This window comes from Pelobates fuscus, chromosome 6, assembly GCF_036172605.1.
Source record: "Pelobates fuscus isolate aPelFus1 chromosome 6, aPelFus1.pri, whole genome shotgun sequence".
In the NCBI taxonomy this organism is placed as follows: domain Eukaryota; kingdom Metazoa; phylum Chordata; class Amphibia; order Anura; family Pelobatidae; genus Pelobates; species Pelobates fuscus.
In genome coordinates, this window is record NC_086322.1 from 276,385,927 (window position 1) to 276,515,542 (window position 129,616).

At 40.6% G+C, this 129,616-nt stretch overlaps 3 protein-coding genes across 5 annotated transcripts; all 3 read right to left on the minus strand.

Annotated features, from left to right (window-relative positions):
- Positions 1 to 6,470: 6,470 nt before the first annotated feature.
- Positions 6,471 to 79,973, minus strand: KRT222 (keratin 222). 3 transcript variants are annotated; one of them, XM_063459191.1, is made up of 12 exons: positions 79,821 to 79,973; positions 55,483 to 55,740; positions 42,497 to 42,579; positions 40,170 to 40,326; positions 36,476 to 36,649; positions 30,108 to 30,236; positions 27,107 to 27,327; positions 25,052 to 25,122; positions 23,333 to 23,416; positions 12,995 to 13,081; positions 8,555 to 8,663; positions 6,471 to 6,892 (listed from the first exon to the last, which is right to left on the minus strand). In XM_063459191.1, exons 2-12 carry the CDS (start codon positions 55,726 to 55,728, stop codon positions 6,679 to 6,681), a joined length of 1,575 nt encoding a protein of 524 aa, XP_063315261.1. In that variant the 5' UTR covers positions 55,729 to 55,740; positions 79,821 to 79,973; the 3' UTR covers positions 6,471 to 6,678. The 3 variants fall into 3 exon arrangements, with proteins under 3 accessions (XP_063315261.1, XP_063315260.1, XP_063315262.1); XM_063459190.1 differs by having other exon boundaries at positions 12,980 to 13,081; XM_063459192.1 differs by lacking the exons at positions 12,995 to 13,081; positions 23,333 to 23,416.
- Positions 79,974 to 80,931: 958 nt separating this feature from the next.
- Positions 80,932 to 87,562, minus strand: LOC134614923 (keratin, type I cytoskeletal 17-like). Its single transcript, XM_063459197.1, has 8 exons — positions 87,146 to 87,562; positions 85,194 to 85,276; positions 84,875 to 85,031; positions 84,342 to 84,500; positions 83,366 to 83,491; positions 82,963 to 83,177; positions 82,271 to 82,305; positions 80,932 to 81,198 (listed from the first exon to the last, which is right to left on the minus strand). Exons 1-8 carry the CDS (start codon positions 87,488 to 87,490, stop codon positions 81,095 to 81,097), a joined length of 1,224 nt encoding a protein of 407 aa, XP_063315267.1. The 5' UTR covers positions 87,491 to 87,562; the 3' UTR covers positions 80,932 to 81,094.
- Positions 87,563 to 101,196: 13,634 nt separating this feature from the next.
- LOC134614921 (keratin, type I cytoskeletal 12-like) lies at positions 101,197 to 104,245 on the minus strand. Its single transcript, XM_063459193.1, has 8 exons — positions 103,759 to 104,245; positions 103,361 to 103,443; positions 103,111 to 103,267; positions 102,727 to 102,885; positions 102,520 to 102,645; positions 102,052 to 102,269; positions 101,641 to 101,669; positions 101,197 to 101,482 (listed from the first exon to the last, which is right to left on the minus strand). Exons 1-8 carry the CDS (start codon positions 104,194 to 104,196, stop codon positions 101,385 to 101,387), a joined length of 1,308 nt encoding a protein of 435 aa, XP_063315263.1. The 5' UTR covers positions 104,197 to 104,245; the 3' UTR covers positions 101,197 to 101,384.
- Positions 104,246 to 129,616: the final 25,371 nt, after the last annotated feature.

Below are 129,616 nucleotides of genomic sequence, written 5' to 3' on the forward strand. Positions count from 1 at the left end.
GAAGCTCTTCTCTCTAGGTACACCATCTTCAGATGCTACCTACCATCCTATCAGGTGCTATGAGTCATCATCTAATTTTTATAATTAAATAACTGAATATTTATATAATCTGTTCGCATCAACCATGCTGAAGAGGTTAAAAAAAAATCATGCATTTATGAAATACTCATTTATTAAAAAAAAAAAATCTAATACACTATGTGTTATTTCAATAATATTCAATTTACCAGGTCTATCTATATTATAATATGATTCTAATCTGTGATAAACTGCAGACTACAACATATTGGAATATATATTACAGTTGGATGTGTCCTAGGTTCCTCATGTTTTCCTATGTGACTTATTAACTAAAAATCTGTTTAAATATAGGTAAACTTTTTTTTTCTTCATACATTCTTTTTTTATAACAAAAAATTATTCTTTAAGGTAAGGTAAATCAAGAAAAAAAGGTTTTGGTATTATGATATAATGCACTTTGGTATCATTTTTTCTTTAGGTACAAAATAAGCAATTCAAGTAAATATTGTTGCAACACATATTATTTAAGAAATAAGCAAGAAAAAACTCTAAAATATACTCGATAAGTGCAGTGGGCCTGGTTGGGGTGCTAATGTGTAATTTTAGGCCATATATGAGGAATTAAAACTGACTTAGATCATTTGTATATCGCAGAATTTGCAAAGACCCCCGACGGTGACATTGCCCCTGGGAGTCCAGTGGCCAGAGAGGGCAGGGAATGGTGAGCTCTACTTACCTGAATCTGTCCTCTTCAGCTCCTGGTTCTTCAGTAGACTAAAGAGTATAGCATTGAGGTCTATGGAGGAAACAGCAGGATCCCCCATAGATAAAGCCAATTCCCTCCAGCTGTCATTGAGCCGTGTAAGGGAGAACATCCATGAGATAAAATTACTAGGGAAAAACTCATTGCTCAATATCCAATATATCAGAAGGAATATTTCGACATGTTTGTTCATTGCACTACAATTTTGTGTTTTTTTTTATTTTTTATTTTATATTATTTTAATTTATATAAATAACTGTTGCCAAGACATCTGTTCTTTATTTAGTTGTTTTTGTTTTTTTTAATCACTATTTAGAAGAGTTTAAAGAAAATCCAGATTCCATAGATATACAAGTTTTCTGCTTTTTTACATTCTATGTCCTATTTTAGAATTTATTATTAGTGTCCATAATTATTGCTGATGACAAGTCCGACACTACTGATGAACGGAACCCTTACTTGCTCTGGATTACGGAGACAGATGGCGGCTATGCTCACGGAAGTGTAAAATCTAAGATTTTTCCCTACTAAAATCAGTAAATATATTTGTGGTTCACTTTCATAAATACAAAAAAATGTAAAGTTATGTTGTGCGCATTACCTACTGGACAAAACTACAAGATACAGTTATTATAATTGTGTTACTTTTATTGGATAAATAAGTAGATTTAGAGTGTAAGCTTTGCAGTCCACTTCAGTCTCTTCCCAAGGCACAATATATAAATAAATATTGGGCATCCGATTTAAATACATATCCACATTGTGCTATAAAGACAGACAGCAAGTAAACAAATATACTATAGACTGTAAGCTCGTTCGAGCAGGGCCCTCTTCAACCTATTGCTCCTGTACGTTTTTGTAATTGTCTCATTTATTGTTAAATTGTCCCTTTGATAATATTGTAAAGCGCTACGGAATATGCTGGCGCTATATAAATACCAATATCAATAATAATAATACCGAGTGCCAAGATGTTACAGCCAAACACCAGTATCTAAGTGGAGCAAATACTGGTGTGTGGCTGGGCCCACATAAGTGTTGAAGCCGCTCTTGATGAATTGATTGATTTTGTTCAGCGCCCTGATTTACAGATTTAGGTTCCATCTTTAGAATCTTTTTGCATACTTTTTAGCAAGTAAATAAAACACAGCAAAAAACAAAACAACAATAGATACACCTTTTTAATGTGGAACTGTGACTTCTGATATTTTTGTGCAACCTAATAGCTAACTGTAAGTTAGATTTGGATTCTGCTTTTTCTTTTTATTATCTTTATTTTTTCATTTGAATGACGTGCCAGGCCATGCCAAGCATAGCCAGGACATGCCATGTAAAGTACATTAGCCCTGGCTGAGCTGTACCCACAGGAGCAATTCTTTGCAGTGGTAAGTAAGTATGCTATTTGCTAACCTCTGCATCACTATTTGCGTCAGTAAATGCTTCATTAGGGTTTGATCACAAGGCAAATATTTTTATTCTTGTTGTCTTTAGCTTATTTGTTGTCTGTCTAATTCAGTGATCTTAATGGATCTTAACACTTAAAGGACCACTATAGGCACTCAGACCGCTTCAGCTCAATGAAGTGGCCTGGGTGCCAGGTCCACCTAGTTTTAACCCTGCAGCTGAAAACATAGCAGTTTCAGAGAAACTGCTATGTTTACATTGCAGGGTTAATCCAGCCTCTAGTGACTGTCTCCCTGACAGCCACTAGAGGCCGCTTCTGCGATTCTCAGTGAGAAAATCGCATTGAACTCACGCTGGACGTTCATAGGAAAGCACTGAGTAATGCTTTCCTATGGGTGGCTCCCACTCGGGAGCTGACGTCGGCAGGGGAAGGAGAGGTCACCAGCGCCGAGGGAGCCCGGCGATGGATGAAGGTAAGTGGCTTTAACCCCTTAAGCCCAGCGGGGGGGGGGGGCTGCTCCGAGGGAGGGGGGGACATAATAACCCTATAGTGCTAGGAAAACAGGTTTGTATTCCTGGCACTATAGGATCCCTTTAACTTAACACTTAACCTTTGTTGATAGCATTCAATTCTCAGAATTCTCAATTCAACCGATGGCTAGCCCAGTTATCAGAGTGAGTTGCATTTCAAAAACATTGGCTCACTATGCATAAGATGAGGTAGAGGCACTATCTGCCTACATTGTTTTGGTACAAAAAAAAAGTAATAAAACCTGAGCTGCAGAGTCTCCTACTGTAGTTCCAACAGTATATCAGCAAATGTAGAAAGAAATGGAGTTCTGTGCATCCAGTTTGGTTGTGCACACCCGGGTGCTACTGCCATTTATTTGAGGACACAGGATAAACAGAATGCATTGAAAATGGCAGTAGCACCTGTGTGTGCACAACCCAACTCGATGCGCAGAACTCCATTTCTTTGTACATATTCAAGAACATTAGGATGGGGGAGTGGGGGTGCGGGGCAAATCTTGAAATACTTAGTAATTAGTACGATATATGCCTGTATTTAACCCCTTAAGGACCAAACTTCTGGAATAAAAGGGAATCATGACATGTCACACATGTCATGTGTCCTTAAGGGGTTAAAGGAGCTGTTTCTTATTGCCTTGTAGATCACAGCTGAAGAAGAGACCAACATTGACTTGTAAGCTTGCAAATAAAACCTACTAAATGTAATTCTATTCCTCTGCTTGCCCTTAGTCGGTAGATTTACATGATCTTTAAAAGTGATCTCTTCCATGCTTAGATCAACATTTAATATCATGATAATAGTAAAAATTACCAGAAAGGGCCCACCTGGATAGATTGATATGAAAAGAGGGTGTGGTGGGAGGGGAATTTCCGGAATCGACGAAGACAGGTAAGCAAGGGGTTTACTGGGTTATATAGGCCTTAAATCCCTCCCACAACTTCAGGCATACACCTTCTATTTATCTGCTTCTGTTGTGTCATTTTATTGGGCGCCAAAAGATTGCTACTCCTAACAAAGGCTTTGTTTCAGGAAGAATAATAGCCTGCTTTCACACAATTGTTTTCCCTGTCAAACAAGAGCTATTTTCCATAATGTATTTACTCTTTATATTATCTGACGCCAGGGAATTTGTTTACGCTTTAATGTTCACAACCTTTTATTTCGTCCGACTTTTGAAACACCTACTGTATTTTCCTATTTGATCAATGTTGCCACTTTTCCTTTTTTTATATAAACTATATTTCCTTAGTCAATAAATTCTGAAATCTGTACTATGTTACTCCTTTTAAAAACACACTTAAGCACCCTTACCCACAACAACTTTTTGTAGTGGTTATGGTTATGCAAGGAAGCTTTGTGTACAGTCCCTACAATTTACTTAAAGGGTGTCGTGACCTCCAGTTTTGACAATTTCTTTTTTCAGTGATTTGACAAAATCTTGGATTCTTCCAGAATTTAAAGCCCTTATCCATAACAATTTTGTGTATTATGACCTGAAATTATAGGCCTTGGATACAAGACTAAGATGCTCTAAGCACCATATCTTTGCCGCACAAATTTGGGCAGACTTATAGGGATAGAATGACAGGGAGCAGAGCTTTGCATGCCAGGAGAGACCCATTTTTTGTCAGACATCTTGAAACTGGTTTGAGTAGATTAGAAATAATTGCAACCACACACTGCTATCACCAATTCAATAAGCCATCTTGATACATTGCATTTATACCTTTAGAGTTTGGTAATCCAATCCAATTTCATTTCTAATGTAAGCTTGTTTTAGCATGGCCCTTTTCCGCCTGCATTTTAAATTTATTTGTGTGGTTGCAAGTGTGTTCAATTTCTCTGTTGTCAGTTCGGCAGAATATGTTGAAAGTTTATAAGTAATATTGCAATTGAAATAATATTTTGTTTTGTGCTTCCGTGTGCTGTGTAACTAAATATTTTAAAGTAAAACATTGCATAGAACCACAGAAATACCTTTTAGTACTTTTCTTTGAAGAGAAGTGTGGCAATAATGTAGTAAAATAAATAAGGCTTTGTGGATAATCAAATATATTGATTAAATATTTACATTCATGGACAACACATAAGATCTTTGCATTGCATGGATTCAATTCAATTCATTCAAGCTGTGGTTTTAAACAGGCCACGATATGTATGGACTAGACGTATATAAAAATAATAATTCACAAAAAAAAACACTTTCAGATTTAGCCCAATCATCAGCAGATAAATAAAAATTAGATATTACTTAAAGGGACACTATAGGCACCCAGACCACTTTGTCTCATTGAAGTGGTCTGAGTGCAGTGTCCCTGTCCCCTTAATCCTGCAATGTAAAACATTGCAGTTTTAAGACTGCCTCTAGTGGTTGTCGCCCAGACAGCCAATCGAGGCGCTTACTGCAGTTTCACAGAGTTTAACTCCATGAAACGATGCTTGACGACCTCGCGCTTTGCATGAAAGCGTCCAGCATCTTCAAAAACCCCATAGGAAACCATTGTGTCAATGCTTCACTATAGGGAAGGCCCAATGCTTGCATCACTCGCCACGCATGTACATTAGATTTGTGTATTGCGCTGGTGTTGGAGGAGCCCAATCCAGTGGCGAGGGACCTCGGCGCTGGAATTAGGTAGTGTATAAAAGAGTGTTTAGCCCTTTCATAGACGGGAGTGCTCTGCATGGTGATGTTGCATACTCCCGATAGAGATGCACGAGGAGACGCTGATTGGGGCAGTGCGACAATTGCCGTGCATGTGCACTAGACTCCAGCGCTTCACTATGAGGAAGCATTGGATTGTCTGAGCTCATATGTAATGTTGATCACATTTGGGGAGGTCTGACGGCTAGGGTGAGACTGGAGCATCAGGGGACTTACTTCTGGGAGGACTGCATCTAAATAGGCCGTACATTCCTAATGTCAGAGTGTTCCTTTAATTGCATTAACATCAGATTCCAAACAGAAGACATTGAGGTTTAAACAGCTACTACAGTTATAACATTAACTAAATGAGTTATCTTGCCAACTTGCATAGGGAAGCATGTGCAAAGTATGCACAACCTTCAAAACCCTGTACCAAATATTTAAAAATAAAGACAATTTTATTATGTTATATTCTACAAATAATTGCATTCTCGTAAATTAAATGTATCAGAAATTTTGCCCTCCATTTTTCTCCCTGCTTATATTGATCTATATTTTCAGGCAGTATTTATCAAGACCTTCAAACATCTTTTATTGGAACATTCAATGGTAATTATTTTAATAGAGTAATGATTTAACATTTTTCATGAATGTCCGTTATTTTAAAGTGGCACTGTCACAATGTGGGTAGGTTTTTTTTTTTTTTAAATCATCCTTTTTTCTATGCTTCCCTCAGTTTTATATTGAAATTTACGTTGTTTTTTATATATAAAAAAGTAGAGATTATATTTTCTTGTATTGAGCAGTATCATTGACAATGGGCAGAACATAAGCAAGTTTCCGCAGTTGCCAGGATAATTTGCCCACAATCCATAAGTCGAAAGAATCCCACAGACGGGCAAACTGCAAAAATCATGGTCAGAGGAGAACAAAATGGTGGTGCCCAGACATTGAGATCCGGTACCATGAAGAAAAGATAATTAAAAAAATAATGCAAGTGGCAAGGGAGGAAGTAGATCATTAACATACAGGGGGACTAAGAAAAGGAAAATCTAAATAATAAAAAAAATGACAGTGCCACTTTAAGTAGGTTTCCCCTTATTTTATAACTTTTGGTCAAAAGTGAACCTAGAGTTAAGTAAATCATCACTGCTTCAAAGCAGTCTTTCTAATTTAATGTAATATTTAGGGTTTACCTAAGATATTTAAGCAGATTATGGTTTCTATCATTCTTATTAAAATGACTCCTTATTCTAAAATGTTATGATGTTAATTTCTTTTTAATGTAATATTCATGGTATAGTTGTAGATCACTCATGGACTCATTGATGGAATGCTACAGGATCTTTTCATTATTAACCGGACCTCTATGTCGGGTAGTTCATCTGGTTTGGTTTCCACACATGCTTCATCTGCAGCAGCCAGGTGGAGATCAAACCTCAAAGATACCGATTTTTTTCTTAATTTGGGATTGTCCTTGAAAAATGAACCTTCCCACTCTTTAATAATTTCATCAACTTTCTCCGATCTGAAAAAAAAAAAACAACAAATGGTGAATATAATGTTTAATTCTTTGTTTTATAAATGTAATATATTGAAAGGTTTTAATACATGGGCCATGTATTAATAAATGTGAATTTAAAGTAATTTAAAAAAAATAAAAGCTCAAAACAGCCAAGTTGAAAGTATAGATAACGTGGAGTGTTTTTTTGCAATTTGCCTAGTTTGCCCTAAATTTTTTAATTTTCGTTGAACCAGTTTGCAAGTTGTTTTTTTTAGATTTTTTTATTGGACCGTTTCACTGGCTCATAAAGCACATGTGCAATCTTAGCCACCAAGTGGTGGGAGATTGGGAGAGATAGATTAGGCTATAAAAAACGAACAAACCAAGCATAGGGAGGCAGGAGGGTTCAACTTGGTGAGGGAGGGAACATACATGCTATCCCTTGCAGGCACAGAGTTATAGGCTGTGAAAGTCATTTGTGCCGGGTTGTAACTGGCTGAAATGGTCATGGTGGTTGGAGTAACCCTTTAAAGGGACACTCCAGGCACCCACACCACTTCTGCCCATTGGAGTGGTCTGGGTGCCAACTCCCACTACTCCTAACCCTGCAAGTGTAATTATTGCAGTTTTCTATAAACTGCAATAATTACCTTGCAGGGTTAACTCCACCTATAGTGGCTGTCTACTAGACAGCCACTAGAGGTCACTTCCTGGATTATAGCACAGATTATCTGTGCTAGAGCGTCGCTGGACGTCCTCACACTGTGTGAGGACCTCCAGCATCGCTCATTTCCCCATAGGAAAGCATTGAAATTATTTTTTAATGCTTTCCTATGGGGAGCGCTAATGCGCATGCGCATTAGGTCTCCCCGGCCGGTGGGCGGGGTCAGTCTCGCCCACCGGCCGACGGAGTCAGTAGGAGGAGCGGCGCGGAGGAGGAGACAGCCACGAGGGACATCGTCGCTGCCTCAGGTAAGTGACTGAAGGGGTTTTCACCCCTTCAGTAACCGGGGATTGGGGGGTGGGAGGGAGAGGGAATTGTTTTCCTGGCACTGGAGCTTCCCTTTAAGTATAATCCAGTTGGCCACATATTTCTATTTGCACATATACTGTATGATATGTATATAGATAAATAGACTTTATAGATGAGTAAAATATTTTGCCTACACCACTGTATCTTTTCATACATTACAGATAATTTCTGGAATAAGACAACCCTGCTAGGAGGAAAGTCCCTGAAATAAAAAGTTCACTTCTTTCGGCTTGACTATATTATTGTCCAAATGGCTCATCTGCTATCCAGCATGGATCTCCATAACATCTAATTCTTAAAGGGACATGCCAGCCGGGAAATGGCTTAAACCATTCAATGTATTGTGTTGAAAATGCATTGAGAATTTTAAGAAAAAACTACGTATTTTCTCCTTGCAGGCAATCTACTCTTTACTGTTCATCTGGCACCAACAAGGGAGCAGCTGACCGATTGTCAAGCAACCAGTGGTCTCCTATACAAATGACTTCACATGTTACTTTGAGCTACATAATAATTTGGCACGGGGTTCATAATAGAGGATGCGTCACATTTTGTAAGTAGTGAGCTATAATGTAATATAATTCATATTACAATATATTTCGTAATTATACGTTTAATGCAATTTTAATTGCCAACTAAAAAAAGATACTTACTGAATTCTGCCGCTGGCTTCGGCACCTTCCTCTGCAATATTTCCATTAAATATTGCCTGCTTTGTTCTGTGTTTTTGATTAACCACAGTGCATTTCTGTACACTTGAGTCTGTAGGAAGAAATTTTCAAGATAATTAGTCGGAAGCTTTGCAAAACCTAATATATTGTTGTTATTCACTAAACTGCAAACTGAGGGCATTTGGCAAGAGAGTGGCTAAATTTAGGCCCATATCTTCAAGCCTGGAAAATAACTGTTGAGCAATAATTTTTTTTCAGATTTATTGCCTTTCATTTGTGATTGAATTGTCAGTTCTACTCATCTCTTGGTTCAGTGAATACCTGCTCACATACAGACACAGAGGTCTATTCAATAAAGTGAGAATTATCAGTAATTCAAATTGATTTTCAAATTAAACCCTTTGCTACCAAGAGGTTTGTGTAAAGACAAACCTAAGGATTCCAAAAGTAATGTTTACATGTATTTTTCTTTTCGTTATGCATGGATAACAACAACGAAAATTTTAGTTGGACAGAAAAAACTTTTAACAAATCATTTACCATATAATGAAGTTACAGAAAACAGTGTTGTAAATATATAATATTCCTGAATATGTAACATAGACATTTGTCCCCAAATATTCCATTCCCTTCTGAAAATCGCTGGTTGAAGGGTATGCAAAGGGGCAGGGCCAGTGATGTAACTGTGCCACTAGCTCCACCCCCAAAGGGGGTGAAAGGTGACAGGTCTGCACAAGTAAATGGCAGGTCAGCCTGGCATGAATGCATGCCAGACTGCCCGTCCATCACTCATCCGGCCCACTGAGGGCAGATCCTGCAGGGAGCACCGTCTCAGTGCTGCCTGCAGGGTCCTAGTGCCCTAAACATAACGCAAGCATATCTTTTGATGCACACATGCTAGGCTTGTTGGGGACAGTTCCCTAAGGTCCCTAATAGCAGGATGCCAGGGAACTAAAACAGGACAGGACTTGAAAATCGAGACTGTCCAGCCAAAAAATAAAAAGGCATGTGTGTTTATATATATATATATATATATATATATATATATATATATTTTTTATATAAAGTCCCAAAACTTGCGCTCCTGGTTAGAACTTAATATTACAAAATATAAATCTTTTCTTTGTTGTCCTGATGAAAGCTCTCAGCTGGTAGCTGAAACGTGTACATCTTGTATATATTACTACATTACCATGATATTGCACATACCATGTCCCTCTCACATTGCAGCCAGGTTGCTGCTTTGGACATACATTTACTTTGAATTCCCAACAATTCCCACTTCAGTAAATAACACACAATGTTTATTTTTTTTATTGTACTAATTGTAAAACTTCAGGCTAACACACCCACGCTGTAACTATACATCAGGGGTAGGCAACCTTTGGCACTATAGATGATTTGGACCACATCTCCCATAATACTCTAACAGCCATAGTGCTGGCTCAGCATCAGGGGGCATGACTTGTTTTGCCTTAAAATTAGAAATTTCTTGGACAATGTATGCAATTCCTAACTTTGTCAATACCTTGTATGTGTATATTGGAACACAAACGGTAATTATATATTGAGTGTTTAACACATAGCATTTCATTCTTCTAAAATTGCTACAATTACATTTATTCACTAAATTCAGAATTGTAGCGAATAAAAAAAAAACTAATTGCAGACACTGAACTGTAGAGAATTTAATTGCTAAATGCAGGCGACTGCTGATCTGGAAAAATACTCAAAAAAACTTGGCAACATTTTGGAATTTGGTGTTAATGTCACCAGAATTCTGTGTTTAGTGAGTAAGTAATTACCTAAAATGAAATGAATGAATGAATGAATGCAAGAATAATGGAGATGGCTAATTAATCCTTAGTCACTGCATATTAGAGCTAGCAGTACTGTATTTCTTAAAGGGACACTATAGGCAAAAAGACCACTTCTGCAGAACAGCAATGTTTTCATTACACGGTTTAAATGCCTCTAGTGGCTGTTACTAAGACATCCACTAGAGGCATTTCCCCTGAAATAGTAGTGTAAAAATCAGCTATTTCTATCAGATTGCCTCTTGTAGACGATCTAATTGGTACAGCACATTGTTTTGCCGCGCATGCGAGGTAGCTTCCTGATGCTTTCCTATGGGAAAGCATTGGATTGGCTGAGACCATCGATCTTGATTAACCCAGCCAAGGAAGCAGGGCAGGCAACAGAGACTGTCACTGAGAGAAAGAAAAGTTAGGTAAAATACCTTTTTTTTTTTAAATTATTATTTTTTTTTTTTACTACCTGCAGTTGAGAGCCACCAGGGTAGCATTAGGAATACACATTTGTATTCCTAAGGCTATTGTGCTCCTTTAACATTTTGTAGAGGATTTCATTTAGGATTAGAAGGCAACCAATTCTTTATTTTGTAAGTCAGTTCAGTGATCCATCTTTTCATATGTGTTGTAATATATACTAAATGTATAATTATTATTTAACACTAGGGATGTGCATGGGCAAAAAATTTGGTTCGTTCGGAAATTCGGGTAAGTAAGAAAATTTGTCTGCTTTGGCAATTCGGCCAATGGCATTCAGCTCAGTTTGGCATTCGGTTCCGGCACACTGCATTTGGGCATTCATTCCAGGCATTCGGCATGTCATTTGTTTCAGGCATTCGGCCGTTCGGAATGTTTATGAAAAATAAACATTTGTGTGTTTTTTTTCTTAACCCCTTAAGGACCAAACTTCTGGAATAAAAGGGAATCATGACATGTCACACATGTCATGTGTCCTTAAGGGGTTAAACAACTGTTTTACATTGCATAGTGGACCACAGCAACACCCAAACCACTTAATCTTAAAGAAGTGGTCTGGGTTTAGTTAATAATTAGTAGTGTTAGTTTAATATGTATACAATTTACAAAATTATATTTTCAATTCACAGATAGTGCAGCTAATCAGGGAGCACTACCAGCATGCAACACTTTTGCACATTATATAATCCGACCCCTGTGACACCATCTTTGTGGAGAGTTTTGTGGAGCAGAGTGTGAGAGCAGAGAGAAAGCAATTTGTGTGTGAACAAGCAAGTGAGAATGTGTGAGAGAGGGGAGAATGTGTGGAGGACATGGACGTACCAGTATGGTTTCTTTTGTTTTATTACATTTTTATTTAAATGAAATAATAGAAAACGAAAAAACTAATCACTGCACTAATCAAAATTAATCACTGCAGCAAAGTCACAGTGCAGCAGAGAGACACCCTGGCAAACAGGCCAGCAGGCAACAGCTAAGAAACACAAAATTAATCACTGCAGTAAAGTCACAGTGCAGCAGAGAGACACCCTGGCAATCAGACTACCTGGCTTGCACAGCCACACACTCTCTCACCCCCCCCCCCCCCCCCTCTTCAAAAAAAGAAACAAAATGCAGAAAGAAAAAAAAGGCAAAACTCACTCTCTCTCTCTGGAACACATACTTGAAAGCAATGTAGCAAAGTAAAGTACAATAAATGTAATGTAATTTATCTCTCTCAGTCTCTTGTGCTATCACAACTAGTCTGGTCACATGAATGCAAGCCAACACCCTAACAGCCTGATTTATATTCTATCCCACCTCAATGACTGTGTGTGCCTTCATTGGCCAAGTGTCAGTGACAACATCACCATTAATTGACTGTCCTCTAACATCAATCACAAAAATTTACTAATTTCATTGGACAGGGAATAGTAAAACCGGATTGGGCAAGCAAGCATTACATTGCACAAAAGGAATTCACTTATTGGTCAAGATTCCTATCATCATTCAAGTAATTTTCCCTCCCTCTCTCTTGTTTTGCCACTTTTCAGAAATCTGAATCACTTCGGAGCTTCGACACTTCCGAACTACCGAACTTCATCACTTCTGCGTTTTAGAACCTCGGTACTTCGGACTTTCGTAAGCATCCGAATGTCCGAATGCCATGAAATTCGAACGAATGTACATTCAGAACGAAACAAATTGCACATGTCAATTTAACACCTTCATTAGATACTTCTGAATTACAGTGGGATTTACATTATACCAGGGATTAGAGTGTACTTTCAACCAGTTGGGACCTACTCTCATATTGTCTATGTGTATGCAAGATAGGAATGCCATTGATGTGTTGAAACACCACTAGAAAATAGGCACTCCACACCATAACCTCAGTCTCTGGGTGTAGTCTTGTTGTCTTTGTCATACCTTTTGAGCTACCCCCACTTAGGCCCGATTAATAACGCAGAATTTACATTTCTGTATGATCAATGCTAATTCCATCCAACCTGGCCTCAAGTAATGATCTGAGAGCATGTTAGCTACTTTCGTTGAAATGTAACTAACAGTAAAACCGCTGAGATAAAAGAGGTGAGAATCAGCAACTCTAGATATCAATATGATAAAGGTGTCCAAATACTTTTGTACTCCTTACGATTTGTGTACTCGATGAGGCCGTTCTGCTCTTCCACTGGCATTGTTTCAAAATGTTTCTGTAAGGATTGCTTGACAACAGCTGTATCTAGATTTCGGAACACAGTTTAATATTAAATAGAATGCTGACATGGTGATGTCATTACTGGACATTGTTGCACATACAGCAAAATAATATAAAGACATAAAAATGTTATGGGGTACATTTACTCTAAAAATGTATTGAGCATGTTTATTTTTCAAATATGGTTGCCAGTAATTCTGAAACTATAATCCTGGCAATGTTATTCCTTGATGATAATTAATATTTGCGTTTTGGGTGCTTTTTTAATAGATATGTGACAAATCTATTTTAAAGGGACACTATAGTCACCAAAACAACTTTAGCTTAATGAAGCAGTTTTGGTGTATAGACCATAGCCTTGCAGTGTCACTACTCAATTCTCTGTCATTTAGAAAAGTTAAATCACTTTGTTTATCCAGCACTAGGCACACCTCCCTGCATGTGACTTGCATATCCTTCCTAAACACTTCCTGTGAAGATATCTAGTGTTTACACTTCCTTTAGTGCAGATTCTGTTTAATTTAGACTTTCTTACCTCCTGCTCTGTTAATAGCTCGCTATACCTTGCAGGAGCCTATTGTGTTTGATTAAAGTTACATTTACAAAGCAGGGGATTAAAAACTTTTAAAGTAAGTTATATCCGATTGAAAGTAAACCATTTTGTTTTCATGCAGGCTGTGTCAGTCACACGCAGGGGAGGTGTGGCTATGGCTACATAAACAAAAACTGCTTCATTATAGGGACACTATGGGCATCCAGTCCACTTCAGCTCATTGAAGTGGTCTGGGTGCACTGTCCCAGCGTCCATAACCCTGAGCAGGTAATTATTGCAGTTTTTTATAAATATATATTAGGGTTTTACATATAGAGGAAAGTGGCCGAATAGTTGGTCCCAAAGGACAGAACAGGGGGTAACCCTACGTAATTACGAGGAAAACAAGAAGAGAACGGAGTCTGTCCTATAGTATATGGAGATATACACCATATGTCATGAAAAAACAGTTAAAAAGTCATATCTTAGGTAACATACTGATTTATGTACACGAGGGAAGGGGGGAGAAAAGGAGACAATGAGGTGCTAGGCACCTGAGTAAAAACAATAAAGTAACAATGGAGTAACACTACCTAACCCTTAAGATTATGTACAGTGTAATACTCAGTACTATCCAGCACTAATGCTAGCTCTCAATAATGACAGTAGTCACCTGTGTAGAAAAATAATAAATAGTTGTGATTCAGATGAAAACACAGCAGGTCTTGGTTAACCCGTAAACCACCGCCTGTCAGGGTAAGCAATTGGTAACAAAAACGTGCAGAGATATATGTATTACTCTAACCCACAGTCCTGTGATCAGCTGGAGGCTGAAATATCAGGGGTGTTGCTAGTAGGATCAGTATATGTGTCGATTACTGTCCAAAGGGTGCAAACAAATTCCCGTATACAGGTTGGTGATGCTCGTGGAGGAATATTTCCCCCTAGTGAGAGCCCACAGTGGCCAGAGTGCCACACGACTAGCCAATATCAATTGTTGCAGAACGGGGTCAGTTTGTAACCAAATAAATAATGAGTGCACGGCTACAGTGACGAGAAGGTGTTGCTAATGGAATCAGTGCGTGGTAGGCACTGTCCAAGGTGCAAACAAGTTCCCGTGTAAAGTTTAGCTGTGCTTCTGGAGAAAAAGATCCCCACGATAGATAGAGCGATAATCGCAGAGTAAATACTGACCCCTGATACGATATTGCAAGTAAGGGAGTACTGTAATCAACTCGGGGCTAAAGTGTATGTGTCCGGGGGTGTTGCTAATAGGATCAGTGTAATGATCACTGTTCTAAGATGCAACCAGATCCCCGTATACAAATTAGCGATGCTCGTGGGGAGAGATCCCCCTAGTGAGAGCCTCAAGTGGAGAGAATGTTGCAGAACTGCCAATGCCAATTGTTGCAGAAAGTAACGGGGTCCGTCTGTAGCAGACCAAATACTTTGTGCACGTCTGTAATGACGAGAGGGTGTTGCTAGTGGAGTCAGTGCGAAGCACTGTCCAGGATGCAAACAGGTTCCCGTATTGTAGTGGGCTATGCTACTGGAGATAGAGGTCCCCAGGATGGGTAGAGTGGTTGACCCAGAGATAATTAAATTAAAACAGGTGTAAGAGTAACCGGGTTCCCTCCTCCTAGGGGGAAACAAAACGATGTGTAGAAAGTACAATGCAGTGTACTGTAACCCCCAGTCTATGCCTGTAAGAATGTAGAGGATTAAATATCCCGGCTAGTATAAATGAGCCAAGTAGAAGGTGAAAAGGAATGGTGCCTTCATGGGTACCAGGTATAGAAAAGAGAGAAATAAGGAGGATTAGGAGAGGGTACAGTGCTGAGTACAATGGTAACCAGTGGCGGATCCAGGGGGGGGCAACGGGGCAATTGCCCCCCCCGAGATTCTCCCCTGCCGGCTAATGCAGGGCTGACATTGCCCAAGTGCCAGCCCTGCAATGTGCCTGCGGACCGGGGAGGGAGATCAGTGATCTCCCTCCCCGGTCCGCAGGCACATTACTGACAGCCGACCGGCAGGGGAGGGAGAGAGGACCCGGGAGCTGTTACCAGCAGCTCCTCCGGGTCCTCCTCTCGCGAGATTTGGAGCGTTGCCGCGGTTACCACGGCAACGCTCCAAATCTCGCGAGAGTGAACTCTAGCCCTGGAGCACTGGGACCACCAGGGAAAGAAAGATGTCCCCCCTCCTCCCAGTAAAGGTAAGAAGGGAGGGGGGACATGACATTTATTTAATTAAATTAAAAAAAACACACACACATTAAAAAAAATCCTTCTTATCACACACACACATTGCCCCTGACCCCCATACACACACACACATTGCCCCTGCCCCCCATATACACACACATTGCCCCTGCCCCCCATACACACACACATTGCCCCTGCCCCCCATACACACACACACACATTGCCCCTGCCCCCCATATACACACCCATTGCCCCTGCCCCCCATACACACACACATTGCCCCTGCCCCCATACACACACACATTGCCCCTGCCCCCCATACACACACACACACACACACACTGCCCCTGCCCCCCATACACACACACATTGCCCCTGCCCCCATACACACACACATTGCCCCTGCCCCCCATACACACACACACATTGCCCCTGCCCCCCATACACACACACACACACACACACATTGCCCCTGCCCCCCATATACACACACATTGCCCCTGCCCCCCATACACACACACATTGCCCCTGCACCCATACACACACACATTGCCCCTGCCCCCCATACACACACACATTGCCCCTGCCCCCCATACACACACACACACATTGCCCCTGCCCCCATACACACACACACACATTGCCCCTGCCCCCCATATACACACACATTGCCCCTGCCCCCCATACACACACACATTTCCCCTGCCCCCATACACACACACATTGCCCCTGCCCCCCATATACACACACATTGCCCCTGCCCCCATACACACACACATTGCCCCTGCCCCCATACACACACACATTGCCCCTGCCCCCCATATACACACACATTGCCCCTGCCCCCCATACACACACACATTGCCCCTGCCCCCATACACACACACACATTGCCCCTGCCCCCCATATACACACACATTGCCCCTGCCCCCCATACACACACACATTGCCCCTGCCCCCATGCACACACACATTGCCCCTGCCCCCCATATACACACACATTGCCCCTGCCCCCCATATACACACATTGCCCCTGCCCCCCCATATACACACATTGCCCCTGCCCCCCATAAACACATTGCCCCCATATACACATACACTGCCCCCCATACACACACACACACACACACATTGCCCCTGCCCCCCATATACACACACATTGCCCCTGCCCCCCATACACACACACATTGCCCCTGCCCCCATACACACACACATTGCCCCTGCCCCCCATATACACACATTGCCCCTGCCCCCCATATACACACATTGCCCCTGCCCCCCATAAACACATTGCCCCCATATACACATACACTGCCCCCCATACACACACATTGCCCCTACATACACACACTGCCCCCCAATAAACACATTGCCCCCACACACATACATTGCCCCACACATACACTGCAATACACACACACACTGTAACTGTCACACACACATACTGATCCACACACACACTGCACCCCTGACATATACTGCCGCCCTCACGTACACACTGCAACCTTCACACACACACTGCTAATACACTGTCCCCCTCACACACACACACACACTGCACCCCTCACACATTGCACCACTCACACATACCACTGCTCCTCTGCCCTACTACAGCCCCATTTCCCAGAGGACCTCAGGTAAGTTGTCAAACAGTTCTTAAACAGTTTGACTACTTACTCTGGGAGGGGGTCTTGGCATTATTGGCACTATAACCACTACACTGAGCTGTAGTGGTTATTGTGTCTGGATTATTTATTTAAATAATCTACAAGTGCCCCTCCCGAGATCAGGCTCTGGATCCGCCACTGATGGTAACCTGTTCGGGTAATAAGTACCCTAAGTACAACAGGTGTCTGACGGGAAGTCACAGAAGGGGCATCAATATAGATGTTAGGTAGTGGAAGCCCAGCTGTACGGTCCAGTAGGGCGGGTGAAGGTCTCACCCGAGGTAAGTCCTAGGTCGGTTTGGATGTCGACAAAGTGGATACGATCTCCCAGTTGTCTTAGCCCGACGCGCGTTTCGCCTGAGTGTCACAGGCTCGTCAGGGGAAAAGACTTCCCAGATTGAGAAGTCTTAAATAGCCCTCTCCGAGACCTCATTGGTTATACGAGGCCTAAGGGGGAGGGGTTAGGGAACGGTGGCCGGAAAGGCTCAAAGTTAATTGCGGGTACTCATTCAAAAATTCCGGAATGAGGTATGAACAAATTGGTGTATAATCAGGAAAAGAAGCTCCACTCCGAGAGTAGAGTGGAGGGGATAGGAAAGAGATTGGGTGCATGTGTCTGCCCAAATGTAATATCCATGTAATGGAAAGGAACCAATTCCAATATAAAGGGGAAATGTTAGTAAGGATACTGTTTGTGACATCAATGATAGTAACCTGTGAGGATTTCATCCGTTAGGGATTTGGAGTGGCAGAGAGTCATTAAATTAAGGTGAATCTATGACTCATAGGTGGTTAGGACCCTCGCACCTAGCACCCTGTGTATACCACTGGTGCCCACACAGAACTGAACGTCTCTTATCCTCTGAGACTCCTATTAACGCATGCACCAACTTGCACCTTTCCCATGACTTCTCTCATTAGGGTACCCAGACATCAGTTTCCGTCTAATCTAATGACCTAACCACCTATGAGTCATAGATTCACCTTAATTTAATGACTCTCTGCCACTCCAAATCCCTAACGGATGACATCCTCACAGGTTACTATCACAGGTTACTATCATTGATGTCACAAACAGTATCCTTACTAACATTTCCCCTTTATATTGGAATTGGTTCCTTTCCATTACATGGATATTACATTTGGGCAGACACATGCACCCAATCTCTTTCCTATCCCCTCCACTCTACTCTCGGAGTGGAGCTTCTTTTCCTGATTATACACCAATTTGTTCATACCTCATTCCGGAATTTTTGAATGAGTACCCGCAATTAACTTTGAGCCTTTCCGGCCACCGTTCCCTAACCCCTCCCCCTTAGGCCTCGTATAACCAATGAGGTCTCGGAGAGGGCTATTTAAGACTTCTCAATCTGGGAAGTCTTTTCCCCTGACGAGCCTGTGACACTCAGGTGAAACGCGCGTCGGGCTAAGACAACTGGGAGATCGTATCCACTTTGTCGACATCCAAACCGACCTAGGACTTACCTCGGGTGAGACCTTCACCCGCCCCACTGGACAGTACAGCTGGGCTTCCACTACCTAACATCTATATTGATGCCCCTTCTGTGACTTCCCGTCAGACACCTGTTGTACTTAGGGTACTTATTACCCGAACAGGTTACCATTGTACTCAGCACTGTACCCTCTCCTAATCCTCCTTATTTCTCTCTTTTCTATACCTGGTACCCATGAAGGCACCATTCCTTTTCACCTTCTACTTGGCTCATTTATACTAGCCGGGATATTTAATCCTCTACATTCTTACAGGCATAGACTGGGGGTTACAGTACACTGCATTGTACTTTCTACACATCGTTTTGTTTCCCCCTAGGAGGAGGGAACCCGGTTACTCTTACACCTGTTTTAATTGTAAGGGGCCTATATTATCTCTGGGTCAACCACTCTACCCATCCTGGGGACCTCTATCTCCAGTAGCATAGCCCACTACAATACGGGAACCTGTTTGCATCCTGGACAGTGCTTCGCACTGACTCCACTAGCAACACCCTCTCGTCATTACAGACGTGCACAAAGTATTTGGTCTGCTACAGACGGGCCCCGTTACTTTGTGCAACAATTGGCATTGGCAGTTCTGCAACATTCTCTCCACTTGAGGCTCTCACTAGGGGGATATCTCTCCCCACGAGCATCGCTAATTTGTATACGGGGATCTGGTTGCATCTTAGAACAGTGATCATTACACTGATCCTATTAGCAACACCCCCGGACACATACACTTTAGCCCCGAGTTGATTACAGTACTCCCTTACTTGCAATATCGTATCAGGGGTCAGTATTTACTCTGCGATTATCGCTCTATCTATCGTGGGTATCTTTTTCTCCAGAAGCACAGCTAAACTTTACACGGGAACTTGTTTGCACCTTGGACAGTGCCTACCACGCACTGATTCCATTAGCAACACCTTCTCGTCACTGTAGCCGTGCACTCATTATTTATTTGGTTACAAACTGACCCTGTTCTGCAACAATTGATATTGGCTAGTCGTGTGGCACTCTGGCCACTGTGGGCTCTCACTAGGGGGATATATTCCTCCACGAGCATCACCAACCTGTATACGGGAATTTGTTTGCACCCTTTGGACAGTAATCGACACATATACTGATCCTACTAGCAACACCCCTGATATTTCAGCCTCCAGCTGATCACAGGACTGTGGGTTAGAGTAATACATATATCTCTGCACGTTTTTGTTACCAATTGCTTACCCTGACAGGCGGTGGTTTACGGGTTAACCAAGACCTGCTGTGTTTTCATCTGAATCACAACTATTTATTATTTTTCTACACAGGTGACTACTGTCATTATTGAGAGCTAGCATTAGTGCTGGATAGTACTGAGTATTACACTGTACATAATCTTTTTTTTTTTTTTTTTTTTTTTTTTTTTTTTTTTTTTCCTTTTAACATTTTTATTTTTTTTTCCAATTTATATTTTTATTGAAAGTTTTATGATTGACATCTATAGCCATAATATATATAACCATAATATATAGTGTAAATAGTGGGAAAGCGCAAATACAATTATGATCAGCAACAGATTTAACCAATATATATACAGAATGAAACTTCGTATAGTGTCCTGTAATACTGGAGCATAGATCAGCACTTAGTAGCGTCTTGTGTGGTCTTTACTCTTCGGCTTAGATCTTTGACCGTTCAGGCAGGCCGTCTATGTGCTTCACTCTATTTATGAAGTGCTGCTTTTCATTTCTGGGTGCCAGAGTTAGTTTCTTGATAGTGGAGCCTGTTGTTCTTTGTAGGCTACGTTTGTTGCAGGTAGAGTTCACCTTTTCTGCACTCGTATCTGTGGGCAGTGGGGTTTCTGGTTGCCGCGATTTCCCCAAACCGATGAGCTGCAAGAAGCTGTCGGGATCCCCCTGCGAGGTAAGTGTGTTGCTCTCTCCATTGGTGATAGTAGTGAGGGACCCATCCATGCCCCATCTGTACTTAATGTCGGCGTCTCTCAGTCTCCGGGCTATGGGTGCCAGCTTTCTTTTTTCTATTAAGGCAGAGAATGGTGTGTCCGGGTACACTGCCACTTTATGTCCCGCATGAGGCACCGTTCCCAGCTCTCTCGATCTGGTTAGTATGGCGGCCCTTGCGGAAATGTCTCGTGTGACTATAATAATATCTCTCGGTGCATCTCTGGGTGCTGCTGCAGATTTGCGCACCCTAAATGCTGCGGTGACCAGTGTGCCATTTTGTGCTGGTTTTGTGCCCATAGTCGCCGTGAGGTCTTGGGCGTACGTCAGGAGTTGTGTGTCTGTTACTGATTCAGGTACTCCTCTGAGACGCAGGTTTTTCATTCTGTGTCTTGTCTCTATAGTAGTCACTATGCGCCTCAGGTCTTGTACCTGTGTTGTAAGAGCCTCTTGGGTCTGCTCCACCGCACTTAGCTTTTTGTCCCTGGAGGTTTCTCGGGTTTCTAGGCCTTTAACTGCACGGCGCACATCTTCCACCTCTGTTTGGACCTTTTGTAGATCCTCCCTCCATATTTGCCGCATTTCAGCCAGCAGCCTCCTGATATCCCCTTTTGTGGCTGGGGTCTCTTCATTTTCGGAGTCCGGTGTAGTGGAACGGACTTCCGAACGGGGTGAGGATAAGTCTTCCTCCTCAGCCGAAGATTCTGACGTGTGGCAGGCCTCAGGCGCCATCTTGAGACTCGTGGTGGGTGCAAAGGATTGTCTGATATCGGGCTGTCGAGGCATAGCCATGCTCTGGTTCTTCTTATGTTTCTTCCCCATTGTCTCTGTTTGGGGGTGGTAGATTTTTCGGGTGAAATCTCAATTATTTTTCACGTGTATTGGCTAGTTTTGGCTATATTTCTAAGCGGAGCTCTGCAAGGAGACGTCCGCTCGGTTCAGTCGCTGGCCACGCCCCCACACTGTACATAATCTTAAGGGTTAGGTAGTGTTACTCCATTGTTACTTTATTGTTTTTACTCAGGTGCCTAGCACCTCATTGTCTCCTTTTCTCCCCCCTTCCCTCGTATATTAGGGTTTTATACTAGGGTTAAATCCTCTTCGGACTTCAGGGTGGTTAGGCGACTTTTGGTCGCCTAAATGATGCTGGACGTTTTCATGCTATTAAATAATTTTTTCCTTTCGGGAATTCCTATTGCGAGCTCGTTCATTGCAGAGTGAAGGCGGATCTGAGCCAGCGCCGAAGAACATCAGTGCTGGACCCAGGTAAGTTTTTAACCCCTTCTGCACCACGGGAGGGGAGGGGGCCTTGACGGAGGAAGAAGATAGAGTGCCGTGACAAAGAGTTTGTTTTCCTGGCACTATAGTTTCTCTTTAAGATAAAGTTGTTTCGGTGACTATAGTGTCCCTTTAAATGTATGCTTTAAACTATAGATGTATCTAAAGAGCATATGCCATTTTGTCAACGTGTTTTAGAACTATATACATCTACTGTCTATATGTGACTTTTTATTTTGACTGTTTTCACATTGTTATGATAAAGGAGCACTACAGGGTCAGGAACACAAATATGGGTTAAAACAACCATCTAGCCACCCTGGTCCCCTCATGCCTCCCTACATATAGAAATCTTACTTGTTTTCAAGTCTGTAGTTGCTTGCATTGTCATTGTTTCCTTTAGACCTGCCCACTGCGTGCTGACATCAGCAGAAGTGGTAGTCTGATCCAATCACAGTGCTTCCCCATAGGATTGGCTGAGACTGACAAGGAGGCAGATCAGTGGCAGAGCCAGCACAATTCAAACACAGCCCTGGCCAGTCAGCATCTCCTCATAGAGATGAATTGAATCAATGAATCTCTATGAGGAAAGTTCAGTGTCTGCATGCAGAGGGAGGAGACACTGAATGTTTGGATGCATTTTAGGCAGCCATGACCCAGGAAGGATCTCTAACAGCTATCTAAGGAGTGGCCAGTGAAGTTATCACTAGGCTGTAATGTAAACACTGCATTTTCTCTGAAAAGTCAGTGTTTACAGCAAAAAGCCTGAAGGGAATGATTCTACTCACCAGAACAAATTCAATAAGCTGTAGTTGTTCTGGTGACTATAGTGTCCCTTTAATATAGGGATTATTTTACTTCATGGTCTTGTCTTCCTGGTGGTACTAACAAAATGCTTAATGACTTCCTATACTTTTTTACTTGATTTAAGGCTGAGGATAGCCATAATTCAAGTTACATGTTTAAAGGCTAAGAGAAACAATTGAACAATGATTTTTTTAAATTAACAGCATAAATTTAAGAGACACACATTTGTGGGGGATGAAAATGAGAATTTGGAAAAAATGATTATGCAACAAAAAAGGTAGAAAATTATGAACCAATGATATATATATATATATATATATATATATATATATATTATATACTATTACCTGCAAGTAGCTTTTTTCTTTCAATTCCGTTCTGGGTCCCATAAAACTGAGTGGCCTTTCTATCAGGAAGCTGGTATCCATTTTCTGTAGATAGATTTAAAATGAGACAAAATGCAACAAGAATGATAAACATGCCTTATCTGTCACACCTAAACAAACCACTATGCTATAGCTGTCTATACAAGCTGAAAATGCTTTTCACAAAGTGTGTTAGACATGTGCAATTTGTTTCGGTCCGAATTCAAATTCGGACGAATTTCGGCAATTCGGACATTCGGATGCTTCTGAATCTCTGAATTGCCGAAGTGGCGAATTTTCGAATTTCGGAAGTGCTGAACCGAACCAAATCGCCAAAATCCCGAATTGCCGAATTTCGGATGTGCCAAACTGAACCAAATTGCCGAAGTCCCGAATAGCCGAATTTCGGAAGTGCCGAAGTGCATCGGGTTTCTGAAAAGTGGCAAAACAGGAGAGGGAGGGGAAATTAAGGGAATGATGACAGGAATCTAACCCTAACCCTACCCCTAAGCCTCCTCCTAACCCTAGCCCTAAACCCACCCCTACCCCTAACCCTACTAGGGGTTTCTATACTTCTATACTTTCTATTAATTTCCTTTCCAGGAAAATTTTCTATTTGACAATTTTTTTTACAAACAATAAAAACATAGAACAATAAATAAGAAGCTTTTTTTTTTTTTTTTTTTTTTTTTACTCCTGCTTCGTTATTTGAACTGTAATCACACATGAGGCCCCTGCAAGATCTAGAAGGCAATTAACGAGACAATTAGCACAAATTAACACATTTAAAATTAAAGGCACACTGTAGCATTAGGAATACATTTTCGGATTCCTAATTCTATCGTGGTAGTCTATCTACTGGGATTAATCCTCCTTCACTCTCCTCCCTCCCTCCCCCCCTCCAAAAAAAATTCTATGGCCCACTGTGCAATAAGGGGAGGTTAAAAACAATTAAACTCTTTTGCAGGAAGTTTGTAGAGAGGCTGCGCGAGTCACATGCAGGGTATTTGTTATTTAACTCCTAAATGGCAGAGAATTGAGCAATGAGATTGCAGAGGCACAATCTGTGCATTAGAACCACTTCATTCAAGCTAATGTTTTGGTGCTTAGAGTGTTCCTTGAATATAATGAAAATGTTACCCCTAGTACCTGCTTTGTATTGTTTCCCTCTGGCAGTACCCAACACATTTCTCACTCACTACTACTTCATAAGCAAATAATATCTTCAATTTCTCTGGGGCATATGTATTTGGAAAATAGGTCCCATGGTACCATTAATGATGCTATTCAAAAACTCAACTTGATATTCTTACAAATGGGAAATGTGGCTCTGCTATGTTTTACAAACCTATCGGAAAAATGTCTGTTCACTTTTAGAAGAATGGTATAAAAACACAATTGTTCTTAAGGCATTTAAGCTCGGGAAACTGCTCGTAAATTAATTTTCTAAAGATTTATGACGACACAAAGACATGTTTTTAAATAGCACCTGACCATTTTTAGGAATGTTGTTGGCACATGTAAACTTATTTCTTATTGTCCCTGTCAATCTTGAATGAGTTTGGAGAGTCGCCATAACATTTTAGGGATAGAGCTCAGCTCACACTTTATAAACTTCACAGAACATGTCCCTTTTCAGCATGTTCCGAAGCATCAGATCTACGTTTAAGGCATTATGGTAGTTTCTAGATTAACACTTACCTGCAGGCAAAGAAAATCCTGTTTTGCTTGTAAATGATTTTTGTTCCTGAAGATATTTAGTACCATATATCCTAGAAGAGTGTAAGAATTAAGTATCAATCTTCAACGCTGAATTATTTATTTATTAAGTAAAAAAAACAAAACAAAAAATTTTTTTTTACCCACAATAAGTGCAATTAATGGGCCACTATGTGCACCATAGCAACTTAATATGCAGGACTTCTAGTGGGCTGCTCACTTCCTTTGGAACAGCCTGCCTACCCCCATCAGGCTCTCCTCTAGTCTTCAAATGTTTAAGAAATCCCTCAAAACACATCTGTACAGAAATGCCTATGGACTCCCAGAGTAACTTGTCTATACTTATCCAAATCTGTCTCTTGCTCTCCTAAAGAGCTATACTCCACTCTCACCTCCAGTTCTGCTACTTTTCCACCTTGTTTGGTGGCTGTCACCCTTGCTGCCCTGTTGTGTTTTTGTACCCCACCTCCTCTAGACTGTAAGCTAGTTCGAGCAGGGCCCTCATCTACCTATTGTTCCTGTGTCACAGTGTAATTGTCTCATTTATTGTAAATGTACCCCCCTTTCATAATATTGTAAAGCGCTGCAAAATTAGTTGGCGCTATATAAATACCAATAATAATATATTATTATAGTTGTTATGGTGCGAGAAGGACCCGGGCACTATCTTACCTGAACAGGTGAAACCATTAACAAACTAAAATCCAAAGTCTACAAACCGGCACCTAATTGCTCATCCTGTGAACTTCCTTTCAATGTCTGTAACTTCAATCAGGTTCCAGTGACGCTATCAGTCTTTCTGCCGAAACCTGTCATCTAAGGCTTCCAGACTGAAGCCTCTGACATTGAGAAGAAGTGCAAAGGCAGAGTTATTGGGTGCTGGTTTGCAGACTTGGGGGTTAACAGTCTTTAACAGTTTAGCCACTTCATATAAGACTGTAACCAGGACCTCCTCGCACAATGACAACTTTATTAAGATTAAGTTGTTATGGTGCCCAGAGTGTTTTTTTAATTGAAATATGACCCATAATAACACTATTCTATTAGCATATGAGGAAATACATAGCATTTGCAGCCCGTAGCTGACCACGCATGCTTATTTAGTCTATTCTATACATGTACAGTAGTCTGAGGGGCGTAGGGGAAATAATGTGTATGTTTGTTGTGAATCGTAAGTGAGGGGATATATTTAAAACTGCTACCACTGTTAACCCATCCAATATTATGATAATACAATGCAAAATTAGTGTCATCCTAAGTCCATAAAAATAAACTTTGCATGAAAGCATTTGGTTAAAAAGTAGTTACCCAGCTGCTCCTGAAATACGACTCTATACACTGCACTATAGGCACCAAAACAACTTTAGCTTAATAAAGCAGTTTTGGTGTATAGATCATGCCTCTGAAGCTTCACTGCCATTTAGTAGTTAAATCACTTTTATTTATGTTTATGCAGCTCTAAACACACTCACCCTGGCTGTTACTGGCACAAGCTGCATGAAAACAAAAACCGTTTCATTTTCAATTGATGTTACTTACTTTAAAACTTTTATCTCCTGCTTTGTAAATTTAACTGTAATTATATATACAAGGCTCCTGCATGGTCTAGCAAGCTATTAACAGTGCAGGAGATAAAAAAATTAAATCTAAATTAAAAATGGAATTTGCAATAAAGGAAGCATTACAGGAAGTGTTTATGAAGACTGTGTAAGTCACATGCAAAGAGGTGTGACTAGGGCTGCATAAACAAAGTGATTTAACTCCTAAATGGCAGAGAATTGAGCTTGATCTATACACCAAAACTGCTTCATTAAGCTAAAGTTGTTTTGGTGACTATAGTGTCCCTTTCACCCTGTCAAAGTATTTTGAAGGTTGTTACTGGAGCAGAGAGAGTCTCCTAGAGTTGTTGTGTCAAAGAGATCATTTATAAGAACTCTTTGACCGTAATATCCTGTGTCAGTCAAAGTTCTGGAATCAGTACTCATGTAATCATAACATTATTTGCAGTCTGAATTAAAATTACACTAAATTAATTACCTGGATTCCTCTTTTTCCAACAGACACCTATAAGCAGAGATTTCTTGTTCCAGCCGCATATTGGTATTCAGGAGTATCCTGTGCTTTTGGAGCTGGGATCGTACCCCATCTCTCACCTCCTGTAACTCGTGCTCTAAATTCACAATCACAGCTGACAAGCTCTCTAGTTGCTTCTTGTGTTGCTGTTCGGTAGCGTGCAGGGTGTGTTTCAGTTGCCTTTCCTTTAAAATAATGTAACAATTTATTCAATAATTGTTTCTCCTACATTAGCAAAGCATACATTGCATACATTGCTCTGAAAAATAAAGCCACAAATTTGCCCCTATGAGAATTCTTGATGGTTATTCCAGAGGTGTTTATGCTCCTATGACAGTAATAGGCAACCTTCAGCACTCCAGATGTTTTGGACTACATCACCCATGATGCTTTACCCGCATTATAGGTATAAGAGCATTATGGGGGATGTAGTCCACGACATCTGGAGTGCCAAAGGTTGCCTATCCCTGTCCTAAGATACTAAGGCACTGTAAGATGCTATATAAAATACATGCAACCTTTTTGTACGAACTAAGTTGACCAGTCACCAATAGAGAGTAGGAGCAAGCTAGAGATAGTTACTATCTAGATCAGGGGTAGGCAACCTTCAGCACTTCTGATGTTGTTGCCTACATCTCCCCAGAGCATTATGGGAGATGTAGTTCGCAACATCTGGAGTGCCGAAAGTTGCCTACCCCTGATCTAGATGCAAGTTTTAAGAGATCAATACGATGGCATTATTGACATAATTACATTTATGTCATTATCCTGATGAAAGTCCAGATGGGACTGAAATGTTGATTGTGTATTTAATAATAGTGTTCTCAAGCTTATTAAGAAGTCCATTGAGTGTGCTTTTTTCAGGGATTATTAATGACATTAAATATGGTAGAGGACACGTTACAGCCCTCTTCCTGAAACACACACTGAACTATCCCTTTCAAACATATGCCACATTTATGCTGCCTATTAAAAAAAATAAAATCAGCTTTATGTCACTTAGGCCTTTATTTAACATTTTTGAATAATTTTTTTTAAATCAAGGCTGTCAAACATTCGGCCTCTGAAATCGACCTGCGGCAAAGCTGCCTGTTCCCCTGAGCGTTCGTGTGTTGAAAGGCTGTGATTAAACTTAATTTCTTCCTGGCTCTCAGACAAGGCACAGGGAAACAGGAGAGGAGGCAGCATGGGTGGCTAGCACCATGAACCCCAGGGAGGAGGAAGGGGTGGCGTGCTGCTCTGTCTGGGCTCAGAATGGAGCAAGTGGCGTGGGACTCAGATCGCGCGGCAGCAAAAACTGACATCTGCTCTATCACATTGCCCAGCATACTACTGTAGCAAGAGCAACCAGCCACATAAATTGTAAGTGTGTATTAGAATTTTGTATATGTGTAACAGTGTGTGTGTATATTTATCTGGAACTGTGTATGCATGTATAACAGTGTGTGTTTTTATGTGTAACTGCTGGGAGGAAGTGAACTTAAAACTATAGCTAAGACAATGTTAATCGCTTCTTATTTGTGTGTGTGTGTATATGTACCTGTGTGTTTGTATGTGCCAGTTTGTATGTGTACCTTTGTCTGTATCTAAATGAGTGTCTGTGTGTTCATATCTGTGTCGTTGTGTGTATCTGTGTGTGGCAGTGCATACCTCCCAGCATTCAAACTCCAACACTGCATATAAATACACCCCAGCATTCAAACTCCAACACTGCATATAAATACACCCCAGCATTCAAACAAGCAAACACAGGCCTGGATTTAAATTCCATTTAAATGCCATTACTACAAACACACCCCTGCATTCATATGCAAACGCGACAAAGAAATGCACCCCTGCATTCAAATAGCAACTGTACATGCAAACACACAATTGCATTTAAATGCCATCACTACACACAAATACACCCTTTTCTTGTAAGAAAGTAATAAATTGTTTGTATACACAAATTTGATGCATTCGGCCCTCCATACCTTATTTCACTGGAGAATCTGGCCTTCTAGAACATATGAGTTTGACACCTGTTTTAAAGAAACACTATAGCTTTAGGAATACAAATATGTATTCCTAGTGCTATATAGGAATACAAATATGTATTCCTAGCGCTATAGAGCCCTAGTCACTGTTTAGGTGACTAGGGCGCCGTTCCATGGCGAATAAATGGTTAATTAACCATTTACTTGCTTACCTTAATCCAGCGCCGGGCTCCCTCAGCACTGGTGACCTCTCCTCCTCCATCGATGTCTGCTTCCGAGTGGAGCCGAATGCGCATGCGCGGCCAGGGGCACACGCATTTAATCCCGCCCATAGGAATGCATTACTCGATGCTTTCCTATGGGGATCTTTTTTGACACTGGACTCCGTGAGGACGTCCGGCGTGAAATAAGTGCAATTTACTTCGTGTAAATCGCGGAAGTGGCCTGTAGTGGCTGTCAGGGAGACAACCACTAGAGGCTGGATTAACCCTGCAGTGTAAAGATAACAGTTTCTCTGAAACTGCTATGTTTTCAGCTGCAGGGTTAAAACTAGGGGGACCTAGCACCCAGACCACTTCATTGAGCTGAAGTGGTCTGGGTGCCTATAGTGGTCATTTAAATTATTTAATATTTTTGGATAAACATTTTAATAAATGGCTATTTTTATTTTTTCATATCATCTATTTTTTAAATTTTAATATCTTGCAAAAAAAATTATTCCTTATGTGAGCGAGGCCATTGCCACGTGGGAGGAGCATGGGCAGAGCATGATCTGACATCGGTGCTGGATTCAGGTAATTGACTGAAGGGGTTTTAACCCCTACAGCGCAGCGGGAGGGGGTGCAAGGTAGGGGGGGCTCTGTAGGATTCTATAGTGCCAGGAAAACGACTTTGTTTTCCTGGCACTATATAATCCCTTTAAGCTGGATCTGTTATCTACAAGACCAATTTGGGCACCCAGTTAACCCACACATTCTATAGATACACACAAACATTTGGAGAGAGTCAATTTCTGCCTGGAGGTTTTTCCACTGTCGTCTTGCTTCGGTGAGATTAGCTCGCGCTTCCCTGAGTTCCTCTTCATCTTTCTCCATTTTCTTTCTGGCCTCCTCTTCTAGCTAAATAAAAACACACTGTCAGGTTTAATCGGTTAGAAACATTTATTTTAACAATGACAGGTATCTGTAAGCAAGAAGGAAGAGAGCACTTTTTATATCTACATTATTAATAAACCATGCAGTGTAACAAATTCATTATAAGTACGCTTGCCGTTTCATAGACTTAATGAATCACCTTTTAATATTGACAACACTGTTAATGCTTCCTGTAAATTATATTATAAATTTATAACGAGTGCAATTCAGACCCAATAATGCCTGAGAAGGTTTCAGGGATAGATTAAGATCTTCCGAAAGATGTAAGTCAAACCCTAACAAAGGTACAATACGAAAGATAGAATAGGTGTATTACCAATCCTTAGATGGACTTAAAGGAACGCTATAGTCACCAAAACAACTTAAACTTAATTAAGTAGTTTTGGTGTATAGATCATGCACCTGAAGTTTCACAGCTCAATTATCTGCCATTTAGGAGTTAAATCACTGTTGTTTCTGTTTATGCAGCCCTAGCCACACCTCCCCTGGCTGTAACTGACACAGCCTGCATGAAAACAAAATGGTTTCATTTTCAATCAGATGTTAACTTAGTCTATAAGTTTTTATCTCCTGCTCTGTAAATTGAACTTTAATCTCACACACAGGAGACTCCTGTAGGTTCTTGCAAGCTATTAATAAAGCAGGAGATAAGAAATTCCAAATTAAGCAGAATTTGCAATAAAGGAAGTATAAACATTAGATGACTCTGTACAGGAAGGCTGTGTAAGTCACATGCAGGGAGATGTGAGTAGGGCTGTATAAGCAAAGTGATTTAATTGGCAGAGAATTGAGCAGTGAGACTGCAGAGGCATGCTCTGTACACCAAAACTGGTTCATTAAGCTAAAGTTGTTTCGGTGACTATAGTGTCCCTTTAAGGGAATCAGAGTAATAGGTCAAAAACAGGTTGGATCAGGAGTACCAGAATAACAGGTCAGGAACTAAACTGGATCAGGGATACCAGAAATAAACAGTTTGGTGAAAATGGGAGAGGAACACCAAAAAGGTCACAAAACCAACAGAATAATGCACTTACGAGTCCAGAAACTCAAAAGGGGGGACCAAATCAAGGATGAGTTTAGTTAAAATAGGATTAGGCCCCAACAGCATAATTCTGCATCACCCGCGCATGCATCTAGCATCAAATATTGAAGTTGCGTCAAATATGAACCACAATTCTGTTATAGATAATACTGATACATAATTGCGTTATTTTAGTATGTCATAATACAATTACGCGACTTCAGACAGTATGAAATAAACCGAGCTCATACTAACTCGCATCCAATGTGAAGGTAAAAATTCATCTTTATTCCTCTTAATTTTTTACGTGAACAAAGACGCGAGGCTATAAGTGTGCATCCAGAATGACTTAGAAGTGACATTTTGATTTATATGGAAAACCGACGCGGTGATAATAAAACTAGAAGATATTCTTACCTAATATAGAAACCCTTTTTCTGCATCAGTGCCTTTAATTCAGTTGCATTGGCTACAGTGAGAATCAATAACCTTATGAGGATAGATTTGATCGATGGCATAGCACCAACGTACCAAGGACTCAATAGCAATACCCAATGAAAAGTAACACTTACAACTGAAGTAGAATTGTGTGAATTATAATTAGTTTATTACTTATAAAACTGGAATCTGGGGCAATGTCCTAGGACAGGGGTGGTCAACCTTCAGCACTCCAGATGTTGTGGACTACCCATAATTCTCTTACACCCATAATGCTAGCAAAGCATCATGGGTGGTGTTTTCCAAAACATCTGGCATGCCGAAGGCTTCCTATGCCTGTCCAAGACTCTTCTGTGCTAGAGAGAACCTTGACTTTTTTACTCAAATCAATTAAAATAATACGCAAATATATTCAGGTTGGGAAGACGGTCCGTTATACAAGCAGTGGACTAAGTTATTTCTATTCCCGAGCTATAATGTACTGTTTTCTTTCTAGCACTTACTATGAATGCAAAAAAAAAAAACAGAATAAAAACAGTTTATAGTATTTTAAAAGCACAATAATAGTATAATATTGATGGTCTTTTAATTCAGATGTAACGACAAGTAAACCAAGATTGCATTTTAGAAGATGCATGATTATTTCATTGACCTTTATTCCTTGAAGACCCAAATACACTGATCTCTGCTGGTGTAAAAGGTGAACTGCAGCTGCTCAGACCACTTGAATTTCTCATAAATGGTCAATTTGAGAGAGAAACTCTCTGAAAGAACGCCTGTGAGAAGTCATCCAAGCTTAAATTATAAGTTTTTGAAGATTTACTGCACTTATTCAATCTAGTTCCTTTGTCTCTCTCCTTTGCAAAACTGTGTGGAGTCACACAGCTTATTGTATTTTCTCTGGTGAGTATAGTCCGTCCCTGCAGGCTTTTTGCTGTAAACACTGTCTTTTTAGAGAAAATGCAGTGTTTGCATACCTCCTGTGGCCACTCTTAAGATGGCTACTAGAGGTGCTTCCTGGGGTAGTGCTGTACAGTGTGACTGCAATTCAGTGTCTCCACCCCCTGCATGGAGAAACTAAACTTTCCTCATAGAGGAGATACTGATAGACGAGTGCGGAGTTTGGCCGACCCCGCCTCCTTGATGATCTCAGCCAATCCATTGCTTTCGCTGTGGGATTGCCTGATATCATAAATTCTGATTATGTCAGCCAAAGAGGCGGATCGGGGCGGGCCCAGCGCCTGAAGACCCATGGAGAGCTGAAAATAACCCTTCATTTTAACCCTTCACCATCTATTTGATTTCACGGTTTCCATTTAGTTTACACATGTTGTAAGCTACCTCAGTTACTTTGGCAAGTGAATCTATCAACATAAAAATGTCTACTTTTAAAAAGCAGTGTCATAGCAACACTATATTTTTCTGCATTGAAAAGAGCACAATACCATAATAGCCCTGTTTAGAATGATAATCTTAATTACAGTTTACAAGCCCAGTGTTGTAATGGAGCAATGTGTATAACTATGACCCATATTTCTAAGTGCATTATTAAAGCTGTATTAGGTGTATTTACAGCTAGAATTGTTCAAGGTTAGGGATTGGTTTAGGGACAATATTTTACAGTTAATTGGGTGAACCGCCTTTAGGGGACTTAACTCTAATGTTACGTCCCCTTAACCTTGGCCATAATTACCATTTCTTTCTCGCCATTTTGATAAAAAATTTAAATAACAATATCATGTCTAGCAGGGTTATTCACTGATGTATAAATTATTGGGAATTCAAAGTGATTTTCTATTTTTAAGACATAATAGCAGAATTGGATAAATTCTCCAAGCCACCTGTGGTTGATGTCCAGGTATTTCGGCCTAGCCTTTGAAATTCATGTTAAGCTTGTATGAATTCCTAGCAATGCGCACTTTTGTGAATAACCCGCCTCTTAGTGAACATCTTTTTGCGAATGAATAAATGTCCCGTTCACTGTGAAGATGAAGAATGCCTATATAATTTTACATAATTTGGTGTCGATACAATGGTCACTCTTTAGTTCTCTAGGGTTAATCCAGAGAATTGCCTCGTATCCCTGAGAGGTACAAATGTAATCAGATTGCTTAAAGGGAAACTATATTTCCAGGATAACAAAGTTGTTGTTTAGTTTCCTGTCACTATAGCTCCCTATAGTGCCCCCCTCCCTCACGGCCCTATACCACCACCACTTCTGCCACTTACCTGTTTCCTGCACTAAAGTTCCTCTGCGCTGGCTCAGGCTCAGCCTGCGCTCATACCCTGCCGACGTGGGGAGGTGGGACCTAATGCGCATGTGCAGCACTTGCCACACTCGCACTCTCATTAGTACTTCCCTCATAGGAAAGCATTGCATAATCCTCTCCGTTGGAATTGTGGTCCAAAAGTTCGAATTTTTTTTCTAAAAGTTGCCTAATAAACTACAATAAATACCTGCTGGACTCAACTCCACTTCCGGGTCATCAAATACTTTAATAATTACCCTTAGCAGGGTTAAGGGACCTGGGACACTGCACCCAGACCACCTCAATGAGCTGAAGTGGTCTTGGTGCCTATAGTGTCCTTTTAAGTACTTATACTCGATTGGTAGATAATTAAACAAAGATTCTGCAGCTCAGTTATATTTTCAGCACCAAGTGTAAACCACTGCAAAGATTCTTCATGTCTTTGGATATTGATAAAACCATTCAAAAAAAAAAAAAAAAAGTAGATAAATCCCAAAGTGAGATAACGCAGTAAAACAAAAGCGTTACATACATATTCCCTGAAGAAGTCTGCAATACAGACACAGTGCAGAGCGATTGTGCAATTATTTGTTTTTATATAGTTTTACTTATTTGACTGTATTGTATTCGCAATTGATGCATTTAAAAAAGCAAAGTCCAGATTTGTACAAATCGATGGTCGGTTGAGAAGACAACTATGCCAGTGCATGGTTTAAATGCTTGAGTGTTTTTAGAGTCTGTAGTATTGTGTTAAAGTTAAAAATGTTGAAATATTCTGCACTATGTCCTTCTTCTGTTTTATCCACATGCGTTACGGATGACTATGGCATGGTTGATATTAAGATTGAACCTTTGAAGTATCTACTAATACCATCCAATTAGTTTTTTGTTTTTTTCCTTAGTGTCTTTGCACCTTTTTGCTTTTTATTGTATTCTGAAGATTTTGCAAAAATTTGGGTTATTTTTATTTACTAAAGTCCAAATGGCCCCTTATCGAATGGGGCAAAGCCATCTGGCTGCATTCGTGGGCTATTCAGAGAGCAAAAATCTAGACATTCTTCACACCACTCACACTACGTGACAGTGTCCTGATTTTGCAATTCAGGCTCTGAATGCCACTTGCAAAAAGCATGTGAGCGATAATTTAAGAACGTACATCCTACTTCATGCATTTGGTCTCAAATTTTTGCAAAACTGGTGCTTTGTGAATATCTCGAATCCTATACGTTGTATAGGCTAAGGATACAAAAGCACTAAATATAATGGGGTCTACATACTAGTTACCAAATATTGTTTGCATTAAAAACAAACAGAAATTCATTCATGTAATCCTTTGTAGATGAAGATGTGAATACATGGAATACCGAACAGCAGAGATGGTAGATGCTAATATAGCTAAATAAGTCACTAAACAAGTAATTGATAAAAATGTACATTTAAAAAAATATATAATCAGAATTCAATAAATCAAACTCAGAATGTTTTTCCATTTGTTTCTTCATTAATTGACTTTTATTAGCCCTGGGTCTTAAGCCCTGAATCCGTCCCAAATAGGGGCAAGTTATATTATATATATATATATTAATATTTACTAGTTTTGTATATAAAAAAATAAAAAATATAAAAATAAAAAGGATATATACATTTTTGAATTAAGTTTTTTTTTACCACTGAACACACAAACTATAGTCAAAAATAGCCTTAATACAAATAAATACATATTAGACGTCTCTATTCCTTAACCACATGTGCAGGTGATAAGAGGTTAAAAACAAGGGGTCCCCTGAAGCCCCAATAAAGCTTAGCGTGTCATAGTCTCAGGGAAATGACGTAGAGAGAAGTATGTAACATAAAGCAGAAGGTAACAAGAGAAGTACAATGATGTCATACTTTGTAGGAACAGATGTAAATACAGGGAACACCAACCAGCAGAGGTGGTAGGTGCTAATCATGCTGAATTAGCCATTAAAATAATCAAATATTTTCGGGAAATTATAATAGTAATTACATATTAAACCCAAATGACAGAGAACTGCAGATATACACACATATTTTAAATAATATAAAAGCAGGGCTTTCACAAACAGAAAATCAGAAAAGTATTAGTTTGTGTGTTTGAAATCCGCCGTCACACAGTCTGCTTTCTGAACAGAACCAATATTGAGTTAATTAAAAGGCCTCTCTCTCTCTCTTTCCCAGCAATGTCAAGCAATTAACATTAAGGCCTTGGCAACGATATATACATAAAAGTGCAATCATTCTATTGATCATAAAATGCCCACTGTTGCAGGGCATTCTGGGTAAACGCAGTTATATATTTTTTAGCATTTTATGTTTTAGTTTCATATTATCTGCAGTGCAAGTGACACTCCCTCCTAAGGATCTCAAGCACTGAACGAGATGCAGGCAGGACCGCAAGAGGTGCTGAGTCAGATACAGGATGACTCTGCATCCCTTTTACTGGAAGGTGTATTACTATGTAAAAAAAAGATTACCTGGGTCCTGGTTGAAAGATCGTTGCTGTGTATCTGACTGGTGCTGATGAGAGTCTCATAGTACGTTCTGATTTCATTGAGCAGCTGGGAGAGTTCCATCCTGCTCCCATCCTCCACCGTGGCAATCTGAATATCATCGATAGGATGTATTAACTGCTGCACAGACTCCACTGCCTGCAGTGAAAGTGGAGAGAGGGGAAGGCAAGAGAGGTAGTTAGACAGAAAAAAAAAGAAAAAAAAGAAAAAAAAAAAAGACATGAAAGTGATAGGAGTGGGAATGGACAGGGGGCAATGGACAAGAAAAAGAGTGCAGGGCGAAAAGTAAGAGAGACAAAGATTACAGGAGGCAGCTAAAGTGTTTGGAGAAAGTAAAATAAAAATTAGATCGAGAGCAGGAAATTGAGACAGGTCTGAGGAGAAGAGAAGGCGATGTATTCATTAAACAGGGAATTGTGAAAAATTGACAAACAAACGACATTTTAGGCCAATATAGATAATATTCAGAGTTGGAGATTTTTGTTTCAGTTCTATTACAGAGTTTTTTTTTCTATATCAGCATTTATCACTTTGATCAAACTATGATTGCAGGTCCACAGGGCTTGCAAAACACAGCAGATTGCAACGTATTGGGCAAGTTCAATAAATTAGACTGGCTCACAACTTGAATCCATCATCTGTCCCGTAATAAAGTTATCTAAATAAGTGGTTTGGTTATATTTTTTATATGAGCAGTTCTACTCGGAAAAGGTAATTTTAAAACTGTTATCTATGTAAGTGTTTTGTTTATACATATTTTTTTTTATTTATGCAGTTTTGTTTGGAATCATGAAGTTGTTGGTACAACCACAAGCATACAGTATGTGGAAAGACACATGTACTTGTGTCATGTTGTGTCTCCTCCGCTGTATGTGTACTAAATGATTTATTTTGTTATCTTGGAAGATAGAGTAGAGAATGGGCACAGATCCTATGCTAAATGGTTAGTCATTCTCTGAGGGTTTGTTGTGACTTGTCTATCACAAACAGGTTTCCTGAGGCAAATGCTCCTCAATAACACCATAAACATATAATTAAGACTAAAAAAGTTTTGTAAAATCTCTTTTGAACTGTGGGAGCCTATGAGAACTACATTCCATTATACATTTCCATTAGCATACATATTGTTTGTTTGAGTAACTTGAAGATAGCAAATTTAAAATTATGGACGTAGAGCAGTTGATTAGGATGTGCCGAGCACAGAACCAGATTCTAATGACGTCTTACACAGTAGACATACATAAATTGCAAGTAGCATTTTAATTGGTTGCTGTTTCCCCCCGATTTCCTTACTACTTCTGATTGGTTCCTGTAACATTCTTCCCCGGATGGCTGATGTCGGCCAAGCCCATTTCGTACTGGACAGAGTTTTCAGCAATTTTTCAACAATTTGCAATTTTACTCTGTTTATTTTGACACTAACATTGTGAATATGGCATACTTGGTCTTTTTAACAAGGATAACTTACCTTGGTCAAGGCTAACTCTTAAGCAGTCCCAATGGGTCCAATGGATTCAGGTGGAATTAAAAGGTGATGGAAAAACTGGTATTTTTTCAATCTAGACAGCTGACAGTTTTCCCTGCCCTCTCATTCGCTCAGTTAGTTGTCCCCTGGCCCTTTCTCCTATACAGCAGAGTAACAGTCACTTTGTGTCTGGCCGCACTTTAACTGAATGCCCAGCCTTCAGAGACCTTTAGTGATCTCCAACACCATAGAGAACGCTGAGCAGCAGGGTACATAGTTGAGTCATATGTCTTTCTATGTGTGGTTATATGACTTTGTATATTTGAGTGAATATATATAAAATGAGGGATAAAAGTATTTGATCCCCTGCTGATTTTGAACGTTTGCCTACTGACAAAGAAATGATCAGTCTATCATTTTAATGGTAGGTGTATTTTAACAGTGAGAGACAGAATAACCAAAAAGAAATCCAGAAAAACGCATGTCAAAAAAGTTATAAATTGATTTGCCTGTCAATGAGTGAAATACATATTTGATTCCCTATTAATCAGCAAGATTTCTGGCTCCCAGGTGTCTTTTATACAGGTAAGGCACTGAGATTAGGAGCACTCTCTTAAAGGGATTGCTTCTAATCTCAGCTCGTTACCTGTATAAAAGACACCTGTCCACAGAAGCAGTCAATCAGATTCCAAACTCTCCACCATGGCCAAGACCAAAGAGCTGCCCAAGGATGTCAGGGACAAGATTGTAGACCTACACAAGGCTGGAATGGACTACATCTCCAAGCAGCTTGGTGAGAAGGTGACAACAGTTGGTGCGATTATTCGCAAATGGAAGAAACACAAAATAACTGTCAGTCTCCCTCGGTCTGGTGCTCCATGCAAGATCTCACTTTGTGGAGTTTCAATGATCATAGGAACAACCCAGAATTGCACTGGAGGATCTTGTTAATGATCTCAAGGTAGCTGGGACCATAGTCACCAAGAAAACAATTGGTAACATACTAAGCCATGAAAGACTGAAATCCTGGAGCGCCCGCAAGGTCCCCCTGCTCAAAAAAGCACATGTATAGGCCTGTCTGAAGTTTGCAAAAAACATCTAAATAATTCAGAGGAGAACTGGGTGAATGTGTTGTTGTCAGATGAGACCAAAATCAAGCTCTTAACCATCAACTCAACTCGCCGTGTTTGTAGGAGGAGGAACACTGCCTATGACCCCAAGAACACCATCCCCACCGTCAAACATAGGTGGAAACATTATGCTTTGGGGGTGTTTTTCTGATAAGGGGACAGGACAACTGCACCGCATTAAAGGGACGATAGACGGGGCTGTGTACTGTCAAATCTTGGGTGAGAACCTCCTCCCTCAGCCACGGCATTGAATACTTATTTCACTCATTGACATGCAAAACTTTGGATTTTTTTTGTTTTTTTTTGTTATTCAGTCTCTCACTGTTAAAATACACCTACCATTAAAATTATAGACAGATCATTTCTTTGTCAGTGGGCAAACGTTTAAAATCAGCAGTCGATCAAATACTTTTTTCTCTCACTGTATGTTTGTATGAACATGTGTTTCTGTTGGTGTATGTTTTGCCAATTAAGTATAAGAGCATTTAATTTAGATGTGATTGAGTGATCACCTATGTATGTGTGTGAGTGCGTGTCTTTATGGGAGTGTTGTTAATTAGGTTGGTGCATTTAGCTAGTGAGGTATTTGTGTAGTTAAAATGATGTGTGTAAGTGTGTCTCTGCATATGTGTGTTTGTATTGCTAGTTAGCTATGTGTGTGTGGGGGTAGTGTGAGTGGCTAGTTTTGTAGCTATGTTTTTCTGTTAACACTAATTATTAAGGATGTATATGTGTGTGGCTACTCGGGTATATGAGCGTGTCTAGATATGTATGTATGCATGCATGTGCGTGGGCATGGCTTCAGGACATGGGGTTGGGTGAGTTTTGCCACCGTTTTATTCTCTTGGACAAAGGTGGGCAAACTGTCTTTGGCTAGTCCTGACATTTGTGCGTCTAACATGTGACATACATTTTGCGAATATTAAAGGAAACCCATAATTACATAATTAATGTATTACCTTGGCACACTATATATGTGTTATGAAATATTTGCACGTTATGCTAATTCACAGGTATTTTTATAGAATGACATTTGAAAAAGAATTGTGGGATGTGAACAAACCTGCTCATGACTTAATGTTAAATCTCTCTTTTCTTCCTCCTTATCCTTTATAATAAACTGTAATTCTGTAATATCATCCCGCCATTCAATTGCCATTGTTTCTAAAAATTTGTTTTTCATTGCACGTTGTTTTTGGAAATGGATTTCTTCTCTAAGCCTAAAGATAAACATCAAATAGAAAATATATAAAACCATTAATGCTTGAAGGGCATGCCTCAGAATCTCAATGCACTGCCAGACATCTGTATAAAAAGACAAGTCAAATGATTTTTAATGAAATTGAATGTTTGTAATGTCAATATAACACCAATACAGGAACACAATGTAATATATTTAATATTTGATATGCTAGATTAACTTTAAGGGTAACTGTCTTTTCTTTTTTGAACAACCAATTAGCTATTTGAAAATTTGCTATGAGTTGCACTATATTCTGTTTTGTTTTTCTTTTCTTTTCTTTTTTAAAAAAAAATAATAATATTGTGATTTCAATTGGATGAAATCACCTGAATGTGGTCTCTTATGAGGTTGTTATAATCAATTTAAGTGATTGTCCTTGGTCGTTGTCACTAGAAGTGAGACAGAGGAAAGGTGACTGACCGAGAAACATCGGAAGGAGTGGTGTAGAGACACAAGAAAAAAAAAGAGTGTTGAAGAGAGGGGAACGAATGAACTAGTGTAGAGGTCAGGGATCAGCAGAAGAGAGAATCAAAATAAAAATACGAGTGCAAGACAAATGGAATAAAAAGACTGCTGGAGAAAGTGAGAGAGTTGAAAATATAAGTCTGGGGTACAGTGCGTGATGTATAAAAACATGTCAAAATAAAAATAAAAAAATACAAAACATAAAACATCTACATAAAGTAAGTTTTGGAATAAGAACAGCTGATGATTTTGTTTAGAACAACAAAATATAGACACATGCTTTAGTTGTACAGATCACCATTAGAGACAGTTAGCACCACTAGCATGCTAAATAAGCAATCTTTACAAAACCTTCTGTGGTTTATTTTAGGATTTTGTTGTTGTTTTTGTTTTAAGAGCATGGTACAGGAAAGGGATGTTATTGCAAAAAATAAATAAAATACCCCCTCCAAAAAACAAACAAAAAAATGGCTGAGTAAGCATACACTTCCATAGGTCCCAGGTTTTACGGAATTCAGAGACAGGTTATTTGGTTTATGTACCTCTGAAGTAAGGAGTATTTCATACCATGGTTTCTCCAGCAGAGACCCATTGGAAGCTTATCCATTCTGTACAGGATAGTTGGTGTGTCTTCTTATCCATTCTGTACAGGATAGTTTGGGTTGTTGTCTTATCTAATCTGTACAGGATAGCTGTTATTGTTGTCTTATCCATTCTGTACAGGATAGTTGGGGTTTTTGTCTTATCCATTCTGTACAGGATAATTGGGGTTGTTGTCTTATTGTCACGGCCCCCGGGAGCCGCTCCTCCAGGTTCTCCCAGCCACCTGCCCGGATTCAAGATGGCGCCGACCATGCGGTTGCAGCCATATATAGCTCACACAAACGTACGTCGATGCACATGCACGTTCTGGGGTCAGAGATCACCCTCTGACCAATCACAGTCGAAGGAGGGATATTTAAATCCCTGGAGTTTCCTAGTTCATTGCCTTGTCATGGTTTCCGTTCCTGGTTCCCGAGAGCACGTTTTCCTGTCCTGCCTTTGATATTTCTGGTATTTTGACCTTGGCTAGTCCTGACTATTCTGATTTCTGGTTTCCCTGACTTGGCTTGTTTAACGATATTGTGAATTTCTGGCTTCCTTGGTCATGGCTATCCCTTGACTATTCTCTGTCTTTAACGTATTAGTCCGGCCATTCTATGGACCGGTTTACGTTCTATCCTTTTCTGTTCTGTCTATGTAGATGTTACATAGTTCTGCGTGCTGGACCACACTAGCGGCGTGACATTTATACATTCTGACTAGTTAGAGTTGCTGTCTTATCCATTCTGTACAGGATAGTTGGGGTTTGTGTCTTATCTATTCTGTACAGGATAGTTGGGGTTTGTGTCTTATTCATTCTGTATAGAATAGTTGGGGTTGTAGTGTTATATATTCTGAATAGGATAGTTCAAGTTGTCGTCTTATCCATTCTGTACAGGATAGTTGGGTTGATGTACTAATGAAATATCATTTTGTAACATTGTACTTTTAATACCCACATCATTTTCCATGATGCTTAGCTATTCAGCATCACAGGAAATACTATATGTCTCAAACACTTGTAGACTGAAATGAAACTGGCAATAAACTATGGAGCTAGAACATCATCAATATTATAACACAATACAATTAAAATAAACCTTGATTTGAGAACAGTCAGATTTATCCTCTGATTGTCAATTTCCAAGGCAGTGCATTCATTTCCCATCTTCATTTCATATATCTGTCAAATAAAATGAAATAGAAGATAGTGTACATTAAAATAAATAGAAAGTAAAGGAAAAATGTTTGTGTGAGACATAGTGGTGGTAGATTAGAATTTGTAACAGTTAAAAATATCCTAAACACTAACTGAATGAAATTCTAAAGGGTTATTCAGTAAAGTGAGAATTTAAACAGGATTATTCAGTAAAGTGAGAATTCAATGTACATTTTACATTTAAAGGGACATTATAGTAACCAGAGCAACTACAACTTATTGTATTTGTTCTGGTGGGTAGAATCATCCCCTTCAGACATTTTACAGTAAATACTGTATTTTCAGAGAAAATGCAGGGTTTACATTACAGTCTAGTGATAATTTCACTGGCCACTCCTCAGATGGTTGCTAAAGCCGTTGCCTGGGTCAGTGATGCACAGTGAGCAGCACTGCCATTCAGTGTCTCCACCCTCTGCATGGAGACACTGAACTTTTCTCATAGAGATGCATTGTTTCAATTAATTTCTATGAGGAGATGCTGATTGGCCAGGGCTGTGTTTGACTCATGCTGGCTCTGCCCCTGATCTGCCTCATTGATCGTCTCAGCCAATCCAATGGGGAAGCATTGTGATTGGCTCACAGAATCACTTCTGATGATGTCAGGCATGCAGGCAGGCCAGGGGCAGAGGCAGCAGCTGCAGACTTGAATACAAGAAAGATTTTACTATATTTAGGGAGGCAAGGGGGTTCAGGGCGGGGGATAGATGGTGGTTTTAACACTATAGGGTCAGTAATACAGCTGTGTGTTCCTCACTCTATAGTGCTCCTTAAAGGCTAAAAAGGTGGTATTGGAAGCATAGCCAACGTTTTTTTTCCATTTTAACTACTGTTGCCTTACATTTAAAATTCGTTTTGAATTCACTTTGAATTCTCACAATTACAATTATTTTTATAGCGCCAACATATTCCGTAGCACAGTATAAAAGGTAAACAAGACACACATTTAATCTAACAAAACATTTATGACATACAGGAGCAGTAGGTGAATAGGGCCCTGCCCAAACAAGCTTACAATACATTTAGTAAACAACCCAGAAAGTAAAATCAAAGTGAATTTCAAATATTTGGCCAACGCAGTTGAACTGAAGGAGTAGTTGACTTAATGAATGTTTCCAGTTTGGTATTAAATTTGAAATTGACGTTGAATCCTCACTTTAGTTAATAACCGTGTAAGTAAATTCAAAGTTAATGTCAAATATTTAGATTAAAATAGCTGAATTGGAAATAGTGTAATATTTCATCTAGGCTTCCAGTTCGGATTGAATGAAATAATGAAATTCATTCTGATTTGCCAACAATTCACACTTTAGTGAATATCTCATTGTTAATTTAGCAATGATTTAATTTTTTTTGTTTAAATAGCATTTTTTTTTTAAATTTTTTATTGAGAATGAGATGGGAACAGCAAGTAATTTGCATTTACACAACAATAGTACATTTGTTTACCACAATATGTTTAAAAAATAAAAATTGGCTATATGATTAATGACTTCATGCAAGCATGTCAAACTCAAAGGCTAGCACAGGCCACATACACAAGGTTTACGTTTATGTGGGCCGCAAAACCCCCCCAAAAAACTAAAATTTTCATAGAAACGTAGGTTTGTTTCGAAAAGTACAGTATAAATAAAAAATCAGCAACCACCTCTACCAAACCCCAGTCCCCACCCCTGTGCTAAATCCCAGTCCCCCCTCTGTAATAATTCCCAGTCCCCCCTATACTAAAACCCTATCCCCCTCCTCTGAACTAAATCCCATTCCCCCCTATACTAAATCTCAGTCCCCCGCCCCCCCTCTGCTAAATCCCAGCACACCCCTCTGCTAAATCCTGACCATCGTTTAAAAAAACCCACAAAAACAATATTAGACACACACACACACACTCTCTGATAGACACACAAACACTCTGACAGACTCACACACACACACACACACACACTCTCTCTCTCTGACAGACAGACAGACACACACACACACACACACACACACACACACTCTGACACATACACACACATTCTCTGACAAACACACACGCAGACACACACACACACACACTCTCTCTGACAGACACACACACACTTTCTGACAGACACACTCTGACACACACACACACACACACTCTGACAGACAGACACAAACACACTCTCTGACATACACACACACACTGATAGACACACTCACTGACAGGCACACACACACACACACACACACATTTCCACATTCTTGCCTACAGTAACATCATTTGATTTATTGCTACCTACCTTTGGGATCTGGTGTGGGACCTCTTCTCTTGGGAGCTCAGTCTTCCTGCTCCTCACTGCTCCCTCACGTGCGCAGTTTAGTGATGCCGGGTGCCAGAATTACATCATATTCCAGCACCCGACATCACTACAGAGGGCACGCGTGAGGGAGCACTGAGGAGCAGGAATACTGAGCTCCCTTGCTGCCGCCAGCGATCTCTCCTCTGGCTGGTACCGGCTAAATTTGAGCAGAGTAGGCACCTGCAATGTAAGAAGAACAGGTGCCTACTCTGCCTTAGTAATCATGTGAAACTCACGGCTCGCCGGGCCGCAAATATATTCATTGTGGGCCGCGAGTTTGACATGCTTGACTTAATGGTTTTAAAAGGACAATACATGTTATGTAAATCTCAGACTATTGATCTTTGATGTTGTCATTGTCTCAAAAAGGTTTGCAACCAAGTTTCATGTTTAAAAGGACACTCCACTGCCAAATTAATAAATAAATACAATAATAATAATAATAATAATAATAATAAAAACACTGTTTAGTAGACATACTCCCAATAAAAGCATGCATGCATTTAATTATGCATTTTTTCCCTGGTGGATATATTTCTTGTCTGCAGCCTTTGCAACTATCCCCTTCTAACCCTGCCCAGACTTTCTGCATCTGTCCAATCACAGACTTCCTAATGCAGCTCAATGAAAAGTCTTTGCAAGGCAGGTGTTCTGGACAATTGCTGCCTCTTGAAGCCCATGGAACAACGCAGTAAGAGGAGTGGGCCTTGACAGAGCCAGGGAGTGGGCAGGTGCTAGTGTTTGGGGGTTGGATTAGTTTAATGGTGCTTGGGGGCGGAGACAGGGAGTATAAAGAGCAGCCATTTTAGAATAGGGGCCATTTTAATCAGAGCCTCTCTTACCTGTAAATTGTGTCAGGTCGGCGAGGTTCTTTTTCTTTGTCGTTTCTGCAGGATTATGGCGTCGCTCGATGAGATCCTGGACGGTGTTCGGGCAGCTGTGAAGGACAGAGGACTGGACTGGCTTCATCAGCAGTTGGGGACTGCCGGGCCTGCTCCTGCGGTACCGGCCCGTCGACCGGCGAGGAGGACGAGACCACCTCAGCGTTTGAGCCCGGGCGCTGGGCCCGCAGCGCGGCGGAGGAGCCCTTCGGCGGGATGTGGGGGGACCGACGGTCCGGGTGAGGCCCGGTCAACGGAGCCAGGCAGGCGCACGGCTCGCTCCGGTGGGCGCGGCAGCGGCCTGGCGAGGACGGCCGTACAGCGCACGGTGGCGGAAGGATCCAAGCCACGCGGTTCCGCGGCTGGCAGGAGGAACGGTCCGGGGGGATCTCTGAAGACGGCCGGGACGGAGGCCAGGCTGGCTGGGGGTCATGTGAGCGGCGGCACGAAGCAGACACGTCCCGGTGAGTCAGCCACTAGTGCGAGTGCTGGAGGGCAGGGGAGTGATGGTGATGGCGGATATATGACGGCCCCTCAGGCCTTGGGGGGAAGCCAGGACAGCGGAGTCATGGCAGGGACGTCTCAGGCTGAGGCAGGGCAAGGAGACAGATGCAGGGACAAGGGGACCTCACAGGAAGCGAGTGGGTCTGGGCGCACGGCAGTCTGCCAGGATAGTGATGCTGAATCTGGCTTGGGGCAGACGGCCGAGGAGAGGCCAGGCTCGGCACTGACAGTTGGGGGGCAGGGTGCTTCTCCTGTTATGTTAGTTCAGGATGTCAGCGGTAGGCGAGAGGGCCCATCTGGCCGCTCTCAGGGTCAGCTTCATGACATGGAGGCCGCAGGGAGCGGGTGGAGAGCAGAACGACGCTTCTCTGGCGTCAGGCGCAGCGTCTCGAGGAGCAGAACAAGGAGTTCAGGGAGCAGGGAAAGATCACCTGCGCGGAGCAGGTGCAGCGTAGCAGGATCCTGTTGCAGGCGGCATGATTCCAGGGATAGCGGGAGGAGGAGTCAGCGGAGAAGATCAGGTTCACCTGGAGGGAGGCTCAGTGATCGGTGGAGGGGACCACCTCGTGAGGGCAGTCGCCCTGCGAGACGAAGCGTTGCTAAGGAGGATTGGGAGGAACGTAGGGAGGAAAGGCGGGTGAGGACGGTTCAAGACAGACTACCCAGATTTCCTTCTCCCTACAGGTCTCGGAGCAATACCCCTACGGTCTCGAGGCGAGTCCAGGCGGATGGGAGTCGGCGACAACGGGATTCTCCGGTGCCTGAAAAGGTGGACGGAAGGACGGCGCCTCTGCAGCCAGCTGCGGCCAGAGGTTCGAGTGGTGAGTTCCCACACACACGACACCCAGGACAGTTGTTAAATGATTTAAGAACATTTTTAGATTCTTGGTCTGGGACGGAGGGGTCGCCTGCGCAATTCGGGAAGGTGTGGGCGCGAGAGAGTAGTCGGGACATGGCGGCGGGGCTCGGGGGGACACGGTTGTCCGCGCCCGGCGGAGGTGAGTCAGGAGCGGGGTCTGAGTTGTCTGGGTTGGAAGGAGGGGGCGAGGAGCGTGTGGTGGGTGATGTCCCGGATGCGGCGCGGCAGAATGTGCACGTGTCCTTCGCGGGCCCCCTCGGATGTCATTTGAAAGTGGAAGTGAAAGAGAAGATATGGAAAGGTGAGTTTGTGGAGATATTTTCCCTCCTTCCCCTAGAGGAGTTCTTAGACTTGAAGGAGGAGGATAAGAAGGATGCCAAAAAGGAGGAGGAAGAAAAAAGGCGGAGGTATCGCAAGATACCTAAGACCTTTGGGAATTGGTTGAGGGCCTTCTGCATTCTAGCTAGTGTAATCGGGGAGAAGGCTCCAGGGCGTTGCTCAGAACTATTTTGTTATTTGGATGGGATAGGAGATGCGTACCGAACCTACGGAGGTTTGGCTTGGTGGAGGTACGACGAACAATTTCGTCAACGGCTGGCAGCGAATGCGAGCATGCGATGGGACCAAATGGACCTACCATTATGGATGCGCCTTATGATGGCCCAGAAGACGGCGCCCTTTCCCGGGGCAGCCGGCGCGGCCTCAGGGGCCGGGTCGGCTGGGCAAAAGAAAGGTTTCTGTTGGATGTTCAACGAGGGACATTGCAAATGGGGTAATACTTGCAGGTTCCGGCACGAATGTTCAGGCTGCGGGGGAACCCACGGTGTCAACCGTTGCTTTAAAAAGGGTAAGTCTGGCGGGGGAGGTGGGCCCGCAGGGGCGGCGGCTACCGCAGCTTCCGTTGGGAGTGTCTCCGGTGAAAATAGACGTGATGTTGCCTTGGCTAAGGCGATACGTTAACAGGGAAGATGCTGTTTTCTTGTGGCGGGGTTTTCGGGAGGGGTTCTTTATTCCCTACGTAGTTAGGGGACCTGGTACGTTATGTGGGAATCTCAAGTCAGTTCGGGAGCACCCGGAGGTAGTGCGGGAAAAGCTAGGTAAGGAAGTACAACTGGGGAGGATGGCGGGACCGTTCTCGTCACCGCCATTGCCCGATTTGTGAATATCCCCTCTGAGCGTGGTCCCCAAGAAAGAGGCAGGCAAATTCAGGTTGATTCATCATTTATCGTACCCGAAAGGAGCTTCGGTGAATGATGACATCGACACGGCCCTTAGCTCCGTCTCTTATACGTCATTTGACAAGGCAGTCGAGTTGGTTCGGAGGCTGGGGCATGGTGCGCTGATGGCAAAGGTAGATGTGGAAGCAGCATTTCGACTGCTCCCGATACACCCGGACTGCCATCATCTGCTCGGTTGCTGTTTTGAGGGGGAATTTTTCGTTGACCTGTGCCTGCCTATGGGGTGTTCGATCTCATGCGCCTATTTCGAGAGGTTTAGTACCTTCTTGGAGTGGGTTGTGCGGACGGAGTCGGCAGGGGGCGCGGTGGTGCATTACCTCGACGACTTTCTTTGCGTGGGCCCGCGGGACTCGGATCGTTGTAAACAGATATTGGACGTGTTTCAATGGGTGGCGCACAAAGTAGGGGTTCCCCTGGCGGAGGACAAGACGGTAGGGCCTACGACGTGCCTTAGTTTTTTGGGTTTAGAAATTGACTCCGGTAAATGGGAATGCAGGCTACCGGGGGACAAATTATCACGGCTACGCGAGCTGGTGGCAACGGTAGGGAGGGCCAAGAAGGTGACACTACGTGGGCTCCAATCGCTGGTGGGGAGCCTTAATTTCGCGTGCCGGGTCATACCCATGGGGAGGGTTTTCTGTAGGCGCCTTGCGCAAGCTACGAGCTGCCGTCGCATTACATCAGGGTTTCGGCGGATATGAAGGCGGATTTAATGGTGTGGGACCGGTTCTTGCAGGCTTTTAATGGGACGGTGATTTTTCGAGAGCCGGCGGCATCAGGGGAGGTTGTTGGTCTATACACCGACGCTTCTGGTAGCATAGGCTTTGGGGCTTACCTGGGGGGTCACTGGTGCGCCGAGCCATGGCCTGAGGCCTGGAGGCAGAGCTCGCTGATTAAAAACCTGGCGTTTCTGGAGCTATTCCCGGTGGTGGTAGCGGTGAGTTTGTGGGGACAGGTGTTGTCCAACAAGCATATTGTATTTCACTCAGATAACATGGTGGTAGTACAGGCGATCAATAGTTTGTCGGCGTCGTCTCCCCCTGTTTGTGTTTGCTGCGGCGTTTTGTCCTTCTCTGTATGTCTTTCAATTTGGTGTTTAGGGCTAGGCACATCCCTGGTATGTTGAATGTGGTAGCTGATGCGCTTTCTCGTTTTCAGTGGGAACGATTTCGGGAAGCGGCGCCGGAAGCTATGGCGCAGGGGCAGGCTTGCCCTGGCGAGATGTGGCAGCTCGGGACCGCATGCTTGGGGAGTGTATAAAGAATTCTCTGGCGCCGAGCACTTGGTCGGGCTACGTCAAGGTTTGGAAAGAATGGGACGAGGCGGTACAGCAGGTAGGGGGTGACAGTTCGCAGGGGCAGAGGGTGGACGTGCTGTTGTGGGTACTGTGTCGCTTGTTTGCTAAACAGGCGTCACCGGCCGTGATAGATAGGTGCATGTCTGCCATGGCGTTTTTGTTCAAGTTCAACGGGTGGGAGGACATTACGAAGAATTTTCTAATACGCCAGGCTTTGAAGGGTTTTAAGAGAGGTAAGAAGCTCGCGGACCTGAGGCGGCCAGTGTCGTTTTCGGTCTTGCAAAACCTGTTAGGGGTGTTGATCGATCTGTGTAATTCCCCTTCCGAAGTAGCACTATTTTCTGGCGCGTTTGTCTGGGCGTTTTTTGGTGCTTTTCGCATTAGTGAGCTGGTGAGTGCCAACAAGTTGGGGAACGGCGGTTTGATGTTCGAGGACGTGGTCATAGGTAGTGATCGGGTGCAGATATGGCTGCGCCGGTCTAAAACGGACGTTTACGTTAAGGGATGTGCGGTGGTGCTGTATGAGTTGCCAGGATCAGGGGCTTGCCCGGTGGCTTGCGGCACAAGGTACTGTGAGGTTCGGCCGGAAGGGAAGGGTTGTTTCTTTTTACACGCCGATGGCTCGGCGTTGTCACGATTTCAGTTTCTGCGGGTCTTTAGGATGGGATTGCAGAAGATGGGCCTGGAACCGAGTCAATTTGGGACGCACTCTTTTCGCATTGGGGCAGCGACGGAGGCTGCGCGTTTAGGTTTGGGGGACGAGAGGATCAAACAAATAGGGAGGTGGGAATCCGTGCGATTCCGCTCGTATGTAAGGCCGGATAAGTTGGTGTAATTGCTTGGGTGCAAGAATTTGGGATGGGGACGTTGCCTTTTTTCTGCCACTAATTTTGTCTCTTTTCAGGTTTGGAAGTTTGGTTGCTGGGCAACTCGTATGTGTACTGGGCGGAGAAGAGAGCCGCAGTTCGCAGAAGCGGATCACAGCTGGGCTTTCCATTGGAACGAGTGACTCTATATTGGTTTGGTTTTAGGGGCGCTAGTTGGCAGAGTTTATGTAGTTTCTTGTTTCGAAAAGTGGTTGGTGGGTCGGTCGGTCGGATGTAGTGTTGGTTCACGGAGGGGGGAACGACTTAGGTGGGATTCCCCAAAGGGAGTTGGTGAGGAGGATGAAAAGGGATGTGGATCGGCTGAGGGAGCTGGTTCCTGGCGTGGTGGTGGTGTGGTCCGAGATGGTTCCGCGCTTTGCGTGGAGACACGCCAGGGATCCGGCTGCAATAGCTCGATCAAGGGGTAAAATTAATAAGATGATGGCAGTTTTTATCAGACGTTCTGGGGGCATAGTGGTGCGGCACAGGGAGTTGGAGGGCATGTTGCCTGGGTATTTTAGGAGGGACGGGGTACACCTGTCAGACGTGGGGAATGATTTGTTGAACCTTGGCTTCCACGAAGGTATTGAGCAGGCCCTGTTTAGGTGTGGTGGGGGTCGCACATGCGCTTAAGGAGGTCAAGCCATGTGCTGTGGCGGAACAGGGCATAGTAAAAATTGGAATTTGGCGTGGAGTTTGAACTGGACAGGCCGAGGTGTAGGCCTGATGGAATTAAGGACTGGTTGGTTCTAGCTCTTCGGTGGCGACGAACCTGGGGGTGTAGGGGTGTCTGAGGTACACCCCTACAGTTATCAATATGATGTGGGGCCTCTTTGGTAGGCCGTGTTTCAAGTTAATTGTTATTTGGTTATATATTGTTCAATTGGTAGGGTCATTGTCAGGGGTACTGTGTGGGGGGTATAGTAATTTAATGTATAGTTGGACAATGACCCTAAATTATGTTAATTATGCTAATTTATGATAATTTAATTAATCATTTAATTAATAAAAGCTGTGGACTTTATACTCCAACAGAATTAACTGTGTCCGTGTCTTATTTAGTATAAGGTTATAGTGCATGACGAATAACGTCTGTGCAAAGGTTTATATAAAGTTTTAGCACATGCCGAATAACGTCTGTGCAAATGTCATGAAGCCCATGGAACAACGCAGTAAGAGGAGTGGGCCTTGACAGAGCCAGGGAGTGGGCAGGTGCTAGTGTTTGGGGGTTGGATTAGTTTAATGGTGCTTGGGGGCGGAGACAGGGAGTATAAAGAGCAGCCATTTTAGAATAGGGGCCATTTTAACCAGAGCCTCTCTTACCTGTAAATTGTCCCACCCACCCTCCCTAGGTTTAGCAGTTCCGTTTAAGTCACAGCGGCGGAACAGGGCATAGTAAAAATTGGAATTTGGCGTGGAGTTTGAACTGGACAGGCCGAGGTGTAGGCCTGATGGAATTAAGGACTGGTTGGTTCTAGCTCTTCGGTGGCGACGAACCTGGGGGTGTAGGGGTGTCTGAGGTACACCCCTACAGTTATCAATATGATGTGGGGCCTCTTTGGTAGGCCGTGTTTCAAGTTAATTGTTATTTGGTTATATATTGTTCAATTGGTAGGGTCATTGTCAGGGGTACTGTGTGGGGGGTATAGTAATTTAATGTATAGTTGGACAATGACCCTAAATTATGTTAATTATGCTAATTTATGATAATTTAATTAATAATTTAATTAATAAAAGCTGTGGACTTTATACTCCAACAGAATTAACTGTGTCCGTGTCTTATTTAGTATAAGGTTATAGTGCATGACGAATAACGTCTGTGCAAAGGTTTATATAAAGTTTTAGCACATGCCGAATAACGTCTGTGCAAATGTCATGAATTTAGCTCCACTGAGCTAACGAAACCAGGAAGGAGCAGGACCGGTTGTCTGATTGACAGCCAGGGGGGTGTAACAAGGTTAATGTCTAAAAGTGCCAATTTCTATTGAAATCTGCACTTTTTGTAGAAATAAAAATAAAAAGGGGAAACACTCTTCACACATAAAGCACTTCAACAAGCGAAAGTGCTTTATGTGTCCAGAGTGTCCATTTAAGCAGTTTTTTTAAAAAAAAACTGAGACAAGATACAAATTAAGTCACACTAAGTTACAGTATATATACTTCAAGAGGGAAATGCAGGAATTGGCAGGAATTCAAAGTGCTTTGCAGAGCTAAGGCCCAAAATGCTTGGATCACCAATATGCAGGTTGTGGGGCCTAATCTTGGCCAGAACGTGGACCTACTGTACGTGTCCTGGACTGCCCAAAATTGCCTGACATTATACTCAGTACACTCAGAAGCAGCACCTAATACCATTTTATGAACAGCTGCTAACCAGGACTGTAACTCCCACAAATAAACATCCAGGTGCTGCATGAGATTAGTGAGGGTTACAGTGCTTTCCTTGCAGTAAATCCCTCAACTTAACCCTTCACTACACTTCACTTCACAATTCACATTAACCCCTACTCTATCATCAAACATCAACCCTAGCACAACACTATCACTAAACATTAACGCTTGAAGATGTCATTTTTCCATAATACACTGCTCACCGTTAGGCATCCTCTCTCTCTCTTTAGCACAATGTGTCATAGCTGTTTAGTGAACCAATTATTCAGAACAGCGACACCTCCTCTTTAATTGATATTTACAGCAAATGCCAATAATTTGTAATGATCTATAATTCAATTTTTATAGTTGTTGGCTATTATTGACTTACCTTGTTTGGCATCATAATAATTATATCAGAAAATCATTAAAAGATAGGCCATAAATTATGAACTGGATCTGGCATACTCACATTCATATTTTGTGATTTATCTTTTAGGTGTGACCTGGGAATGTACACATAATCAGAGCAAGATTTGCCTTTAAGCAAAGAATGCATTAATTAAGGAGTGCCTGGTAATATTTTCAATATACAAGGTAAGAAATTCAGAGTTCTGATTCTTCACGTCTTACGTTTTTTAAAAGTTTTTTTCATTTTTATTGACGTTTCTATACATTCTCCACGTTAATCTTTAGACTTGCACTTACATACAGACTATTTGACTTGGGGATATGTTTCAGTCTAAACTGCAATTCACAGAAAATTAGGGCCAATCAGGTGATCAAAAGAATTCTAAAACTCTAAATGTACCCGATACACAAACACACCGAAACGCACAATGGCTGAGCATGTTCATTTCAGTTTGTGTTTCTGTTTTTTGCCCATGATGGCAAAAAAGAGATGGTTGATGAGAAAAAAAGGGGTGCAGTAAAAAAAAGTATTTTTTTAATTTTTTTTATTACTTCTCTATTGGTTAATTTTTATTATTTGATCTGTGAAACAAATGGTTGGAAAATGCTTATTTCAGTATGGTGCAAAATATATACATCTACTTTCACATGCTTTTGGTTTGCCTGATTTGGTACCTAAATCGGGTTTTTGGTTCCAAAATTCTGCCAAGCGAGCTGACATAAGGCCTAAATTTTGGTGTCCCAAAAAGATTCTATGAAAATATTTTCTCGCCCTTTACAGGTCTACAGACCATACATATAATTATTATTATTATTATTTATAAAGCACCAACAAATTCCGCAGCTCTGTTCAATAGGTGAACTAACAGGCAAGTATTTCTAAAATGACGCACAGGAACATAGTTACATAGCTGGAAAGAGACATGCGTCCATTAAGTTCAGTCTGTCTCACATTTAATTTTTACTGTTGATACAAAAGAAGCCGAAAAACCCAGTCTGAAGCGCTTCAGGACATTTGGAAGGGAAGAACACACTAAGCACCATAATCACTTCATCCCTCTACAGTTCTACTGTAAGTGATCAAACCTGGGTGCCAGTCTGCACCCGCATCTTCTGCAACTGTTTTTCTCCAGCAGAAGAATCCCAAATCCCAAACAAGGCTATACAGGACTGCAATTATTGACTGAGAGCATCCGCTGTGCTTTATTCAGCAGAGACATCCAAGACAAGATGAGGTGCATATGGTGGTGAAAACTTACTAAAATGGGTTAACTGTAGTTAACTGTAGCAGGCTGTAGTGATTATGGTGCTTGACATGTCCCTTTAGAGGAACACTATAGGGTCAGGAACACAAACATGTAATACTGAAACAAGGAAAAAAGATACCCAGGTGTCTAAAGTAAGTGCTGGAGTTGAAAAATGGGATCTTCCAAATTAGTTAGTAATATGAATGTAAAGAGTCATTTAGCAAATTTAGCTTAATAGGTGGTCAAATACCCGAATTGGGTAGTAAATCTAGCCTTAAATGGCACACCTCAAAATGTCTTAGTCAATTCTATTCAAGTGAATTAGTCACTAGAAAGCTAAAGATTCTATTTTGTGATGTATTCCTGACCCTTTAGTGTTAAAAACATTGTCTAGCCCTCCTAGCCCCCTCCCTGCCCATTACTAAATACAGTAATCTCTTACTTTTCTTTATTCCAGTCTACAGGTGCTGGCTTACTCCTGATCTGCCTCCTTGACTGACATCATAAGTGATCATCTCAGCCAATCACAATGTTCTCCCATAGGAAGGAATACTTTGGATTGGCTGAGATGGTCAATTCTGATGATCTCAGCCAATGAGACAGAGCCAAATTGAATCAATGCATCTCTGTGAGGAAAGTTCAGTGCAGCACTGCCCCATAAAGCACCTCTATTAGCCATCTGAGGAGTGGTTAGTAAAGGTGTCCCTAGGCTGTAATGTAAACACTGCCTTTTCTCTGCAAAAGGCCTGCAGGGACTTATTATACTCCCCAGAACTACTACATTAAGCTGTAGTTGTTCTGGTGACTATAGTGATGTGAGCCACCATAATCCACAATTTTGTAGTGAATGTTAAAATACTGAATGCAACTTACAGCATGTAGCAGGTTATGAACCTCTTCCAATTTCTCCTTCCACTGGGATATGTCTGGAGGGGCTGATTGTAAATGCTCGTCAATCTGCTTTTGTAGTACAATGTTTGACTCTTCCAATTCATTACAGTGCTTTATAAATTCCGCCAGTCTCTCATTAAGGTGTTTCATTGTGGCTTTATGATCGGAATACTCTCCTTCAAATTCCGAAAACATTGTTTTGTCCATTGTTAAATTCTTCGCATCCATAACCTAGGTAACCTGTAACATTTCCAGAGAATACAAAAAGTGGTTACAATGCTCTGTAGGATTACTTGATTATTATGATGCAAAATAGAACAAAAAAAGGTTGCGCCTAAAATATACAGTAAAACATATAAGAGTGTATATAATAAATAATATAAAATAATACAATTTAATATTAAATATTAAATGAAATATAAATGGATAATTGGCAATAGTCCAAAGCACTTATCATAAGTCCATAATGGTAGATGCCGTGTATAAGAACAGGGATCCTGAGGCGTAAAATGGGATGTGTCTTCACAAAGGTGTCCTTGAAATCCAGTGAAGTAATATGTGAAGAAAAAAACAAGAGGAACTCCAATGGCACAGTATATAGATGAATAAAATGGTAAATAAAATAAAAGTAGTCTTACTCACACTTTTCAGAGCTAGAACCTAGCTCTGATATAACGCACGTGAAGTGGAATAATCCCCACTCAAGGATATGCGGAGTAATATTGATTGGCGAGTATCTGGCTCAGATTCAACGTCCAAGTTGGTATTATTCGACCCAGGGAGATAAAATAAAGTATATAGTGCTCTCTGTATAGTAATTAAAAGGTATAAAAAGAGAATAAATATACTACTCACAGTATATAGAGCAGGCTTGTACTGCTCAATGTAGGCGCTTGGGTGGTATCATCCCCACCTAAGGATTCTTTAGGCTTCTCGTCAGGTAGATAGTATATGTATAGTCCGGTGAAAAAGAAATCAAAATGGCTATAAAATGTTTATGCCAAAGTATTTTCTTTATTGTAAAGTAATAAAATTATAAAATTATAAAATTTTAACATTTTAATTTTATTACTTTACAATAAAGAAAATACTTTGGCATAAAACATTTTATAGCCATTTTGATTTATTTTTCACCGGACTATACATAAACTATCTACCTGACGAGAAGCCTAAAGAATCCTTAGGTGGGGATGATACCACCCAAGCGCCTACATTGAGCAGTACAAGCCTGCTCTATATACTGTGAGTAGTATATTTATTCTCTTTTTATACCTTTTAATTACTATACAGAGAGCACTATATACTTTATTTTATCTCCCTGGGTCGAATAATACCAACTTGGACGTTGAATCTGAGCCAGATACTCGCCAATCAATATTACTCCGCATATCCTTGAGTGGGGATTATTCCACTTCACGTGCGTTATATCAGAGCTAGGTTCTAGCTCTGAAAAGTGTGAGTAAGACTACTTTTATTTTATTTACCATTTTATTCATCTATATACTGTGCCATTGGAGTTCCTCTTGTTTTTTTCTTCACATATTACTTCACTGGATTTCAAGGACACCTTTGTGAAGACACACCCCATTTTACGCCTCAGGATCCCTGTTCTTATACACGGCATCTACCATTATGGACTTATGATAAGTGCTTTGGACTATTGCCAATTATCCATTTATATTTCATTTAATATTTAATATTAAATTGTATTATTTTATATTATTTTTTATATACACTCTTATATGTTTTACTGTATATTTTAGGCGCAACCTTTTTTTGTTCTATTTTGCATCATTTCTTATCATTAGGGGATTATATGGGACTCCCCTTTAAGGATTGCAGCCTTACTATTATTTTCTTGTGTGGCAATCTAGCGCTGATTTTTTCTCTTTCCATTTTACTTGATTATTATGCCATCTTTATAAATAGTATACATATAGACTGTCTGTCTGTCGGTCATGGATATAGTAGTCACATTTCTAGTTTTCAATCTTTCAAAGACATTACTCTCTCAGGTGCATGTCAACAGGAGGTTACCGGCATAGCCAGTCACTAAGAAGCAGCTAATGGTTTCCATTATTGTCTTAGGCAGTCGATAACCTAAATTTATAGACTGGTTTCTGATTGGTTAATAAACATGTCCCTATTGTATAATGGCTGTCGCTAACCCTCAAGATACCAGCCTGCATGTTGCAAAAAAAATTTAAACAGCTAAATTTTGTGTGTGGAGGGGGGTCTGAGTGTGGCTGGCTGTTTTTGTGTGGTGTCTGAGTGTGTCGGGGAAGGAGGTTGGTTGTGTTTGGGGAAGTTTTTAATATGCCTCCACCGCTTACCTTTTGACAGGAGGCGGTGTTATCTGTGGTGGTCCAGTTAAGGGAATTCTGGGGAGCTGGATACCTGGTGGTCTGGTGGGGTCCTCAATGAAAATAATCATGGTTGCGGGAGGATTTGCTCATAAATCTTTGCCTTGCCAGTCAGATCCAGATGTTGAGGTGTGACTTAGTTCCGGTTTAGGTGTATGAAGTGTTCTTTTAAGATTTGCACAGTGTAAATCTCATCTTTATATAAAGTTCCTGGCTAATGTGGTTATTCCAGCAAGGTAGTTTAGTTGAGACATTTTGCATTTATTGGCATGCAATAAAAGCACCTTTATTGATTAATGCAATCAATCAGATAAATCAGAATTTTAATTTATTATTTGTATTACTGCCAGTACATACCTCCAACATCAGCATTTTGTACAGCGACGGGAGGCCTGACCAGTGACACAAATCACTTCACATGTACTGTCCAAAGGGAGCAGATCTACTTGGAAAGTAGGCAAGTCCATCCAAAGAGTAGGAAGGTCAACTTGGTGTTATGATGCACTTATGCTTTCAATTTCTGGGGAAAGTTCCCCAATGCTTTCAAAAGTGGAAAGTGAGGGTCAAAGTCAGGATGGCGAGACAGAACCCTGAAATAGGGAATATCCCGCCAAATTCCAGACAGTAGGGAGGCCTGTCAGTAGCTGCTAGCAAATTTTAAAGATGTTGGGTGCTGGCCCTTGACTTCTTGGCCACTTAAGATATAGTCATGATAGACATAGTTGGCAGACATAGGTTTCTTTAAAAAAAAAAAAAAAAAAATTAATTATTCTTATCATGTCAATAAATCCAGAGGAGGGTGCATAGCCTTATCTGCTTCTATGGAACAGCCTTCACTGTGTCATACCTAATCCGCGTGCAGGACATCCCCGACGATCCTGAGTTCTCTCCTCTGATTCTGCGATCCCCATGCCGGACACAATGATGTCAGACGCCATTCCAACGTCAGCAATGATGCAGAACCCTCTGCCTTTTCCTCCTTTTATCCTAGTCGCGACCCACCTGTAGTGTGGGCGCACTGCCAGAACCTTGCTCACACAAAGCAGATCACGTTCGTTTTGGCACACAACTTGATACAACCAATAATAGGCCATAGGAGACTTTATTAAGGCCTTGCAACCTCTCTTCATTGCCATGTTGTGGTTATTGCCAGCCTGAGAATGTGTTTCTATTTTCTTGGTATTTCTGGTAACTGACTTGTCTTTGTTTTATTGTTTATTCTGTATTCTGAGGTCCCTGACTCTTGGCTCATCGTTTCTATGTCTGTCTCCAACCCTGACCTTGGCCTATATCTGACTATTCTCTATACCTTTTATTATACAGTGGTACCTCGGTTTACAAATATAATGTGTTCTTCAGGACGTTTCTTATTGCGAAAAATTTGTAAACCGAAACGCGGTTTCCCATAGGAATGCATTGAAAACCAATTAATCCGTTCTGGAGGTCAGAAAAAAGTCAAAATGAGCTGGCATGGAAACCAACCCACAACGCAGTATACACAGTAAAAGGCATGCAGACGACGAAGCTTAGCTCTCTACCTTTCCACAGCTTGAGAAATGCACTAAAAACGTTACAAAAAGTCCCAAACCTCAACGCCACGTGCTACCCACAGACGCCACGTGCTACCTGGAGAAACTTGCTTCATATTGCGAAAAAAAATGTGTAAACAGAGGCATTATTTTCAATGGATTTTCATTTATGACCTGAAAATTATGTTAACCGAAGCATTTGTAAACCGAGGTCCCACTGTATTTGTTGTTAAGTATGGCCTCTCTAAGGCCCAGTAATATGTCTTTATTGTGTATAAGGTTATACTTGCCTCACTGTTTGGTCGTCTGTAACTGATTATTACTATGCTGATACACTAAACATTTGTTACGTACTATTCAATCACACAAAACACTAATTACACGGGATTATTATACATTTTTCGCTTTGAGACACCACTCACATATTAGAATTAAATTGTTTAATCTGTGTTCCTTGGTAAAGTAAATACATTAGCCAAATTCAATATGACTAATTGGTTGCATAATTAGTTCCAATGTCTGTTCATTAATTGTTTGTATTCACCATAGTAAACTCTCTTTGAAGTTTAAAGTACATGTTCTTAGACCAGGTATGTTCCGGATGCATACACCATGTTCTCTAGAACAAATTACTTATGTCAGGTGAGATGTATTACTAAAGAAGCTATCGCTTATATTAAAAGGCTAATTTAAAAAAATGTTGTTCTCCTGTGCTTGATAATCTGAATGTAAACAGTCTGAATGGATTTAATTAAATACTTAAAAAATACTTTAAAAAAATATTTTTTTAAATAAAAACTTTTCATGCATCAAATAGTAGTATAACATACTTTTTTGTACAAATTAGCAAGGTTCATTATATTATTATACCAGGGAATTAAAAAACAAACAAACATATTTTTCCATGTAAACGACTATATTTTTGCGTGGGAGCTGCAGCAGACATCTGCACTTACCACCAATGGAGCTCCAGAGACATGCCACACCATAAAAGGAGCAGCCATATTAAGGTATTCTCCACCTCAGTTAGGTCTTGCTTTCTGATTTATATATTTATGGGGAAGAAAATGGGGATCAGGGAGCAGAGGGAATATTACTGGGATGTCCCAGCATGCCCTCACACCACCTGCTGTATTGTATGAGCTGCAGTCTCCTCGCATGCCCTATAGAGCCATTAACTTAACAGAGTACTGTAGCACAGGAGAGGCATGAGAATCAAAAATGTGTTGTTCTCCTCAGAAGTCACCTCTAAAATATCAAAGTTGTTCTATTTGATGTTTCAAATATTGTTTTCTTAATTTTGGGATAAAAAAATAGGGGTTGTCTTGTACACGGAAAAATACGGTATATATCTGACTATTCTCTATACCTTTTGTTATGTTTGCTAAGTATGGCCTCTCTAAGGCCCAGTAATATGTCTTTATTGTGAATAAGATTAAACTTGCCTCACTGTTAGCGAGTTAGGTCATCTGTCACTGATTATTACTGATTATTACTATGCTGATACACTAAACATTTGTTATATACTATTCAATCACACAAAACACCAATTACACGGGATTATTATTAAAGGAACATTATAGTCACCAAAATTACTTTTGCTAAATAAAGCAGTTTTAGTGTATAGATCATTCCCCTGCAATTTCACTGCTCAATTCACTGTCATTTAGGAGTTATATCACTTTGTTTCTGTTTATGCAGCCCTAGCCACACCTCCCCTGGCTATGATTGACAGAGCCTGCATGAAAAAAACAACTGGTTTCACTTTCTAACAGATGTAATTTACTTTAAATAATTGTATCTCAATCTCTAAATTGAACTTTAATCACATACAGGAGGCTCTTGCAGGGTCTAGCAATCTATTAACATAGCAGAGGATAAGAAAATCTTAATTAAACAGAACTTGCAATAAAGAAAGCCTAAATAGGGTTCTCTTTACAGGAAGTGTTTATGGAAGGCTGTGTAAGTCACATGCAGGGAGGTGTGACTAGGGTTCATAAACAAAGGGATTTAACTCCTAAATGGCAGAGGATTGAGCAGTGAGGCTGCAGGGGCATGTTATATACACCACAACTGCTTCATTAAGCTAAAGTTGTTCAGGTGACTATAGTGTCCCTTTAATTTTGCACTTTGAGATACCACTCACATATCAGAATTACAATTGTTTACTCTATGTTTACTCTATTAAACACAGCCAAATTTAATATGAGTAATCGGTTGCATCATTAGTTCCAGTATCTGTTCATTATTAATTTGTATTCACCATGTAGTAGTTGAAAGTACATGTTCTTAGACCAGGTTTGTTCCGGAGGCATACACAATGTTCTCTAGAACAAATTAGTCATGTTGAATTATTTATGTCAGGTGAGATGTATTACTAAAGAAGCTATTGCTTATATTAAAAGGCTAAGTTTAAGAATTTGTGTTCTCCTGTGCTTGATAATATGAATGTAAACAGTCTGAATGGATTTAATTAAATTACTTTTCATGTATAAAATAGTAGTATAACATACTTTTTTGTACAAATTAGCAAGGTTCATGGGGGGTACGGACAGTCGAACAAAGGGAATGAAAAGCGTATGACAAGCGTTCACTCTGCTACACCGCTATTATAACTTTGTATATTCCTAATTGCTTAATTTTTCTAACAAAAAAAGTGCAGCTACTCATATGACATTTAATGTTCTTTTTCTTTGTATGCATATCTGCACAACAAAAATAAAAATAAAAATGTAAAAAAAGAAAGAAAGAAATATTTACACTACACATGTTTGATTTTGTGATTTTGTGAAGTAATATAAATATTTAATTGACATAAAGATGATTTAAGCAAGATTTAAGATTTTTGTTTTTTAAATGAGATAAGCGGTGTGATCCCAGAAGTGTGTTTTGGAAACAATTCTTACAAATCTTGAAGGTGTCTCCTGGGTAACCCACCGAAAAAGAGTAGCCAGTTAACATAAAAATTAGCAGGATTATTCATTACAGTGTAAATAAAATTAATCCAAAGTGACTTTCACTTTTTAGCCAAAAATACCCATAATGAAAATATAGATGACTTAACAAGGACAAATAGTGTTAGGAACACAAATGTCTATTCCTAACGATAGTGTTCTAGCCAACCCATTTATGTTGCTGCTCTCCCATCCCGTAAGCTTTAAAAAAAAGAGTTTACTCACCCTTTCTCCGTCGCTGCGGTGCTCTCTCTGTAGCTGGCCCCACCTCCTTGGCTGAAATAATCAGTTTTGATAATCTCAGCCAATCCAATGGTTTCCCATAGGAAAGCATTGGGAGGCTAGTGTGCATGCACAGACCATCTGATCCAAATAGCCAAGTTTTGCTCTTTCATTGGAAGCATCTCTAGTGACTGTCAGGCTGTCAAACCCTGGGCTTTTTTAAGTTTGAACAGCATCATCCTTGAATTTGCTATCAAATAAAATAATAAATATATCATTACTGGGTCTAGCATTAACCGTTGTGCTTTATAAGCGAGTTCAGGTAGCAAAATAAATCTCTGTTTTTCTAAATAGAAGCGTATTTTGCTGGTCAGGCAATTCTACAAAACTGCGCATAACTTTATTTTCTGCTCTTTTAAAACTATTCTAGCTGCTTCAGCAGCTGATAAACATAAATGATAGGAAACAATGCCTTAGGCCCTAAAAATTATCTTTCACACAGAAAGCTTACTAAAACAGAATACTACACAGGAATCAGCAGAGCCCCAAAGGGTTTAAAAAAAAAAAACAAGCGTCTTGTATTAACGAATTAGACCTTTGGTGTAACTGTTTCTGAATCAAATATATATATATATACGTCAGCATTTAAAAAAAAAAAAAAAGCATCCAGATTGAAGATATTTCTTTTTTTTTTTTATTTATTTAAATAGACAAGCCGTTTCTTGTTTTCAAATCATATCACTATCACACTACTGATTGGGGCCTTGTCCAACTGCTAAACATTGATGTCATTTTGCCTTTTTAGATATGTAGCCTCTTAAAAAAGACATTTTGATTTTTGATTGCACGTGTGCCTCTAAGAGAATCTCTCATATTACAGAGTTTGTGTTAATCTGTAAATGTTATTTATATATTGTGCAAAAAGACTCTTTAGATTGTACTAGCTAACTGTTTCTATTATTGTCCGTAACAGCAAAAGAAAAAAAAAAAAGATCAGGTATTACTGACAAAAAAACAAATATTTAAAAAAAATAAATGAATAGAAAGAGTTGATGTCTCGGCTCTCGCACACATTGCGCACAGTGGTTCTGCATGCAATGGCTTCAGGATCAGGTTGCAATGGATGCTGGGAAGGGAGCTTAACACTGAATTACTCAATCTAAACGTGTGTTTAGAAAACAACTGTTATTTAAATTGGACTGTGTTGTTATTTTATTCATAAAGCACCAACATATTTATCTTTAATATTTATTACGGAGCCCTTTTAATCAGCGCCACAATGTGCCCTGGTTGGTCCAATGAACATGGTTTCATGGGTAGTCATAGGGGAACCATTAGGAGAAAGACATGTTTGGGTGTCCAGCAAAGCACCATATCTCCCAACATTGGGAAGTGTGAAATCGTGATGGGTGGTCCGGCCTTCTAGGGGGTGTTGCCAGCAATTCACAGCACTGGTGACACCCATAATGGGGCACACTTAGGAAGTGGGCATCCCCGTTTACTGAAGGGGGATTTTCAGCCTGACAGCCTCATGGTCAGCCCCAACCTACAGGACCTATAGAAGCACTGTCTGAATGGTCCTAGAGCCCGGGCGTCTAATGACGCACTTGCGCAAAGCTGCCCTAGGACAATTCCCCTGTGTCCCTGGATGCGAGACACCAGGGAGCTAAGGCCTCAATTTTATATTTTTTGATAAGCTTAAGGAATTACTTAATATTTTGAAAAATATTTTTATATTTTGATATATATTTATATGTTTTTTTATATTTTGAAAAAATAAATCATTTTAAATGTCTACCAAAAAAGATTAAATAATTTGAGATGCTAATCCAACAGTCTTAAATCGAGACATTTGGGAGCCATAGAACACAATTGGCCATGTCGGACATCTCAACAAGATTATAAGAAAATCCTGCTCTGTATATAATATTTTGTCTGATATAAAACATTGCCCGTTTTAAAGCATGTAATTCTATTAGTCTCAGCCTCACACTGCAATTACCTATAATTGGATAGACATCAGAGCAATGCTCACATATTATAAACGATAGATGTCTCTCATTGCCATGACTATAGATGCAAAAGTTCTAAATGGACTGTATTGAATAAAATGTGAACCGAACACAGCTTTTTTAATAGACAAAATACAAAAGTATACGGTGAAAAAATAATCTGCACTCTGGTGCTACAATCACCCTAGTGGGCCACAATAAACCACTAGAAAGAACACGATTAGTAAAATAGAGAATGGTGGTGAGAGCACTCAAATTGAAAGACAGATAAAAAATCAGATAATATTACCCACTTGTATGATACACTAAAAGGGAGAGAAAACACAACATAGGGTAATAACGTCAGATTAAAATAAACTTAGAACAAAGGAGGCAAATTGCACTCACAAACAGGGGGCCAATTAGAAGCTGGCCCAAGCTACACGCCTTGAACAGAAGAAATCTCCCAGAGACTGGAACAGGGACGAATTGTAGAGGGTGTCTTCCCAGGGTAAGTGCAACACACAGGAACGCAGGTTTTAGATTGCACACCAAATTTAATATAAATTACAAACAAAATAAACAAAATAATATAAACCGGAAAGTCCCATAAAACTTGCAGTAAATGTCCCAAAAACGTCCTCCGGGTCCACCTTACGCGTTTCGGCACAAAGCCTTCATCAGAGGTGCTATCTTCTGTTCTGTCACATAGTCCTTTATAAGTCCTATTCTTGGCGCCGTTTTCGCCGGTCATCTGCATTTCTCTTCCGGGTTCCGGCGTCAGGACGTCCTGCGTCATCACGTCCTGACGCTGCTGCTGGTTTCGGCGAGAAGGACGTGTAGGAAACGTCCTCCATTAAAATCAATACAATTACAACTAAAACATCCCTCAATTTATAAAAAAAGTCCCTCAAACTTCAAAATAATGCAGGGGGGGGGGAAGAGAAAGGGACATATATACAAAAAATTATTACATACAGCTTACGTTAAAAATGAATGTAATATATATATTACTAATGAATAAAACTATATCCCTAAAAATGAAATAAAATCCAAATCACATGGGGAGAATAAAACAAAGGTAGAGTTAGTGCAAATTGGGTACAAATATATAAAACACATTAATATGTTTATGGACCATGGTCCCCCAAAGGATACTCAGATGTATTTGTTAATTTCAAAATCGATATTTAACCCATTGGGAACCATGGTCTCCATTTCAAACATCCATTTCATCTCAGCATATCCTAAATTATACTCTTTGTCTCCCCCTCTCCAATGTGCTGTGATAATATCAATTCCCATAAACTCAATACCTCTTGGGTCCCCATTGTGTACCTCAGCAAAGTGTTTTGATACATTATGATTTAAAAATTTGCGTTTTATATTGTATATATGTTCTCTAATCCTGGTTTTAAGGTTACGTATGGTCTTGCCAATATATTGGTAACCACATTGGCACGTAAGCAAATAAATTACTCCCTTACTCGAGCAATTTATAAACGTATTTATTTTATATTCTTTTTTCGTAACTAGTGAGGTAAACTGAGAGATTTTTCTATTTTTATTTGTTCTAAAACTACAGCCTTGACATGTACCACAATAATGAAAACCTTTACTCCCCTTTAAAAATGATTTGTTTTCTGCTTTTTCTTTATCTAAAAAACTGCTTGTTAATAACTGCTTAAAATTGTTAGCCCCTCTAAAAATAAATTTTGGTTTAAAACCTAAAAACGGAACTGCATCTGAATCTTCTTTTAAAACATACCAGTGTTTTCTAACTATTTTTTGTAAAATTCCATTATTTGAGCTAAAATTAAAAATAAAAGGGATCACCTCATTCTGATATTGTCTTTCATTAGGATCTTTTTTCTCTTTATATTTTAGTAGAGGCTGTCTGTCTCTTTCCGCAATTTCTCTTTCAATGGTGTCTAAATCCTCTTTAATGTACCCTTTCTCAATAAATTTTGTCTTTAAGATTTTGGCCTGGTTAAAAAATTTTCCTCTTCTTCTGTGCAATTTCTCTTGAGTCGCAAAAACTGGCCTTTCGGAATATTAGTTAACCAAGGTTTAAAATGGCAACTTTTTAAATCTATAAAACTGTTAACGTCCACACTCTTAAAAAATGTTTTACTTTTAATCTTGTTATTCTCGATGTAAATTAAAAGATCTAAAAAGTTGACACTTTTCCTACTGATTTCATGTGATAGGTTAATATTAAAGGAATTACAGTTAAGAGTGAGGATAAAATTCTCTAGGGATTCCCTATTCCCTTTCCAAATTATAAAAATGTCGTCAATATACCTTTTATAGAGGACCAGATTTGCCCCGTGTTCTGATTGGGAATAGATATTGTGTTCTTCCCAAAAAGACATAAAGAGATTTGCATAACTCGGGGCAAATCTGGTCCCCATTGCTGTTCCTAAAATCTGTAGGTAAAACTTGCCTTCAAACCAGAAAAAGTTGTTATTTAAAATGAAATAAATACATTTAATTAAAAAATCCACTTGAATACTGTCCATTTCTCCTGATTTTTCGAGATAAAATTTCACTGCCTCACAACCTTTTTTATGATCTATAATTGTATATAGACTCTTAACGTCGCACGTTGCCATGATAAAATCTTCCTCCCAAATAAAATCATCTAAAATTTGGAGGAGGCTCATGGTGTCTTTTAGGTAAGCTGGACATCCTATTACTTTTTTTTGGAGGAAACGATCTATATATTGGGATAAAGGGGATAAGAGGGACCCTATCCCCGATACAATCGGTCTCCCTGGGGGATTTTCAGTGTCTTTATGCACCTTAGGTAATATATAGATCACAGGGATTCTAGGGTATTTAATATTTAAAAACTCATACTCCTTTTTGGTTAGGATCCCTGTTTCTACGCCTTCATCTAAAAGTTCTTTATATTTTAATTGAATATCCGGAAGGGGGTTATGTTTTAATTCTTTGTATGTTTTCTCATCCTCAAGCTGTCTATTGATTTCTTGTAAATAGCTCTTTTTATCCCATACGACCACCCCCCCTCCCTTATCCGCTGGTTTGATAACGATTGATTTATCTGTTTTTAGATCTTTCATTGCTAATTTCTCTTTTTTTGTTAAATTATGCATTATTTTGAAGTTTGAGGGACTTTTTTTTATAAATTGAGGGATGTTTTAGTTGTAATTGTATTGATTTTAATGGAGGACGTTTCCTACACGTCCTTCTCGCCGAAACCAGCAGCAGCGTCAGGACGTGATGACGCAGGACGTCCTGACGCCGGAACCCGGAAGAGAAATGCAGATGACCGGCGAAAACGGCGCCAAGAATAGGACTTATAAAGGACTATGTGACAGAACAGAAGATAGCACCTCTGATGAAGGCTTTGTGCCGAAACGCGTAAGGTGGACCCGGAGGACGTTTTTGGGACATTTACTGCAAGTTTTATGGGACTTTCCGGTTTATATTATTTTGTTTATTTTGTTTGTAATTTATATTAAATTTGGTGTGCAATCTAAAACCTGCGTTCCTGTGTGTTGCACTTACCCTGGGAAGACACCCTCTACAATTCGTCCCTGTTCCAGTCTCTGGGAGATTTCTTCTGTTCAAGGCGTGTAGCTTGGGCCAGCTTCTAATTGGCCCCCTGTTTGTGAGTGCAATTTGCCTCCTTTGTTCTAAGTTTATTTTAATCTGACGTTATTACCCTATGTTGTGTTTTCTCTCCCTTTTAGTGTATCATACAAGTGGGTAATATTATCTGATTTTTTATCTGTCTTTCAATTTGAGTGCTCTCACCACCATTCTCTATTTTACAGCTTTTTTAATGCATCGATAATTAAAATGGTAAAATACCAATCCTAGCACCCCTCACTATCAACACTAATGCCTTATGATGGCAAGATGATCACTTTTTAGTGATGACAGTATAGAAAACCTATAGTACAGGGCTGTATTAAAAAAAACAGTCAATATTGTACAATTTTGTTTTCTTAATAATAATCTCTTCATAAAAAGTGATAAAGACATCTTATTAAATCCCCCCTTAACCTCTTAGGTACCCAGGTGAGCTAAGCCCTTTATTTCACAACCCTCTGGCGTTCAAAGGGTTACAAGTTTATGTAATTTTACGCTTCTTTAACTTTAGATACTTAATTCAATTCAATATGTCCAAATATCAGTTTATGAATTAAGTATATATTATACTACTATACATATCAGGCTGTAAGTAGGTCAACCTGCGTCACTTTTTCACAATATCCACAGCAGAATTAGAAAGTGTAAATTTACCTTAATTAATGCTGTTAACACCTGCGTTCTGACTGAGAAAGACCATGAATTGCTGGATCTGGATGGCAGGGAAGCCAGCTGATTTAAAACAAACATCAGATAATTTGGAAAGTAAACACTTGCGCCATTGCCTCATGTGTACAGTTTGTCTTGGGAGGGGCTGGACTGATCTGCAGGGAATTGTTTGGGTGCTGCACATCTGTTCTTAAAGTTGTAAATTTCTTGGGGCATTTCCACTAAACGGTCAAGTGTGTCAAATCTACAAAGAATTAGAAAAATGCAAGCCAACGTACCAGTTTTGACCTAAACACTGTAATTCTCATGTCAGCTTGTCAGTTGCAATAACTGTTTAAAGCAGCACTGTCATGCCGTACTTACCATTTCCTAATCGCTTCCTCTTATAGTCCTCTTTTTTTTTATCTATTTCTAACTAAAAACATGAGACAAAATAGGGGCTGCTTTGCCTTATCTATTTTTCCTACACCCGACTTTCTTAGCCACTGGACGGAGGCCGCGGAGCTACAGTGTCAATCCCAACAGCCATCACTAGTGACGGCTGCAGGGAATTGGCTATGTCTATGGAGGATCCTCCATAGAGCTCAGTGCTGTGCTTTCACGTATGCGCAAGAGTACAGCAGTGAAGTTGCACCAGGAGCTGAAGAAGACCCACCGGAGAAAGATGCTGGTGCCCGTGAGGGACACGTTCAGGTAAGTAGAACTCTTTCCTGGCTACTGGACTGCTAGCGGAGATGTTATGGTTTTCAATATACTTCAATATACTTCATAGGTGGGCTCACCACCAATGACAAATAAACGTAGAGAAATGGCGTTAAATGGAATGTAAGTTCCAGTGGAGCAATATCGCACCACTGAGATCAACCACTAAATTACTCACATCAAATCACCCAAACAGCACAAACAAGGTGTATGTACACAGTGTAACACACTCTATATTTATATATACTACAGAATTCTTTGGAATTATTTATTAATTTGGAAGTATCCAGACTCTGTTAGTAAGGCATATGGTTGCACCCTTCATGGGTTACTGGTGAAGTATTTCTTGATACTTCCTTGTAGAATAGCACTCTAATGTAGAGGATGAATATCCAAAATACTATATACTAAGGCAGGGGTAGGCAACCTTTTAGCAGCACTGTGCCGATATAGGAATGTGATGTCCCGTAGCGTGCCGGTCTTATTATTTTTTTTTTAATTGAGGTGTGTAGGCTGCCGTATTCTGCTTGTGTTATTTTTACTGTAATGGCTTTGTATCGTTGTATTTGTGCGTATATGCAGGGCCGTCTTTAATAGTAACTGGACCCTGGGCAAAGCATTTGCTTGGGGCCCCCTGGACCTTGTCCTCCCTCCCCAGGCATGCAATCACATCCTCCACCTCAACGCAGTGGCGGACCTAAAGTAGAGAGGTGCAAGAATTTTTAGGGGTCTCCCTGTTGCCCGGGTGATTAAAAAGGTAGATCCCCATCTGTCGTGCAACTCCAGAAATGCATTGACAGCTGGGGCTCTATCATTTACCCATGTTTGCAGGTCTGTATTTAGCACTAAGCAGTTTGTGTGTGTTTTAATGTAAACAGGTTTTTGTATGGAATAGGTTTGTATGTGGTGTTGGCGTGATTGCAAGCATGTATTTGCGTAGTGTTGGTTTTTGAATGCAGGGGTGTATTTACATATAATTCTGGTGTGTAACACAGACATGTGTTTGTACATAGTGTTGAAATTTGAATGCAGGGGTGTATTTGTGTGTAGTGTTAGTGTGTGAATGCTGAGATGTATGCACATATATACACACACACAGAGATATATACACACTGAAATTTACACACAGACACACACACAGACATACTGACACACACACAGACATACTGACACACACACAGACATACTGACACACACACAGACATACTGACACACACACAGACATACTGACACACACACAGACATACTGACACACACACAGACATACTGACACACACACAGACATACTGACACACACACAGACATACTGACACACACACAGACATACTGACACACACACAGACATACTGACACACACACAGACATACTGACACACACACAGACATACTGACACACACACAGACATACTGACACACACACAGACATACTGACACACACACAGACATACTGACACACACACAGACATACTGACACACACACAGACATACTGACACACACACAGACATACTGACACACACACAGACATACTGACACACACACAGACATACTGACACACACACAGACATACTGACACACACACAGACATACTGACACACACACAGACATACTGACACACACACAGACATACTGACACACACACAGACATACTGACACACACACAGACATACTGACACACACACAGACATACTGACACACACACAGACATACTGACACACACACAGACATACTGACACACACACAGACATACTGACACACACACAGACATACTGACACACACACACAGACATACTGACACACACACACAGACATACTGACACACACACACAGACATACTGACACACACACACAGACATACTGACACACACACACAGACATACTGACACACACACACAGACATACTGACACACACACACAGACATACTGACACACACACACAGACATACTGACACACACACACAGACATACTGACACACACACACAGACATACTGACACACACACACAGACATACTGACACACACACAGACATACTGACACACACACAGACATACTGACACACACACAGACATACTGACACACACACAGACATACTGACACACACACAGACATACTGACACACACACAGACATACTGACACACACACAGACATACTGACACACACACAGACATACTGACACACACACAGACATACTGACACACACACAGACATACTGACACACACACAGACATACTGACACACACACAGACATACTGACACACACACAGACATACTGACACACACACAGACATACTGACACACACACAGACATACTGACACACACACAGACATACTGACACACACACAGACATACTGACACACACACAGACATACTGACACACACACAGACATACTGACACACACACAGACATACTGACACACACACACAGACATACTGACACACACACAGACATACTGACACACACACACAGACATACTGACACACACACACAGACATACTGACACACACACACAGACATACTGACACACACACACAGACATACTGACACACACACACAGACATACTGACACACACACTGACAGACATACTGACACACACACTGACAGACATACTGACACACACACTGACAGACATACTGACACACACACTGACAGACATACTGACACACACACTGACAGACATACTGACACACACACTGACAGACATACTGACACACACACTGACAGACATACTGACACACACACTGACAGACATACTGACACACACACTGACAGACATACTGACACACACACTGACAGACATACTGACACACACACTGACAGACATACTGACACACACACTGACAGACATACTGACACACACACTGACAGACATACTGACACACACACTGACAGACATACTGACACACACACTGACAGACATACTGACACACACACTGACAGACATACTGACACACACACTGACAGACATACTGACACACACACTGACAGACATACTGACACACACACTGACAGACATACTGACACACACACTGACAGACATACTGACACACACACTGACAGACATACTGACACACACACTGACAGACATACTGACACACACACTGACAGACATACTGACACACACACTGACAGACATACTGACACACACACTGACAGACATACTGACACACACACTGACAGACATACTGACACACACACTGACAGACATACTGACACACACACTGACAGACATACTGACACACACACTGACAGACATACTGACACACACACTGACAGACATACTGACACACACACTGACAGACATACTGACACACACACTGACAGACATACTGACACACACACTGACAGACATACTGACACACACACTGACAGACATACTGACACACACACTGACAGACATACTGACACACACACTGACAGACATACTGACACACACACTGACAGACATACTGACACACACACTGACAGACATACTGACACACACACTGACAGACATACTGACACACACACTGACAGACATACTGACACACACACTGACAGACATACTGACACACACACTGACAGACATACTGACACACACACTGACAGACATACTGACACACACACTGACAGACATACTGACACACACACTGACAGACATACTGACACACACACTGACAGACATACTGACACACACACTGACAGACATACACTTTAAAACCCACCCTCCAGTTTCCTACCTTTCCTTCTGGTGGCTGAAGGTGTTGGGAGTTGGGGTCTAGCGCTCTTGGCCAGCCCCCCTCCAATCTGCCTACTCTTCTTTCCCACGCGCTCCTCTCTTTGTGGGAGGAAGTGATGCGCGGCCATCACTTCCTCCCAGCCTGCTGCCGAAAAGCAAAGGGCCCGCTTGCGCTGTTAAAGTGCCTCAGTGTGCAACCGGGCCCCTGCTGACAGAAGCCCACCGGGTGGTCCTTTGTGAATGGGCCACCCGGTGGGCCTCCTTAGTGTGCGGATTACCGGCCAGAAGGTTGGAAATAGTTGAGGCCAGCAGAGCTCACGGAGCAGCTGGCCAGTTTGCCCCGCGTTAAAGACGGCCCTGCGTATATGAGCTATTATATTGTATATGTTCATGAGTAGTTTATGGTATTGTGTATGATACATATGAATGTGGGCTGTGTATGGGTGCTGCTTGTGGTATTGTGTGTGTGTGTGTATGGATATGTCACAGTGTGTTTGGTAGTGTGTGGGGGCTGTTTGGGGTATTGCATGTGGGGTTGTGTGCATGTATGTGGATTGTTAGTGGTGTTTCGTTTGTGCGGATTGTGTGTATGTTTGTGTGTGGGCTGTCGGTATTATTTGTATGAGGGGAGGGTTATTCTGCATTTCTGTGTATATCTAGCAGTGTGTGTGGCTTCCAGTGGAGACTAGGCCAGCCAGGTACATGTCAAGGACAGGAGCTGCAACAGCAACTGCGAGCTGCTCTACTACAGTGTGGCTTCCTATTCACAAGTGCTGGGAGGAAGTGATCTGAGGTCCCTTCCTCTATGTGCTGCAATGCATAAACTGAGGATTGTCCTTCACTACCTTTTCGGATTAGCAGATATCTGACGTTTTACTAGGACTCCTGATAGGCCAGAGCCTGTTTGGCTCTAGCAGCCTTGAGTGCCGTGCAAAGACACCTCGAGTGCCGTGCATGGCACTAGTGCCGTAGGTTGCCTACCCCTGTACTAAGGTAAAAATTATACAAAAAAAAATAAATGAAACAAAACATCCCTTAAATTTATCATGTGCCCAAGACCCGTGCCTGCGGTCGGCCTAGTTGGAAGTGCATGTGCCAGAAGGGGAAATCAGAATAATTTTAAACTGGCTCGCCAACAAGAAAAGACTGATCACCATGTTTTGAGGTTGTGGTACCCTAGGGCACATCCATAAAGTCTGGCGGAAGAATAGACAGCCAGAAATTCCTAGGATACTTCTTGGCCCTGTACCATAATCATACACTTGTAATACAAATCTGCATGTACATACAGACTTGCAAAACACAAAAAAACAACAACTCTGCACTGTCACTACCCTTCCACAGGTGAATCCAATGACCTCCTGTAGAAACACAGGTAAAGTGAGCATTGCATCGTTCTGGGAGCTCGGCTTCATCAGATTGCGCTGTACCCTGATATCTGAAGCTGCAGCAATAAATAAAACATGGTGAGGATGCTAGCACTAGCTCGGTTCTTGAAAAAAACAAAACAAAAACGAAAGGGCATTCCAAGAAGATGATATCATTTACTGAAGGTGACGCTTAGCTGAAAAGACTTTGGACAAAGAGCAGCCTACAGTTAGCATAATATTCCCTAATTACACAACAAGTACAGAGCACAATGGTGGTAGCATTGAGCTCCCGGGACATAGCTTCTATTCACAGAACAGATTGTTAACAGAAAGTACTCTGAGTGCTCTAGAAAAAAACACATCATATATAACACGTAATACTTGGACATAGCAGAAAGATCTCAGGAGGCACCAAGGAGCATCGTAGCAGAGATTATTCAAGAATTAGCACAGAAAGGAAGCAACCAGGAGCACCCCAGGACAGAACATCCAAAACAAAGCACAGAGCAAACCTGGACTGGCCAACTGTTCTGGGCTGTGTTGAGCTTAGGCTGATTGTGTAGGTCAAAGCTGCTGTCTCTGCCCTGTCATTATTAAGCAAGGTCCTGGAGTAGATGTTTAGCGTCTTTGCCAGCAGCCAGCTCATAGACCTACTCTGTGATCCCTTAATGGCTTTACAGGGATAAACCTGCCATAGCTGCATACATGATCATTTCACGCCCAGGGTAGCTTAGCTGAGTTGGACAGTGCAACATACACATATACAGTGAGTTCTAGATGCTTAGTCATAGTCCTCCTAATGAAAGTGAGAGGATCTTAAAAGACCAATTTAAGCAAGCCAACTACTACAGCTAACCCCCACCAGCACACTCAACAAACAATGGGTGGAGGTAATAGACAATAATAAGGAACCGTGCCAGCTGCACCCTAATCACCCTAATCACGGAGACAGCATAGAGCAGTTTTATAGGGCACCCTAAGAACTTAATTGTGATTAAGTTGCTATGGTGCTCATTGCGTTAACATATAAATACACAACACTTTACATTTAGCAAGTACAAGCCTGATGACAGCGCCTGCTAACGTTCACAGCACCCATGAATTAGCAAACAATGCCCTATTCACAGAGCCCACTATAGTTATTATTACAATGATTATTAATAGGTTTATAAAGCACCATTATTTTCAGCAGCAACATACAATGGGTACACTGACAAAAGGTAGGGATTACAAACAGTACAATATATAATTAAACTGCTACAAAAACAAAGCAGAAGAACCTGGAACACTTTAATTCAAAGTACAGAATGAGATGTGCAGTTAGCTTACAACCTAATGCAGAGAATGGGGAAGGAGACGAAGGGTAGAACAATTCACCTAAAATGTTGTGTCATTCTGTGCAAGGGTCCCACAAGGTGACATGTCCACATGTGCATAGGTGGAAGAGGACAGAACAGATAGGGAGATATCTTCAGCTACCCCTCCTACACCGACATCTATTTGCCACCCTAGTATAACTGCTCAGATGACTTTGTGTGCCAGGAACCCTTGTTGATTGTGTACTCTTGCACATTCCAAGAATATGAAACGGAGTCTATGGAGGAGACAAAGTAATCTTCCACAAATAAACTCGTACATGCACACATTATGGTGTCATTGGAAACTACTACGCATCGCTATCTGATGCCTGTCCTAAACAGCAGTCACGGGATAACGGGTGAGTGAATATAGTGATGGAAACTCTGTCTTTGCCTTTTGCAAAGATTGACAATAATTCCACCACAGTCTAAAAGAGTCATGAGACAATCACAGTCTACCAGTGAGCCCCCATGGTGGGATTCTGTAGAAAGATGTCAAATGCAAAAGTCTCCAACCTCTAGCACAGGGTTCTCCAAACTCTGGCCCTCCAGACGTTGCTGAACTACAGTTTTCATAAATCTATGGCTATCTAGTTCACTCTAAGAATCGTGGAAGTTGTAGTTTGGCAACAAGAGGGGCAGATTTTGGAGAACCCTGCTTCTAGCACGTCTACATGGTGGGATGCTGTAACTGTAAGGTAACTGTTAAAAAACTGCAGGCGAAAGCCAAGGCAATCTGCCAGAATTAGCACTGTATAGGCTCAGTGTATTAATATATCAAAGCGTCACTTTATAAACCATAAAATATCATATTTATATTCATCTGCCAAATTACAGTCGAGTCTATAGATACATTTTCAATTTTACTTAAATATCTTTAGTGTATCTGTATGATGTCATTGTTGAGATACAGCCCATAAGAGGGGCAAAAATGTCCAAAAATGCTTGGCACACAGATCACAGATGCTCACTACGTATTGATATGTTGTGCCCAGCATTGCAGTAGCGCATGCATTTAAGGTCAAACTTCCAAAATGTAGAATTTAATGTGTATGTCTTGCGATTTCTCAAACTGAAAATAAACAAAGTTTAGACATGTTTCTGTCTATCTAGTGATTTCTCAAACTCAAAATAGATCACTTCAGGCATTTGCTAGTTAACAAATACAATAGGATACAACATATACACATGATGTAGTCACTGGGTGTTAGGTTACAAAACTTGAGGAAGGTGTGTTAACTGTAACTGGCACAAGGAGTGCTGGGAAAGTTTAACAACAGAAAGATTTTAGTGTCAATAGTAGCGTGCAGATGGTAATTAGAGGTGAATGGTTACAGGATATTGTCAGACATAATATGAATCGCAAACTATTAAGATGCAAAAAGCAAACAGAGGTGTGGGGTATAAAGATGGCTTAGAGAAGGAACCTGAATACACAGGTGTATAAAGTGTATAAAGCTATAAGCACACTCACTGGCTTGCGATATATATATATATATTCATATTACAATTGCCATAATACTGATTTAATCAGATGCACCCTCCAGTTCTGCTTCTGCATTGCAAACATGCTGCAGGCTGCCTCACTTAAAGGGACACTATAGTCACCTGAACAAGGACAGCTTATTGAATTTGTTCTGGTGAGTAGAATCATTATCTTCAGGCTTTTTGCTGTAAACTCTGTATTTTCAGAGAAAATGCAGTGTTTACATTACAGCCTAGTGATAACTTCACTGGTCACTCCTTAGATGGCTGTTAGAGATCCTTCCTGGGTCATGGCTGCCTAAAATGCATCCAAACATACAGTGTCTCCTCCCGCTGCATGCAGACACTGAACTTTCCGCATAGAGATTCATTGATTCAATTCATCTCTATGAGGAGATGCTGATTGGCCAGGGCTGTGTTTGAATCATGCTGGCTTTGCCCCGGATCTGCCTCCTTGTCAGTCTCAGCCAATCCTATGGGGAAGCACTGTGATTGGATCAGGCCACCACTTCTGATGATGTCAGCAGACTGCTTGTTTTTCTGAGTCTAACAGCATGCAGAGTTACAGCTTCAGGCTTGAATACGGTAAGATTTGTACTATATTTATGGAGGCATGAGGGGCCCAGGGGGGCTAGATGGTGGTTTTAACACTATAGGGTCAGGAATACACGTTTGTGTTCCTGACCCTATAGTGATCCTTTAACTGATTATAGCCTTGAGCAGACGTGTGAAGTCACGCCATTATACTGTGTGACATCCAAAATATAAACATTCCGACATCTTACCCGACAGAGCAGATTCTGTCGCACTGTGTCAAGAGGACTTGCGCAGTTCAGCGCAAGAACACGTTTAAATGCACTGACGCACCACTAGGCAATAATTCCAGGGTATTTGAGCCCACAGGTGAGTGAGTCAACAGCGCTCTGTATATGGGAGAGCATGCATTGCATCGTCGCTGCTTAGGCTGCCATTATGGCGTGCGCGCAGTTCTTACGCTACCTTTATGACTGGGCACATTTCCATTGACAATAATTCTATCACTAGCATCACCTCGTAGGAATAGTGTTCTCACCCATTCACATCCTCTTCTGATCTTACACTTGCCCATGGGGCTTGTTACTATGCTTGTTGCAATCATTTAGTGGCAGGTCAGTAATTGCTTAAATTGCAGTAGCAGTTTACAAGCCCTTTCCATGCTCTGAATTTAACATTTTTATTGACACATTATTAGTGATTGCTGAGAGTTTTAACATCTCTCTCAGAAAATAGTAGGAGCTGGTAAACGCTAAGAAGCACCTGGCGTCCATGCTAAATGCAAAAAATTGGTTACATGTTGACTAAAACTACATCAGTCACATCTAGGTGTAGAGATAAAATGGCATGTTATGAACTGCGAACTCTCAATACATCCTATTTAAAAAAAAAAAAATCTAAAGAAACAGCAATCCTATATTTAAGTACAGTTTTGGTACCATTTTATTGTTGCCATGGCAACATGCCTTTTTCTTAATGTACGTCCAGTGTGGAATCTGCAAATATTATGTTAGTGGTGGTCAGTATTAGTGGAAGTAAACACGAGTAGAGTGTAGAATTTAAACGCAGGTGTGGACCACGGAAGTCTGTCAGTATTTGTTAGCCATAAACATCTCCTCTAGACTGTAAGCTCTTTTGACCAACGTTCTCATCAACCTATTGTTCCTGTAACATTTTGCAATTGTCCCATTTATTGTTAAATTTCCCCCTCTTTTGCTATTGTAAAGCACTGGGAAATAAATTGGCGCTATATAAACGCAATTAATAACATTGACTTTTTATATTAACAATGCTTAAATATTTTTATTGACATCCATGGAAGCCTACCCAAAGTTGGCAAGTAACAATATAAATAGAATATTACATTTTTAACATATTATTGCTTGTGTGCAAGTATTTTATAAACAAACCTTCTATTATTCCAAGCAGGTAGAAAAAAAAAAAATTATTTTAACAATTTCATGACTTTTTAAATGTGCATTGGGAGTATACACCCGGTCCATAATTAAATATTCAATATTTGACTTGAAGTAAGTCTCTTCAGCAATATTATCTCTCTGATAGTAAGGTATGTCCAGCTATTAAAAGACAGGATTTTTCTTAGCATTGTCATGAAATCCACACTGTGTCAGGTTGATGTGGGCAACGATAAGATCAGCACTTGACTTCAGGACACTTATCTAAAACATGTCTTGTGTTTGATTGAGCTTGTCCTACAACATACCACCCAGACTTTTGTGTGTGGGCTTCTCCCTGATATGAGATACCCAAAAATAACAGACAAGGGATGTTTTCTTTGTACTTACTGAGGACCAGAATTTCATGTGTGAAGGTTCCTCGGATTCTGCTCCTCAAAGAAAATTCTGGAGTAAAGATATGAAGATATTTACATGTTTCTTCAGAGACCTGCCACGCTGGACACTATGAAAAGCTTACGTTTCCTGAAAAGAGCAGCTTGTCAGAATGCTATCTGTTCTGAGAATGCTGTTGATCAGGTTTCAAACCAGTTTTAAGTCCTCTTATTCTTGACATTTCATGGTTGGGGTGGGGGAGTTAGTTATTAATTATAATAGGTTGGATAGTTTACTATATGGACAGTCACCCCCCAATTCAGCTCATGATCTAAAGAATTTTACATCTAGAGATGGGATATATCCTAATTGCAAAAATTATATATATATATATATATATATATATATATATATATATATATATATATATTTTTTTTTTTTTAAATGGTAGGATGTATTGAGAAATGCTCAATACTGTAGAAATCATTACATTTTTTTTTACATAGTCTGTAGGACTCAAATTACTAAGCTTACCCAAGAAAGCTGTAAATGATGAGATAACGCAATGAGCATATTGCCCAAATGTGCTGTATTCAGTGGGCCAGTACTGACTTGACTACACTGTCCCACTATCCTGAGTTAATTTATCTGGTGTCCACATAAAGCAGAGTGTATAAATGTCACCAAACATGCTACTAGTTGCATAAGGCCATATTTTGCATTACTTCCCATAGGAGAGCACTCTGGACAGACACACTGGTCAGTTGGTGAGATCCCTGGTGGTTCCTGTAGTGCTGAAAGCATCCCAGGTTGTCTCCTTAGTGCAAACCACATAAAAGGAATTCTTGCCTCAATAAGTCTGAGCATCGCCATGGTAACCAGCTGGAACCCTGACAATTTATTTAGTATTGGCAATATTCCCAATAACTGTTTTGCAAGAGTGGGAGCATTGGGGAGCATACCTGGCCCTGGGCCTCTTTTGACAACTCCTGGGTGACCTTTGTGACCCAAGGAATTTTGCCACTGGTTCTAGGATTTTTATTAACTGTGATTAAATTCTAATATGGCCACTACCTAAATAAGGATTATTTTACTCATGTAAATAAATGGACAAAGACAAAACAAGTTACTTGCTTGATAAAGTTTATTTGAGATTGAAAGCAGATAGATGCACCCATTTCCCTGTTGCGTTAAGCAACTTCATGGCAAATAATTGCTGCATATTTTGCATTCTTACATATACAGCAACGTATTAATAACATTATTTTACATGTGTTGACGTTTGTTTCTTAATGTTTCAGCTTCTCTTCGGTTGCATTCACTTTCTGTGACACGATTTTTCCGTTTACCACTTCTTCAACGATTGTTGTGACTTTCCTGGTCTTGTTTGACTCTGGAAATTAGAGACACGTGTCAAGGGGAAATATGAAGAAAACAAAGAATAGTGAGTTAAAAAAAAAAAAAAAGCCACAACACAAACACTATAATATACTATGCTAATACTATGCTATACTTTACTATGCTCTATAGTGCTATATTCATTTGATGGAAGAAGGCAACATTAATTTCTAAAGTAGAAATAAACAGCATGTTGTGCATCGTTAAATACGGGGACCATGCCTCATATGCGTTACTAATGGGGGGCTTTGGGGACTGAATCCCCCGATGTGGGACTCTATAGCCCCAGATCTCTACAGATAGTAAAGGGGACAAAAGGACACTAGTGTTTTTTTTATATTTATATTTACATCAAAGAGCTGTTTTTAAATGCAGTTGATTGATATACAAAGTAAACTCACCAGTACAGTGCTCCTCAAGGCCACCTAGAGGATGGTGCCCCCCAGTGACTATTGGGAGGGTGTGTTGGGGAACAGAACTTTACTGCATAACCCTCTATTCATTAGGGAGAGTGATGGGATCACATTGAATACTTGGTTATTCAGCAGGTGCTTTCATTGATATCCTATATAGCATAATCAAAACTCTGTTCATGGGTAGAGAGGAATTAAATATAATATCGAGAGGCAGGGATATGTCATGACATTTCCCCACATCACTGTTAAGGTAGAGGTTTTGCTTTGTGCTCAAGCCTCAGGTAATTCTGGAACCTCTTTTTCAAAGTGAATTGTATTTCATTCTGATATTACCTTGAGTGGGAATGTACTAATACCCTACAGTATGCTATGCACAGAGATGCCAATTTATGTCAAATAAAATTTAGAGCCGAGACATAGTTAATGCACCCAGCTTAGCAGTAATCTGATATTTTAGGTATTTAGAATACCTTTTGTTTTTCTGTAGAATATTGCTATAGTAGGGATGGAAAGAGGTATCGCTTAAATGGATTAAGTGTTATATAAACTCTATCATTTTCTATATCTGTTGTGGTTGGACATATTTCCATTTTCCATTTTAGAATTTTTAAAGAATAATTTTTGAAGCAATGTCCAAAAAAAGAAACAAACCTTTCACATGGGCTGGAATCTCTCTATGTTGCCATCTAAAAAAAAAAAAAAAAAAAAAAAAAAAAAACACAGTCACACAAAAATACTTTGTTTTTTGCAATTTTGACATATAACATGTTGATTGAGTGTTCTTCAAATTTGCTAGGTGCACCAACAAATAGTTTCAATACACTGACTGACTGGTTAGGATACGTGTCTAGTTAATACTAAATATCTATGTCATTTGGCAAAAATGATGTTAACTACTGTATTTCTCTTTTATTTCCTCATTCCCACATGGGTGATCATTGATTTACCAATTTCTCCCCACCATCTTCTCCTTTCACGTTTTTACTTCAAAAACATCATCACACATTTATGCATTGTCAAACAACCACCGAAACACTAAAGGATCCCACTTAATGTTAATTAATAATAACTACTTGCAATACAAGTGGGTTTTTTCCAGTAGTACCATTTATTCAGCTGCTCATTTCTACTAAAACTACACTGATCAATTAATTACTCACTGCGTGACACCTCCACCACCAGTGAACACTTTCTTCTAGTTATGGATCCTGCTGAGGTTTTATACAGATTGATTTTGATTGAACTTATATCTACAGGAAACCTTTTTTTCTAAAGGTTGAGGAAACATAGAAACTACAATTCTAATGCACTTAAAAAATATAATTCTAGCTTCTCATACTTACGGTTCTCCATCAAGAAGTCTACGGTATGTCTCAATCTCCATTTCCAGACGTGTCTTGATGTCTAGGAGGACTTTGTATTCTGCGTTCTGGCGTTCTAAGTCAGCGCGGACTTGACTTAGTTGCTCTTCCAGATTTCCTACGTAAACCTGAAGTTGTGCCAGTTGCGTACTATAACAACGTTCTGTCTCTGCCAGGGAGCACTCAAGGGATTTTTTCTGTTAGAAACAAGTAAATTATTTTATTAGTTTTACTGGATAGGATTAGTTTTACTGGATAGTAATATTTTTTGTCAAAATATTTTTGGGTAAAGATAGCTGAATACTATTATGAGGTCAGTGCACTATAATTACATCACGTCCGTAGCACTGTATTTTTATATTACAGGTGAAGAAAGGTAAATCACCATTGCAAATTGTGCCTGAAGTTCAATTTCCAGTTCTTGAACGGTTCGTCTCAGTTCGGTCAGCTGTGTCTTATGACATTCCACCATTTCACTACTATGAGAGATCTCCTTGTTCAGCTCGGAACTCTGCAGACATAATAAAAAATAGGTAGTAAGGAGTTTTAGTATCAAGTCCTAGAAACCTAATGCTTAAAAATAAACAAATAATCACACCCCTTTGCTTTGTGGTATAGTCAAAAATATTGAAAGAGGGGGGAGCGGGGCCGGACCGCCATGCTGGAAGGTCGCATGGATCATCAGCTCCTGCGGTTTCCAGATAATTACGATTAAATAATCGATCTTACTGATTGTCTGCGGTCCTGCATGCTCAGAGGTCCGGGTATTGAAGCTATAGCTTCCCTGATTAATCTGGCCCCTCGGAAGGTGACTTGACACCGCAGTAGCTGAGGCCTACTTAGGTGGTGAGGTGGATGGCCGCTGCCCCATTATCCTTTCCTGCACTGCGGATAAAAATCTCTGGCGCTACGTGGTACTGGCCTCGTTTCCACCCCTTTGGACTGGTGGGGGTGAGCCCGGTCCTTGCCTTTAGGGCAAGCCTGCAACTTCCCCTGGGGTGAAATGTTACTCTCAAGCTACTAGCCTGTTTTTACTCCTACCCTATTGCTTTATGGTAATCTATGAGCCTGCCAGCTGTTTTTTCTGTTTTTTAAGCAAATACCTTGTCCCACATTCAGGCAGACCCTCTAAGCGTGATTATTTCTTAACATAAACTTGTTATTCTCCCACTATATCGTTTATTTAGCCTGTCATATAAACATAAAATATGTGCATGCCTCTTTAGATGCCTTGCAACATTTATCCTCTGACTCTTAAATGGCTTGTAACTCGCTGTTGGGGCGTGACAAGTCTGTTTGTACCCTTATGCACAGCAAAAATAAAAATTAAAAAATATTGAAAGAGGTCACAGTCTACTTACCTTTTCATGGAACCACTCTTCAGCCTTCTGTCTGTTCTGCTCTGCAATCACTTCATACTGTGTTCTCATGTCATTCAGGAGTTTGCTTAGATCGATTCCAGGAGCAGCGTCCATTTCAACATTAATGTCTCCCTTTTGCCCACTCAAAGCCTTCATTTCCTGGGAAGAAGTCATAAAAACCATTAACATGTCCATTAAGTTGGTTACTGAAACACGAAATCTGATGGTGTGGCTAAAATAACTATGAGTAGTGATGCACTTTTGTTAACATCAAACACTGAAAGCTCATCATATGCACAACATTCAAATATAGTTAAGATAGATTGACTTTGTGACCACTGTCATATTAAAATTTGGACCTTTTCAAGAAAATCTATACATTTTACAGATTGCTCTGTTGTAGAATAAAACCTATGTTTTAGACATTGATTACATTTACAACATGAGCAATACATAAACACTGTGTGATGGGTTCTTGTTAGATTGAAAGGTTCTTAATTGTCACTGAAAATACGCAATCCTTAGATGATCACCTCTTCATGATTCTTCTTCAGGCATTCCAGCTCTTCCTTCAAGCTTTCGAGCTGAGGCACCAGATTGCATTTAGCGAAGTTCAGTTCGTCCAACACTCTACGTAGACCAGCAATGTCTGATTCAACACTGCGGTGAAGGCACAATTCACTCTCATACCTAGAACATAAATAAATTGATTTAATGAACATTTACAACTCATGTCACCCCAAAAATGTTCACTACACCCAAAAAAATAAATAAAATACAATAACTTCAAATTGTACCATTGGGTGTTTATTGAATACAGCTTTTGTTTTGTTCTCTCTTTACTTCACTTACTTAACTCTGAAGTCCTCAGCTGCCAGTTTGGCATTATCAATCTGTAGTACAATTCTTGAATTTTCAGTGGTCTCTGCCAGAATCTGAAAAATATCAAAGGTCCAACATTTTATTATTGTGAGAAGGATTGTTTTAGACGTACAAAGTTAACATTGTGACATCTCTTTTGTAGTAGACTTTCGCCTCAATTCAGTAAGCTTTCCAACTTATTCAATACTATGAGAAAAATATTTTCAAATGATTAATCAATATAAGTCACCATTAAAGTCCATGGGAATTTGTATGGATATTTTTTTCTAACTCTGAATCCTTTGGAAAGCTTATATGTATTTTATGAAAATAACTCAAATAAATATTATGCAATTACACAGAATGGTTTACTAATGTGAAGAACATGTATTCTCTAGATGAAGTCCTATTGCCTTCTACTGAGCAACATCACATTTCTGGGACCGAACGGTTCCTTGGATTAAAGGGTCAATCCAGACACATAAAACAGATGCAGATGCCGAAACACTTTCTGTGTGTCCTCTTTATTTCATTTAAAAAAAAATGCAGATTTCAATTGGCACTTTTATGAATTAACATTGCTACACCCCCCTGGCTGCCAATCAAACAACCAATCCTGTTACTTCCTTACAAGAGATCTGCAGCTTTTAGACATAACCCCAAATTTTAAAAAAAAAATGCATAATTAAATGCATGCATGTTTTCATGTTTTGCATATAGGGGCTATACCTACAAAAAAAATAATATTTTTATTGTTTGGGCAATGATGTGTCCTTTTAAGTGTATGGGTTATGCAGCCAAGAGATCATTCCAACTTTGTTGTCCTATGATACTAAGCCGTAGTATCTTAGTATTTTCTGAGAGTTATTTTAATTCCTGACTCTTTAATCAACTGCCAATTCTTCTCAATCATTTCCCCTGTTCTTTTATTTAACTCCAATATATACTGATGTTTCTGAGTGGATTGTTAATTCAATTTACTTTCAGAGATTCTTCATGTAAACCTTACTTTGCACAGAATGATATATTATCATATTCTTTCGATAAAGACATTCAAGAAAATAAATTTTGCATGACAATACGATCTATTCTCTTCACTCAATGATTAATTATAATGCTAAGAAGCTGTGGTTTAATGATATCTATGTTTGGCTCAGATGTGTCAGTAATTCAGCTTGTCTGTGGTTATCGTCTACATTGCGGATGTCTGAACAACCAATTCATTTTGCTCTGCTGTACAGAAACACGGTATTCTAGACTCAAGAATCATATCAATGAGTTTCAAAAAAAAGAAAAGGGGCAGAGTCACTATTGCAATGTGCCTGCCGATTTCACTGGTTTCCGTGGTGACTGGCCCACTTTAAGTACTTTGGACCACTTTTCAGAACACAACACTTTTTATACATAACCCCCAATGTTCTGGAGACAAACCTGGGCATCTTGCTAAGGTGTTAATGCAATTAATGGATGAATTAATAATGTTTTTTAAATTTTTGTTAATATTATGTAAATTCTTGATCTTATTGCATACTTAATTATAAAGGGCATTTATTTTTATTCATCAAACTAAAAATATATCTAAACTTTTTTTTTTTTTAAATCACCAGCTAAAAGTTGTGTAAAATGACACAAACATAAACACAAGGCACACAATACCAAATGTTTTCTCGAGAGATGCCCTGACTTCTATAAAGATAAAGTCAATTTTCATGATCATTATCTTCAACCAGATAAGAAGATAACCCAAAAGTGCAGATTAAGGCCTAAGTGAGGGACAGAGAAGACAAGATGGTCCTGCATTATTGACTGCTGTGACAAAATATTTGTAGACTTGAAAGCATTTGTCCATTAACATTAGTTACATGAATCCATACATATTCCATTTCTTTGGTCAGTGTTGCACAGTGCTGAGCAAAGTATCATCATGAGATCAGTTTACTTACCCTGCATTTGAGTTCTTCAATGATGCGGAAGTACTGGCTGTAATCAGCTGGTACAGTATGTGGCTGGTGTTTAATGTACCATTCCTTGATCTTTAATTCCAGATCAGCGTTGGATTCCTCCAGTGCTCGTACTTTGTCCAGGTAAGAGGCCAGACGGATGTTCAGGCTCTGCATGGCCTCCTTTTCCCCACCACCTTGTAGGAGGCCATCGTTTGAATGGAAATTTAGGGAGGAATGATGTTCTGATCCCTTGACCCATTCTGCCGTCAGGCTACTCACTCTACTGCCAGAAACACTGCCACATGCTGATGATCTAACAGATCCACTTTTCCAATGGCAAGACATAGCGCAGAGTGTTTGTTACGTCCTCTTCAAGCTTCAGTACAGTTCAGTTGAGAAGTTATCGGTGGATACAGCACAATGTTGTAGTGGGACATATATATACCTAGTATGTCGTAATGGGTGTAGTATGCACTCTTTTTAATTTTTGCCATAAAACGTCTTGTAAATCCAGTAAGGATTACTATAAATGGTGTGTAAAATTTAACTAGTCTTATTTCTCTGAGATGTAGGAGGCACCTCGGGCTGCCTATCTTTTTCAAAGGAATTTTAAAATCTCATATTTAAAAAAAAAAATTAGAAATCACTTACTATATTTACATGTAATTACTTTGTTTGTCACAACGTCAAGAGACACTCAGTCATGACAATAATTATTAATTATATTTTATGTGGCAGATTTCTCAAGACCTGTCTGGTCTGGTATTTTAAAGATTATCTGAATCATTTAGAATCCTTTTCTGCAGTAAAACCTTATACATTCCTTAATTTTTCTTTTAGTCTATGTCTATGAAAATAACTCGACGACTATTTCCTTGTTCCACCAGTCACCTTCAAAGATGAAACTAGAAGGATGTGGGGGTAAATACAAGGACATATGGTCAAATGGTGGTGCCAGTTCCACCAGGGGCTTGTACCCAGATAAGCTAATAAACGGAAAAAAGAAATAAAGAATCTCCTGTACAGGGGATCTTAGGGCTGGCTAAAGTGAAAATTGGACAACCGTGGTGAGATAATACCTACAAATTCCTAGTAAGTATGGTTGTATGACGGAGGGAAAAAAAAAATCAAACTTCCTAGTACAGTTGCTAGTGCCCTTTGTGGAAATGAATTAAATAATTGACATATGTCTTTAATAAATCTTAAACCGGATAACAAAGGGTCACTATTAGACTCTCCCTTAGTGGCTAATAATATGATAGTGGTGATGCAATTACCTTTAAGTTGTATTGCCAAGGGCAGAGAAATTCCCTCCAAATATAGGGGTATAGGCAAAAAAGTAAAAATCAGGAGCAAGGCTGGGATATAATGTATCAATACAGTGATATAAAATTTTCACAGAAAAAACAGCCCCCCCCCCCCTTTATTTCTAATAGCTTATATCCAGAAGTATTGGACTAGTAGGTAGATTATAATAGCTCAGAGAAGTCTTGAAGAAAACTCTGTAAACTAACCCCTAGTCTCCTGAAACACCTTCGAGGGTGTTCTAAGCTGGAACTTAATCTAAGCTGTCAGATCAATAGCCTAATATCCCAACACCATATTTAGCTAGGAGTAACACAGTGCAATAATAAAGAAAAAAAATGGGTCTAAATACCCATAGTGCAGTGAAGTGTCACTAGTGAGGCTGTGAAGTGACAAAAGAAGAAAACGAGCTGAAGCAACAGGCGTGCGCGCTCTTAAAGGGACAGTGGGAGCCTAAATTGGCAAAGGCCTCCCATTGGTCCCTGTCATGCCACACTCCCCATACACTTACCTTTTGGGGGCGTGGATGTGACAGGGACCAATCAAAATAGATGTTTAGGCATATATACTCACCTTTTACCCTTAGTTCCTTGCCCTATCGTGGTTTCTGTTTCAGTTCCCTTTAGCGCTTGTTGTGTTCAGTTGTGTTCCTTCGTACTTGACCTTGGCTTTGTTTCTGACTACGTTATCTCTTTATCCTTATCTGTTCTGTTTGCCGGCTTGCTGTTTACTGTGTACCAGACCCCGGCTAGTCCTAGTTTACGCTGTCTCTTTGTGCCCTTGACCTCGGATCGCTCCTGACTCTGTATATCTCTCCTTTACGTCGAGTCCGGCCACTCTAAGGTCCGGTAGACGTATCTCCCCTCTGTGTTGTCTTCTGTTTAGTTGAATTCTGCGTGTTGGGGTATATTTTCGTTACACATACTTATTAGGAATTTGTAGGTATTATCTCACCACGGTTGTCCAATTTTAACTTTTGCCAGCCCTAAGATCCCCTGTACAGGAGATTCTTTATTTATTTTTTCAGTTTATGTCTATGAAAATATCCATTTCAGAATGTTCTTTATGTTTATTAAATATCTTATTTTGCCTTTGACGGTTTGTTCCACTATTAATGAGTTATTATTAAGAGGTTGCAATATCATAAATCTATCCATATATATCTTTCTATATCCACCTGTGGAAGAACCTGGTTCAACAATACCTTATTGCCCACTGAATACACAAACAGCATGTAGCACATAATAAATAATTAAACAAATACATAATTAAAATGCAGTGGTTCCAAACTGCCCTATTATACATGAAGGACTTAGAGGTATATATTTATATCCTCACATGGATGGAACATAGTAGAGAAGATGGTGATATTTGTTCGCTATGGATACACAGAACACTGTGGTTATTGCACCCCACTATGGGGGTCCTCTTGACTGCAGATTCACAATAATTTGGTCCAGGGGCAGATCCAGACCCTGTCTCACATCCAGGCACTAAAATTATTATTTAACTGCAGAGCAGCAAAAAAAGAAAACACTTTAACAATGTCCATTAAAGTGTTTATTTTCTTGTTCTGCGGTTCTGTAATATAACATACACAGTGTATGAGTGCATAACAGAGTTTTACAGCAATACAATTCACACACTGCATAGTAATGTATTACAGGACTGGAAAAAAAAATCAACCCATTATCAAATGCAATATAATTATACTATTTAAGCCCACGCATTCATATGCCATATTTTACATATGATACAACCTCATACCCCTATAGAGTAGATGGATGGAAGTCTGTGTTGGAATACAGTGGAGGCAGGAAGGATACAAGGCAGTGTGGGTAATATGGCGGGGAATAAAAGGCAGTGTGGGGAATATGGCTGGGAATAAAAGGCAGTGTGGGAATTAAACTGTTGGTTGGTAGATGTTCAGTGCAAAAAGTATAATTCTTCATATAACATTACGTATTACAGAAAATCTACTGCGCATGTCTTGCACATCTTCTCTAAACTATGCGAAGGTTATCTTGGCCTGTGAGACAGAGAAAAGGGAGGTTGTACTTGCCCCGAGAAAGAGAAAAGGGAGTACCGATTGCAGCCAAGAGAGAAAATTCTTGCTTTTAACCCCTGCAGACGTGGAAATACTTAACTAAGACAAAAAGACCTTTTAAACAATTTATTTACCTGTATCTATGACCCATTTTCTCTGGTACTGTAGGTGAGAGTTAGGCAAGGTATCTCCAGATGCACTAATTACACCTGTGGGCCTTTCATTAGCTCTTCACCTCTATTCTCTCGCCCCCCCTCCCGCCAACAAACCATCGAGGTTTGTAGATACAGGATAATATATGTTGTTAAATCCACGTCTCAGTATGCAATACATCTATAGGTTACTGTATACATTAATTTATAGCTCTTTATGTCTAGGGGAATATTCACTAAGCACTGAGCACTGCATAGGTAAAATAATTGGTAATAAATAATTAATTAATGTGGCCTTGATTGCACTGTGCTACTAACAAAGAATAGTAATAGCAGGTGACCTGCCCTGCCACCAGTGTCCTGCTTTTTGCAAGTTGCAAGGACACCTATCTTAGTCTAGTCATGGCTGAGGTGAGCACCCAGGATCCACGCCTGATTTGGTGTAACAATATGTACATTTTCTTTGTAAAATGGCTGTTTCCCATGGATAACGACATTACTGAATGAGGCAGTCTTTATACATTACGAAGACTGCCTTGCAAAGCAACATGGTAGACATGAATATTTCTTGTGTTATCAATTTTGCTGTGTTGTATTGTTTATGCAGTGCTTAATTTTTCTTTATTTCTTTTAATTGTTTAATGTGGAATCATTCATATAAATGTGGTGCTACACACGATTAGCTTAAGGGAAATGTTTGTGTTGTTTGTTTTACTCATGAGCAAACACTTGGAGATTTTTCGGGTTATTGGTTAATTGTTAGAAAAATGATTTCTGTTGTTTATCAATCCTTTTTGGTGTTGAATTTGCTAGGTGTATGATGCGTGCGTTAATATGTTGATAACTCTTCTTTGATAGAATTGGAGTTTTTCACCAAACCGAAATAGGTGAAAGTGTTCTTGAAAGTTACCCAATGGTGAGTTTGTGATTGTGTTGACATCACTGATGTCTCATTGGCAGCCGTTAATGTGTCAATAACTATCAAACTATAAATTGTAATGTAACCGATAAAGTCAAAGCACACATAAAACAGCCAATCCAGCATGTTATTGTGTGCATGGTCAGACCCTACAAATTAATGTGAATGCAGGAGAATACAAGCCCAAATTACCGAGACACAGGGACGGACTGATATAATTCTGGATAACATGCAGATTTAGGTTGTGGGATCCTTAATGGACTTTAAACAAGTGTCTTTCCTGAAAACTCCCTTCTCATCTTTGGTTAGTATGAGGGCCTGAGGAACAGCCCAGCAAAAGAGATTATCTCCAACCCACTGCGGATCTACAGGGCCGGATTAAGAGCCCAGTGGGCCTGGTGCTGATAATTATGATGGGTCTAATTACAAAATCTTATTGACCAAAAACACTAAAACAGTCCTACCTCCTAAGCGTCATGTATCTGATGGAGAGGGTGCTGGAGGGAAACTCATTGGATGCAACTATGAGAAAACACAAACCCTTTGCTAATCTCATGCTTTCATCTTTCAAGTAAACCCATACCCCCTAACAGCAGTGTCCAGTAAAGCAGGAAGTCTATGGATGCGGTAAAAGGGTGGGCCACTGACACAAATCACATAACCAGAACGGCCGAAAGGGCAAACATACACAAAAAGGGCGCATGTCTGTGTCCCCATGTCTCCCAGTCCCTTAATGTCTGTGTCCCCATGTCTCCCAGTGTCCCCATGTCACTAGGACACTAGGGGACATTAAGAGACATTGGGACACTGGGAGACATGGGGACACAGATACTAGGGAACACTGGGAGACCTGGGGACACTGAGACTCTTGGGGACACTGGGAGACATGGGGACACAGGGTGACAGACACGAGGGGACACTGGGAGACATGGGGCACTGAGACACTGTGATATATGTAGGGGGCACTGGAGACTTGATAAAGACCTGGGTACAGGTCAAAATGTTGCAGTGTCCAATAAACCTGCCTAAAGTTATCACAGTGAGTGCCTGAGATTTTTTTATTTTATACTAGGGGACACTGAGACACTACGGGCACTGAGAGACATCGGGCAATGAGAGACATGGGACACTGAGACACTCTGATACACAGGGGACACTGATACCTAGGGGACATTGGAGACTTGATAAAGACCTGGGTACAGGTCAAAACGTTGCGGTGTCCAATAAACCTGCCTAAATCTATTACAGTGACTGCCTGAGATTTTTTCTTTTATACTAGGAGACACTGAGACACTAGGAGACATGGGGACATTGGGAGACTAGGGGACTTTGGGAGACTAGGAAACACTAGGGACACTGGCACACTACAGACACTGAGAGACACCAGGGACACATGGGGATACTGAGATACTAGGGACACTGGCTGGGAGATGTGGGGACACTGGGAGTGCCCCATGTCTCCTAGCTCTCAAAGTCGCCCAGTGTCCCCATGTCTCCCTGTCCCCCCCAGTGTTTCCATGTCTCTCATTGTCCCCTAGTGTCTCAGTGTCCCCATGTCACCCAGTGTCCCCTAATGTTTGTATCCCCATGTCTTCCAGTGTCCCTTAGAGTCTGTGTCCCCATGTCTCCCAATGTCACTAGGACACTAGGGGACATTTAGAGACATGGGGACACATGGGAACACTGGGAGACATGGGGCCACTGAGACACTAGGGACAGTGGCTGGGAGACATGGGGACACAGACTAGTGGCCACTGCGAGACATGGGGCCACTGTGTCCCTAGTGTCTCAGGGTCCCCATGTTCCCCAGTGTCCCAATGTCTCAGAATCCCCATGTCTTGGAGCTGCTGTCTGGACTCTCTGTGCAGAGCTGCTCCCCCGTGGATCAGAGAATAGAGAGAGGCAGGGAGGGAGATGCCGTAACTTCTTATCACTGCCTCGACCCACACAAACAGCGACCCCTACTGGCCGGCGCTGGTACTGTAGAATAATCTCTGTTTATACTGAGACAGACATTTGTATTACCGGTATTACTGCAATACCGGCACCGGCTAGGCAGCCTCAAATACCTGAGAAATACTTCTGAGAAATACCTGGCAACCCTAAGAAATACATGAGAAAAACCTGGCAACCCTAAGCGTAGTGTGTAAAAAAAAAAATGTAAAAAAAAAAAATTAAAAAAAAAAAAAAAATGTATTTTTTTTTTTAAATCAATGGGCCTATTCCATGGGCCTGGGCCTGGAGCTGCAGCTCCATCAGCCCCTATGTTAATCCGGCCCTGCGGATCTATTTAGAGTATGCGACTCAAACTTGCAAGGCGCTTTATCCTGCTGTGTGGACATTAGGTGGTGCTCATCAGTTTACTTTTGACATCTCAAGATAATGTCCTGATATGTATTTTTGGGTGCTGGAGGGGATTTAGTGATCTAATTCATCAAAAGTGAATGGCATAGCTTGTTTCGTGGGAAGCACCACTGTTATCCGGTGGTATCGTAGCCTTGTATTGAGGCATGCCCTGGAGCATCTGCCTGATATCCCAGGTTTCTTTAATGGTAAGTTACAGAGGGTTTTTGAGATTTCCATCTCATCTTCTCAACATGAAAAGCCCAAGTACTAGGGTCATCAGGTGAGTATTCCCTCTGGTCTGGTAGACCATGAATTAATTTAGACATGTTTGGCCTTAGAGTTCCGGAATTCATCCACTGGGAGAAAATAAAAGGCATACGCTGGTATGGTACATCTTCCTGAGGATAACTCCGATAATCTTTCCAGTGGGTGGAGAAGCTGCCAAGCAATTCAGGATAAAATAGTTTTCAAAGAACCAGGAGTTAAGATATATGGCTGCCGTGCTGGTGTGCTGCTAGCTAACCACCTTTTATTTAGTGTCCCCATAATGACTTCTCCTATGCTGTGAGTGGAGATGCAGAAATATGACATCATGTCATATCCCAGCCTCTGGTTTTCCAGCTACACCGAGCATTGAGATGGAACAGGGATAATAAATGTGTGCTGGTAGCTTGGCCGTACTGATATAGGATGCCGAAAATAAATTCTAACGTGCTGAGCATTTATATCAAGTGTTATAAAATGCCTTTGAATTTTGTTTTTATTTTTCACGTCTTGTAATTTTATTAGTGTATAAACATAGAGAAGAGTCATACAAGTATCTTTTTAGCAGTGGCTATTGGAATAATTCTGTTGTTATGGACCAATTATTGGCTCTGCTTGAACAAGCTTACAATCCATGAATCACTGTTGACACTGCTATAGGAACTTGGTGGTAAGGGTCTGGAAGTCTTGGTAGATTCAGCCATTGTGTGTTAGCAGGTCTGTTGGAAAGGTCTCTGAAGCCTACTTCTGATTTATAAGTAATTATTTCTTACCCTGAACTCGGGTATGCTCGGGTTATTATTTAGCCTTTATAGACACACCATGTGCGACTGATCACTCCTGAAGAAGCAGTGGTGGCCACTTTAACATGTGATGATCGCAGAGCAAAGATTGTGCGCATTAAAAAGCCACCAGTAGAGCTTCAACTAGCTACTCATATTATATTTTGATGGCAAAGCACAATACTAATCTTATAAGATCATCACATAGAAATTCAAGCAAATAGTATAACTTTTACAAGCTAATTAGCCGTACTTATACAGGTCAGTAAAATTCTATATTGCCTATTTTTTAAGTGTATGGTTATTATTTCACACTCATTTTTGATTTTATAATTGGGCAACTGACATTGCAGCATGATAAAATTAGCAGTGACAAAGAACACAACAAAAAAAACCTGTCTAACTGCAATCATACACGTCTCTCACATATTGTTAGTTACCGTCTGCAGACAGAGTGTTCTAAACATTTTTGAGGTATTACTTGGAACATCGAGGGAGTTACTTAACTTAACTGTGTTTGCTGTATCATGTATCTAATGACGGCACACACGCAGAGTGTATGGAACCTGTCTTCTTAATCAAAGAGATATAATTATATTGTCAGCAAAGGGAAGCATTATATACAAGAGAGACTCATAGATTAGATTGGAATGTTATGACTTGGGAAACCTGATCTTTACAAATGTATGTCTGATTGGCGCATCATGAAAGATGCTTTGAGTTAAGATGAATAGTTGTTCCTAAGATGATCAAGGTGACTGGACTGAACACCCAGGAAATGGGACAAGAGGCTTTGTCCGAGAGCTATGGAACCTGGCAGGAGGAACGTTGGGAGCTCACTAAGATGCAGCAGGTGCAGGGAGAAAAAAATGAAATATTAAAAATGATGTCATATGCAGCCATAGGTACCAATTGTCCCAAATTTGCCAGGGCAGTCCTGCATTTTGGGGTACTGTGCCAGCATATACAGGTCACGGGGATCTGTCCGTATTTTAAAATCTGCCAGCAGGGACGGGATACTAGGACCATGCACAGTTTGCTTCAACAGAGCTCTGTAAACAGTCTGCTGGAAGCCACAGGCTATTAGTCAGTGTGACCACCTTCTTTAGGGTCGTGCCGGCATGCCTGCTCTCTTCCCTGCTGACCTCTGTCCCAAAAAGTGGGCATGGAATGTTGATGGGTATGTGCAGCAAGTTTATCCATTATGAAAAAGAACAGTTTTGGTGGTCTTCCTATTTCCTTTCAATATACATTAAGGGAATGCAGAAGTGGGTCCAGACACTTGTGCCCCCTATGAATCCTACACAACTTGTAGATGTTCTAAAGCCGACAGGAAGTAGACAGGCACAGGAGGCCATTTTGCTCTCAGTCTTTTAATTTTATAAAAGAAAAAAAAAACACTGGTATGTTGCTCTAAATAGTCTAAAAATTAAATGCTAAGAATAAAAACGAAGATTGATATCGTGCAGCAGAAAAAATAAATGTGTCACATACACTTAAATAAAAAAAAAAAGGAACCTTTAATTTGGAGTCAACACAGGACATGATTGCACTCTTTATTTTAATTGCAAGGAAATAACTCTTTTTTTGCTGTCTCCGTGGTTGGCATACACCACCAAAAAGACAACAGGGCCTTTAGAGAACTAAATGGCACAAATGAAGGCGGGGTCCTCGTAAACTAACTTGTTTAGGGTGCAGTGACCTCAACATGTGGATTAACTTGAAGTTCTAAATGAAATACATTTTTATTGAAGACGAGAAAATTATCCTCACGATCCACCCGGCAAACATGTTCTCCACATCTGAAAAGACAAACACGTAATTATTAAGATTTATGTCAGTTTTTATCCCTGTCATCATCTATCATTGCTTATGAGATACAACTTGGATTGCATCTCATTATATAATCCTTTAAAAATCCAGGGATGTTACAATATTATGTGGTGTAGAATGACTGGTGGAATTATGGGTGTGACCCATTGCAAAATTAGAATTATAGCACATCTAATGTGATTCCCATACTTTGTATCAGTGAGTCTAGAATTTTTTTAATTTTGAACGATTTTCTTCCTAAATTAAATTTATTGTTATAGATAATTTGTAAATTTGTAGAATTGAAATAAAGCCAAAGGTACAGACAGCCAGTTATAACATAAATATTCTGATTCCGAAGTCTTGGTTTTTCAGACTGATTAAGTTACATGTGATAAAAAAATCAGTTTGATAGTGTAATATTTTATTGTATTATGTTGAATGATAATTTTAATGATTCCCGTGACAAAGGTCTGCCGAACCTGCTGAAATGTCGGGGATTAGTGCTGCCCAGCTGTGCAAATATGAAGGTAGCACTTTGCTTTATTGATCTTTTGCGATTTTTGGGGGTTGATTTTGTGCCTATATTTTGGTTTGGATTTATTATTCTTTATTTTTTACTTTTTTTATTTTTTTGTACACATTATTTATCGCTGTGCTGCATTTAACAGGGTGATCATTTGGTACCTTGCTTGTTGCATGGTTATTATACTTTCGATATTGTTGTTATTGTGATAGCAATTTTCTATTCATATTGGAGTGTGCTTTTCTTTCTTTTTTTTCTTTGAATATACTACTAATCACTTTAGTCCTCATCAAATAACTAGATCTCGTATGAGATACCTGATGACATTTAAAACACCTTCAAAAAAGCCCATTAAGCAGTTACACTTTTTCCTGGCCGTTTGGAGATTATGTATATAAAAGCGATCCTATGCCAAGTTGTAAAACTAGATCAATCATCATGGAATACAAATACAAAAAGATAAGTCCTCCGATCACTCCCATCACTCCTGGGCGGCAGCAACGACCACAGTACACATCAGCCCCAATACATACAGTAAAAACCAAAGAAAAAGTTACCTGCGCTCTCTTCTAAACATAGGGATTTAGAAGAGAGCGCAGGTAACTTTTTCTTTGGTTTTTCAATCATCATGGAACCCGTTTGAATGTTCCTGCTGATTAATGTGATTTCCAAAGGTACTACTCTAAATTAAATATTTGCCATACAGATGCTCCAGAAGTTATGTATTACCGCATCCGTCAATATGCATGTATGGAAGACTTTTGTTGTGGGTAAAACCTAGCACAAGTGATATATGTCAGCATTTGTGCGGCAGATTGAATAGTAGGATTTGTAGTTGACGCAAAACATTTTATAACTGTTTCTTTTTTGTAGATATAAAACACACTGTTTTAAACACTGACTAGTCTCAAAGTACATCATATATAGTAAAAGTACACAGTCTTTACTATGTAAGCTTGGAGTCCAGACCAGATTGTTTTTGGGTTGAACACCCCGCCTAGCCCCCCAGTTTCAGGTGCCCCTTTGGAGGTGACCACAGTAAAGTATAAATTTAAGGATGTTTTGGATTGTAATGTCACTTTAATTATAATTTTAACTTGGTATAGAGTAGATATGATCTGCAGTGTTAGTATATACATCAAAACACTATCACTTTAATTGTTTAGTTTTGACACTGTATTTTTTTAAATGGTGTTTATCATATTAATTTTGCATTATATATATATATATATATATATATTTATATATATATATATATATATATATATATATATATATTCCAATGTGATAATAAGGTGCACTCACAGGGCTTTTTTCAGTAACTTACTTTATTTTTAAGAAGTGAATTCCATGTGAAAGTATCATAAATCGACGTTTCGACCCCTATAGGGTCTTTTTCAAGATCTTGAAAAAGACCCTATAGGGGTCGAAACGTCGATTTATGATACTTTCACATGGAATTCACTTCTTAAAAATAAAGTAAGTTACTGAAAAAAGCCCTGTGAGTGCACCTTATTATCACATTGGAATATTTATACTGACGCTGAGGTCGGCACCCAGGCAAGAACATTGGAGAAATTTTTTTTTTGAAAAGGGTGAGTGCCAAGTTTATTTCTTTATATATATATATATATATATATATATATATATATATATATATATTCACAATGCTCTTACAAACAGAATATTCAAATACACTTTAGCACTAACACTATTGAATTTGTCTTCCATGTTGGAATTAGTGTAGGATCTACTGATATTGGGGTACTGTGAAGTAGTGGTGGGCTTAACACAATATGGCCAAATGCTTGTTTGCTGATGTAGCGGATTTTACGTAGCCTTAGAAAATGTAAAACATTTATTTTGTGTGTGTGCGGTTCCTTAATCTGTATTATGTAGCCTCAAAGCACATTGAAATCATCAATAACATCTTTAGAACGTTTTTTTCATGTAGTTACCCCCTCTATATCGAACACACGTGAAAACAAAAGTCTCTCATTGGTTATTGAAGTCTAGTGCCTCTTGTGTTTTCTTCATACTGAATTTTTTCAGTAGATTACATGCTATTTATCCCAACAAGTATAAGCCATTTTATCGACAAAATTAAGTTCAATGTATTTGTTTAATATTGCTCTACCTAGCATATCTACAGTTGCTATAATAAAACAAAACACATCTCCCTCAACACTTTCATCCTAACATTGTCATTTCGGTAACATAGTAGTGGCTGTAAACGACCTGGAAGGGGAACCGCTTTTGGTCATAATGCCAGAAGATTTGGGACATTGAACCTCACAATATTATTTTGCCATAACTAGCTAATACAATTTCATCACCTCTGGGAATTTTACCCAAAATCCTTGATTGAATATAGGTGACATACCGTATATACTCGAGTATAAGCCGAGTTTTTCAGCACATTTTTTGTGCTGAAAAACCCCAACTCGGCTTATACTCGAGTCAATGTCTGTATTATGGCAATTTACATTGCCATAATACAGACTGGGGGCTGGCAACGAGCGCTTACCTCTCCTGCAGCTTCTGTCAGCTCCCTTCTCCTCCGCGCCGGTCCGGTCAGCACCTCTGTCAGCTCCCAGTGTAAGTCTCGCGAGAGCCGCGTGGTCATAGTGTGGCTCTCGCGAGACTTACACTGGGAGCTGGCAGATGTGCTGACCGGACCGGCGCGGAGGAGAAGGGAGCTGACAGGAGCTGCAGGAGAGGTAAGTGCTTCCTGCCAGCCCCCCTCCACTGAACTGCCAATGCCAATGGACCACCATGGAGTGAGAGCCCCCCTCCCTGCCATGTATCAAGAAGGGAGGGGGGGACGAAAAATTTTATAAAAATTTAAATAATAATAAAAAATAATAATAAAAAATAATTTAACAAAAAAAATTATTAAAATAATAATACTTAAAAAAAATAATAATAAAAATGCCCACCCCCACACCAAGGCTCTGCAACACACACACACACACACACACACACTGCATTCATACACACACTGCACTCATACACACACTGCACTCATATACACACACTGCATTCATTATATACACACACTGTAAATAAATATTCAATTAATATAATTATTTTAGGATCTAATTTTATTTAGAAATTTACCAGTAGCTGCTGCATTTCCCACCCTAGTCTTATACTCGAGTCAATACGTTTTCCCAATTTTTGGGGGTAAAATTAGGGGCCTTGGCTTATATTCGGGTCGGCTTATACTCGAGTATATACAGTAATAAAAATCCTAAAGTCTTAACAACTGAATTAAGACCTGTATCGGAACATGTTAGTCACTATAACTGGGGAGAGACAGTGTGGAATTTCGACAATAGAATGTCAAAGTGTTACTAATTTAAATGGCCCATAGTTAGTTGGTGTAGAAACTTTCCATGGATTCCTGTCAACCAATCACTAGCAGAATTAAAACCTAAGCTCTCAATCTGGTAGGCATGTCAAGGCTGAATGAAACTGGAATAGGGATGAGTCAACCAACTCAATCTGTGGACATCCAAAGCCGTTATAAACAGTAAAACATAAATCAGCATTACCTTTCTGTCTTTCATAGCACTCCTATTTACAGAGAGTCTGTCAATATCCATTAAAATGATCCAGTCTTAACAGACACCCCAAAATTACCACTAATACAAAATTATTGATCAGATTAAATAAAAAACGAAAAAAGGGAACCTTTGCATCTCACTCCTCAAGACAGCGTTATATAAGTTGTTCTGCTGTATAGGTTATTGTAGTTACATGATTTAATACAATGATAGACTAGACCAGTGCAAGCTCACACTGGACCTTCATACTAATACCCAGTATTTGACGCGTTAAATCTGACAAGAATAAAATGACTAAATTGTTTAGCATCAAAAGGAAAATTTATTTCATTGAAATCAGTAGCTTACAGTATCTCTAAAGTTCAACTAAGTATATATTTCAGGTTTTAGATAAGGTTCATAGAAAGCAGAAAGTCATGCATAGTTGTTTTAAGGGCAGGTATTTGCTTTGGAGAAACACACGGAAGAGGTTGCTTTATTGATCTGGTCCACTGCAAATTGAAGGACATGTTCCTTTTTAGCACTTCTCTTCAGTTTCTTTGACTTGTTGCGATACCACTACTCCATCTCGCATTTCTTCAATAATGGTTTTAATCTTTCGGGTTTTGGAAGAGTCTAAAAGTAGAAGCAAACACATTTAACATTAAGCATAACATGTTTTTAGGAAAAAAATATATAGCTGTAAAACCACTGAACCTGAAGACATTAGAGGGCAATATTTTGAACACTTTTATTACTGATATTCGAAGGGGACCATTATAGAATGTGCTTACCTTGAGTGGGTGGTGGAGGGATCTTCATGCTGTGTGGAAACAAACAATTCATAAATAAGTGTTTCATAGAGAAAAAAATATATAATGTATACATTTAAAATGTAGGAAATAGATGTCAGCCTAGGTTTGAGTTTCTACTTGAGTTACAACTTCCTATATCCTGCATAAGTATATATTGTTGTGCCCTGGTTGTGCCCTGGTATATTCAATTATTAAGAATAAAAGAAAATCATGCAAAACTGATCATTTTTATTTTATAAATAACTCCTGAATTTTAGGGTTTTTAAAATACACATTATTCCTTAAATGTCACAATGAGTAGTGTTCAACTTATATTGTTATAATATTTGTCTAATGCAGTGACTTCTGCCATTTCACAGATTAAATTGTATAAGCTCTTCCAGTCACTACCTTGACTCTCCATCAAGCAAGCGGCGATATATCTCAATTTCCCTCTCCAGTCTGGTCTTGATGTCGAGAAGTTGCGCATACTCCAAACTTTGTCTCTCCATGTCTCCTCTTAACTCACATAGTTGTTGTTCTACCGAGTTAATTTGTGCTTGAATTTGGGAAAGCTGGACACAGTAGGTTCCTTCAGTCTCAGCTAAAGAGTTCTCCAGTGAATTTTTCTAATAGGACAGATAGCAGTTATTTTTTTTATTAACTTTGTGGGTACTCTATGATTTGTTATCCCAAGTTAACCCAACCATAATAGGTATTTTGAACATCTGTCCAATCATCCAGTGCATACATTGGTTTCATCTATATTTATGATACATATGTTATGAAATGAACAATGTAATGATTGGGAAATGTGACAGTGTGGTACATTTTTCATGTGGAAGATATATGTGTACCTTATGTATATGTTATTCCTACCGTGGCCAGAGCTGCTTGCAGTTCAATTTCCAGTGTTTGAAGAGTACGCTTTAGGTCTGTGATTTCAGTTATGCTTGATTGAACCTGTTCAGCCCCACATGATATCTCCTGCTTGAGGGCATTGCTCTGCAACACAGCCACACAATTTTAACTTATATGAGCTATTTCAGTTCAAACTATTGCATGCGTAATGTGGGATGATATTACCGCTTCAATGAATTGAGCTTCTGCCTCTCTACGATTTTTCTCAGCCATTTCTTCATATTCACATCTCATGGCATTTAGAATTTCGGTCAAATCAATTCCTGGAGCAGCCTTCATCTCGACATTGAGTTGGCCAGTGGCTCCCTTGTAACACTTCATCTCCTTTAAAACATTTTTTGAAAAAAAATTCTTAATTCTGCTCATGGATTGGACAGTTGAAAAAGATTACGTTTTATTTCCTACTAGCATGTGAAAATTGAAGGACTCATGAAATAATTGTAAAATATCACTACAGATACAGGATACATATCTGGTAGGAGAACCTAAAACCATAGTCATATATTTACAGATACTTAATGGAAAATATGTCTGACAAATGAATGGTACCTCTTCATGGTTCTTCTTCAGACATGCTATCTCCTCAGTCAAACTTTCAAGTTGTGACTCTAGGTCACACGTAGACCAGTTCAGCTCAGCGTGAACTTTGCGTAGACCATTAATATCTGCCTCAACACCTTGACGGAGGCAAAGCTCATTTTCATATCTGCATGAAAAGAAATAATCTAATTAGTCAAAATAGATTTTCTAATCAGAAAATGATTAGATGTCAGAAACTCAAGAAAGATTGGAGACACACTTGAGTTTAAAGTCATCTGCGGCCAGTCGGGCATTGTCAATCTGAAGAACAATACTGGCATTGTTCATAGTAGCATCAAAAATCTGCAACAACAAAAAAAGAAAAGAGAAGATGTTTTTATTACCATACTTTCTTTGCTTTTCATTAATTTAAATGTGTTTTCATAGGACTCGAATGTGTATAACTTTTCATGAGAAATATGCAATATTTTTTAATGCCAACAGAAACTTTGATGTAATGCTTGTAAGACATTTTTAAACATTTGTTTATCATTAAAGCAAAAACAAAAATGTAAGATATCAAATTGGAAGTTTATTATATCCGTTAATTTCACAATTTCAACAAACTACGTAATAAAATATCCAGTATATATATAAAATATATTTAAGATTACATACCTGTTTTTTCAGGTCATCAATACATCGATAATATTTACTGTAGTCTTTTTCTTGCATATGTACATTGCGATGTTGTTCATACCACTCTCTAATTTTACATTCAAGATCTTTGTTGGCCTCTTCTAGAGAACGCACTTTGGTTAAGTAAGAAGCCAGACGGTCATTCAGATTCTGCATGGTTTCTTTTTCTCCTCCACATAGGAGAACATCCCCGCCATGTCCAAAACCACCTGCGACACTAAATCCTGCATTCACTCCAAAGCCACTGAATTCTCCTCCACCACAGCCACCAGCTGCACCTGCACTCAGGCCACCACAATAAGAAGCTCTTGAACCATAAGCTCCTCCAGAGTTCCCAATGAATGAGCAATTAGATGTTCCATAACCTCCACCACAAACAGACATTCTTGAAGATCCAGAGCTCTTTTGGAAAGACATATTCCTGATGTGTAGCAAGATATGAAGCTACCTAAAACCTCTTCTTTAAGCAATGATACAGAAATGCTGAGAGTACCTTAAAAACACATTGACATTTTATACAAGAATTTATGGGTGTTTCAGAACCTCCCAAATATAATTTTTGGCACTATGGTTTGTGGTGAAACGGTAATTAAAAGTCTAATGTGTCCATTTTGGTCTAATACCTTAGGGTGCTTTTTTACGATAGTATTTTATAAGGGTGTGGCATAGATACGTATTTTTTTTACTTCCTTTCGTTGTCTCGATGTAGAAACATTATTTAAATATGATGATTAGATTGTCTTGTACTTTTTTTTCTCTATGTTGTTGTTTTAGCAGAAATTCCCTTGAATAATGTATTTAATAATGTAATGATTGATAGAAACGTAATGGCTCTAAACTGTTTTAACCATATTTGTGCCAAGTATTTGAATTGGATGCCAAGAATTGGATTTTAAAAGGTATTATCCTAGACAGAGATCCTTATTGCCAAGCAAGCTTAAAATGTAAAATAAGCAATTCAAATGATTTGTCGTAAAACCTGACTGATTTTCTGTATCTAACCACTTAACAACATCATGATGGTCTATGAAGTCATGCAGTGCAGGACTTTAATGCCCAGTGGTGGCATAGACTGCCATGTATTAAAAGTACCAGCAGGGTTTAAATCACTGCTGGTACAAAGGAATCCCAGGTATCCTTCGAAACAACAGAGTGACAGATGAGCTACGAGCAGTGCTCAATGCGAACGCTGCTCATTGTCCTTTAAATGCCATGGCTGAACTATCTCGCTCAGCCTCGGTAATTCTTTTACCTTTAAAACCGTACCTCACACCTTCTTATAACTAATTGAAATTAAAATCCTAAATATATTGGGTATTTTAACAATCAGGACTAATTAGTGAATCTATTTTGAGTTTGTTTTATTTATTTGTGCTTGGTGTGTATACATTATTAAAGGGACACTATAGTCACCAGAACAACTACAGCTTATTGAATTTGTTCTGGTGAGTAGAAACATTACCTTCAGGCTTTTTGCTGTAAACACGGTCTTTTCAGAGAAAATGCAGTGTTTACATGACAGCCTAGTGATAACTTCACTGGCCACTCCTCAGATAGCTGTTAGAGATCCTTCCTGGGTCATGGCTGCCTAAAATGCATCCAAACATTCAGTGTCTCCTCCCTTTGCATGCAGACACTGAACTTTCCTCATAGAGATTCATTGATTCAATTTATCTCTATGAGGAGATGCTGATTGGCCAGACCTGTGTTTGAATCATGCTGGCTCTGCCCCTGATCTGCCTCCTTGTCAGTCTCCTATGGGGAAGCATTGTGATTGGATCAGGCTACCACTTCTGATGATGTCAGCAGACTGCTTGTTTTTCTGAGTCTAACAGCATGCAGAGTTACAGCTTCAGGCTTGAATACAGTAAGAGTTTTACTATATTTATGGAGGCATGAGGGGCCTAGGGAGGCTAGATGGTGGTTTTAACACTATAGGGTCAGGATTACATGTTTGTGCTCGTGACCCTATAGTGATCCTTTAAATGTAAAACTGAGAAATATTGTTTTTAATTTTTTTCCCCCTTTTTCTTTTGTCAATCGTTTTATTAAGGTCTAAGAAGATATAAGATATTTAGTTAAATGCAAGTTGCAGTACCACAGAGTAAAATTGGATAAGATGATAAAAAATATTTTTTTTATTGTTATACGAGCATGAAAAAGCAATGCTGCGATAGAGATTTCTGATGTTACGAAACAAGTGACATAACAATAACATGGGTATATATATAAGGCATCAGGTAACAAACACGATTTGTTATAGCCTAGCTTAAATGTAGAGTATTAACCAGATATTCAATTAGCTAATAGCATACTCAGAGTAACTGAAATATTAACATCCTATGCAGGGGTCAAGTATTGGGGAATAAAGTGTGGGAACTCACTTGAGTTCCACCCCCACCCCACCACGAAAAAAAACCCCAAAACTTGTATGCATATATAAACGCGTACACACACACTCAGGTGCACACATACACTTACAGACATACACGTACACTCACAGACACACAAAGACACACACAAACACAGACACACACACAAAGACACACACAGACACACACACACAAATTCACAGATAGACACACATACTCTCACAGACACACACACACTCACAGACACACACATACACTCACAGACACACACATACACTCACAAACACACACACACACACACACACACACACTCCCAGACACATTCACACACACTCCCAGACACATACACACACACACACATACATACACTCACAGACACACACAATCCCAGACACACACCCAGACACACACACTCCCAGACACATACACTCCCAGACACATACACACACACACACTCACAGACACACACACAGACACCAACACACACATACACTCACAGACACAAAAATACACATACATACACTCCCAGACACACACACTCACTCCCAGACACACACTCCTAGACACACACACACACTCCCAGACACATACACGGACACACACACTCCCAGACACACACACTCCCAGACACATACACACACACACACTCCCAGACACATACACACACACACACACATACATACACTCACAGACACACACACTCCCAGACACACACACTCCCAGACACATACACACACAGACATACACTCACAGACACACACACTGCCAGACACACACATACACTCACAGACACACACATACACTCACAAACACACACACACACACTCCCAGACACATTCACACACACTCCCAGACACATACACACACACACACACACTCACAGACACACACACAGACACCAACACACACATACACTCACAGACACAAAAATACACATACATACACTCCCAGACACACACACTCACTCCCAGACACACACTCCTAGACACACACACACACTCCCAGACACATACACGGACACACACACTCCCAGACACACACACTCCCAGACACACACACACACACACACACACTCCCAGACACATACACACACACACACATACATACACTCACAGACACACACACTCCCAGACACACACACTCCCAGACACATACACACACAGACATACACTCACAGACACACACACTGCCAGACACACACACTCCCAGACACATACACACACACACACACTTATATGCACTCACAGACACACACACTCCCAGACACACTCACTCACAGACACACACACACACACACATACACTCCCAGACACACAACACACACACATATACACAAGAATTATTTGTATATTTTTTTTAAATTTAAAAATGTCCACCCAGCCTCCCTACCTGGAGAGCTTGCGTGGACCTGTCCCTGGGGTCCAGTGGGGCTTCAGTGCGGCCGGCTCTTGTCTCGCTGTCAGACGTGGAGAGGGAGCTGTGTTCTCTCTGCTCCCTCTCGCCGCGCGGGCAGTCTACTGATGCCGGGAGCCGGAAATGACGTCATATTCCGGCTCCCAGCATAGGCAAACGGCGCGTGGCGAGAGGGAGCAGAGAGAACACAGCTCCCTCGCCGCGTCTGACAGCGAGACAAGAGCCGGCCGGGGGGTTCCTTCAGGTGGCCATTAGGCCACCTCTTGGGCCCCCCATGACAGGGGGAACACAGGGGCATTTGGGGGCGGCATTTTTTGCCGCCCCCTGAGTGCCTGCAGGACCACAAACAGGAACGGCGTTAATGCTCTAAAAAAAGTGCAGGAACGCCGTTCCTCCGCGTTCCTGTAGGACTCGAGCCCTGATCCTATGTATATATACAGACTACAAGAAAACCAAACAAAAATCATAACAATAATAACTAGTTGCTCGATAAGATAAACATGAGTTGACATCTAGTTATTGTTAATATTAAGATAGGTACAGACTCTCTATAAACAAAATGCAATCAACTTCAGATAAGATAAGATCAGTAGCGGAGACCACCAGAAGAACTCATATCTCGAAAAGGCACATTTTGGGGCAGAAAGTACGTTATATACATGTAAAAACCTAAATATGGACCAAAGAGCTGTTTTTGGCAAGTACTCAGCTGATTCTCAGACAAGGTAGGGGTACCACAGATGGTAAAGAGATAAGATGATAAGAGACATCATTCCAGCCCCAGGCTTGACAAGGAGCCACCACCGTAGCACCACTGATCCAGCAGAACCTGGCGACCAAGTCCAAGGGGGTCTATGTGCAGATCTCGTCTTTCCTGTCGTGTCCTCTGACTGTCCCTCTACAGTTGTGGGTGTTGTAGGGAGGACAAACCCCGAAAGGCTCCAAGTCTGGGTGGATGCGTTGGTGAGGAAACTCAACTTGTAATGGCAACCAGTTCTCTTACAGCACTTTGCTCTCCTTGTGCCTTAATATTTGCGATGATCAGTAGGCTTGCTCATCCCAGGTGAGGATCAGGATAACCCCCATCGGTCCAGAGTGGGGGAGAGAGAGCTCTTAGCAGAGCTCAGTGAGATAATAGAGTTCAGGAGATTGACTGCCTCCCTTGCCTCCAGTAGTCGAGTAGTACACCGGACTGTTAGTAGCTGTTTTGGATCTGCAGCAGGTGAATGAGTGGTAACAGAATGTTCCTCAGGGTTTCCAATCTCAGAAACTATAAGGTAATTTAGTGATCAGTTGCTTAGTAAGCCGATTTTCTGATTATACTACTTGAAAAATATGAAACTGCTAGATCTTGCTTCCACTCAGCATGGCGTCCAAGCCCTACTACCAATAATTTTTAGATTTTTTTATTAATCCCTGTTTATCATTGCATTATGTATACACATAGGGTATCAAAAAAACATTATTTTACGTTTAAAAATTATATATATATATATATATATATATATATATATAGTGCACTTAAACAGAAAGGAGGAATTGTGTGCAAAAGTGCCAAAAAGCCTTGGTCACAAACGCTTTGCATTAGAAAAAATGCCATGGTCCTTAAGGGGTTAAAATGTCATTATCAAATATTATTGATCCACATACAGAGGGGTTTGGTAACAAATCCTACTACCCATTAAAGTAAGGATTATTTAGTGTGTTGTTAAGTTTTACAGCAATTCATTACATACCTAATATAAATTGGATTGGAAGTGGAAGTAGAATAGGTCTGTTCTGATAATTGCTTTTCTATGTAATCCTTATCATACTTAATAGTGGAATTTGGATTTCAATAAAATGCTTAATTTATAGAGCTTTTCACAATCTGCTGTAATATGTTTTTTAAAAAAATCATTTTTATTTCAAATCTCTTTTTATTTAACCTCCAAGGTAATTTAGACTCACAGGTCTTGAAGTGAAAACATTTGGAAATACGTAGCTTACAACATTTGGAAATCTCGAGAAACATACTAAAAAACAAAACCTTGCAGTTTTCTGATTTTATATGAAGAGTTAAACATAGAGGTAAACAAAAAACAGGGCTAGAGGGTAAAAAAATGGAAATCATTTATAAAAATAAAAATGTGAAGAATTTTTGTCCAGCATGTATTATTATCCCATCCTGGAAACAGATCAGATTTCGCAGAGAAAACAGGATACATATGCAGAGTATTATTGCTTAAGATTTATTGCACCAAAAAAAACCCCAAATAATTCAATGCACAAGTATGCACAAAATGTTTAGGTCACCCTATGTGTTTTGTCTTGACTTAGGGTTATAATAACACAAATAGGTGTTGCAATGCGTTATTTGAGGATTGTTCCTCACCACCTGCAATCTCAGCTCAGTTTGCACTAGAAGATATTTAAAATCTCTTTGGGACTCTCGAAAGGCCAGAGCCTATTTGGTTCTGGCAGCCTTGAGTCCCGTGCAAACGCACCTCCAGTGCCAAGCATGGCACACGTGCTATAGGTTGCTGACCTAGGTTGCTGTTCTAGGACATCAGATTTTCTCACAGCCCAATCACAGCACAAAATCTGTGTTCCACATTGAATCACTTACATATATATCACAAACTCAAAACATGAAAGTAACATCTGTACATATGCCGCAATACGATTAAAATACAGCCCTTAGTAGTATATTATTAAAACATCACACCACATTTTACTTTCAATGCGTTCCACTTTGAACGCAAAATTGCTTGTCAGTAAAAGCAAAAAATTCAAGAGACCACAGTGGTACTCTGCAGATGTGGCCAAAATAGTAAAAAACAAAAAGTTAGCATTTAGTAATTAAAAAAAAAAACAGAGTGAGGAAGACAGAATGATCTATAAGATTAGGCAGAAAGAGGCTAAGCAAGTTATAAGAGCTTCCAAATCACACACAGAAGAGAAAATAGCACAGTCAGTAAAAAAGGGGGACAAAACTTTTTTAGATACATAAATGAGAAAAGAAAAGTAAAACAAGGATTAGTTAGATTAAAAACAAAAGAAGGAAGGTATGTAGATGAGGATAAAGGTCTAGCTGACTGCCTCAATTAATATTTTTGTTCGGTATTTACAGATGAAAATTAAGGAGAGGGACCTCAGTTAAGAAAAAGGATAAATTAGTTATTTATTACACGTGAGGAAGAGGTTCTATTTCAACTGTCAAAAGTAAAGACAAATATGTAAATGTGACCTGATTGAATACACCCAAAGCTATTAAAAGAGCTCAGTGGTGTACTAGCAAAACCATTAACAGATTTATTTAACCAATCATTGATAACAGGAGTAGTCCCAGAAGATTGGAAGTTGGCGAATGTTGTGCCCATTCACAAGAAAGGTAATAGGGAGGAGTCGGCCAACTATAGGTCAGTAAGCCTTACTTCAGTAGTGGGGAAAGTGATGGAAACCATGTTAAAGGATAGGATTGTTGAACATTAGTGATGTACCGAACGGTTCGCTGGCGAATAGATCCTGGCGAACATAGCGTGTGTCGCGTTCGCCACGGCGGGCGAACACATGCGCGGTTCGATCCGCCCCCTATTCGTCATCATTGAGTAAACTTTGACCCTGTGCCTCACGGTCAGCAGACACATTCCAGCCAATCAGCAGCACACCCTCCCTAGCAGACCCTCCTACCTCCTGGACAGCATCCATTTTAGATTCATTTGGAAGCTGCATACATTTTTTTTTTCATTTTTTTTTTTTAATTTTTTTAAATTCTTTATTTTTGTAGTGCATGGAGGTATAACAAATGAGCATGTGGTACCCCAACAGCATTCCTCATGTTTTTCAAGTAACAATTGTAACAATAGGGTATATGTTAATACCCTAGTCTGCGCGGAGCCCTCCATGGTTGAAGATGGATTAATTTTTTTGGGCGCTCTGGTTTTTTATTTTATTTTTAAGTTCGACGGGTATGATGGCTTTTTATTTGGCCTTTATTGGGGCTGAAAAATGAAGATTTTAGAAAAAAGAAGACGTTGAATAGTAAGTTGAATTTTACTTTACAGGGTAGTAATTTTATTCCCCCCTCACTATTTTTTAGGGTGAGGGAGGTAAGTAGGGTCTTTTTTATTTGGGTGTGTGACTAGGGGCTTGTGGACCCCTAGTCACCTTTGATGGGGGAGGGCGGGATTTTCATTTAGGGCCCCCACCCGCCGCTCTACACACACTATACACACTCTACACACACTATACACACTCTACAGACACTGCATACACTCTACACACACTGCAAACACTGCACACACACTATGCACACCCTGCACACACTCTACACACACTGTACACACTATACAAACACTGTACACACTATGCACACACTGCATACACTATGCACACACTATACACACACACTACACACTGCACACAATATACACACACTACACACACTGCATACACACTGCACAAAATATACACACTGCACACACTATACACATACTGCACACACTATACACACACTGCAAACACTACATGCACTACACACACTATACACACACTGCATACACTATGCACACACTGCACACTCTATACACACACTGCACACACTATACACACACTGCACACACTCTACACACACTGCATACACTATACACACTCTACACACACTGCATACACACTGCACACACTGCATACACTATACACACACTGCACTAACTATACACACACTGCACACACTATATACACACTGCATACGCCCTATACACACACTGCATACACACTATATACACACTATACACACTGCACACACTATACACACACTGCATACACCCTATACACACACTGCACACACTATACACACACTACGCACACTATACACACAATATACACACAATATACACACACACTGTACACACTATACACACTATACACACACTGTACACACTATGCACACACTGCACACACTATACACACACTGCATACACCCTATACACACACTGTATAAACACTATACACACACCGCATACACACTATATACACACTATACACACTGCACACACTATACACACACTGCATACACACTATACACACACTGCACACGCTATACACACACTACACAAACTATACACACACTATACACACACTATACACACAATATACACACACTGTACACACTATACAAACACTGTACACACCATGTACACACTGTACACACTATGCACACACTATACACACACTGCACACACTGCATACACACTGCACACAATATACACACACACTACACACACTGCATACACACTGCACACACTATACACACTGCACACACTATACACACACTGCACACACTACATGCACTACACACACTGCATACACACTATACACACACTATACACACACTGCACACACTGCACACACACTGCATACACTATGCACACTCTACACACACTGCACACACTGCATACACTATACACACACTGCACTTGCTATACACACACTGCACACACTATACACACACTGCATACACACTATACACACACTGCATACACACTATATACACAATATACACGCTGCACACACTATACACACACTGCATACACACTATACACACACTGCACACACTATACACACACTACACACACTATACACACAATATACACACACTGTACACACTATACACACACTGTACACACTATACACACACTGTACACACTATACACACACTGCACACACTGCACACACACTGCATACACTATGCACACTCCACACACTGCATACACACTGCACACACTGCATACACTATACACACACTGCACTAACTATACACACACTGCACACACTATACGCACACTGCATACACCCTATACACACTGCATACACACTATACACACACTGCATACACACTATATACACACTATACACACTGCACACACTATACATACACTGCATACACACACTACACACACTATACACACACACTATACACACACACTGTACACACTATGCACACACTGCATACACACTGCACACACTGCATACACTATACACACACTGCACTAACTATACAGACACTGCACACACTATACACACTGCATACACCCTATAAACACACTGCATACACACTATACACACACTGCATACACACTATATACACACTGCATACACACTTTACACACACTGCACACACACACTATACACACACTGCAAACACTATACACACACTGCATACACACTATACACACACTGCACACACTATACACACAATATACACACACACTGTACACACTATACACACACTGTACACACTATGCACACACTGCATACACTATGCACACACTATACACACACTACACACACTGCATACACACTGCACACAATATACACACACTACACACACTGCATACACACTGCACACACTATACACACTGCACACACTATACACACTGCACACACTATACACACACTGCACACACTACATGCACTACACACATTCCATGCACACTATACACACACACTATACACACACTGCATACACTATGCACACACTGCACTTGCTATACACACACTGCACACATTATACACACACTGCATACACACTATACACACACTGCATACACACTATATACACAATATACACGCTGCACACACTATACACACACTGCATACACACTATACACACACTGCACACACTATACACACACTACACACACTATACACACAATATACACACACTGTACACACTATACACACACTGTACACACTATACACACACTGTACACACTATACACACACTGCACACACTGCACACACACTGCATACACACTATATACACAATATACACGCTGCACACACTATACATACACTGCATACACACTATACACACACTGCACACACTATACACACACTACACACACTATACACACAATATACACACACACTGTACACACTATACACACACTGTACACACTTTGCACACACTGCATACACTATGCACACACTGCACTAACTATACACACACTGCACACACTATACACACTGCATACACCCTATACACACACTGCATACACACTATACACACACTGCACACACTATACACACACTGCATACACACTATACACACACTGCACACACTATACACACAATATACACACACACTGTACACACTATACACACACTGTACACACTATGCACACACTGCATACACTATGCACACACTATACACACACTACACACACTGCATACACACTGCACACAATATACACACACTACACACACTGCATACACACTGCACACACTATACACACTGCACACACTATACACACTGCACACACTATACACACACTGCACACACTACATGCACTACACACATTCCATGCACACTATACACACACACTATACACACACTGCATACACTATGCACACACTGCACTTGCTATACACACACTGCACACACTATACACACACTGCATACACACTATACACACACTGCATACACACTATATACACAATATACACGCTGCACACACTATACACACACTGCATACACACTATACACACACTGCACACACTATACACACACTACACACACTATACACACAATATACACACACTGTACACACTATACACACACTGTACACACTATACACACACTGTACACACTATACACACACTGCACACACTGCACACACACTGTATACACTATGCACACTCCACACACTGCATACACACTGCACACACTGCATACACTATACACTCACTGCACTAACTATACACACACTGCACACACTATACGCACACTGCATACACCCTATACACACTGCATACACACTATACACACACTGCATACACACTATATACACACTATACACACTGCACACACTATACATACACTGCATACACACACTACACACACTATACACACACACTATACACACACACTGTACACACTATGCACACACTGCATACACACTGCACACACTGCATACACTATACACACACTGCACTAACTATACACACACTGCACACACTATACACACTGCATACACCCTATAAACACACTGCATACACACTATACACACACTGCATACACACAATATACACACAATATACACACACACTGTACACACTATACACACTATACACACACTGTACACACTATGCACACACTGCACACACTATACACACACTGCATACACCCTATACACACACTGTATAAACACTATACACACACCGCATACACACTATATACACACTATACACACTGCACACACTATACACACACTGTATACACACTATACACACACTGCACACGCTATACACACACTACACAAACTATACACACACTATACACACACTATACACACAATATACACACACTGTACACACTATACAAACACTGTACACACCATGTACACACTGTACACACTATGCACACACTATACACACACTGCACACACTGCATACACACTGCACACAATATACACACACACTACACACACTGCATACACACTGCACACACTATACACACTGCACACACTATACACACACTGCACACACTACATGCACTACACACACTGCATACACACTATACACACACTATACACACACTGCACACACTGCACACACACTGCATACACTATGCACACTCTACACACACTGCACACACTGCATACACTATACACACACTGCACTTGCTATACACACACTGCACACACTATACACACACTGCATACACACTATACACACACTGCATACACACTATATACACAATATACACGCTGCACACACTATACACACACTGCATACACACTATACACACACTGCACACACTATACACACACTACACACACTATACACACAATATACACACACTGTACACACTATACACACACTGTACACACTATACACACACTGTACACACTATACACACACTGCACACACTGCACACACACTGCATACACTATGCACACTCCACACACTGCATACACACTGCACACACTGCATACACTATACACACACTGCACTAACTATACACACACTGCACACACTATACGCACACTGCATACACCCTATACACACTGCATACACACTATACACACACTGCATACACACTATATACACACTATACACACTGCACACACTATACATACACTGCATACACACACTACACACACTATACACACACACTATACACACACACTGTACACACTATGCACACACTGCATACACACTGCACACACTGCATACACTATACACACACTGCACTAACTATACACACACTGCACACACTATACACACTGCATACACCCTATAAACACACTGCATACACACTATACACACACTGCATACACACTATATACACACTGCATACACACTTTACACACACTGCACACACTATACACACAATATACACACACACTGTACACACTATACACACACTGTACACACTTTGCACACACTGCATACACTATGCACACACTGCATTAACTATACACACACTGCACACACTATACACACTGCATACACCCTATACACACACTGCATACACACTATACACACACTGCACACACTATACACACACTGCATACACACTATACACACACTGCACACACTATACACACAATATACACACACACTGTACACACTATACACACACTGTACACACTATGCACACACTGCATACACTATGCACACACTATACACACACACTACACACACTGCATACACACTGCACACAATATACACACACTACACACACTGCATACACACTGCACACACTATACACACTGCACACACTATACACACTGCACACACTATACACACACTGCACACACTACATGCACTACACACATTCCATGCACACTATACACACACACTATACACACACTGCATACACTATGCACACACTGCACTTGCTATACACACACTGCACACACTATACACACACTGCATACACACTATACACACACTGCATACACACTATATACACAATATACACGCTGCACACACTATACACACACTGCATACACACTATACACACACTGCACACACTATACACACACTACACACACTATACACACAATATACACACACTGTACACACTATACACACACTGTACACACTATACACACACTGTACACACTATACACACACTGCACACACTGCACACACACTGCATACACTATGCACACTCCACACACACTGCATACACACTGCACACACTGCATACACTATACACACACTGCACTAACTATACACACACTGCACACACTATACGCACACTGCATACACCCTATACACACTGCATACACACTATACACACACTGCATACACACTATATACACACTATACACACTGCACACACTATACATACACTGCATACACACACTGCACACACTATACACACACTATACACACACACTGTACACACTATGCACACACTGCATACACACTGCACACACTGCATACACTATACACACACTGCACTAACTATACACACACTGCACACACTATACACACTGCATACACCCTATAAACACACTGCATACACACTATACACACACTGCATACACACTATATACACTGCATACACACTTTACACACACTGCACACACTATACACACAATATACACACACACTGTACACACTATACACACACTGTACACACTTTGCACACGCTGCATACACTATGCACACACTGCACTAACTATACACACACTGCACACACTATACACACTGCATACACCCTATACACACACTGCATACACACTATACACACACTGCACACACTATACACACACTGCATACACACTATACACACACTGCACACACTATACACACAATATACACACACACTGTACACACTATACACACACTGTACACACTATGCACACACTGCATACACTATGCACACACTATACACGCACACTACACACACTGCATACACACTGCACACAATATACACACACTACACACACTGCATACACACTACACACACTATACACACTGCACACACTATACACACTGCACACACTATACACACACTGCACACACTACATGCACTACACACATTCCATACACACTATACACACACACACTATACACACACTGCATACACTATGCACACTCTATACACACACTGCACACACTATACACACACTGCACACACTGCACACACTCTACACACACTGCACACACTCTACACACACTGCACACACTATACACACACACACACACACACACACACACACACTATACACACAATATACACACACACACACACTACACACACACTGCATACACATACATTAAAAAAAAATTGCAGTTGCTTTTTACATTTCAAAGTTGGGGAGGGGGGTGCCAAATAAAGGATCCGCCCTGGGTGCCAAATGCTCCAGGTACGCCCCTGTATAGAGGGGAGCCATGTTACTCTGTATATAGAGAGGAGCCATGTTTACACTGTATATAGAGGGAGCCATGTTACTCTGTATATAGAGAGGAGCCATATTTACACTGTATTTAGAGGGGAGCCATGTTACTCTGTATATAGAGGGGAGCCATGTTACACTGTATATAGAGGGAGCCATGTTTACACTGTATATAGAGGGAGCCATGTTATTCTGTATATAGAGGGAGCCATGTTACTCTGTATATAGAGGGAGCCATGTTTACACTGTATATAGAGGGAGCCATGTTATTCTGTATATAGAGGGAGCCATGTTACTCTGTATATAGAGGGAGCCATGTTATTCTGTATATAGAGGGAGCCATGTTTACACGGTATATAGAGGGAAGCCATGTTACTCTGTATATAGAGAGGAGCCATGTTTACACTGTATATAGAGGGAGCCATGTTACTCTGTATATAGAGAGGAGCCATGTTTACACTGTATATAGAGGGGAGCCATGTTACTCTGTATATAGAGAGGAGCCATGTTTACATTGTATATAGAGGGAGCCATGTTACTCTGTATATAGAGAGGAGCCATGTTTACACTGTATATAGAGGGGAGCCATGTTACACTGTATATAGAGGGAGTCATGTAACTCTGTATATAGAGGGAGCCATGTTTACTCTGTATATAGAAGGCTTATGAATAAACTGCAATCTTTAAGTTTGGATTCCAATATTGTTGAATGGGTGAGGCAGTGGCTGAGTGACAGGCAACAGAGGGTTGTAGTCAATGGAGTATATTCGAAGCTTGGGCTTGTCACCAGTGGGGTACCTCAGGGATCTGTACTTGGACCCATTCTCTTTAATATTTGTATTAGTGATATTGCAGAAGGTCTTGATGGTAAGGTATGTATTTTTGCTGATGATACTAAGATATGTAACAGGGTTGATGTTCCAGGAGGGATAAGCCAAATGGGTAATGATTTAGGTAAACTAGAAAAATGGTCAAAGTTGTGGAAACTGACATTTAATGTGGATAAGTGCAAGGTAATGCATCTTGGACGTAAAAACCCAAGGGCAGAGTACAGAATATTTGATAGAGTCCTAACCTCAACATATGAGGAAAGAGATTTAGGGGTGATTATTTCTGATGACTTACAGGTAGGCAGACAATGTAATTGAGCAGCAGGAAATGCTATCAGAATGCTTGGTTGTATAGGGAGAGGTATTAGCAGTAGAAAGAGGGAAGTGCTCATGCCATTGTACAGAACACTGGTGAGACCTCACTTGGAGTATTGTACGCAGTACTGGAGACCGTATCTTCAGAAGGATATTGATACCTTAGAGAGAGTTCAGAGAAGGGCCACTAAACTGGTTCATGGATTGCAGGATAAAACTTACCAGTAAAGGTTAAAGGATCCTAACATGTATAGCTTGGAGGAAAGACGAGACAGGGGGGATATGATAGAAACATTTAAATACATAAAGGGAATAAACACAGTAAAGGAGGAGACTATATTTAAAAGAAGAAAAACTACCACAACAAGAGGACATAGTCCTAAATTAGAGGGACAAAGGTTTACAAATATCAGGAAGTATACATGGAATAGCCTTCCAGCCGAAGTGGTAGAGGTTAACACAGTGAAGGAGTTTAAGCATGCGTGAGATAGGAATAAGGCTATCCTAACTATAAGATAAGGCCAGAGACTAATGAAAGTATTTAGAAAATTGGGCAGACTAGATGGGCCGAATGGTTCTTATCTGCCATCACATTCTATGTTTCTATGTTTCTATGAAGCCCAAATGAGTAAAGTGAGACACTCAACATTTTCCAATATTGGGAAGAAAATACAAAAGGCATTCCCTGCAGAACACACAGCTCAGATATGTTCCAACTCACCAAATGAATGAGCTACAGGGGCAGACTTGGCGCTATTACAAAGGAATGCTGGGATAAAAAAAAACATGGAAAATTTCTAGTACATGGACGATATAAAAGAGAAGCAATAAACTGCTCATTCTGAAGAAGCTAAACTTATAGTCATATTCTGATAAATATTTTATAACCAAATTCTATTTTTTTTTAAATGTAGAAAACTGTAAGATCTAGGCATTGAATTAAAAATAATATAAAGGTGCGCTGAAGCTCTCAGCCAATAAACTGGCTTTGTAACAGCCAATGAACTAGCTCAGTGGAGCTGAAAGACGTTCCTTGCAGGATTGTGAAGCAGCAGGAGAAGTGGTGATGGCTCCCCGAGTTATGTTGCCAAGCCGTGTAAGAACAGATTACTGTGCCACGGAACGACTGCAGCGAGCTGTTGTGGTTATGGTGCTTGGAATTTTCATTTAGTATAGCTAGAACTCTCCGTTCTACAAAACAAGCAGCCTGAGAAATCATTGATTTGTTTTTTCATTAAACAGATTAAGTGAACAGTCTATCAAGACGCTTTGGGTCCTTGGCACAGGTTCATGAAGGCTGACATTGCTACACATCCTGCGTAAGATCACTGAAGCTGGCATACACTGATTAGCTGCATCTTAAAACATAATTGCTTTTAAGTAGACAAAAATTGTTTATGTTTGACATTCATACACCCTGTCTTAACATGAATATGGCAGGAATCCAAGATCCTAGTGTAATGTCATTAGACAGGGTGGGTGCTGCAACAGTCAATAGAAAAAACCATTTTGTAATCAGATTAACACGTCTGATTGTCATTGTGATCTTGTAAACACGTCTAATTATCTGAATTTCATTCATAGACTGGAAATGAATGATTTGCCATAAAATACTGACTCAAGACGCTGAGCTGACAACACATAGATGTAAATAGACCTATTTGGGCTTATCTTTGGGTTTTATTTACTAAACAGTGAAATCTGATGGACTACTAAGCCCATTTCACTAGGTAGGCAGAAGAAGAGAAAATATTTTCCATTTCTTTGTTACTTTACCGCCAGGTTTAATATGTCAGTGGTGTTTTGCACCCCTCCCTATCACAGGTGCCTCATCCCAGGGCCCTATTTAGCCGTGTACTGCAGAGAAGGGCAGATGGATTTTTTTCCCCAAGTAAGTAGCTCATGAAGCAGACATTAGCTGTTAGAGTAGGACCTGCCAACGATGGGGTACATTGACGTTGTGGCAAGCTTATGCAATGTATGATCATATAATGTAACTAAACCTGCATAATATTTTGCCTAGATTAGGTGTTTTTAAAATAAAACTAAGAAAATCTGTCAGCACCAAAGTTTCTGTTTTAGTTCAACATCATTGGAAAATAGAAGATTCCAAATTGCTTGATATAATGTTGTGAAGTGTTGTAACTTTTTATAGCTGCAGATTAATATATCCTTTTTAAGTATGTGTGTATGTCTGCCATCTACTGGAATTGTACAATTATGTTTGCTAGTACTAAGTTTTGTAGCACACTGGGTTTCAAGTCATTGTTAAAGGGACACTATAGTCACCAGAACAACTACAGCTTAATGTAGTTGTGATACCGGAGAAACTGACGGAAGCCAAGCACAGAGAGATGGACACAGGTTTCTTCAGGAAGGAAGAGATTCTTTATTGGATCACCGATCGGGACTCAGAGGGACTAGCGTCACCAAAATACCACAAGTTCTGAGTCCCGGACAATAGTGCAGGCTCCTTATATAGGCACATAACTCCTCCCATATTAAGCTCCACCCGCACATTCTCTTGACCAATCAATACAAATAAGAATTAACTTCCTGCTTGACCGCATGGCTTGTCCAGCACAATGGAGGAGGGGAATACTACATCCTGTATTCTTGCACATGCTCCGTACACTACTGATCGTATCTTGCCTTGTGCAACCAACTGATCGATACGTCAGCATATGCACGTACACATGCCACGTGGTAATCTCGGCCTACTAAATTTATTTTTACCGAGATTCCACCACATTCCCCCCTTTGATGCCTCTTGATATTTCACAATTACTTGAGGCATCACTTAACCTTGGTTTGCATACACCGCAAGTTACCTTGAACCAGACCAGACTTATCTTATGATGTGAATCTTCAACACTCATCTTCCTGCATTGGTTCTCCCTGATCTAGAGCCTTATACTTATAAATCGCCATTATCTGTGCAGCAGCCTTCCTCTCTGCTATATTTTCTATCAGGCTTTGCACAGACCTAACTACTAAGGGTATAAGACACGGCAGGAGTAGACACAACATTAAAATCAGTAGGACTTCACCTACCACTGCCTTAAGCCCTCCAAACCACTCATACCAGCTACCAAACCAACTACTTGGATTGTACCCTTTCCATACCTGAGTAGGCACATGCGCTAGTTTAACCATATGGCTAGTAAGCTCAGCTATTGCTTGCCCTTCGTCATCTATTTGAAGACAGCAATTGCTCAGGTTAAACTTCCCACATACACCTCCCTCTACTGCCAAAAGGTAATCCAAGGCTAATCTATTTTGGTAGACTGCTGTCCTCATCCTGGTGTTATGCTTCGCTAGAAGATTGAGCGCTTGTGATGTTTCGTTAGTAATAATCTCAACCACTGCCTGTAATCTTATAATACGGTTGAGCATATAAATAGGGGTTCTATAACCAAAGGTACCATCTTCTGCCCACGTGGCTGGCCCATAATAATCTATAATACGCTGGGGAGGCCATTCATTATCTTCCCAGGCGCCTATCTCTATGGGTCCCCTTTTCTTCCTATGATTCACATCATACACTTTAACACCTAAAGTCTCACCTGTTTCAATCGGTAACAAGAAGAAGGATGGTTTGAGCATACCCAACACACATGCCCCTTCCCAGTCCTGTGGCAACTCCGAATAGGCTTTCTTACCACAGATCCAGTATAAATTTGCTGGGGCTCTCCAGGTAGATGTGATGGATAAATCAAACCACACATCCTTTAAATTGGCGTATCTAGCAAACGGGTTAGATGGTTCTGAGACATTTGAAGCCGACCACCAAGTTGTATTCTTTGTATCATCATCATAAGCTTTTTGCCCTAGACAAGTTAATTCTCCTACAGAAGTATTATACATTATTCCTTTCCTTGCTATGCAAACATAACCTATGATGGAGGTCTTTAATCTCCACTCAGATTTACCTCTAACACTCATATGATAATCGGCTTGTGAAGATATTAATTGTTCAACTGCCTCAGAACCGGACATTACCTCCTTTGCTTCCCAAGGCCATTGGTCTCCCATGTTAGTACCTCCACACACATAGCAGTTGGTAACATTAAGACTACCGGCAATACTTTCGGCTAAATCAATAAACAGGTTTTTAGCATTATGGGGGATCTTATTATCTATACTCATCTCTTCATAAAAGGAATGGTATACTTGATGAGTTTGGGAGGATACCGTATCAGTCTCTATCCCTATAAACAATACTGTCCCAGGATCTAAACCCGTCCCGTATATCTGAAACCCAAATAAATTGCCATATTTGTCTAAGAACTTATCGGGGTTATTTATAAGTATATGGATGGGATTACATTCCATAGACTTACAATATGGGCTGGTAGGCAACTTAGTCACTATCATGTCCTTGTCTACTGTCTGTCCCCAAGTCGCCCACCCCACACAAGACCAATATGGGCAAAAGTTATAGTCTTTATTTGGGCATCTAGGACTCACATATTTATTTTTACTACTGGGACAAATATATTTATCATTAGACCCATACGTCCTCTCCCATCTAAGATCCCCACATACATTCCACGGCTTTCTACCACTCGATATCGCTTTACACGCATCAAATAGCAGAACACCCGAAGAATGTACGGATTCTAACACCGTCTTATTAATTAGGGTCCCCTGAGGATCTCCATTCCTGAGAGTCAACCAAATTGTACGAGGTTGATACTCCGGACTGAAGCACTTAGGTTCTCCTACTCCTAAATGGCACACACTATAGTCTATATTTAGGTATCTACATCTCGATACATCTCCTTTACACTGGTATTGTGAATGCCAAATTAGGGTTTGGGAAATATGGTTACCTGTTCTCGTAGTCTTAATGCATACCTCACAGCTAGGAGTGTCGGTACCTCTACCTTCCTGAATATAAAAACACACATAAATAAACACTATCAAAAACACATCTTTCGCCGTCATCCTCAGTCTTCGTCCGTGCGAAGGCACCTCAGCTTCCAGGATGTAAGGGCTGCAGGGAATGGAGTTCTGCTCGTCTTCACAGGAGTCCCTTCGAGACTTTCCCTGGCTTATATACTATGTGCTGGTGAGCGGACAGGCTTTATTATGGCCGTCTAAAAACACTCACTTCACCAAATCCCTGTAACAATAAAATTTGTAATCCACAATAGTTCTTCGTTACTCCGACTGAGTAGTGCGTTTTAACCGGATCTTGCAGGGATTCTCTGGATCTGCTGTAACTTGCCAAGAATCGACTGCTGCTGGTTTAACCCTGGAGTGATGTATCCACGGAGTCACTTCGGCTACTTTTATCGCTGTAGGGGTAGACAAAAGAACAACATAAGGACCTCTCCACTTGGGCCCTAACGGTACATTATTCCACTCTTTAATCCACACTTGATCTCCTGGGTGATAACTATGAACAGGGGGATAAATATTCACAGGTAATCTATCTTGTTGTCAGGATCGGGACAGGGATCCAACACGCAGAGTACAAAGAGTGGAAAGGTACGTATACCGGGCCTTAGAATGGCCGGACTAACGTACCGAGAGTAATAGAGAATAGTCAGAGACAAGCCAAGGTCGAGGGAACGGGAAGACAGATAAGCGAGAGACAAGCCGGGTCAAGGGATAACAGAGAAGCAGGGTAGTACAACAAGCCGAGTCAAAACCAAAAGGAGCAAACTAGAATACCAGAGCACTGAGTGACTAGACAAGCTAGAACCACGACAGGGCAATGAGCAGAAGAGAGAAGTAAGCTTAAATACCCTGGCTCTGGATGGTAAGCACGCCTCTGACAAGTACCGATTGGATATCGGACACTTGAGTGACAGGTCGGTCGTAATAGCGTCATGACGTCACGTATTGAGCGTCCTGCTAGAAAAGGACGTGGATTCCTCGCGGCCGGTGTTTAAGTGACTGGATGGACCGCGAGGAACGAAGGAAACAGCTCGCCTGGACGGACAAACCACCAAGTCTCTACCTCCCTTAGAGGTAGAGACCTCAGGTACCCTGACAGTACCCCCCCTCTCAGATACGCCCACCGGGCGGAAGGAACCGGGGCGAGATGGGAAGCGGAGGTGAAATGCTCTGCGAAGGCGAGAAGCATGAACATCCTCCTGAGGTACCCAACTCCTCTCCTCAGGACCATATCCCCTCCAGTTGACCAGATATTGCAATTTTCCCCTTGAGATTCTGGAATCAATGATGGAGCTGACCTCGTACTCCTCCCGACCCTCCACCTGAACAGGGCGAGGCGAGGAGACCTTAGAGGAGAATTTGTTGCAAATAAGGGGTTTCAACAAGGATACATGAAAAGAGTTAGGAATGCGTAAGGCAGGTGGCAGAGCAAGGCGATACGCAACCGGATTGATGCGAGTGAGAACCCTGTAAGGACCTATGTAGCGAGGAGCAAATTTCATAGATGGGACTTTTAGGCGAATATTCTTAGTACTCAACCATACCCTATCCCCAGGAACAAAAACAGGAGCCGCTCTTCTATGTTTGTCAGCGTGTTTCTTGAACAACGAAGAACTATGTAACAGAATTTGTCGAGTCTGATCCCATAATTTCTTCAGGTTGGCGACATGATCATCAACCGACGGTATCCCCTGAGAAGAGGAAACCGAAGGAAAAATCGAAGGATGAAAGCCATAGTTCATGAAGAAAGGGCTAGAGCGAGTTGAATCACAAACAAGGTTATTGTGTGCGAACTCCGCCCAAGGAATCAGACCGACCCAATCGTCCTGGTGTTCGGAAACAAAGCAACGTAGATACTGTTCAATCTTTTGATTGGTACGTTCAGCAGCTCCGTTAGACTGAGGGTGATAGGCAGAGGAGAAGTTCAATTTGATGCCCATTTGAGAACAAAAGGATCTCCAGAAACGTGAGACAAATTGAGAACCTCTATCAGAAACAATCTCCGAAGGAATCCCATGTAGGCGAAAAACCTCTCTCGCAAAAATCTCCGCCAATTCAGGGGAAGTCGGAAGTTTGGGTAATGGCACGAAATGAGCCATCTTAGTAAATCTATCCACCACCGTGAGAATAACAGTCTGTCTCTTGGAAGCAGGTAAATCAACGATAAAGTCTATGGACAGACAGGACCAAGGTTTCTCAGGAATGTCCAAGGGGTGTAACAGGCCACATGGAGATGCATGAGGTAGTTTAGTCTTGGCACAAGTCTCACAAGCTGCGACGAACTCCTCAATATCTTTTCGAAGTGAAGGCCACCAGAAATCCTTGGATATCAGAGAGTATGTCTTGCGAATACCAGGATGACCAGCTATTTTACTTTCGTGAAAACATTGTAAGAGCTCCAGTTGAAGTTCAGGAGGAACAAAGTTTCTTCCTTCAGGAGTGTCTCCGGGAGCTAGATGTTGTGACTTCAGGATCTGGTCAAGTAGCGGAGAATGAATTTTAAGACTGGTATTAGCAATAATATTGCATTTGGGTACAATGGAGGACAAAAGTGGTTCAACTGAAACAGAAGGCTCGAATTGGCGAGATAGCGCATCGGCTTTAGAATTCTTTGAGCCAGGTCTGTAAGTCAGAACGTAATTGAAATGGGTAAGAAACAACGACCAACGAGCCTGCCTGGACGACAAACGCTTGGCCTCTCCGATATAAGACAAGTTTTTGTGGTCTGTTAGAATGGTAACGGGATGTAAAGTACCTTCCAATAAATGTCTCCACTCTTTCAAAGCCTTGATAACCGCTAGTAATTCTCTGTCACCAATGTCATATCTGCTCTCAGTACCGGACAATTTTTTAGAGAAAAATCCACATGGATGTAATGGTTTATCAACACCCAACCTTTGAGATAAGACAGCACCTAAACCAGTCTCAGATGCGTCTACCTCAAGTAGAAAAGGCAGGGAAGTGTCGGGGTGAACTAAAATTGGAGCGGAAGCGAAAAGCTCCTTGAGAGTTTTGAACGCAAGAAGAGCTTCAGTAGTCCAATTCTTAGTATCAGCCCCCTGTTTGGTCATATTAGTGATAGGTGCGATAATTGAAGAATAGCCCTTAATAAAGCGCCTATAATAATTGGAAAAACCAATAAATCTCTGTACGGCTTTAAGACCTTTGGGTAAAGGCCACTCTAGAATGGACTGGAGTTTATCCGGATCCATCTTAAATCCTTCCCCAGAGATCACATAGCCGAGAAAGGTTACCTGGGTTTGATCAAAGCTACATTTCTCCAACTTGCAGTACAAGCCATGCTGGAGAAGCTTGTGCAAAACCCTCCTGACTTGCTTGTGATGAGTCTCAATCTCACTAGAATGTATAAGTATATCATCTAGGTATACAATGACGCAATCTTGCTGAAATTCCCTAAGGACCTCATTTATCAGATCCTGGAAAACAGCTGGAGCATTGCATAACCCAAAAGGCATAACTGTATATTCATAGTGGCCATAGCGAGTATTGAAAGCCGTCATCCACTCATGTCCCTGCTGGATTCTCACCAAGTTATATGCCCCTCTGAGGTCTAACTTGGTGAAAATCGTAGAGCCCTTCAAACGATCGAAGAGTTCGGTGATCAAGGGAATCGGGTAGGCATTTTTAATGGTTATCTTATTTAGGCCTCGATAATCAATGCAAGGTCTCAAAGAACCATCCTTCTTTTGAACAAAAAAAAATCCAGCCCCGGCAGGGGAGGAGGACCTCCTAATGAATCCCTTGTCTAAATTTTCGTGAATATACTCCTCTAGAACTGAGTTCTCTTTCGTGGATAATGGGTACACATGACCTCTGGGGGGCATGGTACCAGGGAGTAGGTTAATTTTGCAATCAAAGGACCTGTGTGGGGGTAAGGTGTCGGCTTTCTTTTTGTCAAATACTGCCTTTAAATCTAGATACTGAGGCGGAATTTGTGTCTCTGTAGGATTGTCAGAGTTAGCCGATGTGTTGGTTAATCCGAGAGGTGAGACCTTCCGCAAGCATTTTCCTTGACAATTCTGTCCCCACGAAACTATCTCCCCTGACTCCCAATTAATAATAGGGTTATGTCTCCTCAACCAGGAGTACCCCAGGACTACGGGAATAGACGGAGAAGAAATGAGCAGTAAGGATATGTCCTCTCTATGTAGGATGCCAACAGTTAAGTTAATCGGTATGGTCTCATGGAAAATAACAGGCTCAAGTAACGGTCTACCATCAATGGCCTCAACAGCCAGTGGTGTCTCTTTTAACTGGGATGGAATAGCATGCTTGGCAGCAAAACCCTGATCTATAAAGCTCTCCGCAGCTCCAGAATCGATTAGTGCCATAGTCTTAACTACTCCCTTCTCCCACTTTAAAGAAACGGGTAACAGAAGCCTGAGCTCTTTGTAGTTGTGAATAGAGGACAAAGTAGAAACACCCAAGGCCTGTCCTCTAGAGAAACTTAGGTGCGAGCGTTTCCCGAACGATTGGGACAATTTAGGCGTAAATGACCTCTGACTCCACAATACATACATAAACCCTCCCTTCTCCTGTACTGTCTCTCCCTTTCTGTGAGATGAGTACTGCCTATCTG

Excerpts from the sequence above, each read along its gene's own strand:
- LOC134614921 (XM_063459193.1), bottom strand. The coding sequence starts at position 104,196 with ATGTCTTTCCAAAAGAGCTCTGGATCTTCAAGAATGTCTGTTTGTGGT. Across the intron at positions 103,268-103,360 it reads GCAGATGACTTTAAACTCAA|ATATGAAAATGAGCTTTGCC; the intron begins GTGTGTCTCCAA and ends CTTTTCATGCAG. Across the intron at positions 102,270-102,519 it reads TGCAAGCAGCTCTGGCCACG|AAAAATTCACTGGAGAACTC; the intron begins GTAGGAATAACA and ends CTGTCCTATTAG.
- KRT222 (XM_063459190.1), bottom strand. The coding sequence starts at position 55,728 with ATGGATGCGAAGAATTTAACAATGGACAAAACAATGTTTTCGGAATTT. Across the intron at positions 42,580-55,482 it reads TTCATAACCTGCTACATGCT|ATATATGAAATGAAGATGGG; the intron begins GTAAGTTGCATT and ends TTTATTTGACAG. Across the intron at positions 6,893-8,554 it reads GAAGCCAGCGGCAGAATTCA|ATCGGAGAAAGTTGATGAAA; the intron begins GTAAGTATCTTT and ends TTTTTTTTTCAG.
- LOC134614923 (XM_063459197.1), bottom strand. The coding sequence starts at position 87,490 with ATGTCTTGCCATTGGAAAAGTGGATCTGTTAGATCATCAGCATGTGGC. Across the intron at positions 82,306-82,962 it reads AGACTTCTTGATGGAGAACC|ATGGCAACATAGAGAGATTC; the intron begins GTAAGTATGAGA and ends TTTTTTTTTTAG. Across the intron at positions 81,199-82,270 it reads GATTCCAGCCCATGTGAAAG|AGTCAAACAAGACCAGGAAA; the intron begins GTTTGTTTCTTT and ends TCTAATTTCCAG.